General features: G+C 39.0%; 2 protein-coding genes across 8 annotated transcripts; one reads left to right on the plus strand and one right to left on the minus strand.

Moving 5' to 3' along the window:
* Window positions 1-769: 769 nt before the first annotated feature.
* PLGRKT (plasminogen receptor with a C-terminal lysine) lies at window positions 770-83,719 on the minus strand. 4 transcript variants are annotated; one of them, XM_046023799.1, is made up of 6 exons: window positions 83,592-83,719; window positions 82,429-82,556; window positions 80,305-80,391; window positions 29,955-30,085; window positions 29,297-29,406; window positions 770-1,141 (listed from the first exon to the last, which is right to left on the minus strand). In XM_046023799.1, the coding sequence occupies exons 3-6, from the start codon at window positions 80,383-80,385 to the stop codon at window positions 807-809; spliced, it is 657 nt and encodes a 218-aa protein (XP_045879755.1). In that variant the 5' UTR covers window positions 80,386-80,391; window positions 82,429-82,556; window positions 83,592-83,719; the 3' UTR covers window positions 770-806. The 4 variants fall into 4 exon arrangements, with proteins under 4 accessions (XP_045879755.1, XP_045879758.1, XP_045879756.1 ...); XM_046023801.1 differs by lacking the exon at window positions 770-1,141 and adding an exon at window positions 25,186-25,576; XM_046023802.1 differs by lacking the exons at window positions 29,297-29,406; window positions 29,955-30,085; window positions 82,429-82,556; window positions 83,592-83,719 and having other exon boundaries at window positions 80,305-80,360.
* Window positions 83,720-97,100: 13,381 nt separating this feature from the next.
* Window positions 97,101-117,252, plus strand: CD274 (CD274 molecule). 4 transcript variants are annotated; one of them, XM_046023214.1, is made up of 7 exons: window positions 97,101-97,282; window positions 103,442-103,507; window positions 103,743-104,160; window positions 110,639-110,929; window positions 112,811-112,918; window positions 114,797-114,856; window positions 115,695-117,252. In XM_046023214.1, the coding sequence occupies exons 3-7, from the start codon at window positions 103,878-103,880 to the stop codon at window positions 115,784-115,786; spliced, it is 834 nt and encodes a 277-aa protein (XP_045879170.1). In that variant the 5' UTR covers window positions 97,101-97,282; window positions 103,442-103,507; window positions 103,743-103,877; the 3' UTR covers window positions 115,787-117,252. The 4 variants fall into 4 exon arrangements, with proteins under 4 accessions (XP_045879170.1, XP_045879167.1, XP_045879168.1 ...); XM_046023211.1 differs by having other exon boundaries at window positions 97,102-97,282; window positions 103,819-104,160; XM_046023212.1 differs by having other exon boundaries at window positions 97,104-97,282; window positions 103,819-104,160; window positions 115,847-117,252.
* The last annotated feature ends 10,725 nt before the right edge of the window (window positions 117,253-127,977 follow it).

Consider the following 127,977-nt stretch of genomic DNA (forward strand, 5'->3'; position numbering starts at 1 on the left):
TACATCAGTTCTTCTGTAATATATGACACTCAATTGTTTATTCTCTTCTAAATATGTATTTCTCCTTAAAAAAAAATTTGCGTGTCTTAGTTGGTAGAATTAGAAGAGCCTAGTTTGAAAAATACTTGAGTTTATATGGCCCCAACTCAATTAAATGGATTTAGTGTCCAATCTGGTTATTTGCAATTAATACTCCAATAAGGCACAAAATCTTTTAAAATCTATTAGAAAAGTCCAAGTTTTGTGACTTTTGATATATCCAATATGAATTAATTTTAATAAAAAAATTTTGATCCATTTCGTGTACCTGGTGTTAGGCATTATGTAAGTTATTTTTATCTCTTGCTATTAATGTGTTTAATATTAAGTAGTGAAATAACATTTGTGTATTCGGTCTGGATAAAAAAAGTGGGTGACAGGTTATAATTTATCAAATACAAATTTTAAAGATAGGTTTATCCTTTCTCAGTAGTGCAAAGTAAAATGTTTTACTAAGCTATTGTGTAAAAAAAATTTTTGAGTTATTGTGTGTGGTCACAATGATAAAGATTGCATCACTTTAACAACATTAAAAAAGCAGTAGCAATTATACCATTAATAAGAAGGCAAAACTATTTTTTGGAATAAAAAGTATTATTAGCAGAAACTGTAGTAAGGTGAGGAATATTTTGTTACACACCAAATGAAAAGCCCGAACATTAAGTGATGATTTCTCATATTTTAATAATCAGTGGGGTGACAGAGCCATCACTGAATGTGTCATCAAGAATCATGTGAGTACTAGATGAATACACAATACTTTCATCTCAGCATAGTGCAGCAAGCTCTTTTCTGGTACAACCTATATTACAACACTTATCACTTAAGTGTACATAAGACTGTCTCTTTTTTCGGGAATGTTTATCTAAGCCTGAGTTTTCTATTTCTGAAAGACTTTTGTCTTCAGCTTCATTTTGTCCACTAAGAACAGCTTTCTTCAATTCTTCCAAATTAAGATTTGAATTTTCCATTTCAAGTCGTAGATATCTTAATGATGGCTGCCTGTCAGACAATGCTGCCTTCAGCTCCTGTGACAAGTTAGGAGTGTGTTCCACCATTGTATTTAAGGTTTTCGTATGGATGATGGAGGATGGCAGGACTTCTAAAAGGGGAACAGGAAGAGAGAAAAATACTCAAATCAAGGAACATCGGTGGGGGGGATTTTTGCATAGACATAAAAAAAAGCATTGTCTTAATAGAATTAAACATCAAGACAGAACCAACAAATATCCTGATTAAACAGCTTAGAGTATTATAGCTGGGTGGCTGAAATTACTATAGCCATCACCAAGATTCTGCTTTATTCCACAGACCTTCTGTCATCTTTCTTCATGTCCCCTTAATACTTTCTATGGCAGTTTTGACTCTTCCTGATTTCTGAAGGCATCTTGGTCATTGAAAACACTCAGTTTGACCACAGATGAATTTTTCTTACTGGTAATTCTCTTCTGTGACTAATTTCTGAGTTCTTATAGTAATCCTATCTAATATTCCATGGTAGCGAATTACTGCTTCAGGATGAAGTTTAAAAGGCAGAATCTTCAACTGCTCTGAACTAAATGTCAGGAGATAACCAGTCTTTGACATCCCTCACTCATCTATTTAACAGTTCATTTTTCCCCGGCGTATTTACTTCCAATAAAAAATAAGCTAATACTTTATCTTTCCTCCTAATGCTCTTTCTCATTCAAGTTCTAAACTGACAGATGAGAATTTATACCATTTTTAGTTGTCAGAAGTTTTTGCTCATTTTCTTTCAGTAAGATATCCTAAGTTTAATTCAGCCTCTTCATAAAATTCCCTCTGCTCTAATTTAAATCTCCTATAGTTGGGGCCTTACTGAATGCACAGAAAAGCTAATAGTAACTTTCCATGTACTTAAAGCCAGTTAATTAGGCAAAAACAGTTGTAGCTTCTGTTGTGTTTATTCAGAGGCTGTGTTTCTTGGCATTCTTTTTCATCTGTAGATCGACATATAAGGTGTTTTGACATCTTGGCTATTGTGAATAGTGTTGCAATGAATGTGGGAGTGACCATATCTCTTCAAGACCATGATTTCATTTATTTTAGATGCAGAAGTGGGATTGCTTGATCATGTGGTAATTCTGTTTTTTTTGTTGTTCTTTTTTTTTGAGCAATCTCCATAGTGTTTCCTATAGTGCTGCACCATTTTGCTATGCCTTCCCGCCAACAGTATACAAGGGTTCTAATTTTTCCACATCCTGAACAACACTTGTCTTTAAGGGGGGGAGAAGCAGAGAAAGAGGAGAGAGAGAATCTCAAGCAGACTCCATGCCTAGCATGGAGGCTGATCTCACAACCCTGAGATCATGACCTGAGCCAAAGTCAAAAGTGGGTTACTTAACTGACTTGAGCCACCCGGGCACCTGTCTCTTTTTTTTTATAGTAACTATCCTGACAGCTATGAAGTGATACCATTGTGATCCCCCCCCCTCCAAAGACTTTATTTATTTATTCGACAGAGAGAGAGAGATCACAAGTAGGCATAGAGGCAGGCAGAGAGAAAGGGGGGTGGGGAGCAGGCTTCCCGCTGAATAGAGATCCGGATACAGGGCTCGATCCTAGGACCCTGAGATCATGACCCCAGCCAAAGACAGACACCTAACCACTGAGCCACCCAGGCGCCCCTACCATTGTGGTTTTGATTTCCATTTCCCTGATGACTGACATAGAGCTTCTTTTCTTATACCTGTTGGCCATTGCATGTCTTCTATGCAAAAATGTCTATTCAAGTCTTCAGCCCATGTTTTAACTGGGTTATTACCTTTTTTGCTATTGAGTTGTAGGAGTTCCTTATGTATGTTGGAAATTAAGCCCTTACCAGGTATATGATATGCAAATGTTTTCTCCTATTCCATAACCTGCCTTTTCACTCTGGTTATTTCCTTTGCTCTGCAGAAGTTTTTAGTTTAATATAGTTCCACTTTTCTACTTTTGCTTTTGTTGCCTGTGTTGCACTTTTATTAAAAGTGTTTTTTTAACTTATCTTGAAACATTTTGCAATCAACAGCAACTTTACCTTCTCAAGTCTAAATAAAAGATAATATCGGAATCGACTTGAAATCACACAAACATCTCTTAACCACTGTATTTTGGACTAAAATTTCACTACCAGAGACCTCTTTTAGTTAAAAATATCTGTCTCTCATTTTTTTAAAAGGGGTTCAATGAGTGTTATTTATGCACACATTGCAGGAAAAAATGGCTAGTTAACAATTTAATAATATGAAAACAAAACTAACAATAAAGGTTTTAAACTTATGAATCACAAATTATTGACATATACTTCCAAAAAATTCTTAACTAGTAAGTTAAACATTTTTCTTAATCTTCACTTGCAGGCAGTATCATGTTAGGTTATTTCCAATTAAATTATGTAGTGGGTAGCAATTAAGAGAGTTCTCTGAAAATACTATGAAATCACAATATTCCTACAGAAATAGAAATCTGGCTAAATAGCTATATATAAATGTGCTCAGAAAATCCATTTTTAAGCAACAATTTGGAAACAACCTAAATGTCCACTAAGAATGGTTAAATATATATATACATATGATAGATTTATGATATAGAATACTTTAAGGAAGTTTTAAATTCTATTTTTGGAGACAACGTGAGAAACTGCTCACAATATGTTAAGTGAAAATCAGGAGATATACATACATATCTCCAAAAAAAAATTTTTTTAAGGTTTTAAGTAATCTCGGCAACCAAGTGGGGCTCAAACATACAACCCTGAGATCAAGAGTCACATGCTCTACCCATTGAGCAATCCAGGTGCCCCTACATATCTCATTAACATTGCTTTCCAATTCCTCATTAAAACAGATTTTTTTAAATTTTCTCATTAAATTCACGAATTTTTTCAAAGTCTATAATATCTGTGTTTCTCATTTTTCTTATTTATATATGTTTTAGTCTTTAATATGAGCATATTTTATTTATTCAGAAAAAGTGAATTAACAAAGGCAACACAATGCAATCTGGTTATCCCAAATTTGAATCAGTAAATCCCTGAACTTTGTAGTACTCTTCTAATATTATTTAAGAATTCTGTAAGAACTTGCATTAAATAAATCAGTCTCTGACCAACAGTATAGAAAAGTAAAGTGAATAACTTTATAATCATGTTTTAAATCCCATAAAAGAGAAGCAAATTATGGTTAGTGTGCACCGTAATTTTATCTGAGAGTCTTATATACAGGATAGACAGGCTATAAAATATAGTTGTGATTTATTAGACTGAATATATGTTGTGAAATATAGAATACTAAGTTATTCATAACTGAGCTTGCATTTTCTGAATTTAGTATGACCCATTACACTGCTTAGAGTAGTTTGTGAAAGTTTGCATTGCTACTTAAACTTAACTTCCAGTTTATCTTTATAAATAGTTTATTACTAATAAAGTTGTTTTTGTTTTGTTTTGTTTTTTAAACCATTTCGGATTTGAGCTGTCCTCAATTCTGGGGCTTGCTTTTAAAGAAAATCTACTGCAGCTTCCAAATGCTTGAAGAAGCATCAATCAGGTTTTCAGCTGAAAACTTCCCTTGGGCAAACTTTCCTTGACTCTAGGCCCTCTTCAGTTTCTCCTGTAGATTAGGCCTTTTTCTTTCTTCATTCCCTTACTGCACCAATGAACTTAAAGGTCCAGGACAAAGAGGGTGGGAGGCTAGGCTCTCCCCTTTGGTGACCTTTACAAATAAAAGTAAAATTAAAAGGAAATTTTTGATGGTGTGGGCCACAGCACAGCCTTTTTGCAACGGAGTAGAGTCATTCATTAGTGAGCCCCTTCATGTTTACCACTGCAGGATCCTCAGTGGTCTCTGAGCTCTGCCCCATGTCCTCTGGCACTCAAACCAGTGCACACTTGACCACCTCCAGCCCTCTCAAGTTGAGATGTTCTGTCCAGTTGCTCCAGCCCCCCCAGCATGCTCTCTCCCAGGCCCATGGACTTGACTCTGGTCCAACCTGAATGGGTCCCACCTCGATCGGGTCTTTGGGCAACCAGTATATCCTTTGTGGTCCCCCCTTTCCCCATCCAGATCATCAGATTGCCAGGAGGTGAAGGGCTCCAAGTGCCCCTCAGGAGAGACCTTTGTTGTTCCCGCTTTTTCTCCCTCTGGTGAGCTCCCCAGTGAGAACTTACTAGAAAAGCAATTACAAAGGAAAACTCCACAAACTTTTAGGCATCACAGCCTCAGAGTCAAGGCTAACCGCGCGAAGCCCAAGCGCTCTGGAGCCAGGGAGTGCCGGTGCCTTTCTAAATGGTTGGTGGTGCCCTCAACCAGTAATTGGAAGTACATAGGCGGTGGGGGTGGGGGGTGGGGGGGCAGCAGGGGCACTCACCTGCAAGTGGTTCTGATGCCTGCCGAGGTTCCCGCACTTGCTGGTGAGCCCTTTCCCCCCAGGAGACGGAGCCGCAGATCCGGATACGTAGGCGGACTAACTCACGGCTGCAAGCCTTAATTATCTCGTCATCGTTCTGGGCTGGGATCTCTCTGGGAAGCTGGCTCAGTAGTAAGAGCCAAACATTTAGCAGGTAGGACAAGTGCAGGTGCTGCATGTTGGACCAAATCGTTTCTGTTCTGGGCGTTTTTTCCTGTAGGACTGAAGCCCCTGTCTCCCACCAGCTCCGCCTGTGTTCGAATCCTGGACTTCAGCCTGCTGTCCTAACCAGGTTTCACCAAGCTTTTATAGCCCTTGGGCGACCACTTAGACCTGAGTCAATTGTCCAAGCTCCACCCCTTTCTCCACCCACCTCCTTGGGATTCTTCCCCCCACTCCTGCCCCCTATTATCTCCCGCCTTTCACCCTTAACAACTTTCCTCCCTTTACCCATCTTTCTGTTCTTGGACCCTTTACAGTTATATATATATATTTTTTCTTTTTTTCCCTTAAACTATTTTGTATACTTAGGTAAAGTTAGTAAATATTTGAAGTTTTCCTTTATTATAAAGTTAGGCATTGCCCTTACAATAAATTATATCAAGAAAAATAAAATTGAAATCACCCATATTATCTCAAATTCAGTTTTCCATCATGAACATTTGTTGCATAATCTAATCTAAATAAGTTATTAGTATAGTGTCTGGTATATCAACCCATAAAGATATAATGAATGAAAAGATAAATTAACAGAGAGAACTGATGACTTTTATCTAATCCTGGTAAAAATGTTAAAATTCTCAATGCATCACCTTAAGCTTGTACAATATCTTAAGTTACAGTGCACTTTCTCTACTGATTTTCTCTACTATCTCCCAAACTATCTGGGAGATAGTTTGATTGTAACCAGTTTTTTGAATATCTTAATTTTAGGTTGTATTGTTTCTATATCCCTCGAGACTGGAGAGAACACACACACACACACACATACACAGAAACAACACCCCCCCCCCCCAAAAATCCCACAATTCTAGAAAGGATATTTTGGTAATACAGGCTACAGCACAGACATCATGTTTATTTATTCATTTATATTTTACTGTATTCTGTGTTTATTGTATTTAGTGAGGTAATTTTTAACAGCTCCTGATTTAACAGTTTGAGATAATATGCTCATTGAACAATCTTTCTAGATGGACATTAACTTTTAAGTGTAAATAAGTCCATTTTTTCCAATAATTTTTTGCTTGTATTCATAATATATGCAGATTACCTCAGTTCTACCAGGTAAATTAGAGACATGGAGGAAGTTAGGGTAGCTTTGGTTAAAGTAATAACTGAACAATCACAAGTACAACATGGGCTAGAATAATTCTGATTTCTAGAATGCTGCTAATTGCAACAGGACCCAAATACTAAGCATTGCGTAATTAAAACAACAATAATAACAAAAGAAAAGGAAAACAAAAACAAAAAAAAACAACCCTGACCAAAACTATGAGAGGGTCAGAGGTAGTGCTTTTACACAGGTTTTTGCTAAGATAAGCAGTTTGGGAGAGGCTTCTTAAAACTGAGGTTTGAAGGGTTTTTTTTTTTGTGGGTTCGTAGTCATTGCAAAAAATAATCCATTTGCAAGGCTGCCCTCCAAAGTAATCGCTTGTGTAAAATATAAGTTTCTGGGGGCAGTCGGTGGTTGCACTAAAACTACAGTAGGAGACTGATAATCAGCCTCCTTTGACCATCTCAAAGGACCTCCAGGAGAAATCATACAGGAAAAACCAGAAAACCAGTTAAGCAGGGACATGCAAGCAAAATTTTTAAACAATCAGATATGATAGGAACATGTATTAAGATGACCTAAGGGTCTTTCACATGTCTGTGTAGAAATCAGAAAACCTTAATTGTTACAACCATAGCAAATTATACCTTGTGACTTGTCTTTGTGCTTGTGACTTGGAGAACGGCTTCCGAGCACGCATACCCCTTTCTTTTGCAAACATAATCCCCTGTATCTAATAAGCTTCAGGGCAATTCTGCAGAGCAGTCGGAAAGACTGTATCCTTGGCTATAGTCCTCAGTAGAACAACAGACAAAAGCATTTAGCAGCCTGCTTTAATGTTGGTTTTCTTTCAGTCAACAGGGGGATTTTTACTCTACCTCTATAGTCTTTTTTTTTTTTAAGATTTATTTATTTGACAGAGAGATCACAAGTAGGCAGAGAAGCAGGCAGAGAGAGGGGGAAGCAGGCTCCCTGCAGAGCAGAGAGCCCTATGTAGTGCTCGATCCCAGGACCCTGAGATCACCACCTGAGCCACCCAGGCCCTCTACATATGTAGTCTTATAGACTCCTCCTAGCCGTCCTGTGAAATGGCCATTTTCCCATTTTATAGAGAGAAAAAACAAGTTGCGAGTACTCAAATACTTGTTCAACTGTTTAGCACTGTTGCCAGATGTGGGCTTACCCTACTGTTAAGAGTAACATACAAGGGGCGCCTGGGTGGCTCAGTGGGTTAAAGCCTCTGCCTTCGGCTCAGGTCATGATCCCAGGGTCCTGGGATTGAGCCCCTCATCAGGCTCTCTGCTCTGTGGGGAGCCTGCTTCTCCTTCTCCTTCTCTCTCTGCCTGCCTCTCTGCCTAGTTGTGATTTCTCTCTGTCAAATAAATAAAATATTTAAAAAAAAAAGTAATAGACAAGTGCAGGCTTCATAGGCTTTGTAGGCACAACTAAAAGGCATTTCATGTTGTTAAACAACAACAGAACCCAAAGAAACCTTTTAAAAGATTTTATTTATTTGACAGAGATCACAAGTAGGCAGAGAGGCAGGCAGAGAGGCGGGGGGAAGCAGGCTCCCCACTAAACAGAGATCCTGATGTGGGGCTCGATCCCAGGATCCTGAGATCCTGACCTGAGCTGAAGGCAGAGGCTTATTAACCCACTGACTCAGGCACCCCACAAAGTAACCTTTTAAAAGAGAAAAACCAAATATATGCCATATACATGTCTGGTAAATGCTGGAGCAACAATTCCTACCCATGTCTACTGGGTTCCAAAGCTCCCTTTCTTTGCTTCTACTGTATCCAGCCCCAACTGGAATTAATCTGCATGGTGAAGATTAATAGATAAACATTAATGCCTTTAAGACAGTCATTTTAGGTACAAAGGGGTAAGTGAATCTATAGATTAATTCTCTAGGCCGTGCATTGTAGAAATGATTTCCCAAGTTTCTTGCTGGTAGCAGAATCCATGTATCACAGTTCTGGCCAGGATAACATAAGCACACATGTGGAAGTTTCTGGCAAAGCCTCTGCTTTTCTGATCCAGGCACTAAACCTTCTTCTTTTCCTGCCTAAAGTACACATTGAGATTCAGAGGTGCAGAAGCCATCTTGGGACCAAGAGGTGAAAAGCTTAAGGAGGAAGACCTGTATATCAAGCAGGACTAGAGAAGTATGAGTGCTGGTTTCATTCAGATGCTAAGCAGTATTGATGGCTTACTCCCTAGGCTGGTTTAAAGCTCCCATTACAGGGTTTTGTTTTGTTCTGTTTTGCTATTTACAGAGAACACAATCCTAATTGATAAATATATGTATAAGTGGATTAGTTTTTTATATGAGAAACAAGCTTAACATTCATTTATTTCTCATGAGGGCTTTAGTCATAATTCAGTAGCACTTGACTTAGTTATTTTAGATTGAAGTAATCATTTGATTGCTTTTACAGGATGGTTTACCACAAATTATCTTTGTACCTCTTAAAAACTAGTTATGTAAGGAGCGGTGAATGTACTTTCTGGGACCAGGAGACCTACTTCCAGGGATTTTGTGGAAGATGTGGTCAAGGAAGATGTGGCAAGGGCAGGTTCTGTGGAATTGCTTTTTGTGTCTGGTGCTTTATCTTTGTCCTATCTAGGCTGTAAATTTCCTGGGAACTGCCCTTGTTCTTCTGGGTTAGATCTCCATTTCACAGAACTTTGTCCCAAGTAGCTGACAACCTCTGAGGTTCTACAGTGCCTTACTGAATTCCCTTGCTCCTGGTCTCCTACCCACCACCTTCCGGCTTCTACTCCATCCAGTTGGGGTCAGCCTGTGGTTCTAAAAGAAACTCACTTTTTTAAAGACATGAGACTCTGCTCTTTTTATTTCACCACTAATGTCTCTCTAGCAGCTTTACATTTTGTAGCAAATTCTCACTGTTTTCACTGATGTGTCAATAGCAACAGTCCCACTCAGTTCCCAGGATAATTAGTGTTGCTTCAGGTCTATTTTTCTTTGTCTATTTCTTCCATCATTTCATTGGGATCTGGAGGAGGAGAGGTAAACCCTTGTATCTTTTTTTTAAACATAGTGATCAGAAATGGGTGCTGACTGTATATCTCTTCAACATCCTTGGGACCACTCTAGATGTTTGTGCTTTCACTTCAGGTTATCATGCTGTTTTATGAAGAAGACTGAAACAAAAAATGAAGGAAAATTAGGATCTTAAGAAAGTTCTCTTACTAGCAAACCTTTGGGAACTCTCTTGGCTAAGAGGTTAGAAAAGATAAATACCTTCAATATTTTCTTATTTCTCCTCAAATAACAATAGATGTGCTAAGGGGATGTTCAGAAAGAATTATGCCACTGGATGGATACTTCTTGTGAGCAGGGATCTTAGTTTTTTCACTAAGGATACATGCTTGTCATGTAGTAGGCAGTCAATAATAGGTCCCCAAATACGTTATTGCTCACCATGAATGTTGATATATTGGGTCAAAAATTAAGGCTCAACATTATATGCTGCATTGACATCTGGTGTAACAGGGAGAGACTTAAACAGCCCAACCATAAGTTCCCCACCCTACTTGCTTGCCCAGTGGAGTCCAGCTCTCCTAGCCAAACAACTCTACTCAAGAGGACCAGGCACAGTTCTTGTTTATCCCTCATTTTCCTGCCCCTCATGGAATCATTCAAAGAAGCCAGTCACATTCTCTCACAGGAACGACCTTCTCTCACAATAACCTCACCCTCTTGCTTCTGCAAGGCCTTCCTTATAGAGCCCCTGGTTGTTCACTCTGTTCTGAGTGCAGCTCCCATTTAGCCATGCAGTGTCCTACCCTGAGCTGCGAGTGTATGTGATTAATAAACTGCTGCCAGTCTCATATGTCCAGTGTTGGTGTCCAGTGTTGTATGTGGCCATCCCTATAATCTTAGGCAGAATTTCCTCCCTCACCAATGGGGTGAATAGAGGGCAGTTTAAAATATTTGGGTCATAGACAAGGTGGCCTATTCATGACCAAGGACACCTGGTCAGCTTTAATTAACTCCTCTTGGCTAACTAACTGGTTTGATGACATGGCAAAGGCCTCCTGAGACGGAGCTACCAACTGCTGCAGGCTCATATTTTGGGTACACTTTTTGTCTTTGTCAATATTGCCTTCTCTTCCCACCCTAAAATGTTCTCATCCTCAAGACAAGAATTGTTGTTAATTGATTACACCAAGTTTGACATATTGTTGGGTTTGGCCTGTGTTTGGCAGATGGTCTCTGAGTCTCCTACTTGTAAAGGCAGACACAACTAACTTTAACTGTTTGGCTCTTGAGTCCCACTAGGGTCCAGCTAGAACAATGTGGTCACTGCATCTAGCCTGGTGACCATCCCTCGCAGCTTGGGGGTAGCCATGTGGATATTGTTTGTGATTGTGCACCCCTGAGATAGGCTCAGAGTTGGCCCTCTCTGAGTTTTGTGGAAAAGGAGACTACTATCCTGGGAAGAATTAAGAATAACACCTCAGTTGCAGGTCTATGGCCAGGTACTAATGAGAAAAGAAAAAGGGAAGGAGCATTTGGTACAAGCTCCTGCCAATGTACTTGGATTTTGCTTAGTGTTGCTGATTACCAGCATACCAAAGGGCTAATCTGGCGATGATGGAGCTTGATGACTCCCACATGGACCATAGACAAAATGTATCATATGTGGACCCGGAGCCTAGGGAGATTGACTGGTATTCCCTGGAGGAAAAGGTGGTTGCCTGTAAGGCTAGCTGCTATGCTTCTGAACTTTTCCCATAACCACCTGTACAATGGGTAATTGGATCAAAAGAGAAACTAAAAGCCATGACTTTCTGTAGTTAGAAATGTGAAATATTTTGAGAGAAATTATATACAGAGAGCGAGAGAGAGACAGGAAAGAAAGGCAAGAGCTGGGGTGCTGTGATTCCTATACTTAACAGCAGACAGCACAGCAGGACCTGTAAGTACTCTTCTGCTGCTGCTGCCTATGCTTCCTTCACAACAAAGATCCCGATCCTCGGGGCTACAGGGAAAAACACCTGTGGCATCCCTGTGGCACAGCAAAGGAGTTAGTTCAAGCTTCCTTAAACCCTGTAAGCAACCATTGCCATGGGGGTGGCCCCTAAACCTCATGATACTGATTTGAAACTCTGAAGGAAGAAATAAATAAGCATAGGGTAGAGAGGACCCCCCCACACACCCTCAAATTATATTTAGTGGCCAACCAAAAAAGGGAGAGAGAGAAAGAAAGAAAATGAAGGAAAGAACAAACAAACAAACAAACCTGGCCATGGGGAAAGGAAAAAAACAAAACAAAACAAAAAACCCTGAAACAAAGACCCACAGTTAGACCCAACTGAAAGTCCAAAATTTACTAAAATAATGTAAATAGCAAGAGATAAAGACCTATTTATTGGCTCTTGAATCTCTACAGCATAGATTCTGAATTAATTTTAACATCTGCTGAAATCTACCAATTGCTACCAATTGGACATAATACTAGACTCAAATTGTAGGTATACCTGGGGGTCCTACTACATATTAACATGGTACCTGCTATAATCCTTGGAGGTTACTACATATGAAATCAGAGAACAAATAGGTATGTCTTACTTTAACCACTAAGACTGTTGTTTTGGCTAAATTACCCATTGCACCCATTGCTCTAAAATAGATTTTAGTAAGCATAGATACTCTGACCCAATAAGTGAGAAATTAAAATAAAGAGAAAGTCTTTGGTACTTAGCATTTGGCTTGATAGAATGTGACCCCATTAACTCATCTGCACGTTTTTTACAAACTCTTGGGCTATTGTTTAACACTTGCCCCAGGGTACTACTTACTCACGTTATCTAGGATGATGTTCTCATTAAGATAAATGGTCCTTCAGATTCACCGAAGGCCTAAGGCCTGTGGCTCCCACTCCCAACCTGGGCCTTTATTCTAGCCCAAAGTTTCCCTAACGTTGCAGCACAGAAGAATTGCCTGGGAGATTTAAGAAATCCTAATGTGTTGCATGCAAAACAATCAAATCAGTATATCCTGGTGTGAGAACCAGGCATCAGTATTTTTAAATATCTCTAGTTGTGTCTACAGTGTGCCAAACAGTTGACAAACCACTATGTAGCCACTGGTGAAAAGGCTCTGGTGAAAGATTTTAGGAATTACACCATTTCATTTGTTACTTACACAACCCTGAAGATATCAATAAAGTTAGAATTCCTAAATATATCAGTCCTTAGTATAAATGGGTTATGCAGTACTTTAAATGTCTTGTAAAGAGCTAATGTCAGTATCATAAGTGTTGGGTCCCCCAATAATTGGTCCATGGTCAAAGGAGCGAGACTGATACAAAGCGAAGGTCAAGCAAAGCTTTATTTCGTGCCAAGCATCAAGAACCAGACCGACTGTCAAACAGACTGGTCGGCCCGCCCCTTACAGAGAGGACGACCCCTCCCTGCTTTCCTGACTATTGAGCCAAGGCCCTGTGGTTGGGCCTGGCCACACACAGGTGGCTAATTGAATTACAATTCACCCCACAGTAGCTATGGAAACTAGCCTATCACCTTGGTAGCTAGGAGACAGTCTGCGGCCCCACTGATCGAATGTCTCCACCTGACCTAACCCACCCTTGTATTTTGGCTGTTACCTGGGACTGGTTTCCCAGACTTGCTTTTAAATAAGTTCCTCTGGGGCGGGCAGGGTCAATTTAAGTTTTACTGCATAAACAACAAAATGACTATTCAACCGAGGTGGGGCCACTCTGGCTAAATAGGCCCTTACAATAAGGATATGCTAATACGGTGGAAAACAGATGTGTAAGTACAGAAAGGGGAATGTATTCTGGAACTTGTCTAAGGTTCTAGCCAGTGTTTTATAGAAACATGTTAATTACTTCAATTTATATTCTTGGAACACATGTGAAAAATTAATACAAAGATGTTCAGTCATGACTATTGAACCCAAATAATCATACTTTATTCCTTCCTACTTGATTTTCAACATTAATCTTTTATTCTGCAGGGACATCAAATGTCACTTATAATTTGCATATTTGAAGTGATTAGTAAGTTATGTTTTATATTTACTTGTCTCTGGCTCAATAAACCAATCTTGAAACAACTCAGTAATCCTTATAGACTCTTCTCAAACAATTTTAAAGCATGGGTATGTCAGAGAGGACATATAGCTTTAGAACATAGCTTTTTAAAGCTTTAGAAGTACATATGATCCTATTGATATTTAAGAAGTATTGTTTTCCTAGAAGCAAGTTTGAACAGAATTTTTATTTATTTGAGAGAGAGAGAGAAAGTGGAGGGGCAGGACAGAGGGAGTAGAAGAATCCCAAGCAGACTCCCTGCTGAGCAAGGAGTCCAATCCAGGACTTGAACTGAGGACCCTGGGATCATGACCTGAGCTGAAGGCAGATGCTTAATCAACTGAACTACCCATGCCTCCAAGTTAGAACAGTGTCGCAGCCAAAGCGACAAATCGACCAGGAAACTCGACCAGGAAACGTGAGGGCAAGAGGATGGTGAAAAGAAGCTAAAGAGACAAAGAGATGGGGGCGGGAGGAGCACTGAGGAGGATGTCCAGCAGTGCCGAATTTATTCAGGGCAGCGAGGCATTATATAGCTAACAGGAATAATTACAGAGAAGTATCCATCATTAGCTAATTATGAAAGAATTTGTTACATATGCATAAAACCCTCCAGGCTTCCCCATTAACTACTTCAAGGTCTAAATGCAGATCTTCCAAGGCCAGTGGTCTTTGTCTTCAGATAATAATTACAAAGAAGTAACAACAAACCTGAGAGTGTTTTTCTGAGCTGTGCTGGAACAGCAAGGACCAGGTAAGAATTTATGACCCCACCCAAATTGCTCTCATCTAACTAGTAGACGTGTGGGAAGTCACATAGGCGAGCGCACAGCACAGAGCACAGACCCTTTCTCAGTGCAACTCAACTTTTCCGTCCTAAGCCTTTTGTTAGGCTATTCGGACTTTAAAGGAGACACACAAGTCAGGGCCTGGTTTGGGCCTCCTCTCAAGCCTTATCATAGCCTCCCACAGAACAGAATTGTAAATTGACTTTTTTATGAAGTGAGGATTGTTTAATTCTACTTTTTTGGTTAACATTAACTGATAGATGCAAGTGGCTATATTCTTTTTTGGGGAAAAGTGATACCCAAAAGCATTTGATGAAAGGAATCATCCTGAATAAGCTGGCTACAGTGGAGAAAAAATTAGATTAAAAGTGTAGGGCAAGTTGTATGCTTTATAGGATTATGAACTCTCTTAATCTATGATTCAGTGGTTTCTAACAAGTGACTTACTGATTTTTGATGAGGGTGCTTTTCCTGCTGTTAGGTGTTTGTAGAGTATTTGCTCATTTCATTACAGTGAATGAAGAGACCTTCTTACTTGCCTCCAGAGTGATTATCGAACCCAATAACCAGCTGCTTTGAATGCCTAGGACCACTTCCCTAAAAGGCAAAATTTTTGAAAACCCTATTTTCTTTTAGGTTTTCTTGTCCACAGGTCTAGATAACTCAGATAATTTTGGGTTTTCCAGGATAGCCCTGATTTCAGTTTTATTTGTTTTGTAAATATCAATTGTTTAAAGCACCACTAAATGTTATTTGAATTTTTATACCTTTTCTTTCCTGAAGTATCATCTAAATGCATTAAGCAAATATGGCCCCTGATCACATCACTTTCCCTAGTTTTATTTCTCAATGTGTTCATTGTGTCCATAGAAAATGAATAGTTATTTTCTGACAAATAGGGTATACAATCAACTGATAAACAGAGAAAGGTTTGCAGTCAGCTGTTTCTCCTTTGTAAAATAGAACTCATGAAGTTGTATAGTAGAATGAAAATAGCAATAAACAATGGGATACACTTGGGAGAATGTCGATAAACACAGAACAATAATATTAGGAATTTACTGAGTGCTTGTTATCTGCTAAACACTTTGCCTGAATTATTTCATTTTACCCCCCTCAGCAACCCTCAGAGCTAGCTAATATTAGTACCACCAAACTGCCAGAGAGGTGATAGAGGAACAGAGATTCAGCCACATGCTCAGGTTTGGTGAGCCATTGGAATGAAGGTTCATACTGAGACTCAATCTGCAGAGCTTGGGCTCTTAACCCCTGGATACTGACCACAGTTCCCTGAGAAATTTTGTAAACATGATTTTATTTTTCCCACCCAACAATCATGTTACATGTAATAGTGAAAATGTAATATAGGCTAAGTACCTTTTAAATTTAAATAGTGAGGCTGGGGGCACCTGGTGGGTCAGTGGGTTAGGCCTCTGCCTTTGGCTTGGGTCATGATCCCGGGGTCCCGGGATTGAACCCCGCATCGGGCTCTCTGCTCAGCGGGGAGCCTGCTTCCTCTTCTCTCTGCCTGCCTCTCTACCTGCTTGTGATCTCTCTCTCTGTCAAATAAATAAATAAAATCTTAAAAAAAAAACTAAATAAATAGTGAGGCTGCTAGCCTCACTAGCAATCTTTCAAAAATTGTCTGTTAATTTTGTATACCTGGAAAGCTAAAAAGTAATGGTTATTCATCACTCTTGAGGAAAAAAATATACATTCCAAACAAAGTCAGAAGAGAGTCTAAATTATTGGACTGTAAATTCAAAGTGGTGATTCTCAACTAGGGGTGATTTGGAGACATATTTGATTGTCCAATCAAGATGGGGTGGGGGTTGCTATAAGCATCTAGTGGATAGAGCCCAGGAATGCTAGTAAACATCATGCAATGACAATGCATGCAACAGCCCCCTACCGCAAAGAATCATCTGGCTCCAAGTTTGCTGAGGTTAAGAAATCCTGAATTAAGGCAACAAAATAGTTTCATTTACACTATTAAAATTATATACTAGTAAACACTACTAGAATTATCCAAGTAATTACAAATGCAGAGATGTGATGCATTTAATAAATTCATGAAGCTAATGGTCTGGCATATTGAGTCTAATAGTATATTTTGGTGAGTTCTAAAATATATTGGTTTTATGCTGGTGTTTAGACTCAAGTTCTTGATTAACTGGCAGAGTACTAGATATTTAAATATTTCAGGAGCCAGCATACATCTTGAGAGTGTCTGCATCTCGTAAAGAAACACATTGATAGGGACATGTAGGTGGCTCAGTCAGTTGAGCTTGTTTCTTGGATTCCAGTCGGGTCATGATCTCAGGGTTGTGGGATTGAGCACCACATCAGGCTCTGCACTCAGTGGGGAGTCTGCTTGGATTCTTTCTCTTCCTCTCCTTCCTCTGGTCCCCTCATGTGCTCTCTCTATCAAATAGATAAATAAATCTTAAACAACAACAACAAAGAAACTGGTTGATGGCTCAGGACTCAGTCTTATTCTGTTGAGAAGGAGGTTCCTTAGTTACTAGAGGTTTTGTTCCTTGATTGCTTTGTCCTTAAAAACCTGATCTCAGGCACCTGGTGGCTCAGTGGGTTAAGCCTCTGCCTTCAGCTCAGGTCATGATCCCAGGGTCCTGGGATGGAGCCCCACATCCGGCTCTCTGCTCAGCAGGGAGCCTGCTTCCTCCTCTCTCTCTGCCTGCCTCTCTGCCTACTTGTGATTTCTGTCTGTCAAATAAATAAATAAATGAATCTTTAAAAAAAGAAAAAGTAAAATAAAAACCTGATCTCTGCTCACTGGCACTGTGGTGAACATCCCAGTGAGACTGGGATACTTCTCTCCCAACAACTTGAATAATCTTTAGTGAAAACCTTTATGTCTGAATTCTAAATAAAAGGATCTGGTCTATAAAATTAACACTATTAGCATAAAATCTAAAAGTAATTTTGTTTCAAAAATTCTGAGTATATACAGTAGATGACAAATGTTAAAATTCAGTTCTTTCTTTCATCTGCTTCTCTCCTCTTTTTGAATAATTCCATGCTAAAGCCATTATGAAGGGCAGAACAAAAGAGGTGTCTGGTGTTGGCTCAGAGGGATGTGTTGAAAGCCAGGAAAAATAAGGGCATCCACACTGGGGGTGGCAAGGAAGGGAAGGTAGCCTAGTGAGAGATGTGTGGGCCTAACTGGTTAAAGTTGGCTTCTGCACAGTGAGGCAGGCTAGTGGAATGAGTAGGTTGAGGAACACATCTCAGCATGTGTAGTCAGAGCTCAAGCAGTGTTAAGAGGGGATCTGTGTAGAAGGGCTTTCCAGCACAGGGTATTGATACTCAAATAGACTGAGAAATGCAAAAAGAAAATGAGAGGGGCACCTGGGTGGCTCAGTGGGTTAAGCCTCTGCCTTCAGCTCAGGTCATGATCACAGGGTCTTGGGATCAAGTCCTGCATCAGGCTCTCTGCTCAGCAGGGAGCCTGCTTCCTCCTCTCTCTCTCTGCCTGCCTCTCTGCCTACTTTTGATCTCTCTGCCAAATAAATTAAAAAAAAAAAAAGAAAAAAGAAAATGAGATAATGCTTTAAAAATCTTGATGAAAAATTATTAACAACTGGGAATTCTGTACCCAGCCAATCTATCAATCAAGCATCAGAAGAGAATTAAGTTATTTTTAGATAGGTAAGGTTTCAACAGGCTTCCTCCATTTACTCTTTTTCAGAGAGCTATAAGAGGATGAGTTCCAGCAAATGAGATAGTGCAGCATAGGGAATAGGAAACAAAAGACGCAACACAGAAATAGGGAGAAGGGAACCCCTGCCATACATGAAGGGAGAACTCAGGATAGGAGCTGAGTAGAGGGAAAACAGTCCAGGTGGGAGCAGGTCAGACGTCTCCAAATTTCTTCATGAAGGAGATACTGATAGACTAATTAATGTAAATGGATGTCTTGGGAGGAGATTTAGAAACTGACAAAGAGTTCATGGTCAAGGAAATGATAAATATATAGAACATTAAAGATATGAAACAACAAAACTTACTAATTCCAGAAAAGCAGGAATCCAAGCAAGAAAGGAAAAATAATCATATTTTACTACATGGCACAGTTGTGAAAAGTGTTCATAATCATTATAACGCAAACACTGAATACTGATCTAATCGAAATGATCACCTAACAAGATTGGAAGAATGGGGCAATGGGGAAGGATGCAAGCATGTGTAGTTGTGGTGGAGATGGTGGGGTGGGAGAGTTGAAAGCAAATTCCTCATGATTTGCATATTACATCAGGAAATAATATTTTTAAAAATTGGAAATATTAAGAATTGGCTACACTGGAATGTTATTTAGAGATGTAGTTAAAGTAACACTGTCTGTACTAAAATAGGAGTTGCTTTCAACTACTTTCCCTTGGCCATCTCATTTCAGTTTGAACTGAGTTCAGTTTGCTTGTAGCACCTGCATCTCTTGCCTACAAGTTTTGTCTGACCTCCAGAACCCACCTTGCCTAAACACCCTATGTGCTAGAGAAATAATGGTCCAGGAACTGCCTTCCACCAGTGAACTACAAAGTAGGTTATAAATACCCCAGCTTTTTAATTCCTTGGGTCAGATACCTCTGGGGTGAAGGGGATTCTAAATCATTTCTCAGAGTTCTCCAGCAGGATTAAGTTTCTCACAGAGGTAATTTCCTGGGTAAGATTTCATTTTCTTGTTTTCTTCCCTGTCCTATCTTACTTCACCAATTCCCCACCAGCATTTCTGGGATTACCTGCCACGTAAATGACTTGCTCAAGTCACTATTGCAAAATTTGCTTCAGGGAGATCTTATACTGAGACAGCTAAAAAAGATAAAAGGGAATATCTCTGAGGAAAAAGAAATGGGAGGGAGAATGGACTATTTAAGCCATGACCCATGAATCTATTTGAAATTTTTTTCCCTCAAACACTCCTAGTAGGAAATTGACATTTCTGCTTGAATTGCTAAAGAGAACTTATCAAAGTTGAACAGAACTTCCTTTGCCTGCCTACTTAGACTTTCAGGCTGTTTCAGAGATGTCAGGCTTGTCCTAAACTTCCAGTTCAGAAAAAAAAAATTGTCTGGAAGGTCAGTGCTATACTCTGTCCATAGTCCATGGTTATTGAATTTAAAAAAGTAGCCATCCATAGGCACAAACTGTATTCAAACCCCAGGTGTCTTTTTATTGTTTCTGGTTCTTGAAAGAGCATTAGTTGGAATCCTTTCAAAATGTTTAATTCCTTGAAGATGAAAAGAAAGCATTCCTGAGGCCAACTTTTCTCTGGAGTAATTTAAGAAGATGTAAAATGATCAAGTAGTTCAATCCATCTTGGGTTCCTAGCATTCTCCTTCTCTGTTTCTTTTTCTCAAATCACCTGGGTGGATAGAAATGGTGCTACCTTCTACTCCAGTCAGATCTCCATCAGCAGTAAATTAATGGTGAGGAGATGGTAGGAAGAGAAGGAAAAATAGTCACCTGTATTCCTCAAAGACCAGTCATGTTACCCTGATATCCTGACAGCTTTTCACAGACTTCCTGTATTATATTTCAGTGTCTACTGGTATCTCTGATCCATTGACTTGCACATGTATTCAGCAGCTGTTTCTTTATAGCTTTTTGAAACCTTCACCAAGCCAGAATCCCAGATTGCCAGGTCTCCCTAGGACATGACTTCATGTGGACACATCCTGAACTCTATTCCTCTAACACCAAATGAAATGCCAAAACCAACTCAGGGTCAGTGTCTGCCTGTCCCTCATGTCCAGGCAGAGCAGAAACATCCACAGAGTGCTGCTGGCCACAGATGAAGTCCTCTAAGAAAAAATAAATAAACTGAGGTTAGCAATCCATCATTCAACCCCATGGCACTTGTGGACTGAGAAATTGTGAACCAGAAATGTCTTCTAAACCAGAGACTTAGCAATGTCATTGAGTCTTTATAACTGGGATATAGATTTCCAGTTACTTTTATTGGTAGTTATGATGAATTTGTTCTACCCAGACACACTTCTTACCATCATCCAAGTAACCAAAAGAATAAGCATAGCAAAATAACTGGCCTGCAAGAGAATCCCACAGGTGACTTTGGTCCCTGGCGGGCTCAGCTCCCCAAACCAACGGCTCCCTTGGCAGCTATTTTTGGGCTATTTACTGTAAGAGACATTCCAGTCATCTCCATCCCTTCATGAAGACTACTCTTTTTTGGTCCTCTTCTTATTTTCCTTATCTTCTAGGCCTTTCTCTCTCTGCCTCCCCTGCCCCTAGCCAGTCTAGACTTCCTGGTACACCTGCAACCCAAGCACTGCTCCAGTCTTCATAAACTCCAAGAGTGACCCATAGTTACTAGTAGAAAAATCAGAAGAGATGGTATGTAGTCATCCCTGAGTACTAGAAACTACTTTCTGCAAACTGGATAGCTGGTAGAATGCAGTTTTCCTGAAATCTCCTGTAGGCATCCACAAGGCCAAACCTAAGGAGCATTTCCAGTATTCTTACAGAACAGACACACTCCAAGGGCAAGAGATAGTGCAACCCCTGAGTAACAGACTTTGTTTAATAATATTTCCTAGGAAGAATTTGTTCCTTTCTCAGAATAGTGGAGCAGAAAACCTATCTAGGTTCTGGCTAGTGTCTCTAGAATATCACATTTGAACCTGTATATATTAATATTGTTGAAGTCTATAAAATACATTATGAATTTCAGATTGCTCATTTCAGATTACACTGGTTGTAGATAACTTTTTGGAATTTGAGTCTACTCTCTCCCCATCCTTTTCTAACCCCTGTCCTTCTAACTCCCTCTTCTAAGACTCTGAGGCTGAGTATATGATAGTTTAAACATATATTTTTTTAATTTAACTTTCATTGTCACTGTTGTTTCAGAGTCATGCAGCATGCTGCATTGGAAAGATTACTGCCAGGGATTCAGAACACCAATGTTTTAGTACAAACTACCATCACCAGATGTGGGACTTTAGGTAAATCACTAAAGATCTCCATTTTCTTAAGAAAATGTAAAATGGGTGCTTATACTAGACCATTTTAAGGGTTTTCTCATTTTAACATCTTGACAATAATTCCAGTATTTGTCATTAAAACTGTTACGAGTAGATTTGGGGCACTTCTCTAATCTTTACCAAGTGTAGCTAGACCATAAAGAACCCTTCAGTGTTACCCCCAAACACAAACTGAACTGTGTGGAATACCATAAAATTATTTGTAATTTTAGTGCCTGTAATTTTAGTCCTCAGTTCTCTCATTTAAATATGAATTTAAAACTTTCAAAATGGTTAATACTATGATCTTATAAACTGTATTTTTACTATTATATTTTATTATTATAAAGTGATTTCCAAGAAGGGTCATTCTGCTGCAGAGAACTTCTGAGCCCATATTTATTTCTTTTATACCACGAATTAAACTCCATGTGAAGCAGAGGGAGTCCCTGATTTACTTTGGTTGGGTCAGCAGTGTCTTGGGGGAAGATGGACAGTCCACATGGAATAGGGGTGAGATCAAACTCACTTCAACTTTATTCCTAATCACTGAAAAAACATCAGGTGAGGCTGCCATTATTCTAATCTCTAAGTTTTTGCATATAATCAGACCTTAGTTTCTTATTTTTCTCCTAACTTACTTATAATAATTTCCTCATTCTTCTTGTAGTATCACAAAAATCTGTAATTATAACCTAGTTGAACAAAGTGTGGAGGCCGAAAAAATTGAGGCCATCCCACCTCAAGTTTAGCTGATGTGGGAAACAGAGGCAGAAGAAAATCATTAAAATTCCTTACCTAATGACAAGCCCTTGAAACAGACAAAGTAGCTCTCCCCTGGGGACTCAACTGCCCTCACCCTGAGGTTTTGCTAAGGACAATCCTAGCCTGACCGACCCCCTACCCCGACAGGTCCAGCCAGGATCCTGTAAGTCTGTTTTAACAATTCCTTTAGTGTCGAGAATCATTCCCAAGCATATGGCCCACTGATATACATCTAAAGGGTCTCACGAGAAGATTTTTATTATTGGTAATAAATAACCTTTCTCTAAACAATAGCTAGCCCCTCAAGGTCCTGGAGACCTTGCTTCCAAAATTTCTTAGAGACTTATATCATCCCCTTTGTCCTCACCCACCTCTGAGTCCACCCCTACTCTACCTTTAAAAACTCTGACTGTAATCCGGTTCGGGGTCCAAGTCCCTACTCCACTGTGCCGGGTATACTTGGGCCCAAGTTTAAGCATGTCAAATAAACCCTCATGTGATTGCATCGGTGTTGGCTCCTTAGTGGTCTCTCCGACGCAAAAACTTGGGCATAACACAAAGACTACATTATGTTCAGTGTTTAGAAATGTCAGATGCCTGGTTGGTGATTAGAACTTAATAATAGTAATAATAGTAATTAATGGAAGTATTAACATAAATGGCTAAGAAATAGCTCAACAGTGTCAGAACAAAAATGTCCTTTCAATTATAAATATTATATTTAGTAATATAATCATATGTAATTATATATGATAATAATAATATATTTAATAATAAATAAGGGGAAAGCTTTGGATAATAATAATGCCAAGGACAATTGGGATATATTTTAATATAGTTGAATTGCAAAGCCATTATTTAACAGCATTGCTTTGGTTTTTGCCTCACAATTGGGAGCAAACAAAAATATGAATGTGTGTATTTAGCAGAGGCTCTATTGAGTAACAATTATTAATGGCCTCAGGGTCAATGTCAGAGTGAGAAGCCAATGCAAATGAATGGCCTGGTGGTCCAGAGGGAGCTCAGAGCCTGCTATGTTGTGTACCAACACAAATCTTGTGTAAGGTCTTTAGCCAGTTGACCCTTGCAGGGCACTCAAACCCATTCTTGGTGATCTCTGGCTAGACCAAATTAGGAATGTTGGGGTAGCATGACTAAATTTAAAAGGAAAGAAATACAATTCAGCTTCTGGCATGGTTTACAAACCCGTGCTGGATCTTAAGCATCCCTTAGACCACCAGTGTGCCACCCAATCCCTTCTTTCTCATACCCTCCAGAAAATCCATGCTAATGATTCAATGAAGGGAAATCACCTTCTTTCCCCTCCAGAACCTTTTTGAGGTTTGACTTTCCTAGTTTTGTTATTCTTTCAGGCTCCGGGATCTCTTCGTCCTGTAATAGACTAATTCCAGGAAAAACCCCACTGCAGAGTCTTTCACACACACCACTCCCCTACCTCAGGATAGAGTGCAAATTCCTTAAACCCTGAGCTAGTCAGGAGATAAGCTGTGCCTCCGGGCTCATTTCTGAACTTCCTTACCCAAGGAACCCTTTGCCCCAGGCAAATCAAGCCAGCCGCAAATCCCTGGAGTTGACCGCTGGTATTGCTCTTGATCTCTAATCAAGCTGTTTCTGTGCAGCCTGCCTCCTTATCTCCTTGGAGTATTCAGTGCATCCTTCAAGACCTCTACAACTATGATGGTATCATAGTTGTATCAGAACCATCTGTTGATATGTCCGTCAGCTGCTTGAGGGTAATGGCTATTATAATCGTGCTTGTTTTTGCCCTTCAGGTTTTGTCTCTTATTATTCCTCTTGGCCTTTCTATTGTTTTGCTATGCCAAGTCTGAGGCTCTGGCTCTTCCTGTTGTGGAGAGATCCCTTTTCTGTCCCCGTACCTGCTCTTCATAGCACTGGCTAATTCATCATTGAGCTCTCAGCTTAAATGTTACCTCTTCAGAAAGGCAGTCCCTATCATCCCAGATCTATGCCCACCCCCACATACTCCCAATCATTCTCTTATCATCCTGTTTCATTTCTACTGAAGCATTCATAACCATCAGAAATGGTCTTGTTTATCTCCATGTTTGTTTGTTCCCGTCTTCAGTTCTCCCACCCCATTACTAGAACTTATGCCTGGGATGCAGTAACCTTGTCTTCTCATTCACTCATGTAGCCTAGTGTCTATAATGGTGCTTGACACTGAGTAGGTATCAGGAAATATCTTTGGAATTACTGTGTTATATGTAGGGTTTGCAACTGGAAGAAGGGGTATAAATACAGTTATGAGCAAAGGTTTTCTGATGAGTGAAAATAAAAAGGTAGGCATCCTAATCAACCTCCCCCCATTCCCACCTCTTCAGCAGCTCTGTCCTGAGTCATCATTTCAATGTTTTACCTTTTGTTTTTCACAGCTGTCTTTGCGTGTCTAGAATGTGATAAACACCTAACCTTTTCAAGGCCTTTTAGAGCATAATCACTGGAGCCAAACCATTTAGGTTCATGTCTCAGTTCTGTCCCTGTATGACCTTGGGCAAGTAATTTAAGCTCTGTGTGCCTTAGTTTTCACATCCATGAAATGATGCCTGCCTCATGGGACTGTTAGGATGATTACAATAATATATGCAAGACACTCAGAACAGTGGGCATAATAAGTACAAATACATGTTAGTCATTAATATTAGTTATTTTCTATCATGTGGAGGGAGGACTCAGTTGAAATATCCAAATAAAAGAAGTATCTGTGGGAGATAAATGTGATGGGAAAAGTGTGTGTGAGAGAGAAATGAGAGCAGCAGGACATTTGCTTCCAGAAATTCAAAACAATATAATTTATTAATTATACATTTAGATATTTGTAATACACACATACATAGGAAATATGAAAGTTATTTAGAGTACCTCCATGATTTTGTGTTGATGTTATAAATTTTATTTTTAAATAGTTTAACAAAACCCATCTTGCATTTTTATATTTTAAAATAAAATAATCATATCAAAATCTCAAGCATCTAAAAAGTTGTAAAAACCATGATTCAAGTCAACAATTATGTGTTTTGAGATTTGGTGGGTAAACATGATTTCATTTTTCTGTGAAGAATTTACTCTGTTCCTTTCTGGCTTTTTCAAGGTTTTCAAAAGTGATCATGCCTCTTGGCAGCTGCAACTTACTCTTTTCTGTTTCCAATATGTTCTCAGCTTCACCTTAAATAAAGTACAGAAATATGTAAGGTGACAAAAAGGTCATTAGTATTTTGTGAAAAAGCCAAATTGCCATATTCCGGTGACAAGTGGTAACACTATGTGGAGGCATGCCTCTAAATCTCACACTTAAATATTTCACCTGTTGGCCTCAGAGGAAGCCACCTCCGAGGGGAAGGTCATTTTTCCTTTGGAAGGAAATAGGAATTCTGAAGACAGAGAGATCAGTCAGAGGCACCTGGATGGCTCAGTCGGTTAAGCCTCTGCCTTTGGCTCAGGTCATCCTGGGATCAAGCCCCACAAAGGGCTCCCTATTAAGCAGGAGGTCTGCTTCTCTCTCTTCCTCTGCCCCTCCTCCCTGCTTGTGTTCTTTTTCCTCTCTCTTAAGTAAATAAATAAATAAGTCTTTGAGAGATCAATCAGATGCCATAGGTTTTACTTGACAGAGGACAGCATTTTAAAATATAGAAAAGAATACCAAGTAATTTTTTTTTCCTTGAAGGAAAGTCAGGATGATAAGCATTAGTTGTGTTTGGAGGGGTGTAGGATGGAGAAAACAAATACAGTGTTTGCTATATTGCCCCTTAATGTGTAAGTGACATGAGAGAAAATAAAGCTTAATAAAGCTTTTTGTTCTTTTTCAGGAATACTAATCTTTTACTTGAAACCACTTGTAAATACCCAAAATAATATTAAATGTTCTTTAGTCTGTATACCTATATATACACAGCATAAGAATTTTTATAAACAATTCCTCTTTAAAGTGACAGCTAGTAATTTCTTAGGCCCAGTTGAATACTAATTAGCAAAATTTTAAAAATTATTGTATACATTGTTGACATTCTATAAACTTTCCTTGGGAATGAAGGCACAATGTTTCTTTTTAAGTACTTCTCTTTAAGCACACCATTAATATATACTCCAGACTGAATATGGCAGGCTGCAATTTTCAAATTATAACATTTCAACCATCTGCAATCATCTTTTTTTTTTTTTTGCCTCAGTTTTGAATAGTAAGTAAAAATAATTATAAATTATATGTAATCAGACACGGGGCACCTGGGTGTCTCAGTTGGTTAAGCATCTGCTTTTGGATCAGGTCATGATCCCAGGGGGGTCCTGGGATCAAGCCCCACATTGGGCTTGCTGCTTAGTGGAGCCTGCTTCTCCTTCTCCCTCTGCCCGTTCATACTGTCTCCTGCTCACTTTCTCTCTCAAATAAATAAATAAGATCCTTAAAAAATATGTAATTAGACAGGCCTTTAGTGACAGAACTAAATAAATGTTCCCATATGATAGTGCCTCACATATGACAGATTTTCATGTGTTTGCAGAAAGGCTGACAATAAAGTCCATCAAACGAGGACTGTGTATCTTGGGTTTGTCACTAGTTAACAGGGCTAAATGTTATAACCTAAACTTTAAATACTCCCAAGTTTCCTGGTAGACTATAAGGTTGTATTTTTTTTTTTAAATAGGAAATTCCTACCTGTCTTTAAAGTTTAAAATTGTATGTTTTGTGGACTCTGGTGGACCTGTAATAAAATTACTTCTCAAATACACAGTCATGATATCCCTAGAAAATAAACTTGTTCTCTATTAGTATGTTCAAGTGAATGCTGTGTAATAGACTTGAGGTTTAATACTGCATATTAATTTTTATGAGGCACTGAGAATTCTAATGTCCATATAAGCAATGAGCAGAGTTGAAATCAGACTAATGAATTCTTGAGCAGATGAGTAATATGAAACTGAACAGGTTATTGAAATGGGTTTTAACATTGGTAAATCAGTTGTATAGTAAGTTTCCAGCTTAAAATGGGACTGTACTCCAAAATTTAATCTGGAGATAAGTGTTTTAGAACTCGGAGTACATTTTACCATAGTGATAATGCAATAAGTCACTTACTAGGCCACCAACAAAAAATGTTTAGTCCACAATATAAATGAACTGTGATAACAGTAGTGCTTGACCCCGAGGGACCTTTAGCAGAGTTTCTGTGTGGAAAATGTATTTCCAACTTCAGTGGGAATTTTTAAGGACATATAATCCTTATATCTCCCTAGGCCTGGGAAAAAGATGTTCTACTCCCTACTCCAGTACCTGCAAAGGAGTCTGCACTTCCTCCTTTCCTGTACCAAATCAGTCCCCACAGAGCTTTAGCGACAGTGGTATACACAGATAGCCCAGGAGAGGAAAGGATACCAAAAATGAGGGCTTGGGAAAGCACAGTTTCCAATATGCTTTGGGTTGAAGGCTCAAGAAGAAGAGACACAGGGGCCCTCATGAGAGCGTCTTCTGGTACAGGTCTGGCTTCTGGGGCAGAGGTGCTATTTTTTAGGGCAATAAAAGGGGGAGTTCTGTGAGAGCAGCAAGGTGCAGTGATCATTTAACAACCAGCTCTCCAGAGAAAAAAATGTAATTGCTTCTCGGCCTTTGGCTAAGATCAAATGTAGAAGAAAAATGTATATAAGTTTATTGTGAACATAATTTTATTATATGTTTTACTTCTATAAAACAAGTGTAGCACATAATTTATAAAAAATAATAAATGTTCAATATATTTTATTATAAATTTCACATAGCAAATGGATGGATTCTCATAGAATGTTTTTATTGACTTTTGTTGAACTCTTATATTTATAACTAATCTATAGTTGCAAATGAGAAGAGAGTATAATTCCAACATGAATGATGGTTGTTATTTTCATTTACCCTAACAAACAGGAGAGAAATGAAAACAATGACATATGTTGGAACTTTTTTTGTTTGGGAATGATGTAAACAACTTGGCTGAATCAGATAATAGTTTTTAAATGTTAGGAGAATATTTGCTCAGTCGTTTATGCTATTCACAATGTCATGGCTACTGACACAACAAACATTTAAGCATAATCTGCATTACTAACATTTGCTTCATCACTTCCTTAAATCTAGACTATTCGTTGGCAACCCTTCTTAAAATGGGCCAGACAGTAAATATTTTAGGTCTGTGGGGCCTTATGTCTCTGTTGCAGTCACTCAGCTCTGTCATGGTAATGGAAACACATCCACAGAGAATTCACAAATGAATGGGTATGTCTGTGTTTTAATAAAACTTTACTTTCAAAAACATGTGGCCACCCTGCGGGCCATAGTTTGCCAAACCCTGGCTTAGACAGTCAACAAAATGCCAGGCCTTGATTTGGTGTTTGCAGATTCCACGGTGTAAATACTCCCACCATGACCAACTTCAGGCTACCAATGGGATGCCACTGAAGTTGGAGTTATATGTGTTATCTTACTGCGTGTGTATATTGTATCTTTATTTCTACCATAGAGATACAATAGATATACATAAGATAGGTATACATAACCAGAGTTCAGATAATAGTAAAATAATGAAAAACTGATTAAGTTCTGAGTATTTATTGTCATTGTTTAAAACATAATTTAGTATTATTTTTGTAATTTATTTAATTATAAGTTTATCTAATATAATGTTTAATAATGACTATATTTAATAACCAGCTTACAAATTCCTGAAAATTTGATAAGTCAGTTCTTGTGAGCTGGTATGAGCTGCCTCTAGCATATTGCATGAGAGGGAACAGAAATGTTGGTCACTGGTAGCTCTGGGAATGGGGTCTTGTCAGGATATTCATAAATCAAGGGGTCATAAGAAGATGATCCTTGAACCAGAAAATAAATCAGGAATATACTCTACTTTATCAAAAACTGACCTTTCATTCTTTGTAGAAGGGTTCCATATCCTAAGTCATACTGGTAGGTGAAGACGAAGCTTAATGGAATAATAGGGAAGAGGAAGGCTGGCTTCTTCCTTCTTATTGCTCTGGTTCAAAAACAAAAAAGAAAAAATATCAAGAATGACCTGTAAATACATATCTGTATACACAATGAAAAAAAAAAATTACCTGCTTTTTGGAATAATGTCCACCATTTTAGAAGTTACTTTAGTTCATTTGAATCTTCTATGGAAATAGGATTTTCTTACTCATAATGCCTCACCAGATTCTGCAGTTCTCAAGGGCAGAATCTATGATTTTCCCACCTTTATTTGATGTTGATACTCAGATTACTCTTTTAAAAAATGGTTAAGTATTGATATCTGCCCTTTAGGGATTGTGGAGATAAATTTGCAGAGGCCTTCTTCTGTCTTGGTGTCAACTTATATAATGGAGACAAAAATGGGAGAAATCTGAGAAACTAGAGGTAGAATGAACTATTTCTACCCGGTTCTACCATTACTTCCAAGTACTAAGCCATAAGGGGTAACTGTGATTACATATACACCATCTTGGCCAACTTTATAGTAATATGCTAATGTCAAAAACAAAAAGAAGCAAATTAAGAAAAATTTAAAGTAAATAGCAAACATACCCAGCTGTTAAAGAGATGGCTGCAATGCCAAAAAACGTTCCAAAATATTTGAGGAATTCCCGAGACCAAGCAATCTGCAAGGCCATTTGTCTTTCTCTCATTTCATTCTGCATCATTAGCTGCCTTTCCAGCTGAGGATGAAACAAATGACAAAGTCTGGTTACTCATCTTTTCATTCTGAGCACAGAGTTAATGATCTGCTGTTGCGGGGGATTTTCCTTCTTCAATTGCTTTATCTTTTTTTTTTTTTTTAAATCTCCGTAGACTTTAACTAAAGTTCCTCTGGATAGTTATCTCCATCATCTTGGCAGTGAAATCTTCCTGGAATGTATGTAGAATGGATGTGATATTCTTTTTCTGTGTCCTGAGGTCTCGAATGCATGTGGCCTGGAGCTTTTATTCAACTCTAAAATATATGTTCAGCCTATTCTGTCTCATGTGAGAAAAGATCTATGTGCCTTTAAATGAAGGTACATCTTCCTGATCTTAATTACAACTTGTACTGAAATCATTTTATCCAACTGCAAATTGACATTCATTTGGAGCAGCAGGTCCTTATCATATTATGATATGATGGGAGAGGGTATTATTCTGAGACATCAGTGGAGATTTTTCTTTGCCACTATTCTCTTGATGCCTCAAGTCCTTTTTTACTTTAGTGAGTGTCTTTCCCTGCATTGGAGCAGAAAGCAGGTATAACCCAGAACACAGGAGACTGGATTTCTGGATGGATTTTTAGGAAACACACAAGAGAAGCAACAGTCTAAAAGCCCATTATTTTGAGAAAGATTCTTTTTTTTTTTTTTAAGATTTTATTTATTTATTTGACAGACAGAGATCACAAGTAGGCAGAGAGGCAGGCAGAGAGAGAGGAGGAAGCAGGCTTCCCGCAGAGCAGAGAGCCCGATGCGGGGCTCGATCCCAGGACCCTGAGATCACGACCCAAGCCGAAGGCAGCGGCCCAATCCACTGAGCCACCCAGGCGCCCCTTGAGAAAGAAAATTGTTTTTTAAATTCTAAAATCTTGGCACTGTGTATCATTAGCAGAACCTAGAGAAGAGCAAGCATAGAATTCGTGATGTAAACCATAGGGTGGGGAGGAATGAGTAATAATATGACTCAGTTTTCTCTTTTTCCCATCTTTCTACTGTGAGAAGAAACTGGAAGAGGAAAAAAAAGACTTTAGAAAGATGGGGCTTGGTTTCTTGGCTTCTCTTAGGAGTTGAAATTCTGGAGAGTTGTGGTGAATTTGGGATTTGGGGATCCCTGGACAGAGAACACTTGTGGACCTATCTTCTATCAAGAATTTGGGGAAGGGGCAGACTATGGACTCTGAAAAACAACCTGAGGGTCTAGAAGGGGCGGGAGGTGGAGGTTGGGGGAACAAGGTGTTAGGTATTAGTGAGGGCATGTGTTGCATGGAGCACTGGGTGTGGTGCAAAAACAATGAACACTGTTATGCTGAAAAGAAATTAAAAAAAAAAAAAGAATTTGGGGAAGGGGCAACTAAAGTAGAGCTGAAATGGTTGCAAGGTAGATCTAAGCTTAGATTAGACCTGAGAGACGCCACCCAGGCTCCCTCAGCTGCCAAAGGGTGTGGAGAATATCTGCAAGGTTCCCATATCAGCCTGGAGAGGGGCACAGAAGGTGGCTGAGAATTGAAAGCAGGTGGCTTATCAGATAGTCACCAAAACCTAGAGCCTGGAGACCTCATAACAGACACTTCGTAGAGGCCATAGACCAAGTGCTGGGCAGGAAAAGTGGCTGGATGTCAGAGGATTAGCAGCACCATAGAGTGCTGAGATGATGGCCAAACCAACCTGAAACATGGTGGAACACCCAGAACAGACCACCTGGCACTACACAGGTTGATCAAACAGAAAATAACTACAGAAGCCTCCTCCAACCAGAAGGGCTTTCCCTATGACCATGCCACTTGAGATCACTTGGACTCAAACCTAGGTTGGTCCAGGAAAAAATGGACAGAGAAGGGGAGGGGGCCAAGCTGAATTCACAAAGAAGTGTTTTGAGATGAAGTAATTGAGTCACTTTAACTTGTCAAAATTAAATTTGCTCTCAATAGTAGAAATTGAAGTTTATTTGGGGTTCAGTTAGTCAGTAAATAATGTTTTTGCATACATGATTATTTAGAATGTGACATTCATCCTTGCTATATTACTTAAAAAAAACTTGCATGGGGGCGCCTGGGTGGCTCAGTGGGTTAAATCCTCTGCCTTCAGCTCAGGTCATGATCTCAGGGTCCTGGGATCGAGCCCCGCATCAGGCTCTCTGCTTAGCAGGGAGCCTGCTTCCCCTTCTCTCTCTGCCTGCCTCTCTGCCTACTTGTGATCTCTGTCTGGCAAATAGATAAATAAAATCTTAAAAAAAAATTACATGATAGTTCATAGTATCCCTCCAAAGTGATGTAGAATGCATGAATTAATTAATCATTTGTGCTGTTATCAAAAGAGAGCTGAATCCAGTCATGACACAGATCAATGCAAGATCAGTGGTTCTGAATCTTACCTGCACATTTGTAAGCATCTAGGGAGCTTTTCAAAATCTCAGTACCCAGGCCCACATGTCAGCCCAATGAAACCAGAAGGGACCAATGAAACCAGGATCTGGAGTTAGGACCAGTCATTAGTATTTTTTAAAGATTGCCAGGTAATTCCAGTGTACAGCTAAGATTGAGAGCCACTGCCTGAAAAAACTCAAAACCTAGGTTTTTCCCATCAAAAATCACACTGAAATATCAGTCTGAAAAACTGATCCTCTTGGAACTCTCAAAAGATTGGGGACAGAAGGCTTTTTAAGGTGGTGGAACTCATCTGTATAGTACTGTCGTGGTGGATTCGTGATACCTTGCATTTGTCAGAGCCCTTTAAACTTGACCCCACAGGGCGCCTGGGTGGCTGAGTGGGTTAGGCCTCTGCCTTCAGCTCAAGTCATGGTCTCAGGGTCCTGGGATCGAGCCCCATGTCGGGCTCTCTGCTTGGCGGGGAGCCTGCTTCCTCCTCTCTCTCTGCCTGCCTCTCTGCCTACTTGTGATCTCTGTCTATCAAATAAATAAAATCTTTAAAAAAAAAAAAAAAAAACAACTTGACAGCACAGTGAACCTCATTGTTAACCTTAATGGGGCATCCAGGATGGGACTTTGGGACAGAAAAGGACATCAAGGAAAAAACTCATGAAATTTGAATACAAAGTTTATTTAAGAGTGGTATATCAATGTTAATTTCTTAGTTGTGACAACTGTGCCATAGTAATGTAAGATATTATCTGTAGAGTATACAAAAGGTAGAGTATTCAAGAACTTTGTCCTCTTTTTCTATAAATCTAAAACTATTCTAAAATTCAGTTTCAAAAATGGTTATGAACAAATGTTATAGTCTGGGTCTCTTCTACTGATAAGAATAGAGCCACGTATCTCCATATATCATAGAGAAATTGTGAAAATCAGCAAATTATGTGTCTGTAACAAACTCTGCTTACCCTTTCCATTGGCAAAATCTTCCTGACGAAAGGTACCACTGAGGTATAATTTTAATTATCAATTAGAGCTTTATTAACTATCTCATACTTCATAACATTATGCTTAAAATCATAAGTCTAGATCTAAATATACTTAAAATTCAGATTAGTTAACAGGGTGTGACTGGGTGGCTCAGTCAGTTAAGTGTCTGCCTTCAGCTCAGGTTATGATTCCAGGGTTCTGGGATGGAGCTTCAAGTTGCATCCTGCTCTCTGCTCAGCAGGGAGTCTGCTTCCCCCTCTCCCTCTGCCTATCCTGCTTCTTTTGCTCTCTCTCTCTCAAATAAATAAATAAAATATTATAAAAACCAAATTAGTTAATAATTTATTACCAAACTTTTTCAGTAGTCTTAAAGGGATAATTATATTGATGCAGTTATTAGTTGATCAATAATAGGTATAGCATAATTAAGTGTACATTCATGTTCACCCTTCTCTCAATATTGACACTAATGAGAAATAAGAGCAAAAGAGAACATGTACAGTAAGTTTTTTTAGCATTCTTTAACCAAATCATAAATATAAAATTCTTTATCTATTTTATTTTATTTTAATTAATTATTTTAAAAGTAATTTTTAAAGACTTGTTTACAAGAATGTTTAATTATAACTCTGTAGTCATATGCCCAGTAATAATAACTAAGTATATTAATTTCTTTTCCTCCTTTTGTTCATTTATTTATTTCTTTATTGAAAATCAATTAACATATAGTGTATTATTAGTTTCAGGGGTAGAATTTAGTGATTTTTCAGTTGCATACAACACCTAATTCTCATTACATCAAGTGTTCGTCTTTTTTTTTTAATTTTTTAATTTATTTCATATTTTTTTATAAACATATAATGTATTTTTATCCCCAGGGGTACAGGTCTGTGAATCACCAGGTTTACACACTTCACAGCACTCTCCCCAATGTTCATAACCCCCCTCCCCCTCTCCCAACCCCCCCTCCCCCCAGCGACCCTCAGTTTGTTTTGTGAGATTAAGAGTCACTTATGGTTTGTCTCCCTCCCAATCCCATCATGTTTCATTTATTCTTCTCCTACCCCCCTAATCCCCCATGTTGCATCTCCACTTCCTCATATCAGGGAGATCATATGATAGTTGTCTTTCTCTGACTGACTTATTTCACTAAGCATAATACCCTCTAGTTCCATCCACATCATCGCAAATGGCAAGATTTCATTTCTTTAGATGGCTGCATAGTATTCCATTGTGTATATATACCACATCTTCTTTATCCATTCATCTGTTGATGGACATCTAGGTTCTTTCCATAGTTTGGCTATTGTAGACATTGTTGCTATAAACATTCGGGTGCACGTGCCCCTTCGGATCACTACATTTGTATCTTTAGAGTAAATACCCAGTAGTGCAATTGCTGGGTCATAGGGTAGTTCTATTTTCAACATTTTGAGGAACCTCCATGCTGTTTTCCAGAGTGGCTGCACCAGCTTGCATTCCCACCAACAGTGTAGGAGGGTTCCCCTTTCTCCGCATCCTTGCCAGCATCTCTCATTTCTTGACTGGTTAATTTTAGCCATTCTGACTGGTGTGAGGTGATATCTCATTGTGGTTTTGATTTGTATTTCCCTGATGCTGAGTGATGTGGAGCACTTTTTCATGTGTCTGTTGGCCATGTGGATGTCTTCTTTGCAGAAATGTCTGTTCATGTCCTCTGCCCATTTCTTGATTGGATTGTTTGTTCTTTGGGTGTTGAGTTTGCTAAGTTCCTTATAGATTTTGGTCCTTTATCTGATAAGTTGTTTGCAAATATCTTATCCCATTCTGTCAGTTGTCTTTTGGTTTTGTTGACTGTTTCCTTTGCTGTGCAAAAGCTTTTGATCTTGATGAAATCCCAATAGTTCATTTTTACCTTTGCTTCCTTTGCTTTTGGAGATGTTCCTAGGAAGATGTTGCTGCGGCTGAGGTCGAAGAGGTTGCTGCCTGTGTTCTCCTCAAGGATTTTGATGGATTCCTTTCTTACATTGAGGTCCTTCATCCATTTTGAGTCTATTTTCGTGTGTGGTGTAAGAAAGTGGTCCAATTTCATTTTTCTGCATGTGGCTGTCCAATTTTCCCAGCACCATTTATTGAAGAGGCTGTCTTTTTTCCATTGGACATTCTTTCCTGCTTTGTCGAAGATTAGTTGACCATAGAGTTGAGGGTCTACTTCTGGGCTCTCTATTCTGTTCCATTGATCTATGTGTCTGTTTTTGTGCCAGTACCATGCTGTCTTGATGATGACAGCTTTGTAATAGAGCTTGAAGTCCGGAATTGTGATACCACCAACTTTGGCTTTCTTTTTCAATATTCCTTTGGCTATTAGAGGTCTTTTCTGGTTCCATCTAAATTTTAGGATTATTTGTCCCATTTCTTTGAAAAAAATGGATGGTATTTTGATAGGAATTGCATTAAATGTGTATATTGCTTTAGGCAGCATAGACATTTTCACAATATTTATTCTTCCAATCCATGAGCATGGAACATTTTTCCATTTCTTTGGTCTTCCTCAATTTCTTTCATGAGTACTTTATAGTTTTCTGCATATAGATTCTTAGTCTCTTTGGTTAGGTTTATTCCTAGATATCTCAAGTGCTCTTCTTAATGCCCATCACCCAGTGACCCTATCCCTCTACCCACCTCCCCTCCAGGAACCCTTAGTTTGTCTCTTAGTTAAGAGTCTCTTATGGTCTGCCTCCTCTGAGTTCATCTTATTTTATTTTTCCTTCCTTTCCCTTAATGTTCATATGTTATGTTTCCTAAATTCCACATATGAATGAAATCATATGGTATTTGTCTTTCTGAGTGACTTATTTCACTTAGCATAACACCTTCTAGTTCTATCCATGTGGTTATAAATGGCAAAATTTCATTCTTTTTGATAGCTGAGTAATATTCCATAGTATGTATATATGACATCTTCATTATCCATTCATTTGTTGATGGACATTTGAGCTCCTTCCATATTTGTGCTATTGTAGACATAGCTAATATAAACATGAGGGTGCACATGCCCCTTCTTTTCACTGTGTCTGTATCCTTTGGATAAATACCCAGTAGTACAATTGTTGGGCTGTAGGGTAGCTCTATTTTTAACCCATTTGAGGAATCTCCATACTTTTTTCAAGAGTAGCTACACCAGTTTGCGTTACCACCAACAGAGTAAGAGGGGAGCCCTTTCTCTTTTAACTTATGCATAATGTATTTCCAAGTATCAGAAAAGTTGTGTTTTTATTTATTTAATTGGGCAACGCCAAAAAGTATTCTACATGTCCTGCCACAAAAGAGGTTTATTTTTATCAGAAATGAAAATATTTCATATTTGTCTGTGCCTTTGTTAAATTAGCAGAGACATTATTGATACCCTCTAAACTAAAAGCAAAATCATAATCTCAGGTAAACATAAAATAAACTAAGATTGTTAAAATAAAGCAACTGTAATGAAAGCTGTGACAAGTAGATTTATCCTTAATTTGCTCTACAGATATTTTATTTTTTTTTAAAGATTTTATTTATTTATTTGACGGACAGAGATCACAAGTAAGCAGAGGGGCAGGCAGAGAGAGAGAGGAGGAAGCAGGCTTCCCGCTGAGCAGAGAGCCCGATGCGGGGCTCAATCCCAGGACCCTGGGATCACGACCTGAGCCGAAGGCAGAGGCTTTAACCCACTAAGCCACCCAGGCGTCCCTCTATGGATATTTTAAATGCTCAATATCCAGTGAGTAGTTTGGAGAGAATCCAGAAGGGGAAATGAGTAATAAGTTTGAGCTTTAAAAAAAAAAGAGCAATAATTTTTTATGAATGACTTATGAAAATAACTGAACATAAACAAAATTATAGTAGCATTTAGAAGCTTAAAAGCTTTACTTACAGAATCTTGTTACACATCTTCCTATAAAGCGTAAACACAATTAAATCCATTTTTACTCCCAGATGTTTGTAAACAGTAAGGTCACCCTAAGTCAAAAATAAAAATGCCAGTTTGGCAAAAACCCTCTATGTTAAGTCATGGATTCCAAATGTATTGACTTTCTTTTCTTTTCTTTCTTTTTTTTTTAAAGATTTTATTTATTTGACAGACAGAGATCACAAGGAGGGAGAGAGGCAGGCAGAGAGAGAGAGAGGAGGAAGCAGGCTCCCTGCCAAGCAGAGAGCCCGATGCGGGGCTCGATCCCAGAACCCTGGGATCATGACCTGAGCCAAGGGCAGAGGCTTTAACCCACTGAGCCACCCAGGTGCCCCTGTATTGACTTTCAATATCAGAAGATGCTAACAAGATGAGCAGAGGCTGGGAAAGAATGAAAGACTATTGACCTTCTCAACCATTATCTAAAATTCTTTAAAGACCATTCCTAACTACATCTGATATAAGCACTAATAACTGAAATTGAAGACAATTCCACAACTTAAATAACAACAGTAAGGGTATTTTCTTTTATCCTGGTTTTCCTCATTTTAAAAAGTACATATTTCTTAGTTTAATGTTCCACTACGTCAGTCCTAACTGTGCACAAAACTAAAATCTCTATTTTATAATACTTAGAACTAGGAATCTTAGAAACAACACGTGCTTCAAAAGATAAAATCAGAAAATCCTTAAGAATTTGCAGGATGCAGGGTGCCTGGGTGGCTCAGTCGGTTAAATGACTACCTTCAGCTCAGGTCATGATCCGGGGTCAAGTCCCGCTTGGGGCTTCCCACTCAGCAGGGAGTCTCCTTCTCCATCTGACCCTCTCCCTTCTTGTACTCTATCTCTCTCTTTCTCACTCTGTCTCTCAAACAAATAAATAAAATCTTTTAAAAGAAAAAGAAATTGCAGTATGCTTATTTCTACTTCACTGTGGCAGCTGATACACTACTAATGACAATGTGGCCCACTAGCAAGGTGTTTGGTGCTGTAGTAGTTAGTTACATCGACTTTCCCATCAAACCCTGTGAGGTCTGTCTATGAGTTGAAGAATCCATTCCAGCTAGTAGTTTAAACAAAATGACAATTATTGCAGGGTATGTAGCAGCTTAAGAATTTCTGGGGGAGCCATGAAAGTCAATTTGCCTCCTGTACTATTAGGAACCACAGGAGAAATGCTCTGCCCGAACGTGGGGCTCACCTGGGGGAAACCCGCAGCTGCCATCTCCTGTCATAGATACTGTGGACCAAATGCTGAAACTCCACCTCCACATTCCCAGAATACTAGTCACTTCTGCTGCAGGGGTTACAAGAAGATCCAATGTCTTCTCAGGAATTTACACCACCCACATCCACCTCTGCAGTGTCCTTTGGGCATGCCTACTTGGCAGCTTCAGGTCAGATGTGAAGCTCAGCTGCAAAGGAGTCTGAGAAATTCACCTTTGGCTTTTTAGCCTCTATTCTATTGGTAGGCACTCTCCAAAGGAGACGGAATGGAACAGAAGTTAAATGATCGGGTCAGCATTAACTGCCACGGAAGGTATTATCTCAGTTTACAGTTGAAACTGATAATCAAAGCCTGAGTGATTTCCCCTGTGGCCTCACTTACTAAACAGGAGATCTGGGATTCTGACCCATACCTGCCTGTCCCAAAGTCCAAATTTGCAGTCTACTCTAAGTATACGTGGAATAATCAAGTCAGTATAGAAAATGGGGGTTGAATGGACAGGGCATGTGATTACCATCTGAAAAGCTGTTAGCTTTCCATATTAATTAATGTCAGTATTTTAGAAAGACTGCACAAAGAGCTCTAAATTGACCTGGGGTGCAGAATGATCTGAATTATTCTGTTTAAATCTCTTTGAAAGAACCTTAACAACACACTGCCTCCAGTTTCTCATATTGGATTTCATGCCTCCCTTCCCTTTGTGATTTCAGTGACCACCACTCTCTGAATGTGAGCCTCCCAAGTTTCTTATAAGACCTCCTTCTTAATGCCATATCTAATTACCCAGAGGACTGGGAGGCACCACCACTTCCCAAATAATGACCCTGGTCTGCAGACTTGACTGCCTAAACACTTCTTGAGATGTGGCTTCCCCTATCCTGTGGCACAGACATGTGGCTCCAAGCCAAGAGCCCTTGGAGAGAATAAGTCCAGCCCTTGACCTTTTTTTTTTTTTTTTTAGATTTTATTTATTAGAGAAGAGGCACGCACACACTTGAGCACAAGTGGTGGTGAGGGTGGGGGCGGGAGAAGTAGATGTCCCACTGAGCAGGGGCCAGACAGGACCACACAAGGCTCCATCTCGGGACCATGAGATCATGACCTGAGCCAAAGGCAGCGGCTTAACCAGCTCAGCCACCCAGGCGCCCCCCAGCCCATGGCTTTATAAAGAAAATAGTGTCTGTGCTCTAGAAAAAGGCAGAATAAGAAGCTGAGAAAGTTCTGAAAGGCTGAGACCTGCTCCCCTTCTGTAAATAGGATACAAAGGAAAAAGGCAACTCCTTTTTGTTCCAAATGAACATTGGAGCCTTTTCCAGAAAAGGTCCTTCAAATCCTCTGTTTACCTCCCCCCAGAGTTTTCTGCTTAGCCCTCTCCTCTTGGTCTTCCAGTTCCTGGTGATATCATCACCTTGTAGTCTCCAACTACCACCCCTTGCTGATGACTTCTGAATTCTAATCTCCAGCCTAGAACTCTTTTAGTGGTAGATACTATTTCCAACTGCCTTCTGGGCGCCTCCCCTGGGACACTGATAGGGAGGTCTTACTAAAATGTATCCACGTATCTCGAGTCCAAGCTCTTTCTTCTCTGCTGTCTTTGCTCCAGCCCAGCCCATCATTATTCATCAACAAAAATATAGTATTATCATAGTCTGTATTCTCTGTTCCTAGTTTCTTCCTTAACCCATCCGTTTTTTAATATTTCTCTCTTTATCTTTGTTTACATATTCCTATCTCAAAATGATTCTTCTATCACTTTCCTGAAAACCTTTCACTGGTTCTTTAATTCCTAGACATGACATAGCTTTTAAAAATCCTATTCTGGTTTGCCTCTTGGGCTTCATGTCTTACCAGTCTTTTCCTAGACTCCAGCCACCAGCCCTTACCTGCCCCAACCATGTTTCCCTTTCCACACATTTTTGCTTATGGAAGGAGACGGACTTTGGGGTTGCATGGACTAGGTTCAAATTCTAGTTACGTCACTTACTTGCTGTGTGATTGTGTTAAGACCCCTAAGTATCTTGACTCCAATTTCTCTGTCTTTAGGAGCAATATAGCTACTTACAGATTGTTTTCCTAAATAATGTGGCATACTGCAAGGGACTGGAGTACCACAGCCATTTGTGTGTGTTAGGCCCTTTGTCTTCTTTCTACCCTTTATCTCCTGTCCCTGGTGGAGTATTCTTTCACTTTCTTCACTCTCTCTTTCTGGGAGAGTTTATCTGTTTTCCTGAGTTTGAAGTTCCTCTTCGCTGAAGACCCCACATCTCTTTCTGGAGCCCCATCTACTCACTGAGTAATGCTGTCAGCTGCAGCCATCCAACCTAGCGTTCCCGGCACTATGCTGAATTCAACCTTCCCTACACATCAGGTACACTTTTCCTCCTGACCAGCCTCTCTGCCAGGTCCTTGGATTCCTCAGAGGCTCTGGGATTCTCCCAGGCTAACGAAAATGTTAGTTTCATTTTCAGCTTACCCCTCTTCTTAATCCGGCAAGTATCTAATTCAGAAATTCCACCAACTTTTCTATTGAAATCTCTCATTTCCTCCACTCTTGTCACCTCCCCTGGCATCCAAGTCCTTATCACCTCAGACTTTGGCTACTGCAGTGGGCCTGCGATAGCCTTGTATGTCTAGCCTGTGGTATAAGTCTATTAACAAAAGCACTGTGGCCCAGAGGTTACTACTGTGCACTCTGGGGCATACTGCCTGCATGTGAAGCCTAGTTCCATCGCTTGCAAGCTCTCTAGATTTTGGTGAGTTCTTGCACCTTTCTGTGCTTCAGTTTTCTCATCTGTAATGGACCAAATGACAGTGCCTACCTTTTAAAGAGTTGTGTAAGGATTAAATGAGCAACTACATGTAGAGGTCTAGAGCACAGCTTTAATAAGGGTTCAGTAAAAGTTAGTTGCTATTATTTGCCTAGAAAACAGATATAAAATTTTGAGATTGATTTTTAAAATATCAATTCTGCTCCTGTTGCTGCCCTGCTCAAAAACTTCTAAGGCTTCTCTTTTTGTGACATCATACGTAAATGCTCTGCTCAGCTTTCTGGGTCCTCCAGACCAGATGTGCCCTTGGACAACCTCATTTTCTGCTGCAGCCCTTCCCAGCTTTGGTCAGCCTGGCCTCCTGCAGTTTTCTAGATGGGACTCCAGCCCTCTCTTCCCAGCCCTGTGACCTCAGGCAAGTCAGTATGTATCTAAGCTTCAGTTTTCTCATCTGTAAAATGGGCACAGTAATAGTACCTACCTCATGAGTTTATTTTCTTAGGAGACTAAAAAGAAATTATGTCTACAGAGCACCTTTTCTTTTCTTTTTCTTTCTTTTTTTTTTTTTAAAACATGCTTGGGGTGGTTGGAGGAAAGGAGGTTTGTATGGGAAGAACAGTAGCAGCTTTACATTGTATCAGTCAGAAATACATTTCTGTAAATCTTGAAGCCTATAGGGAAGTAAAAATGTGTTTCAGGGGAAAAAGACAAAATCTCCACAGAAATGAACATATTATTCCCAAAAGCTAATGGCTATTGAGTCATTTACTTCCTATAACAGTCTGTTGGGCAGATGCTACTAATATCCCCATTTTTCCAGAAGAGGAAACTGGTAAGAATGATGAAGTAACTTGCCAGTATGTGTAGTTCTGTATGTTCTGAGTTTTCTTTTACCTTTTAGATAAAGAAACCATAGCTCCAAAATTTAAAGGCACATACAAATGTGTAGAATGAGTGTTTGGCAAGGCTAGAGCTCCATCTCTGGACTGTTAATCCAATGTTCTCAATAAAGCCCATCTTCCCTAATATTTATTTTCACATAATAAGTTATGCTGTTCATTTAGGAATAGAAAAATGTTTTATATAACCTATTTAATTCATAAGATGTTTGTTTTATTGTAAATGTAACTTACCCAACAATAATCAATAACTGCTATATAGAACTTTAAATGTTGTAATAGCTGGTTACAAATAGTTAGAATCTTCCAGACATTAGCCTAGCACCTTAATTTTTGTCAGTTGATGAGAACAGGCCAAAAAATAAAAACAAAAATAAAGAAATGTTACATTTTCAGCAATATTAGGGAATCAGGTGTTCACATTTAAAAGCATTATCCAGAGGACTAAAAATACACTCCTTTAAGCAAGAAAATTTGCAAAAGATTTCTACCCATTTTCATAGACATTTGTATAAAAGTTATATAGTGCTTTTACTCTGGTATACAGTATAATGCTCTTGCCTTCATAATAGAATATAGCAAACCAAAGTTGTTTGGTGGCTTATTTATTTATAAATTTAGTTAGTTAGTGGTTATATACACTTTTCCAAGAAGGTTTGCATTAGGCGACTTCTTTTTGTAAAGACACAGAATCGTCATTAGGGGGGTGCCTGGGTGGCTCAGTGGATTAAGCTTTTGCCCTTGGCTCAGGTCATGATCCCAGGGTTCTGGGATTGAGCCCCACATCGGGCTCTCTGCTAAGTGGGGAGCCTGCTTCCCCCCACCGTCTCTGTCTGTCTCTCTGCTTACTTGTGATCTCTGTCAAATAAATAAATAATATCTTAATATCTTAAAAAAAAAAAAGAATCATCATTAAGTCTCCTGTGCTGCTGAATGAGAGGTGCTGCTGGAGCTCACTGAATGGCTCTAGGCCTCTGCATTTGTCTTTTGTCTCCTGTATCAAGTAGTTATTTCTCATTCACAGTAGGAAATCCTCTTCTATTTATTTATTTGTCAGAGAGAGGGAGAGAGAGCAAGCGAGTGAGCACAGGCAGACAGACTGACAGGCAGAGGCAGAGGGAAAAAGGCTCCCCGCCGAGCAAGGAGCCTGATGTGAGACTCAATCCCAGGATGCTGGGATCATGACCTGAGCCAAAGGCAGCTGCCTAACCAACTGGGCCACCCAGGTGTCCCAGGAAATCCTCTTCTAAGCACCAGTCTCTCCGGGATTCCCTTTCTGTTCTTTGTCTTCCTCTCTTTCTTTCTGTTGATCTGTTGCTTATAATTGTCTTAAGGGCAGCAAGGGAGCAAAGCTTGTTAGAACTGTGTATAAAATAAAAATATATGTATGCCTAATACATTCTAATGACTGAAAGTCAGGGGCCTCCTGTGGGTATGTTGCATGCATTTTAGAATATGGCCTTGTTATAGTTATTTGGTTCTTTTGTCTTTAAGTATTTCTTCTTGCTTCCTCATCATGTTCCAGATAAGAGGTTGTCAAATATATGACTTTGGTCTAATGAGATGCCATTATAGTTAAAATAAAATGGGGAGTAATATTGTTTGTCCCTCTTATAATAATAGCCAGAAAATTTCTGAAGTACTTATTTTCAGGAATTGAAACAAAGCAAAAGAGAAGTAAAACAAAAAGATAAAACTAAACCCCCCTGAACACAACTATGACTATGTAGAATGTCCTTTGATTAGTTTCCCTTCTATCTTCTCAATGAGCTGTTCTTCTAATCCTACATTTTTATAACTTCAGGGAATCCTGAAACTGAAGGTTTTTATCTGATAAAAAGTACTTTCGTACTTTCATGTGGTTTTATTACATTCAGAAATGTTCTATATCTAAAATAAGTCTTCCAAAATGCTTCAGAGGATGGAGGAATCCAGAGGAGAGACAAATACAGGTGATTAAAGGCTAAGTTGAGCAAAGGACTTCACACCTGCTTGGCAGAAATTTTTAAAACTTTTTTTAAACAAGCTGATTCTGAAATTTCCTTGGAGAAGGAAATACAAACCAAAATGGATGAACTTCAAAAATATTATGCTTACTGAAAGAAGCTGAACACGAAAGACAATATATTCTATGACTCCATTTATGTGAAATGTCCAGAAAAGGGAGAGCTATAGAGACAGAAAGTATATTAGCAATTTTCTGGGTCTGATGTTGGGATCAAAGACTTATTATAAATGAGCACAAAGGTATTTTTGGAGCTGATGGAAATGTTCTCAAACTGGATTATGATGATGGTTGCAGAACACTATAAAATGTACTAAAAATCATTGAATTGCAACCTTACAATGGATGGATTTTATACTATGTAAATTATACCTCAGTACAGTTGTTTAAAAAAGTAGAAATGGAACACAGTACCCTTTCAGCATCAGTTGTGATAGGTAAGTAACAGCATGTGCTTATTTTCAATCATCATTAAAAACAAGGAAGATGTGTGGCTATATAGTTGCCTGACTAATATTTATTCCTGCATCTTTAAAAAATCTTTTGTGGGTGCTGGGAAAATTGAACAGCCACATGCAGAAAAATGAAATTGGACCACTTTCTTACACCACACATGAAAATAGACTCAAAATGGATGAAGGACCTCAATGTAAGAAAGGAATCCATCAAAATCCTTGAGGAGAACACAGGCAGCAACCTCTTCGACCTCAGCCGCAGCAACATATTCCAAGGAACATCGCCACCGCAGCAACATATTCCAAGGAACATCGCCAAAGTCAAGGGAAGCAAGGGCAAAAGTGAACTATTGGGATTTCATCAAGATCAAAAGCTTTTGCACAGCAAAGGAAACAGTCAACAAAACCAAAAGACAACTGACAGAATGGGATAAGATATTTGCAAACGACTTATCAGATAAAGGACCAAAATCTATAAGGAACTTAGCAAACTCAACACCCAAAGAATAAACAATCCAATCAAGAAATGGGCAGAGGACATGAACAGACATTTCTGCAAAGAAGACATCCACATGGCCAACAGACACATGAAAAAGTGCTCCACATCACTCAGCATCAGGGAAATACAAATCAAAACCACAATGAGATATCACCTCACACCAGTCAGAATGGCTAAAATTAACCAGTCAGGAAATGAGAGATGCTGGCAAGGATGCGGAGAAAGGGGAACCCTCCTACACTGTTGGTGGGAATGCAAGCTGGTGCAGCCACTCTGGAAAACAGCATGGAGGTTCCTCAAAATGTTGAAAATAGAACTACCCTATGACCCAGCAATTGCACTACTGGGTATTTACTCTAAAGATACAAATGTAGTGATCCGAAGGGGCACGTGCACCCGAATGTTTATAGCAACAATGTCTACAATAGCCAAACTATGGAAAGAACCTAGATGTCCATCAACAGATGAATGGATAAAGAAGATGTGGTATATATACACAATGGAATACTATGCAGCCATCAAAAGAAATGAAATCTTGCCATTTGCAACAACGTGGATGGAACTAGAGGGTATCGTGCTTAGTGAAATAAGTCAATCGGAGAAAGACAACTATCATACGATCTCCCTGATATGACGAAGTGGAGATGCAACATGGGGGATTAGGGGGGTAGGAGAAGAATAAATGAAACATGATGGGATTTGGAGGGAGACAAACCATAAGTGACTCTTAATCTCACAAAACAAACTGAGGGTTGCTGGGGGGGGGGGGTTGGGAGACAGGGAGTGGGGTTATGGACATTGGGGAGGGTATGTGCTATGGTGAGTGCTGTGAAGTATGTAAACCTGGCGATTCACAGACCTGTACCCCTGGAGATAAAAATATATTATATGTTTATAAAAAAATGAAAAATAAATAAATAATTTAAAAAAAAAGTCGTTTGTGTCCACTCAGTAATTGTTCAAAAATATCTGAACCACTTGGTATGGAATAGTTCTATTTAGATGCAAAGATGTTATAATTTTATAATGAAACATTCTGTCTTTACATTTATTAAAGAGGAAAGACTGTTCAGCATTATATATGTTCCTCTTCATAAATCATTATTTTTAAGCTTCATACTCTATACATTTTCTGTTCTCATACTAAAACACACCAAATTTTCCTTGCAGTTGCAAGAGGTGGGGAGACTTTTTCCTCTATTAATGGTTCTATATTCTCTTCAAGTTTTCTCATCACTAATACTATCACCCTCCCTGGATATTAGATGCTTACTTACCCTAAAGAGGTACAATCTACACCACAGCAAATTTTTGGTCAAGTGGGTGAGTTTAAAACATTGCTGGAATATCAGCCCATCCTAATTTTTACAATGAATTTGGGGAGCTTAGTTTATATGGTTGTTACATCTGGAAATTCTTTTATTTAGAAGAAAATGTTTGTACAGTGGCTAAAATCAGAATCCAATTAATATCAGAAAGTTAATCTAGTGATATAATAATTACTAATAGGAAGAATTCATGGGGCAGGTCATCTCCAAATCTAATGAATTTTAAGGAAATCTTTAAATTAGAAGTTTCTAATTTAAACCTGATTTCAATATAAAAGACAAAAGTAGGCTCTGGAAAGAAATCATTACTTAATTTTCCATTTCTGGGAAATAATACTTCGAATATTCATGTTCACATGTGATTTAAAAATAAAATACTATCTCATTATTATAAGAAAATAACCATTAATTCCTGAAAGGGAAAAAAATTCTTATTTTTACATTCTGTACTTTACTGATGTGTAGGGGTCTAAGAGTTCTACAGGTGAGCCTGACCCAGTCATCACCAATAAATCTTCTATCTGCTGCTGTTTAATCCCTACAGTGACACTCATTCCTCCTGCTAAATAAAAACCCAAACTGAACAAGCGACAGATAGGGAGTGGTCACATTGGGAAATATAAACATAAGTGTAGAGTTTTATGCCATAAAATTTTCTTCTATAATCCTCCTTTGTTTATAAACAAAAATCTCATTTTTGTTTAATGAGAAAGAGGTACATTTTTTGTTATGGCTGTTTACTCCCACTGACTTCTTTTTTTGAAAACTAAAGCCTAATTTGATAGTACTGATAAGCTAAGATACGAAGTATTAAAATAATAGTGGCTTAGTATCAGCCCACAGTGGGTAGGGGGGAAAAGCCACAGAAAAGACAGTGTTGTGCAAAGGGAAATGCGTAAGCTTTCATGAAAGATACTGGCATCGTTAATTCTGAATCTGGAAGACAGCACTCCCTATGTCAGATCAAATAGAAAATGAATTCCAGGTGAATCAAAGCTCTAAATGTACCAAATGAAATGATAACTGTATTATAAGTAAAATTTGGAGATTGCTTGTATAACTTTAGAGAAGCAAAGACTTTTTTAAGGAAAGCAGGAAACATGAAGGAAGAGAGTAACAGATTTTATACATTAAAAATGAAAAATTCACTACTTCATACACATTAGGATGGCTATCATTTAAAAAAAACATACAGAGGGGCGCCTGGGTGGCTCAGAGGGTTAAAGCCTCTGCCTTCGGCTCAGGTCATGATCCCAGTGTCCTGGGATCGAGCCCCGCGTCGGGCTCTCTGCTTGGCTGGGAGCCTGCTTCCTCCTCTCTCTCTCTCTGCCTGCCTCTCTGCCTACTTGTAATCTCTATCTGTCAAATAAATAAATCTTTAAAAAAAAAAAAACATACAGAAAATAACAAGTGTTGGCAAGAGGCAAGGATTGAAGAAACTAGAATTGCTGTTGGGAATATAAAATGGTGCAGCTGCTATGGAAAATGGTATAAGGATTTCTCAGAAAAAAAATTTAAACATACCATTACCATATGATTACCATACCAGTGATTCTATTTCTGGTTATATTCCAAAAAGCAATGAAAGTAGGGACTGGGATAGATATTTGTACACCCTCCTCACAGCAGCATTATTTACAATAGCCAAAAGGTAGGAGCAACCCAAATGTTCATTGAAAACTGAATGAATACACAAAATGTGGCACATATATACCATGGAATATTATTCAGCTTTAAAAAGGAAGGAAATTCTAACACATGCCACAGCATAGATGAGACTTGAGGACATTATGCTACATGAAATTACCCAAGCACAAAACTGCAAATATTATAAGATTTCACTTATATGTGGTACCTAAAATAGTCAAATTCATAGCGATAGAAAGTAGAATGGTAGTTCCTGGGGGGACTGGGAGAAGAGCAGAGTGGAGTTAGATGGTAGAGTGTTTTAGTTGAGGAAGAGGTTCTGGTGAGAGGTGGTGGCAATGATTGCACAAGGGAGAGGCAGGATGGAGAGTCAAGAGCATGGACCCTGCAATCAGACTGCTTGTATGTGAGACATTCTTCCCTTGGGCAAGTCACTTAATCTCTCTGTGCACCTCAGTTTCTTCACCTGTAAAATACGGAAAATATAGTAACTACCTCATGAGGTTGTTTTGAGGACTTCATTATGAGTGAGAATAGCATATAGAAATAATTCAACCCTATGGTTGAATTTGGAAATGTCGATTAAAATTCAAAATGCATCTACCCTTTGGGGTACCTGGGTGTCTCAGTCAGTTGAGTGTCCAACTCTTGATTTTGGCTAAGATCATGATCTCAGGGTTGTGAAATTGAGCCCTGCATCAGGCTTCCCACTCAGCTGGGAGTCTGCTTATCTCCCTCTTCTGTCCCTCGCCCCACTTGTGCACTCTCTCTTTCTCTCCCCCTCTCTCTCTAAAACAAATAAATCTTTTTAAAAAATGCACCTACCCTTTGATCTAGCAATTCCACTTTTGAGAAGTAGCATTACTTAATAAAAACTAGTTATTTTTTCTGTTCTTGTCATCATCAGTATCAACATCATCATTACTTTCCCTATGAAGATACATCTTCTGGTGTGAAAAAACCTATAAGATATATTGTTAAATGGAAAGAAACAAGGCATCGAAGAATATATGATATGCTACCACTGCATGCACACACACACACACACACATACATACATACGTGTTCGTAGTCATAGACACCTGATTCTGTGGACTGCCTTTGAAAACTTTTTGAGAAACTAGTAACAGTGATTACATCTGAGGAGATAAACCAGATGGCTGGGGACAGGGGTAGTAGGAAGTTTTTACTATATACTCTCTCCTTATTTCAGAATTTTGCATCATGTGCACATGTTAACTTATTCAAACCTAATTTTGATAAAGAAAGAAAAATACAGCCCCCAAGCCCCATTTCAGACTGAACCTGCACTTGAGCTGTCTGGAAAGCTAGATACTTGTTTTCATGCCCAACAAGAGGGCAGTGGATAAGTGGGTAACAGAATATTCATATAATGAAATATTCTGCAGCCTTAACAATGACTGTCCACATTGTAAAGGCTACCCACAACACTGGAAAATGCAGGCACCGTGTCAAATTTAAAAAGCATGATACAGAATTTTATATAGAGTATGATAGCAATTAGGTTAACTTAAAATGTAGCGCAGAGGGGCACCTGGGTGGCTCAGTGGGTTGGGCCTCTGCCTTCGGCTCAGGTCATGGTCTCAGGGTCCTGGGTTGGAGCCCCACATCAGGCTCTCTGCTCGGCAGGGAGCCTGCTTCCCCCCCTCTCTCTGCCTGCCTCTCTGACTACTTGTGATCTCTCTCTCTCTCTGTCAAATAAATAGATAAGATCTTTTTTTAAAAAAGATAATCTTTTTTAAAAAAAGATCTTATCTATTTATTTGACAGACAGAGATCTCAAGTAGGCAGAGAGGCAGGCAGAGAGGCAGGCAGAGAGAGAGAAAGGAGGAAGCAGGATCCCCGCTGAGCAAAGAGCCCCAATCCCAGGGTCCGGAGCTGAAGGCAGAGGCTTTAACCCACTGAGCCACCCAGGTGCCCCTAAATGGATAAAATCTTTAAAAAAAAAATGTAGCACAGAAAAAATGGGGAAGATGCTAAGCATGATTGTGTCAGAGCCATAACACTGTGGTAATATTTTCTTCCTTTTACACATATGTATTTTATAATTTTTTGTTTATGAGCCCTTTCTTCATTTTTGTTCTTCATTCTGTTGTTCCTAATTGACATATAATACTGTATTATTTCAGGTATACAATATAGTGATTCTGTACTCTTATATATTACAAAATGATCACCTCAGTAGCTCTAATTACCATCTTTTACTACACAAAGTTGTTACAGTTTTATTGACTATATATCCTATGCTGTACACTACATCCCTATGACTTATCTGTTTAATAACTGGAAGTTTGTATCTCTAATCCCTTTTACCCTTTTCACTCACGCCCCCACCCCTTTCCCCTTCAGTAACCATGAATTTATTCTTTGTATCTATGAGTCTGTTGTTTGTTTCTATCTTTGCTTGTTTTGTTTTTTTAGATTATACATACAAGTGAAATCACATGGTATTTGTCTTCCTCTGACTTATTTCACTTAGCATAATACTCTCTAGGTCCATCCATATTGCTGCAAATGGAAAGATCTCATTCTTTTTTATAGCTGAGTAATAGTCCATCATATATATATATATATTTTCCATACACAGACACACACACACACACACGTATGTACCACCTCTTCTTTATCCATTCATCTATCAATGGACACTTAAGTTGCTTTCATATATTGGCTGTTGTAAGTAATGCCACAGTGAACATAGGGATGCATGTATTTTTTTGAATTACAGTTTCCATTTTCTTTGGATAAAAAGTAAAATTGTTGAGTCATATGGTATTTCTAATTTTCTGAGGAACTGCCATACTGTTTTCCATAGTGGCCTACCAATTTACATTCACAATAGTGTACAAGGGCTCTATTTTCTCCACATCCTTACCAACACTTATTATTTCTTGTCTTTTTGATACCAGCCATTCTAACAGATGTGAGGTGATACTTCATTGTGGATTTGATATGTATTTCCCTGATGATTAGTGATGTTGAATATCTTTACATGTGCCTGTTTGCCAACTGTATGTCTTCTTTGGAAAAATGTCCGTTAAAGTCTTCCACCCATTTTTAATTGAGTCATTTGTTATTCTGTTACTGAGTTGTATATGTTCTTTATATATTTTTTATATCAACCCTTTTTTGGATATATCATTTGCAAATATCTTCTCCCATTCAGTACACTTCATTTTCATTTAGTTGACAGTTTCCTTCACTGTGCAAAACTTTTTTGGTTTGATATAGTCCCATTTGTTTAGTTTTGCCATGGTTTCCCATTGCCTGAGGAGACATCCAAGAAAATATTGTGAAGACTGATGTCATAGACCTTACTACCTATGTTTTCTTTTAGGTTTCAGGTTTTATGTTTAACTCTTTAATCCATTTTCAGTTGTATCTTTGTGTATGATATAAGAAAGTGGTCCAGATTCATTCTTTTGCATGTATCTGTCCAGTTTTCCCAATACCATTTATCAAAGAGACTATTTTTCCCCTATTGTATGTTCTTGCCTCTTTTGTCACAGATTAACTGACCCTATAAGTGTGGATTTATTTCTGGACTCTCTATTCTGTTCCATTGATTTTTGTGCCAGTATCATACTGTTTCAATACTATAACTTTGTAGTATAGTTTGAAATCAAGGAAGATGGTACCTCCAGCTTTGTTCTCTCAAGATTATTTTGGCTATGATGAGTCTTAGGTTCCATACAAATTTTATTATTTTTTCTGGTTCTGTGAAAAATGTCATTGGTATTTTGACAGGGATTGTACTGAATCTGTAGACAGCTTTGAGTGATTTGGACATTTTTAACAATATTAATTCTTCTCATCCATTAGCATAGTATATCTTTCCATTTATTTTATGTTATCTTCTTTCCATTTATTTTATGTTATCTTCTTTCATCCAGGTCTTTAGCACATAGGTCTTACCTCCTTGGTTAAATTTATTCCTAGGTATTTTATTCTTTCTGATGTAATTATAAATGGGATTGTTTTCTTAATTTCTCTTTCTGATAGTTCATTATTAGTGTATAGAAATGCAACAAATTCTGTATATTAATTTTGTATCCTACAACTTTACTGAATTTATTTATTCTAATAGTTTAAGGGTGGAGTCTTAGGGGTATTTATTTATTTATTTTTAAAAAATATATAGTGTCATGTCATCTGCAAATAGTGACAGTTTTACTTTTTCCTTTCCAATTTGGATGTGTTTTATTGTTTTTCCTTGCCTAATTGTTGTGGCTAGGACTTCTAATACTATGTTGAATAAAAGTGGCAAGAGTGCTTGTCATCCTTGTCTTCTTCCTGATCTTAAAGGAAAAGCTCATAGCTTTTCATTGTTGAGTATGATATTAGCTGTGGGTTGGTCATATATGGCCCTTATTATGTTGAAATAAATTTCATCTGTACCCATTTTGTAGAGAGTTTTTATCATAAATGGATATTGAGTTTTATTATTTTATTAATTTATTTTGTTTATTTTATAATGAAAGAATTATATTAAAATGGAAAAATAGAAGTACGGATTACCAGGTAGTAAGATTATGGACTTTTATTTTTATGTATGGTTATCTATATAAAAATACACTAGTAACATTTAAAAAAAAATACATCCATAATCGTGTCTGGAAGACAAGCAAGGGTGCCATCGACAAACAAGAAATTTTGAGGAATTTCTGGAAGAGAAGAGTGCAGATGGGATCAGAATGATGGTAGAACCAGAATAGAAGAAACTACAACCTAAAACAGACTCAGGGGAGGACATTTCTCCTTATAAGAATGCTGGAAAAGCTTCAGGCTTGGGGAATTAATTAATAACTACCTATAAATATAACTATAAAGGTTATCCATACCCTCCAACACAGAGAGAGAAGTGGCAGTGTTTGCTCCTAGTCAAATTTTCTCCAAAGTGGAAAATTTCTTGGAAGAAGCTCCTTTTCTTGGGGATGGGATCAGAGATAGAAGAGGTGTTATTGAGGCAATTATGGACTTCAGGAACAGACAAGGAAGACTTTTTTAAAAAGTTGGTTCATTCAGTTTAGAGTATGACACCATGCTCCATCCCAAAGCAGTTGTGGGGTTCTTAAGCCTGTTCCTTGCTCAACCACCCTAAAGAGCAGCTCTTGTGTTGTTGGCATGTGTCATCCATTCCACGAAGCCCACAGACTTCAGAGGAAATTCATGCCAGCTACTTAATCAACTTACTTCTTCATCGCATATATGAACAAGCAACTAAGGGCTACCCCGGACAGGTGAGAGCAATCAAGAACATTAACAGAGAAAGACCAAGGTACAGAAAGAAAATACCTGGAATCTGAAATTGAGATAATATGAGACACAGAAAAACTGTAGTCTGTGTGATTAGAAACTTCTTTCTCTGTTCCTGGATGTGTCTACAAGGGAAACGGCCTGCATGGTTTCTCTAGCTGGCCTTTAGGTCCCACTGGAGTAAACTACAGAGAGAGTGAGAGCATTGCACGTGACATCAGTCAGTCCTACAGTTATAATGTTGAACAAAAGGAGCCAGACACAAAACAGTACAAACCATAGGATTCCAGTGACATAAAGATCAAAATCAGATACAAAACTAATCTATGCTGTAGGAAGTCAGGATCATGACTATCCTTAAAGGGAGAGGGGCAAGTGGCTGCAAGGGGTTGTAGTGAGGCTTAGGAGGTATGTTCAGGCTATGAAAATTGATTGAACTGCACACTTCAACAGTGATGAAAGCTGTATACAACTAATCAAGGAGCTGTAATAGTTCAGAACCTTTTATACATTAGACAATATAGCATTAGAATATATAAAGCAAAACTGTTGGGAAAACAAAGAAAATTTTACAAATTATAAATAATAATGGTAGGATTTAACCAACTCTTTCAGAAATTGATAGCTCTGATAGAAAAATATAGAAATATTGAGGATTTGAGCAATTAAATTAATAAGTTAATTATATGTGTATGTGTATAACCCAATAAACATAGAAAAATATTCTTTGTAAATATTCAGGGAACATTGTGTTTACCACAATAAAATATCTTAATAAATTCCCAAGGCAGAAATCTCATAGACCATTTTTTTAATTATAGTGCAGTAAAAGTAGGAACTAAAGCAAATGGGAAATGATTATCTATAAGAATTTAAGAAAATAAATTGGAAAATAACAAGAAAACCTACTAAAATCAACAAGATAATTTAAGCAGGATGGCTGAATATAAGATCATATAAGGTCAACATACAAAATTTAAAAAATTTCTACATGGCCAGAAACCATTAAAAAAACTATTCATAATATTATAAATACTATATAATACCCAGGAATAAGTGAATTTCATTTGTTGTAAAAATTACTTAGAGGGAAAATATAACACAAAAGTTAGTTTTGAAAATTGTCTTACCTGCCAGACTTCCAGAGTTACTTAGAGGTGTGCTATACATTATGGTAGCAACCAGCAATATGTTTGTATTTAACTTGAAATTAATTAAAATTAAATAAAATTAAAGGTTCAGTTTCTCAGATGCACTGGTCATACTTCAAGTACTCAGTAACAACATGTAGAGTTATGTATGTGTCTGATACACAAACACACACACACACACATATACCATATATCATGTGAATACATATAAAATATTTTCCCTCAGCCTATCACACATATATAGATGCATGGAGATAACTCTATCTCTATCTCTGTCTCCACATCTGTATCTACGTATTTGTATCTGTATCATTCATCATGTCCGAAGAACCTGCTGACCAGGTTCCTTCCCATACAACCTTTCAGTTAAGATGAGCATGCCTGGGGTGTCAGCAAGAGTGACTGGTGTGGCCAGAGTAGAGTGAGCAAGGGAAAGAGTAGTAGAAGACAGAGTCAAAGAGGTGGTGGTGAAGGGACAGATCACTAAGGGCAGTGCTTCTCAAGTCTCAATATGCATGTCAGTGAACTGAGGGATTTGTTAAGAGCAGGTTCTGATTCAGTAGCACTAGAAGGACACATAATTCTTTCTTTCTCTCTCTGTTCTTCCTTCCTTCTCCCTTTCTCTCTTTCTTTATTTGTTTAGAGAGAGAGAGAGCAAGAGCAGGGGGAAGGATCAAGGGAGAGGAGAGAGAATCTCAGCCATCTCAGCACTGAGCACAGAGCCCAGTGCAGGGCACAGTCCACAACCTGGAGACCATGACCTGAGCCAAAAATCAAGCGTCAGATGCTTCACTGACTAAACCATCCAGGCGCCCCTATAATTCTGTATTTCTAATGCACTCCGTTGTCGGTGCTTTTAAAGAGTAGATCACAATTGAGTACAAAGTGTTATAGGCCCTTGCTGGAACTGTAGCATTTACTCTGAGGAAGATGGGAAGCTGCTGGAGGATTATGAACAGGAATTTGTGTGATTTGGCATTTTAGCAGGATCAGTCTGGCTTTTAATGATATCATGTATTTAATAAGAGCTTGGCATGTATATTTACCACTCATAGCAGCAATTATCATAATAGACCCAAACTGGAACCAATCCAAATATCCATCAACAGTAGAATAGATGAATAAATCATGGTTTTATGTAATGGAAAAATGCTTGGAAAAAATGAATTATTGCTACAAGCAACAGTGTGAAAAAACAATGTGGACATAATACTGAATGAATAACAAGACACAGAAGACTACATACTGCATGATCCCATACATAGGAAGCATTAACATGGGCAAAACTAATTTATGAGGGTAAAGGTCTGGATAACTTCTGCCTTTAGCAGTGGGAGAGAGAGGCAGGAGGAAGCCTCCTGGGGCTAGAAGTGTTCTCTATATTGATCTGGGTGGTAATTATGCAGGCATAAACATATGTAGAAATTTTTTTTTATCTGTACACAAAGCTTTGTACACTTTACTATGTCTGTAATATATTTCAACATAAGAAGAAAAGAAGACGTTGTAGGGGAGCAATTAGGAGGCTGCAGCACAAATCCAGGCAAAAGATGGGGGTTTGGAGCAGAGTGATAGCAATGGAAGTGGTGAGAAGTGGTTGGATTCAGGAAATGGTTGGAATTTAGAGCTAAAAGTGATTTTCTGATGGACTGGATAACAGGGTGTGAGAGAAAGGGAAGAGTAAGAGGTAATCCTTGCTTTGTAGCTTGAGCACGTCATGGTAGTGCCACTTGCCGGGATGGGAAAGCCTCCAGGACGAGCAGATTTGATGGATAAGAATGGGACCCAGTGGGGTGAGAACAAGAAATTGTGGTTTTCACATGTTAGCTTGGGGTGTTTATGGATATATAGGTAGATGTGTCAAGTAGACAGTATGGTAAGTCTGGGGTAGAAATATAAATTTGAAGTCATCAGTTATATAGGTGGTATTTGAAATTATGAGATTGGACAAGATTCCCTATGAAATGAGTGCAGATGGAGAAGAGAAGATAATTATGATATGAGCTAGGGCTTCTCCCAGGAATGTGAAATATTCAGGGAGCAGAGAAGGCAAAGGAGACTGAGTTGGATTGATTGGGGAAGGAGGAGGAGAAACAGGAGGTGTGGTTTCCCAGAAAGCTACTGAGGAGTGTTTCAAGGAGGGAGTGATCAGTGATCAACTGTGTCAAAAGTTGTTCAGAGGGACACCTGGGTGGCCCAGTTGGTTAAGCATCTGCCTTGAGTTCAGGACATGATCCCAGAGTCCTGGGTTTGAGTCCTCACATTGGGCTCCTTGCTCAGCAGGGAGTCTGCTCCCCGCCCCCCAACCCACCTTGTGCTCTTTCTCCCCCTCACACTCTCTCGGACAAGTGAAAAAAAAGAGAGAGTTGTTGAGAAATTGAGACAAGGGCTGAGAGATTAATTCTGTTAACTAGTAAAGATCAGAAACTATGCCTATCATATAGTAATCACTCAAATATCACTGGCTATATGGAGAAATATAATGGGGAATGAACATTAAAGCCAATTTAAACTCACTGTTGTTGGCAAGAGATATTTTTGCAGTGAAGAAAATAAAAATTCTTCAGAAATGAGCTCAGTCTTCCATTCTTTTCCCCTAACCCTTGAGGTTTTGGCTTAAAATAAGCAAGTACCCAGACCTAGGGAGCTAGCCTTGCCTTCAGTCATCCTAGTCCTACAGATCATAGAGAAACAAAGTGTTTTCTTGGTCTGTTTTGCAGTTTAAAGACTGCCCAAACTTGCAAGGGAATGTTGCTCTTCTGGGAGACAGAACCGCCACTTACTCAACCTCCCTGTCCTTCAATTTCCGCATCGACAGAAGGGAAGTAATAGTAGTAGCAATGTCATAGTGTGTAACAAGGATTACAAGGGTTAATGTGTACAAAGAGTAGAACAGTACTTGGCACATAGAAAATGCTAACTAAGCATTAGATATTTGTTATCTTATCATAATAATATCAGTTGTCCTCCAGCTGAAGCCCACAGGAACATACCTAGAGTCAAAAAAGTAGTCTTCATCAACTTGTTGCACCAAAGGAGACACACACTATGGGAGCTATGGGGTGTCTCAGCAAGAGGATATTAGAGGAGGTTTATAGGATATGGACATGTGTTAGATAATTTGGGAGAAAGTTCAAAGATCATCTGGATTGGGTGCTGTCAGAAAGTGGGAATTATTCCATGATTGGATACTTTAAGTCTTATGTAGAAGGTGGGGGGAACTAATAAGCAGCTGTAAGGGGTAAATAGTAAAGAAGCAGCAGCACTCATATTAGTCAGCATGGGGGGATGCTTAGTCATTTCTGTCGCTTGGACAATGTTCACATCTTTGTGTTCTGACCTGATTATAGAGCAGTCTTGTCTGATGGTGGTGATCTGTGAAATAGTTTCTGTTCCACAGGAGCACACTGTGGCCTGACAGTGCCAGGTCTGGGCTGTCAGGGGTACCATTTTTCTTTCTCAGTCTGTACAAACTGACATGTGCTTTGAGGGGTGTGATTTAAAAGACTCTGGGAAGTTTCCTCTGACAGCATCTGAGTAATGAGTCATCAAGGAGAACCTGGAGAGGTGGCCAGAGAGGTAAATTCCAAATATTTAGAGCTAGGTGTACGCATCATCTCTGCTTTACAGATGGTCCACTCCCTGAAAGCTCTCAGAAAGGGACAGAAACTTAGGGGGTCACCCAAAGAGATAAAATCGGAAGTAACAGGAGTTTGCTTCTGGCTCGTGGAGGAGGGAGAGTTTGGCATGCACTCCAGAATAAGATGGCACTCTTCTTGGTGACCTAAAGCCATTACAAACATGAAGCGGAGGAACTAGCTTCGCAGTAGAAGAAACTGACCTTCTCTGAAGGACAGGGCCCTTGGGAACTCCAGCTAGAATGCACATCAGGAAAATTAAACTGTCAAAGAGAACTATCAAGGAGGAGTGAGGAGCAAGGGTGAGGTTTCCAGGGGGCTGAAGTGTAAAATACTCAGGAGGGTTGGTGTCACGTGGCCAGAAGCACTAGAAAGGTATCTTTCAGTATCTTTTCAGATATTCACTGAAAAAATCTAGTAGCATCAGGAGAAACCAATACAGGGTTTCTGAAGGTTCTGAAACCTTGCTGATAGCCCTCATCTGCCTCAGGCTAGGAGGTTTTTGAATTGCAATCTCAGCAGCTGCCCACACTGTACCTAGTTAAGGCCTTGTTTATATTTTGCTTGCCTTTCTCCATATAAAATTAATCTGTAAAATCATGGGACTGCTAAGGGAAGATCAGGGCATGTTGACAGAATGATCAAGGCGGCCTGATGCTGGACCAGTTTCAGAATCTGGAAAGGTCAAACAGAGTGGCTTCAGGCAGAGACTCAAAGAGGCAGGCTGTAAGCCCTGGAGACACTTCGTACTTGGGTTTTCTCCCACAGGGCCAAGGGCAGAATGTGAATACTGGCACACCATCCTCACCTTTCTTCTACAGGGTATATTCTTGGTGGCATTCCATAATTCACCATGTGAAGTTGGGGTTTGTGAGTTTGGACCCAGGGAGATCCAGACTCTGAACTCACGCTCCCTTGGGTATTAGCTCTCTGACATAGACCTGGGACTCTACACTGCAGTTTCCCCAATCCATAAAATGCAGCCATTCCACTTACCTTGCAAGCCTCTTGTGAGATAAAACTTGTAAAAAGGCAAGCCCAGGTGTTGGAAACAAAGGACAATGATGGCCAGTCAAACCTACATCTATGCTGCCTTTCATATATCATGTCAAGTGGGAACATTCTAGGAGAGTACTGTTTAAATAACTTTGAAATTAAAGAAAGACTAAGTATTTTTTTAAAAATGTACTGACTATCATAATGCTTAACTGTCAGAAAATTGTTACAAAGGAGATATTTGTTCTTTTGCCCTATTAGGTCTCCTCATCCTAAACATCAAAGTAGCACAATTTTCTAAAAACAGCAATTGAAGGATATACAACACATACCAATAGCCAGAAACATACTTTGCTGAATTTATGTTGCCACGAAAAGACTTTGAAATTTGGCTTCCAATGATTAAATGTTTGTGTGTGCTTAAAGTTTATCTACAGTCATTGATTTAGGGCAACCTTTTATTATGTAATACAGTATTGATTTGTGCAAAATCAAAATAAGATTACTTATCCTTGAAGAAATTGCAATTTAGGACATTTGGTTACTCAGGGTAAAACAGAAAACAGCCAAGATGTCCAGAAACACTGCTGGGGGAAAAAGGGCTAAGATAATAGAAGGAGGTCGTAACCAACTACAGTACTAATTTTATCTAGATTATCACCGTATTTTTCATGAGGGTAGCACACTTTGGGTTCATGTCAGAAAATTCCACAAAAGTAGTTTGTCACGTGTAATGAGCCATGCTGTTGGGTACAAAGATGATGTCACACAGGGGAGGGTGCAGAGCAAGAAAATAGGGGAGACAAAATACATTTATCAGTTTTTAACATAGTCATTGAGGGAAGAACCCAAAACAAATGGCTCAGATGTAAAGAAATGAAGAAAGAAGGAGAAATAATTGGAATAGAACTGAATTAAACTTCCAATATGAGGACTCTTAGGAGGAGCTTCTTTGAAGTAACCTTTCCTTTAGAAAAAGGAACTGCATACTGGATGCTGCAGACAAAATTCACTCTGAGCTCCCTCTAGCATTGACTTAAACCTGTTTTTGATCAACTGTCTTTGTGCCTGAGATAGAGGCTGGGGTTGAACTCTTTCCAAACAGCAGCTGGAAGTTGGCTGGCTGCAGCAGGCACACTGTGAAGATGCCTGTAGCTCAGAGATCAGGGTCAGAGGACAGACTTTTATTCTGGGCTAAATTACTCATGTAAAGCTACAAAGCCAGGTAAGTGAAAGATGACTCTTAACTGACCATGTGATCATTACTCTGAGGCTTGATATTAGTTTGTTTACAGTAATTGGCATGAGAACTCTGTCATCAGTCACTTGATCCAGAAGTCATTGAGAGCTTGGTCAGTAGTTCTAACCACGTGTCCGGACATGTGGAGCAATTTCATCAGAAAATAAGAGCAGCGATCATTAGGGAGTAAGAAAGTAGGGACTCAGGGCACAGAAAATAATGTAGGTGAAAGAAGAAAACATTACATTTAAGAATGTCTTTGCAACAGTGCCCATTTCTTTGTGTAATAATCTCTATTCACTACTTCACACTGCATTTTCCTTTGTTCTTCTGTGTGAAAGCATTATAATTTGGAACCCCGTTCCTTGGAATAGGTAGTAAGGACCAAATGGAGATGTAGTGTCTTATTCCTAATTTGCATGCTTCTCATTTTCTCCAAAAATCCTCATGTACACATCGACCCTCCCCAAAAGTGGCTTTTTTTACTTGGTGAGATGCTACTAAGAAATGCATTAGAATTGTGTTGTTTAACATAACACCTCAAATCATAATTTAGGATTCTAAATGAATCTCTTTGGTGGTTTGTGAATACTAACAGGAATTTTCAAAAATCTGTATTGAAATAAAGTATTTTCACATATGAAAGGCTATTTTTATTTTTACACTAAAAGCTCTTTATATCCAGAGGGCATTTAAAAATGTTAAATGAAGAACTTTTTAGGAACGACAGAAACCTAGCAGAAAAACGCTTTTGTGGTCTGGGTAATCTGTGCTGGAAGGCTGTATAGAAATAAGTATTATTTTGTTGCATTTATATCATTATTGGCCTTAAAATAATTGAAGCCAGTTTAGATAAATGTAAAGCTACAACAAATATTGAAACAACTTACTTCACCCAAATTAGGCATTGTGTTTTATAGCAAGTTGAGGGATCACAGAATGATTCTCATTCTTAAAGTGTGAACTTTTGAAGCAATTCACACTTCATTGTAAGGATAAAGGCAAAAATAAAAATACTTTTCTATTAAATCAGAATTTTAAAATTCATAGTTTTAACCAAAAGTTTAAAATTTAATTCCATTCCTGTTTTCTCTGCTAAGTAACATTTCTACCCTGGGAGTAAATATTTTAGTGCTAAGTATGTGTAGGAGGGCTACAAAATGAAATTGTGGGCTTCCTATGAGTGGTGACAGATGAACCAACCTATCAGGAATTGAGTTCATATCCTTCCAGGAAAGACGATTGAAGAGACCACTCTTGCCATTTTCTCCATCTTGTTCATGGTTTTTTCCTCATTTCACTCAGGTCTCTGCCTAAAATGTCCTCTTCAGAGACAGCTCTTCCCTGACCCCATATCGAACCTTAGTGTTCATCATATTGCCTATCTCAGTCTAACTTATATTTCCTTGCGTGTTGTCTGTCCTCTCCATTAAAATGTAGACTTTTTATGAGCAGTAATTTGGTTCAGTTTCACATCCCCATTGAGGTAGGTGTTTAATAAATATTTGTTGAATGACTAATAAATGAACAAATAAAGGAAAGCGTGAAGTAATGATCAGCAATGTAGGGGGCTCTCAGGAAAATGCCTGTGGCTTGGGCAGGAGGAAATGGAGCAGCTGCAGACGGTTGTCCAAGGGGCTGCCCTGAGGTTTACTGATGAATGGGGTAGAAAGAGGAATATCGGCTGGCATTCATGTTGGTTGTACTCAGCACACCCCCTCAGGTTTGTGAACTTCTATCCCTAGTTCTGAGGCAGTGCTAGGGGGCCTTGGTTACTGTTTTTCTCCATCTGATTTCCCATAGAATTTGAAAGGTGGCCTAGTTGACATCTGTGGAAATAAGAACTTTAAGCAGAGGTGCCAAAATTTGAGCAGTGGGCTAAAGCTGAGCCTGAAACACACTTCCAAAGGCATGCAGCCAGGGAGATACGGGTACCCAGTGGATGCATGGCAGAATGGGAGCAGACAAGAATAAGGTCCCATCCAAATGTGACGTTCTCTTTGTAACTATGTGAGCTGATAGGGCACTAGTTGTATTTGCATTCCCTCCCCCAAAGGAGGAGCATCAGGGGAAGGCTCATCCTCCAGAAATGATTTGCTGCTCCAACTTAGGGACAGTGAGAAACCTATGTCCTACTCATGGAACTTTAGCTTGCCAGGGACACTCCCCCTCCCAACCCCCCCCCCCCCCGGAAGTTATAGGCTCTTAATCACGAGTGATGTAGGCACTGAACTCTCTATAAGTACCATATCAAGTGATTCAATTGGGAAAAGTTAATTCTACTAAGTCAAGAAAGTGGCACTAGGTTTCCACTAAAGGAAGGAAAACTGAGAGAAGTGAGTAGTGATCTTCCCTCTTTATAGCAATATGGTTTGATAAAATCCCTTTGGTGAACTTCCCTTTGAAGTGATTACTACTTAGATGCTCTAACTTTTCAATTTGATAAAGCTATGAACATGCCTTATAATACACATTATATAAAATAATATACATTATTTTCCATTGTACCCACCCCATGGTAGAATCTGAGTGTCATAAAGCAAATAGATGGGCCTTTGGGATCTTTTTACTAGAGAAGTCCACATCTGAAATGCATTTGTTTACATTATAAATTTTGGGCAAAATTATATCATATTTAGATATATACGTGTATTTATTTAAAGATATATATTTGTTTAAATATATATCTAAATGCATTCCCCCATATATGTGTATATGTATATATATAGAGAGAGAGACACATACAGAGACAGAGATACAGAGACAGAGCTACACATGTAAGCACACTAAATCATTTTAAGATGTTCAATGGCAGTAGTTTTTTGTCTAACAGAAGACATAAAGTGGACAAAACCAGTGCCATCCTCATTTTAACCTTACATTTCTTGTGTGAACATTGGTCATGAAAACTGCTTGTACAGCTTAATGAACATTGGTCATCCTTTCCTTTTGTCTATCATAGCAGGCAGATCCCCCCCCTTTTCCTCATAGCTGTGCAGTTTGAATTTCCAGTTCTTGAAAATGACAGTTCTTGCAAATAAAAGTTCTAATTGATATATTTATTAAAGGGGCATGCTAGCAAAGTGATACTTAGAAATGAATTAGTTTTAACAGTTTTTAAAAAAAATCCAACTTAATAGAATTTCCTTTGCCTTCAAGTTCATAAAGCCTTTAAACATACAAATATTTAAATGTTAAAATACGAAGAAAATATTTAATTAAAATATATATTCCCAATCAGCTCTTATGATGGAATTGACTTTTTATGTGTCTAAAAGTACCCTTACAAGCCCATGTGTAGATCAGCAGTTGCTAATGTTGAGGCCTATAGTGACAGTTGTCAGTGTGCTTTTTGTTTTTTTGTGTACATTATAGATATATACATATATATTTGCAGAAAGATTTGTCACGAGAGGAAAATCACCTATGATCACCCACTCTGGTATAATTTAAGCTTTGAAGTCTTCATGATAAAATTTTCTTTAAAATAAATATGGTTTCAAATTAGTATTTTTCTTTTTTGGCACATAACTGAAAATATATATTTTATACTATATAATTTGTCACCCAAACCATGTATAATGATTTAAAAATCAGGTGAACATGTTTATACACAACAAAAATTCAAATCCTGGGTGCTTGGGTGGCTCAGTCAGTTGAGCATCTGTCTTTGGCTTAGGTTATGATCTTGGGGTCCTGGGATTGAGCCCCATCTTGACTCCCTGCTCAGCGAAGAGTCTGCCTCTCCCTCTCTCTCTGTCTCTCCCACTGCTTGTGCTCTGTCTCTCTCTCAAATAAATAAATACAATCTTTGAAAAATTCAAATTCTAAGTTTTAAAATACTATTTATGTAATAAATCCATAATTTAATGGCCCACATATTTCTAATTTATCATCAGGAAATACTTGAACTGAACCTAACCATAAATCAGAAATTAACATCATTAATTTGCCAAAGAGATTCAAAAAGAACACAAAATTTTTCATTACTGAAAATGATCCAACCATTTCTTTTTTCAAGAAAAGCACTATGTGAAATAATGAACCATTTCAGAACATATAAATATTATAAAATTACTCAATTTTGTCTCTGCATCTGTATGTCTTCATTGACCAACACAGTGCCTGGCATACTGTCACTGCTCAGTAAACCCTAAAAAAATGAATAAGTATCAGAGTATTCTCTTTGGGCTTCAGTACTTTGTATCAACATTAGTGAGAAGCAAGTAGAAATGTCAACATGTCGATTATAGTGCCACACAGCAGTATAATATAATTATAACATTTTTTTCCAAAAACATTTTGAAGCATTGCTTTGCAAATTTATACCTAAGTTTGAGGACAAGTATGGGAGAAGTGAGGTCTGGGAGATTTCACTTTCAAAAACTGTAGAAATCAAGTAATATAGGTCATAAAATAATTAGGTTAGAATTTTAAAAATAATGTTTTGACTTTAAAACTTTATTTTTGGAAGGAAAGAAAATTTGCTGTTGCTGGCTTTGGTTATGTAAGGACCTATTTAGAAACTGTTCCTGCTCCCCTTCCCCCAGGGGAGTTACTTGGAAACAAGTCCAGGAAACCAGCTCCAGGTAACAAAGCCCAGAAACATGGGTGGGTCAGGCGAGGTGGAGACATCTGATCTGTGGGGGGTTGCATACTGTCTCCCTGGTTACCAAGGAGTAGGGACCCCTGCCTTTTGGGAGCCTCTTTGGCACCAATCCTAATCAAGGTGTAGTAGGCTGGTTCTAATGTCTACTAGGGTAAATTATAACTCAGTTGGTCATCTAGCATCACTGTGGAGTTTCCTGTGTGTGTTACAATCTCATTGGCCACCTGTGCGTGGCCATGCCCGACCGCATGGCCTTTGCCCTTAAAAGCTAGTCTGTGAAACAGGGAAGCGTTGCCCTCTCTTGTAAGAGGTGCAGTCCCAAACATTCGGTTAGATTCTTGATGCTTGGCGCGAAATAAAGCTTTGCTTGACCTTCGCTTTATATCAGTCTCGCTCCTTTAATCACGGACCCATTATTGGGGCATAACAGTTATACTTCTGTTTTTTGTATTTGTGGTTGATACAAGTATCTATCATTTTCAAATACAAAAATTTAGTGTTCTGATATCCAACCTATGCAATAGACATCACTATAGGCTCAAACATGGAAATAAACAGGAGCTCAACAAAAACCTAAAGTAATAATAATTTAACCAATAAGAGTGTTCATGGGTGGCTCAGTAGGTTTAGTGTCTGCTGTCAGCTCAGGTCATGATACCCAGGTCCTGGAATTGAGTCCCCACATCTGGCTCCTTGCTCAGTGAGAAACCTGCTTCTCCGTCTGCCTGCAGCTCCCTCTGTTTGTGCTCTTTCTTTTTCTCTTTCTCTCTCCCTCTGATAAATAAATAGAATCTTTCAAAGGAAGGGAGGGAAGGAGTGTTTTTTAATAATCACTTAAATTTCAGTGCTTTAGGCAGGACATGAATCTCCAGTTCCCCATGGTCTTCATTTCTCCCTACTATCTTACATAACCAGCCTTTTTATATACATTAATGACAGTGAAGTCATTCAAGTTTTCTTGTATCTCAGATAGTTTGGAGGGCAACACTCAATCTATAATTGTCAGAAGCACTGTTAGAGTTTAATGCATATTAATTTAAAGTGTATAATTTTAGTGTTCATAATAAATGCAGGTATCTTTTAAATGTTGGATAGTTTTTCATAGAAAAACATGAACATACCCATTTGTTTGTGTGGTGTCGACAGGCAGTAGAGAGTATGCTCCTTCAAAAGAGCTTAAGTGACAAGAATTTAATGAAGGGACTGTCCTGACTGCAGGCAGAGTTTAAGGTAACCACAGGGGACAGTGAGGCACCCAGGGGCGACAAACAGCAGGCCCCCATTAACACTGAGGCTGGAAGGGGAAAGGGAAGAACACAGTGTTAACCAGAGCCAGGGAGGCCTGGAGCTATCGAAGAGACAAAGCCTGAAATGATCTGTGACTCTAGGAAACCACTGCTACCTCCAGACCCATATACCTAAATTCACTGTCTGCCCACCCTCCAGGCTCCTGCTGGTGCCTCCCATTGGCTGAGATCAACCAGAAGCCAGAAGTCACAGGAGCCTGGGAGACACAGGGCTGAAGTTCAGACCCTCAGGACATGTGTAGGGAAAGGCAGGGCATGGATCTAGGTAGGATCTAGGTAGGGGCAGGAAGAGGGGGTCAGACACAATAACAAAGCGGTGACCTGATTTATATGAAATAATGATTTGATTGTGGAGGAGAGAATGTTTTCAGAGTTCTGGTTTAGATTAGATCCAAAGTCTTAGCAAGTACTAAAAAATGGGCAGCAAATTTCAAGTTGCTTTTTAAAAAATTTTTTTAAAGAAATTATGGTTATGTACAAATCAGTATTAGTTGTAAAGTAAATGCTAAGTATTAAAATAGATGTCCAAATCTCTTGTCAAGAAAAATTGGAAACAGGAAATATTTTCATTCAGTAATTATAATAAAAGTATACTTTATTTTTAATTTTATTGCATTTTTAATTTTAATTCCAGTTTAGTTAACATATAGTGTTATATTAGTTTCAAGTGTACAATATAGTGATTCAACAGTTCTATAATAAAAGCATACTTTGGGGCACCTGGGTGGCTCAGTGGGTTTAAGCCTCTGCCTTCGGCTCAGGTCATGATTCCAGGGTCCTGGGATCGAGCCCCACATCGGGCTCTGTGCTCAGCGGGGATCCTGCTTCCCCCTCTCTCTCTGCCTGCCTCTCTCCCTACTTGTGATCTCTGTCTGTCAAATTTAAAAAAAAAAAGTAAAAGCATACTTTAAACTGTTCTTAGAATCAATCAGATTTAAATACTCAAGAGAGGAACTATTGATGGCTGAGTAGTATTCCATTGTGTATATATACCGCATCTTGTTTATTCATTCATCTTACTACTCAGCCATCAAAAGAAAAGAAAAGAAATCTTGCCATTTGCAATGACGTGGATGGAACTAGAGAATACTATGAGAAGCAAAATAAGTCAGAGAAAGACAATTATTATATGATCTCACTGATATGTGGAATTTAAGAAACAAGGCAAGAGGATCATAGGAGAAGAGAGGGAAAAATAAAAAGATGAAATCAGAGGGAGACAAACCATAAGGAGACTCTTAATCTTAGGAAACAAGCAGGGTTGCTGGAGGAGAGGGGGTAACTGGATGATGGGCATTAAGGAGGGCACCTGATGTAATGAGTACTGTATAGTATATAAGACTGATGAATCACTGATCTCTACCTGTGAAACTAATAACACATTATTTTTTTAATTAATTCAATTTAAATATTAAAAAAGAAAAAGAGGAACTATTTTCCTCTCAATTACTCTGTTTCTTCAGGACAGTACTTACTCAATACCTTCTTAAATTTATGCTGACTCCTGAGCCGTGTTCCACATACAAGTAAATTAGTATTTAGTGAACTAATATTAAACTGGGATTTTTTTTCTTTGTTCAGAAATTTCCGGGGGGAGGGTAAGCAAGAACCCTAAAATATCATATGAGCAAAAGGAACGAAAAAGAAGCCATTTGTTTTTGTACTAAGATGGGCACAGGAATACATTTGATATTCTCTGGATTAGGTTGCAGGAACTTTTCAGGAATGACTTACCTTCTGCCATGGCTCTAGAAGAGACACCTGTAAATATCTGTGTCTTACGGCTGAGCTTGCTCAGTGGGATGAGGAGTGCCTGTGAAGGCTGTGGGGCTGACAGGCTAAATGGTTCCCTATCAGGATTGATTATTTAAAGTGCTGAACACCTGGCAAGACAGAGGGGAAAGGGAACTAGAAAAGCATATGCCTGACTGCAGAACTGAAGTTAGAGAGAAGGGGAAAGATAAAAAATGATGAATGAAAAATGGAGAATGAAATTAGAGATGGAATAAAGAATGAAGTAGTGACTGTGAGCACATAAGAAGGAGATAAATGATAAATGAGGGAAAAAAAGATAAAATGAGAAAGAAGGGAGCATTTCTGACCATCTCTTCTAGCATACAGGATAGTAGTTGGGTATCTTTCTCCCCATCATAGTGATGAAGCTGAGGTTCAGAGAACCTACACTCTTTATCCAAGGTCATAAAACCAGTAATGATGGAGCCACGGTTGGCCCTCCATGTGTCTTCCCCTACTGCCTTTGATTTTTCTAAGGCATACAAGGAGAGTAAATATACAGTCCTTAGCAGACATATCCTGGCCAGTAGGCAGCAGTCTGGGCTTAGTTTTCCTTTCTAGATTTCCAATTGTGCCACCGGAAGTTCTGCCATTCTCTGTCTTCCTACTCTTCAGTTGTGCACATTTCAGAGTAAGAATGTCCTGCCAGCATATGCACTGCTAACATAGTCCCTTGCCAGACAGGCAAGGAATTCAACTGAAAGATTATTTTTATAATCATTTACAGGAAATTTTGGAATTTAACTTTAATGTCTCTCTTTTTTTTTTTAAACAAAAACCCACTTTACTTTAGACTGTAATTCATTTATAAACTCCTGGAAGACATAAAAATAGACTCTAATAAGGGGAAAAACATACTCTGTTCTTGGGTAGAATGACCCAACAGTTCTTCCTAAGTAAATTTATAAATGCATGCAATCCTAATTTTAAAAAATCAACAAACTATAGAGTTGGACAAGTTGATACCAACGTTTTTATTAAAATGCAAATATGTAATAAACATTGAAAAATATATTTTTATATTTTATAATATATTAGCTTAAGCAGGCATTAAAACATACTATAAAGAATCTAAAGTTACAATAGTAAGATACTGATGCTTGAATAGACAAATTGGCCACTGGAATTGCATGTCCAGAGACAGCATTGAGTATATGCAAAAGCTCAGTGAACTCAAATCACTGGAAGGGGGGCGGGTAAAGATGGACTTTCCTTTTCTTTCAAATTTTAGGATTGCTTATTCTAGCTCTGTGAAAAATGTTTTTGGTATTTTGATAGGGATTGCATTAAATGCGTGAATTGCTTTGGGGAATACAGACATTTTAACAATATTGGTTCTTCCAATCCATGAGCATGGAATGTCTTTCCATTTCTTTGTATCATCTTTAATTTCATTGATCAGTGTTTTATAGTTTTCAGAGTATAGGTCTTTCTTTGGTTTGGTTTATACCTGGGTATCTTATTATTTTGGGTGCAATTGTAAATGGGATCAATTCCTTGATTTCTCTTTCTGCTGCTTCATTATTGGTATATAGAAATGCAACAGATTTCTCTATGTTCATTTTGTATCTTCCAACTTTACTGAATTTGTTCATCTGTTCTAGCAGTTTTTTTGGTGGAGTCTTTGGGTTTTCTATGTAGAGTACCATGTCCCCTGCAAGTATTGAAAATTTTATTTCTTCCTTGCAGATTTGGATGCCTTTTATTTCTTTATGTTGTCTAACTGCTATCTCGATCTTTCCTGTACTATGTTAAATAAAAGTGGTGAGAATAAGCATCTCTGTCTTATTGAGGGACGAAAAGAAAAACAAAAGCTTTCTGATGTAATGGCATTCATTGGTCTCATTGAAGTTTGCAAACAAACCTAAAACCAGTGTGTCCCCTTTCAAGAATTGATTGTAGGAAGGGTCCTAGAAGGACTAGGCAGCAACTTGGTGACTTGACCTTTCTTTGTCATTTGTTTACCTTTGTAGAAGTAAGTGCCTGAGGGACCAAAGACCTTATTATTTCACTTCCATTTCCTACCACTCCTGCCATTCCTGAATATGGACAGTATGTAGGAAATCATAACTATTTTCATTAACTCCTCTAAGTGATTCTAGATGTATTAATATTTTACCCCACATTTAAAAAGTCTTGCTGGACATTTTTAGCAGCCTCTTTAAAAGTCAGTTAACATATTGTATTCTTTGTATTTACCCAGTCCTTCATAATGTTGTTAAATTATTTCTATCCATTTCAACTTTAATAGAAAAAGCCACTAACAGTTCCCTACCATCTTGAACCTCAGGTACTTGAAGACCACTAAAAGGTCAAGATGCTCTTTTCAGAGGACCTGAACCCTGAGTCAGTTCCATATTTAGCATGTGACCCATAATCTTTACTGTGCAGTGTCTAACTTCTTTATGTTCATAAAGAATGAGCTTGGGCTGAGCTAACTGGATCTCCACATGCAAAAGAGTAAAGTTGAAACTTTACTTCATACCGTATATAAAAATGAACTCAAAATGGATCAAAAACCTAAATATAAAAGCTAAAACTGTAAAACTCCTAGAAGAAAACATAGGGGGAAATCTTTATGATCTTGGATTTGACCGTGGTTTCTCAATATGACTCCTAAAGTATAGCCAACAAAAGAAAAAATGAATTGGACTTCATAAATATTAAAAACTTGTATGTGTGAAAGAACACTGGGAGAGTGTAGGAAGACAACCCACATAATGGGAGAAAATATTGGCAAATCTTATGTTTGATAAAGATCTAGTATCTATCATACCTGAGCAACTCCTGCAACTCAAAAACAAAAATAAAAACAACCCAATTTAAAAAATGAGCAGGACTAGAATAGACATTTCTCCAGAGACGATAACATGAGTGGCCAACAAATACATGAAAAAATATTATTAGTTAGGGAAATTAAGGTCAAAACCACAGTGAGGGATGCCTGGGTGGCTCAGTCTGTTAAGCATCTGCCTTTGGCTCAGGTCATGATCCCTGGGTCCTGGGATCAAGTCCTGTGTAAGGCTTCTTGCTCAGTGGGGAGCCTGCTTCTTCCTCTGCCTGCTGCTCCCCCTGCTTATGTGATCTCTCGCTCTCTTTCTCTCTATGACAATTAAATAAATAAAATCTTAAACACACACACACACACAATGAGAAGCAACTTCAAATCCATTACAATGGGTAGAATTTTTTTAAAAAGGAAGATAATGTATATTGGCAAAGATGTGGAAAAATAGTAACACCCATACATTGTGGTAAGAATGTAAGATGGTACAGCCACCATGGGAGACATTTTTGTGGTTCCTCAATAAGTTAAACATAAAATTAAGTGATCTAGCAATTCTACTCCTAGGTATATACTCAAAAGAACTGAAAATCAAGTGTTTAAACAAAAACTTACAAGAATCATCATAGCAGCACTATTCACAATTGCCAAAAAGTGGAAATCTTAATGTTCACTAACTGATGAATGGACAGACAAAATGTGACATATCTATACAATGGAATGTTGTTTAGTCATAAATAAGAATGAATACTGATTCATGCCAGACATAAAAATACACTGTATGATTCCATTTATATGAAATGTTCAGAACAGGCAAATCCATACAGACAGAAAGCAGATTAATGGTTTCCAGGGATTGGAGGTGATGGGGAGTAACTGCTTAATGGCCATGGGGTTTCCTTTTGATGAAAATGTTATGGAATTAAATAGTGTTGATGGTTGCACAACATTGTAAATGTCACTGAATTGTACACTTCAAGATGATGAATTTTCTAGTGTGTGTTTTTTAACACAATAAAAATAAATCAGAATGATTATGAGTAAGGGACAGGGAGTCTAAGAGCAGTAGCAGGGATAGGGACTGGACAGAAGTGATTTTCAGAGGGTTAAGGTGAAGACTTGTAAATCCAAGTTCCCCCACTGTTGGTGAGCTTGTGTTGACATGCTGCCTCTTTTATTCAAGGCACTTTCTGGTCACTTCTGGTTCTGGGGACAACTCCCACTTGCTCATCCTTGTACATACAGATAGGAGTAGCTGCTTTCCTCCTCTCTTCACTACCTGCTTTTTATTTTGCATTCCTTGTTGCCGTAAGACTCACTACAGGGCACACACTGTACTATCTTGCTTGCCTCAGAACGTTTAAGCCCTTCCTATTTCAAAATGTTGGTACAGCTTTCACCTCAAAGAAACAGATGAGAGGACATAGGAATGACAGACTGTTGGGAGTTATAGAGGTTTAAACAATTTCAAAAAGTTCTCACAATAATTATTTGCTGTTTTAATTTTTATATATTTGAAAAAGCATGTATTGAGTACCCATTATTTTTTGTTATAGAAATAAGCCTATCATAGCCCATGCTGGTTTATAGACAAATTACTACAAATTCAGTGGCTTAAAACAACACAGATTAGTACTGGACATCAGAAGTCTGACACAGTCTAAAAACTAGGTGTCTGGCAAGGCAGCATTCCTTTCTGAGAGTCTGGGGGAGAATCTTTTTCCTAGCATTTTCTAGTTTCTAGAGGTCATCTGCATTCCTTGGCTGTTCTCTTCCTCCATCTTAAAAGCCAGCAACACATCTCTCTCTCTCTCTTTTTTTTTTTAAGATTTTACTTATTTTATTTTTTTTACTTTTTTAAGATTTTACTTATTTTACTTATTTATTTGACAGAGATCACAAGTAGGTAGAGAAGCAGGCAGAGAGAGAGGACGTGGGGCTGGATCCCAGGACCCTGGGATCATGACCTGAGCCGAAGGCAGAGGCTTAACCCACTGAGCCACGCAGGTGCCCCCACATCTCTCTTTTTAAAAAAGATTTATTTTATTTATTTTTGAGAAAGAGAGAAGGAAGTGGAGGGAGGAGCAGAAGGAGAGGTAGAGTGAAGAGAAAATGCTCAAGCAGACTCCCTACTGAGCATGGAGCCTGATACAGGGCTTGCTCCCAGAACCCTGAGATCATGACCTGAGCAGAAACCAAGAGTCAGCCCCTTAACCAACTGAGACACTCAGTTTAAAAAAAAAAAAAAAAATTAACTCCAGGGGCACCTGTGTGGTTCAGCCAAGTGGCCAACTCTTTATCTCATCTCAGGTCTCCATCTCAGTATCCTGAGTTCAAACCCTGCGTTGGGCTTCATACTAGGCATCCAGCCTACTTAAAAAAATTTCTTAATCTCTAGTATATTTAACATGCAGTGTTATGTTAGTCTTAGGTGTACAATATAGTGATTCAAAAATGTTAGTTTTATGTGTAAAACAATGTTAGTTTTATTTTAGTTTTAGGTGTACAATATAGTGATTCAACAATTCTATACATTATTCAGTGCTCATCATAAGTGTATCTTAATCCCTTTCACCTAATTCACCCACCCCCACCACCTCCCCTCTGGTAACCCTCAGTTTGTTCTCTATAGTTAAGAGCCTTTTTTGTTGTGGTTTCTCTTTTTTTGTCTTTGCTTATTTGTTTTTGTTTCTTAAATTACACATATGAGTGAAGTCATATGGTATTTATATCTCTTTTTTGTCTTTACTTAACACTTTCAAGAATTTGTGTGTTTAATTTGGGTTCGCATGGATAATCAAGGATAATTTTCCCATCTTCAGGTCTGCTCCCTTAATCACATCTGCAAGGTCCATTTTGCCACATTAGGTTACATATTCACAAGTTCCAGGATTAGGCTGTGGACACCTTTATGGGGCCAGTGTTCTGCCTACCATATATATCCATATCCATACAAACATTTGGTTATTGCAGCATAATGCAACCTCTTCCCACTGAACTAAATGAGAAGTTCCGTGAATACAGAGCCTGTACCTTATACATTTCTGAGTCCTGCTTAGCATATAGCACATTATTTTGTGTGTATTAAATAACTATATTTTTCTGGTTTGTAACTGTCATTTCCTTAACACCAAACTCTAACAACAGACATACAGGTCAAAGGATGGCTTTCATGTATTTTTAAATCTTTAGTTTGTTGCCTATACACAGTAAACAGTGAAAAAGGTACCTGACTCATCTTTACATGGACCATATCTGCTTTGCCTACACAGCAGCAGAGCACAGCATGGACCTATGGAATCTTCATTCTTTCTGCTTTCCACTGCCAGTTGCCATCCTATTGTTTAACATCAAAATAGTTTACTGGCCACTTAGGTGATATAAAATTAGTTTAGGTATGCCATCTAATGGCATTTTAAGGAAGTATTCATTTTTATCTGAGTGATACTTAGTTTACTGAGTATAGCCATCTGTCTACAATCCTCAGTAACAGAGGTAAAACAAAGCAATGGGAAACTGAAGTTTGCTAATGATTTGAAAATATCATTATAACTAGTAGTGTGAATCCCTTCCAGCTCAACTTGAACCGAAGTTGTTCATAAAAAAACTTTGATTTGAAGCTTTTTATGAATTTTTATTAATGACTCCAGTGACTGATTTAATTTCATGACGAACTTACTTAAATTGGAAATTTATTTGGTTCCATCTTCAATATGCACTATGTTAAATCCCTGCCAATTATTAATTATAATTATGTAGCATCATAGGAAAAGAAAAGGCAGAGGTCTCAAGCGAGGTTGTGCATCACTGTCCCCTGGAGAGCTTAGAAGAATAACAACGTGTCTGGCCATGAAGAGATCTAACTGATCTGAATGGGCCTAAAATCCCAAGGCCGCCAGGTGAATAAAATGTACAGCCAGCTAGGAACCTGGACACTGGTATGAGATGTAGCTGAATATCTAATTCTGGTCCTTTTCCCTGAATGAAAAAGAGAACCCAATAATATGGGATTATTGAGTTATGATTTCTTTTTTTACTAAAAAAAAATAAAAATAAAAAGCAGAACTAAGAAAAAGCCATTGGGGAAAGGATTCTAGTCAGTAGGCTTTTCTTTATGATAAGTTTTGCTTTATTTCTTCTATTTACCCCTTTTATTGAGATGCCCTATTTTGGAAAGGAGCCAAAAGACATACTATCATGAGCTAAAGGCATTAGTATATATGGTGTTTCAACTGGAATTTTAAAAAATCTTTTAAAGAAGTCGCAAAGGCATGTAATCTTCTATTGCAGTGGCTCATTCCTTACATTTGCTGAGTCCTTCTCAGTCCTAGGGGCTCTGGGATATGAGATCAATTCCAGGTCTGCTTTAGCTGTCTGGGTTCACTCAGCATGTAGGATGGAACATACCTATCAGTAGCTTCAGGGGTATTGTGATCATTGGTGCTCATTTTATTATGCCTCAAAACTTATAAATATATTCTCCAGTATGTGTCAAATGTTTTGTGATACTTTTTTTTTTTCAATAAAAGAATAGCTCTAAGCTCTAGGAATGATGTTAGAAATTTAATTCTTTTAAATGGGGAATATTTGGGGACCACCTGATTTTCTAAAATTTCCACAGATTATGTTTCTCTCTAGGCTGTTCTAGTTAGGATCAGAACTTAAGTAGATTTAGGGTTGGAAAGCTGCTTCAGCCATGTTGATCTATATCCTCTTTGTCATCTTTTGTTAAAATTAGAAGATAAGTAATAAGGTTTATCCAGATCAACAACAACAAGGAAAAACTAATCTTCTTAGCCAAACACATGTTGGGAGAATCAATCTCCGTGGGCCGGGAGCAACCCGTACTTTTTACTGGGTGAGCCAGGGATACAGGCTCTGACTGCTGTTTACATGGGCCATTTCACCTAAGAGCAACCTAGATGACCACTCATGGCTAAAGCAGTAGATAATGAATATACACTCAGGCTGCTTGCAGCGTTGTATCAAGTCTTCCGCCAGTATCTGTGAAGCAGCAACGGACTAAATTGTTAACCTGCCAGTTGGGTAAAATCACAGAGCCTGCCAGTTTGAGTGACAAGGAAGAGATACTGACAGAGACATGGCATTCTGAAAGCGAAAGGGCATTCTGAAAGCGAAAGGACATTCTGAAAGGGCCCTCATTGGTTGGGTTATTAGATACGAAAAGATCTCTGAGATCTGGTAGGAAATAGTCTCACCCAGGTGGTGGTAAGAATGGGAAGGTACAGGAAGGGTCTCTCACTGTCCAGTGGGTTAAATGGCGCTGAACAACAAAAGGTAGAATTCAAATAAGCTACCCCTGGGGTGCTGTGATTGTGGCCTGTTGTCCTGCGGAGTGGGAGAGGGAAAGAATGTTACCAAGAAGATGGGGCAGCAAGTCCCACAGCCCTGCCAAAAGGCGGGCAATGTGGCTGTAGCTGAAGAGAGGCCCTTTGAAATGGAGAAGAAATGCAAAGCCTTGCTTACTGGCACTCAGCTTCTCTCTCCTCCCAACTTCAGTTGCTTTAGGGAGGAAGGTTGGGTGTGCTGAAGAACTTCAGAGAGGAGAGAGGAGGAATTCAAATGTTTATGGCTCTGTTGGATATAGGTGCCCAAGTACACTTGGTCCCATGTGAGGAGGGTGAACTCAGCACCAGGATGGCTTAAAGAGCTGAGGGTGCAAGGCGGAGCAATGACACCAGTAGAGGCTAAAAGAACGAGGGCCGTGAACAGCAGGGCCCTCCAGCAATCAGGGGTGTGCAGGGGAGGAAGCAGCATCAATTCTGGAATGAGGAGCCAAAGGGCAAAAGGCTGTCCTTGTCCCTTTGCACTCCCCAGTGGTCCCCAACTGTGAGTCAGTTAATAGTCTCCTTAACTATGGAGATAACCCCAGCTATGAGAATTGTTTAACCCCTGTGTTAAATTCTTTGGTTTGTGTTCCCACAGAGGAAAAAAAAAGCATTGGAATTCAACTGATAAGAGTTTAAGCAACATTTACAGTAAGACAGGGAAATGAAAGTGACCCTTGAGCCGATTCAGGATACTGCAGTTTTGTCCCCTGCATATAAATGTATAATGAAATTAATCTGTTATTTGCTTATATTGTAAATATTCATAGTAATAAGGAGACATTCTCTCATTCAGGGATTCCCGGATCCCTTCCAGGTGGTCTATTAGAAACAATATAGAGTCCCAAGGAGAAAAAGAGAAAATCACAGCCAATCACCACCTGCAAACACAGGCACCAAATACCTCCTAGTTTCTGGGGCTGCTATATAACAAAGTACACCACAAATTAGGTGGCTTAACAACAGAAATTTATTGTCTCCATTCCAGAGGCTAGAAGTCCAAAATTAAGGTGTCAGCAGGCTTGGTTCCTTTCCAGGGCTGTGTCAGGATCTGTTCCACACCTCTCTCCTTGCCTCATAAATAGCTGCCTCATAGCCCCACAGCATTCTCTCTGTAGGCATGCCTCTGTGTCCAAATTTCCCCATTTTATGAGGACAGCAGTCATATATTGGATTAGGGCCCATCCTAATGATTTCATTTTAACTTAATTGACTCTGTAAAGACTCTCTCTCCAAATATATCATTCTGAGATAGCAGGGGTTAGGACTTTAACTTAATTAAGAATAGCGGGAAGGACACACAGTTCAAGCCACAGCATACTCCTTTCAAAAAGGGGAGGCAGCTATTGGCTACAACTGAACTCTTGTTAAAAATGAATATCTGGGGGCGCCTGGGGGGCTCAGTTAAATGGGTGCTGTGCACTCAGTGGGTGTATGGCACATTTGAGGATTAAATTAAAGCCTCTGCCTTCAGCTCAGGTCATGATCCCGGGGCATGGAATTGAGCCCCCATCCAGCTCTCTGCTCAGTGGGGAGCCTGCTTCCTCCTCTCTCTCTGCCTGCCTCTCTGCCTACTTGTGATCTCTGTCTGTCAAATAAATAAATAAAATCTTTAAAAAAAAAAAAAAAGAATATCTGACCCATGGAGGCTTGTGGCTCTCCAGCCTCAACCCCATCTCGGGGTGGGTCAACTAGGACATGACGATTATAAGGAAAGGGCCTGTTTGCTGGTCAAGTAAAGACATATTTGAGGGTATGACTGGCCTGGCCCGACTGTCACCTCAGTTTTGCATAAAGGAGTAGTAGCTGCCCCTTTGGGAAAATCTTCATCTCCTACTCTGCCACATGAAGTAGAGCTACTGGCTTAATAGGGCCCCTGGATCCACAGAGATTCTCCCAAATGCATGGGCCTGGTTTACCTTTGGTTCAGCTGAGCTGAAAACTGACGGTGCCGATAGTGCTCCTGCTGGTTTGGACTCAGCACTAGCTGTAGTGGTCACTGCAATTGGTGGGCTGAAATCAAGGCTGTTATCAAAGCTCTGGTCAGCTGGGCTGAGGGGTAACTGTACATGGGCTCTGAATGTCCCCACACATTCTTGCTGAGTAGGCCAAGAATGCAAGGCCCAGACTGTTCTTTACAGGCCATTTGTCTGAGTTGTGTTTACAGTAATGACCTTCAGGGTTAAGGTCAAGTCCTCCCCCAACTCTTCAGCTCACTAACCACTATAAAAGCAGTAGATTCCCCAAGCCCTGTGTTCCTCAAATGTGCCATACACCCACTGAGTGCACAGCACCCATTTAAGTCCATCTTTATCACCTCTGTGAGACTTGAGGGACATAGGGTTACTCATACCAACCTCATGATCATGTTGCTGACTGTGCTATGAGTAATGAAGTCCTTTGTCTCTGACGGAAGTATCTCCTGTATTCTGCCAGTGTCCATGAAATAGTAACAGGCTAATTAATGAGCTTGCAGGTGGGATAAATTCCCAGACATTCAGATATTCTGACTTCACTGATGTAAAAGTCTGCAGTTTCCAAAGGTCTTGGATAAGGGTTCTCTGGGTATATGACATTCTTGGCTGGTGTGTATGCCTAATGTTTGGTCCTCCCCTATATCATTCTGCTCTGTTACAAAAATTAAGTTCCCGATCTTTAAATTGTTCCATTCTCCCAAAAGAAATCGTTACCTGCAGAAGACACTCTTCATAGCAATAACAACAGTAGCAACAACTAATACTTTTAAAGTGAGAGACGCTGTCCTAAAGATTTTTTTCATTTTAAAGACATTGTTCTGTACTCTGTACATTGTATACATTGTTCTGTATACTCTCCTTACGCTACCGTTATTACTCTTCAGAACAACCCTCTGAAGGGGACACTGTCATCTCCAGTTGACAGACTAATAGACTGAGGCCCACATCATACCGTCAGTGAGGGGTAGAGATGGGATTCAAACCTAGTTAGTCTGGCTTTAGTCCTTACTTTTAATCATTCACCATATTGCCTCACAGTAGGATCTTTTACTCCCAGGGCCATAATGAACCCCAAAGGTCAAGAGATCTTCATTTGAAATCTTAGGAAAATGATTTTAGTAAACTTTTAACTCTTGACTATGACATCCAACAATTTAAAATCCTTTTTATAGCTGATATTAGGCAACCAGACAATCTTCTACTTTGCTTTGATCTTTTCTATCTAGCCTATGTATAACTCCCGTGTCGAGTTTTTACCCTGTATATTAATTTCCTATTGTCGCTATAACAAATCATCAACGTTAGTGGCTTAAAACAACATAAATTTATTATTTTATAGTTCTGCAGTCAGAAATCCAAAGTGGGTGGCTGGTGAGACTGTATTCCCTCTCTCAGCTCTAGGAGAGAATCCATATCCTTTTCCTTCCCAGATCCTGAATTCCTTTGCCCTTCATTAGATCTTCAAAGCCAACAGTGTATACATCTTCAAACCTTTCTTTCACTCTGACTTTGACCCTCCTGCCTCCCTGTATCCTTTAAAAGGACCTTTGTGATTACCTTGAGCCCATCCAGTTAATCTAGGATAACCCAGGATCTTCCCTATCACAAACTCCTTAACTTAATCACATTGCAAAATCCCTTTTGTGTAATGCAAGGTATTCACAGAGGATTAGGATGCAGATATGTGGTGAGGGGAGCCGCCTCATTCTACCTACCCTACACTCTAAGCAGATATATCTTACTTCAGAATGGAAATTTTTAAAAAGCATCTGGATTGGAGATCTAAACACACGCATTCACCAGATAATTAATAATGCATTTTATCTTGATCCTGAGGATAGAGCCCCAAGAATATTTTACCTTTTGGGGTCAAAGAGAACAGTACTTCTGGAGTACATGTTACAGAAACTTTAACCACTGTAACAACATAAAAGCTTAATTATTTGAAAATGTACCTGGAGTCGAGCATTCATAAGCATAAACTCCTGTTGGTTTTTCATGTTTTCGCTCATGGATTTTGAAAATATAAATCCCATCTTGACCTAAAATGTAAAAAAGCAAAGAGGCTTAAAACAATATAGTGTATGTATATCCTCATATGCTCTGCTTTGGGCTACCATAAGCTTATAACAACGTAAAAAGAAAAAAAAGACAAATTTCCTGGGAACACGATGTAGATTATAGTTCTTGCTTCTAACTAGCTGTCTGATTTTGAGCAAAAATAACCAGCCTGCCCAACATTTGCTCACCTAAGACCAGGGTACTAAACTTAGACAACTTCCAAAATTTTCTCCTGCCGTATAGCCATAGAGCTCCATGTTTCTGATTTTTCTTCCCACTGTAAATCTAGAAGAACTGAATGCTTACAAATGAACAAAGAGACCACTCTTTTCTGTGAGTGACAGGGTGGACACCATCCATTCTCTGACATCCGGTAGAGCTGGATGACAGAAACTTCGCTTCTGAGAAGGGATGATTCAGAAGATGCATTGTACTCCTTGAGAACAGATTTCTCTGTGCTCCTTGCATTTGTGTTTTGGAAGTTTTAGGTGTCTCAGGGTCACTATGTCAATACTCTTGCTGTAATCCCCGCCTCTCTCCTACAGTACCCCTTATTCTGCCACGCACTGCTAATATCCCTTAGTCTTCCTCTTCTGGCTTCACCTTTGTTCTCTTCAGGCTACTACCAGAGTTCTCAAGAGGGGAAGAACAAAATGATACTTAAATGTCCTGAGAAAAGCAGTTTTTAAACGAATACATGGCATTGCCTGTCTTACTTATCTTATTTAAGAAGTTCTTGGGGCGCCTGGGTGGCTCAGTGGGTTAAACCTCTGCCTTCGGCTCAGGTCATGATCTCAGGGTCCTGGGATCGAGCCCCGCATCGGGCTCTCTGCTCAGCGGCAAGCCTGCTCCTCTTCTCTCTCTGCCTGCCTCTCTGCCTACTTGTGATCTCTGTCTGTTAAATAAATAAATAAAATCTTTAAAAAGAAAGCTCTTAAGTGGGCCATCACTTCTAGGGGGCCCAAATTTCAATTTTTTTGTTCTTAATCCAATTGGATAGTTACAGAAGGCCTTCAGTTAGTTGCTAATTTTACTTTCAGAAGACTGCAAAACTCAGAGATGTTACAACTGCTCTATTTTCAGTAATATTGCTGGTTTTCTTTGGTTGGCTACTCAGAAGTGTTGTGAACCTTAGGTCAGAGTGGTCAGTCTCAATGCTTTCTACCCCAAATTCATACTCTTCCGTGAGAAACCCAGCAGAGCTTCTATTTTCCCTGTCCTCATCAGGAAGTAGTAGGTTCTGGTTAACTGAGGAGAAGATCCTGGGGGAGGGAGGGCATTTCATGCCAGGTAGGTAGAATGTGTTATCCTTACTAATTTGGCTCCAGGTGAGTGGGAACTGCAAGCCATCCTGCAGTGTCTTCCCTGTATTCTGGCCAAAAATACACCCTTGAATGATAGGAACCTCTGAGCCAGAGTCAGCCTCAATGATGGACATAGGAAACTGAACTGCACAGAACAGGCAAGTCATGAGGTTTCCCTGTCCCTCTGCCACTGCCCCACTCCATCCTCTGTCCAGAGTTAGAGGCCACCTCATGAGGATAGGGAGACCTTACAGAAGTTCTTTCCTTTCTGCAGACTTTGACCACCACCACAGCCACCCCCCTCCCACACACACAAGTCACCTGTTTCCAACAGCAGACCAGAACTTGCTTGAAGGAAGGAGCAATGTTTTCCATCTGGGCAGTCCCCATAACATCTTTTTCTCATAAATGTTTGCATAGAGCATGACTGGTACAAGAGAAACCTAGCTCAGGTCACTTTCCATTCCTTTTTTTTTTTTTTTCCCTGTACATAGGAGTAGGTGATTGAATTTTTCCATATGTTGTAAACATTATAAAGGAAACCACTGTCCCCTAATCCTACGCCTACACATACACACCATATATCACAGAACTATGTCTCTTATACGGCTCCTGTTTATAAGGGGGTGGGACCTCTCCTGAAGTGGAGAGAGAGTCCTCATGTCAGCCCTCTAGGGAAGAGAAACTCTCTGGAAGATTAGGGTGTAGACTTACCTGGTTTTGGACCTTGGTTTCTTGGGTCTGGATGGTATTTTGGATGTGTTAGAGAACACTCCCAAGGGTTAAAGGTAGAATCCAAGCGGGGTGAAGAACTTCCCTGTTTTCCTCAACAGAAACCACACCTGAAAGTGAGCGTAGAACACTTTGTGAACCATGCTCTGGGGTTCAGTATTGTCAACTTCCCTCTCCTTCCCCATCCTAACAAAGCCATTTTCCAAAGTCTAGGAGGTTCCTTAGGACGCCCAGAAGACTCTCAGCTTTCAATCTCTGAAATCAAGCAAGAGTGATCTTGCAATAGGGATAATTTTGAATTCACTCAATTGAATAAGGTTAAGTCCTTCAAAAATTCCAGCACTTTATCGCTGGTGACAAATGTTTCACTACTTACAACTAAGATACCAGTGTGTCTCAGAGGGCTTAGAGTGCTGATTTGGCCTCTTTTGCCTTCATTTTTCCTTTGATTACTCCTGAGACCTTAGAAAGGGCTCTTTAATGCTCCAGCCCCTTTGAGCTGTGCCATAGTTTACAATGGGGAGGGGTATTTCTGAGGGGTGCAGGGGCAGCAAGCTCCAGGCAGCCTTCCTCCAGTCACCCCGGGAACTAGGATTTGATTTTACTTATTGAAAAAGAGAGAGACAGAGAGAGAGAGATAAGTTCATGGCCCATGACCTCTTGTCATCCACATGTCTGTGCTGATTCATTTCCTGATCAAATAACACATTACACACATTTATGACTGGGGGCATAATTTCATTCGGTTTCTGGTCTTTTTTATGTTCCATTCAAACTGGACCACTTCCCCTAAGTATTCCCGCTCAGAACCAACCCACAGCTTCCGGGAGGTTTTCCCTAGTGTTGACCCATGGTTGTAACTCGGGTATTTCCTGCAGTCCTGAGATTATTTCCGTTAATAATGCCCTGCCTACTTTCCCCCAACTGGGTTACATCGATAAGGGGAGGGGAGTCCTTGCGAGGAGAACCGGCTCTTCCCAAGCGAGGCTGGAGATACAGGTCAGCCCTGGGGGCGGGAGGGGAGCCAACTGGAGGTGCTGCACTGCCCGGCATGTGCGGGGCCCAGGAGCCCTCTCGGGCAGCGGCGGCCCGGCCCCCCAACCCCAGCTCTCGGAACGCGGGCTGTCCGACTGGCGCTCACTCACTGGGCAGCGGGCAGCGGAGGTGCGGAGAGACCGTACTCGCTGCAAAGACCAGCAGGCCCCGGGGGTCCCGTTGATCGCGACAGGACTGGGACTCGCTGGGCGGAGCATCGGGCGGGATTGGACGACCTTGACAGTGACGCCAAAGCTCGGCCAATCAGGGCAGCGCTTGCTTCCTTAAAGGGGCCGCTCGCCTGACTGAGGCCTGGTGTGTGCTTTCTGGCCAGCCGCGGGGGCTGCAGAGGCAAATTTAAACCAACAGCGGCTCAGCAGTCAGATTTCGAGGGGACCAAGAGGAAGCAGAACGAAAATCTCACATAACCGCCTCAGTAAGGTCCCTGAGTTACCCGAGTATGTGAGAAATCCATGCTCCCACGCCGAGCTGAGCCATCTCACTGTTATTCTCTAGAAATGGTGTCAGCCACCACTGTTGTGTCTGTTTCCCAGAAGAGAATGTGTCTCATGAGAGGTTGTCCCTTAAACATAAAATCCACAGTTGCACACATTTTTTTAAAAATTGAAGTAGAGTTGACACACAATGTTACTTTAGTGTTGAGTGTACAACATAGTGATTTGACAAGTCTATATCTTATTCTGTGTTCACCACCATACAACCTGACCACAGTACCAATGACCATGTTCCCTGGCTGTACCTTTCATACCCGTGACTTACTCACTCCAGCACTGTAAGCCTGTACCTCTCACTCCCCTTCACGCATTTTGCCCATCTCCCTTACCCCCTCCGGTCTGGCAACCATCGGTTTTTTCTCTGTATTCATAGGTCCAATTTTGCTTTTGTTTTTTTATTCATTTGTTTTTTAGATTCCACATATAAGTGAAGTCATATGATATTTGTCTTTCTCTGTCTGACTTATTTCACTTAGCATAATAACATCTATGTTTATCCATGGTTACAAATGGGAAGATCTCAATTCTTTTTTTATGGATGAGTAGTACTCCAGTGTGTGTGTGTGTGTGTGTGTGTGTGTGTACACCACCTCTTCTTTATCCATTCATCTACTGATGGATGTTTGGGTTGCTTTCGTATGTTGGTTAGTATAAATAGTGCTGCTGTAAACAGGGATAGGTATATCTATTTGAATTAGTGTTCTTATTTTCTTTGGGTAAACACCCAGTAATCCAGTGTAATTACTGGATCATATGGTAATTCTAATTTTAATTTTTTGAGGAAACTCCATATTTTTTCCCACAGTGGCTGCACCAGTTTGCGTTCCCACCAACAGTGTACGAGATTTCCTTTTCCTCCACATTCTTGCAGATACTTGTTATTTCTTGTCTTTTTGATTCTGGCCATTCTTACATGTGTAACGTGATATCTCATTGTGGTTTTGATTTGCATTCCCTTGAGGATTAGTGATGTTGAGTGTCTTTTCACATGTCTCTTGACCATCTGTATGTCTGCTTTGGAAAACTGTCTATTCAGGTCATTTGCCCATTTTTAATTGGATTGTTTTTTTTTTTTGGTGTTAATTGTATAAGTTCTTTATATATTTTGGATATTAAGCCCTTATTAGATGTATCATTTGCAAATATCTTCTCCCATTTGGTAGGTTGCCTTTTTATTTTGATGATGGTTTCCTTTACTGTGCAAAAGCTTTTTATTTTGGTGTAGTCCCAATAGTTTATGTTTGCTTTTGTTTCCCTTACCTAAGGAGATGTATGTAGGAAAATGTTATTAAGGCCAGTGTCAAAGAAATCACTCCCTATGCTTTGTTCTAGGAGTTCTATGGTTTCATGTCTCACATTTAGATCTATAATCCATTTTGAGTTTATTTTTGTGTGTGGTGTAAGAAAGTGGTTCAGCTTCATTGTTTTGCATGTGCTGTCCAGTTTCACAGTACCATTTATTGAACAGACTTTCATTTCCGCACTCTATATTCTTGCCTCCTTTGTTGTAGTTTAATTGCTCATAAAAATAAGGGTTTATTTATGGACTCTATATTCTGTTCCATTGATCTGTGTGTCTATTCTTGTGCAGTTTCGTACTGTTACTACTTATACTACAGTTTTGAAGTGTATCTTAAAATCTGGGATTTTAATACGTCCGGCTTTGTTCTTCTTTCACAAGATTGCTTTGGCTTTTCAGGGTCTTTTCTTTGTAGTTCCATACAAATCTTAGTATTAATTTGTTCTAGTTCTGTGTAAAACACTGTAGACATAGATGTTATTATGCTAAGTGAAATAAGTCAGTGGGTATTTTGATAGAGATTGTATTGAAATTATAGACTGCTTTGGGTAGTATGGACATTTTAACAATATTAATTCTTCCAATTCATGAGCATGGAACATCTTTCCATTTGTTTGTGTTATCTTAAGTTTCTTTCATGAGTGATTTATAGTTTTCAGAGTGCAGGTCTTTTACCTCCTTGGTTAAGTTTATTACTAGTTGTCTTATTCTTTTTGGTACAATTAGAAGTGGAATTGTTTTCTTTTTCTTTTTTTTTTTTTTTAAATTTCATTCATTTATTTGACAGACAGAGATCACAAGCAGGCAGAGAGAGAAGGGGAGGCAGGCAGAGAGAGACGGGGAAGCAGGCCTCCCATCGAGCAGAGAGCCCGATGCGGGGCTCGATCCCATGACCCCGGGATCATGACCTGAGCCAAAGGCAGAAGCTCAACCCACTGAGCCACTCAGGTGCCCCCGGAATTGTTTTCTTAATTTCTCTTTCTGCTACTTATTGATGTTAAAAAATGCACTGATTACTGTATGTTAACTTTGTATCCTGCAACTTTACTGAATTTATTAGTTCTCATGGTTTTTTCTTTGTGGAGACTTTAGGGTTTTCTATGTACAGTACCATGTTATCTGCAAATAGTGACAGTTTATCTTCTTTCTTACCAATTTGGAAGCTTTTTCTTTCTTTTTCTTGTCTGATTGCTGTGGCTAGAACTTCAAGTATTGTGTGAATAAAAGTGGCAAGAGTGTGTGTCCTAGTCTTATTCCTCGTCTTAGAGGAAAATTCTATTTTTCATTACTGAGTATAATGTTAGCTATGAGGTTTTAATATATGGCCTTTATTATGTTAACATATTTCCCTCTAAATCCACTTTGTTGAGAGTTTTCACAGTTATCAACATTTTAAATGGCTTTTCTGTTTGCAGAATAGGTTTAATGTTGAAGTTGGAATTTTTTTGTTTGTTTGAATCTAAACACAGTTTAAAGATTTATTTATTTTTATCTTTGGAATTAAAATTCTTGTGGAGAAATACTAAAATAATGCAATAGCCTGTTTCTTATAGTTTAATCCACTAATTTACTGTCCATTGTTGATTCTTTAAAACATTTTTTTATTATTAACATAGAATGTAGTATTTGTTTCAAGGGTACAGGTCTATGATTCATCAGTGTTACACAACACACAGTGCTCACCACAATACACACCTTCCCCAGTGTCCATCACTCAGCCACACCATCCCTCCCACTCCCATCCACTCCAGCAACCCTCAGTTTGTTCCCTGAGATTATGAGTCGCTTATGGTTTGTCTCCCTCTCTAGTTTCATCTTGTTTCATTTGTTCCTCTCTTCCCCTATGATCCTCTGCCTTGTTTCTTAAATTCCACATATCAGTGAGATCATATAATAATTGTCTTTCTCTGATTGACTTATGTTGCTTAGCATAATACCCTCTGGTTTCATCCACATTGTTGCAAATGACAAGATTTCTTTTTTTTTTAATGGCTGCAGGATCAAATAGAAATTAAAAGTCAAACTCTCAAATTCTTCAAATAGAAATTAAAAGTCAAAATCTCACTCTCTGCAGATGATATGATGCTTTATGTGGAAAACCCATAAGACTCTACCCCCAAACTGCTAGAACTCATACAGGAATTCAGTAAAGTGTCAGGATATAAAATCAACGCACAGGAATCATTTGCATTTTTAAACACCAACAGCAAGACAGAGAAAGAGAAATTAAGGATTCAGTCCCATTTATGATTGCACCCAAAACCATAAGATGCATAGGAATAAACCTAACCAGTGGCTAACCAGGATCTGTACTCAGAAAACTATAGAAAATTCATGAAAGAAATTGAGGAAGACACAAAGAAATGAAACAACGTTCCATGTTCATAGATTGGAAGAACAAATATTGTAAAAAATGTCTGCTACCTAGAGCAGTCCACATATTCAACACAATCCCTGTCAAAATACCATCAACTTTTTTCATGTAGCTGGAACAAATAATCCGAAAATGTGTATGGGACCAGAAAAGACCCTGAATAGCCAAAGGAATGTTGAAAAAGAAAACCAAAGCTGGTGGTATCACAATCCTGGACTTCAAGCTCTATTACAAACCTGTCATCATCAAAACGGTATGGTACTGGCACAAAAACAGACACATAGATCAATGGAACAGAATAGAGAACTCAAAAATGGACCCTCAGCTCTATGGTCAACTAATATTCGACAAAGCAAGACAGAATATCCAATGGAAAAAGTTCTCTTTAGCAAACGGTGTTGGGAAAATTGGACAGCCACATGGAGAAGAATGAAACTGGACCATTTCCTTACACCACACACAAAAATAGACTCAAATGGATGAAAGCCCTAAATGTGAGATAGGAATCCATCAAAACCCTTGAGAGAATACAGGCAGCAACCTCTTCGACCTCGGCCACAGCAACTTCTTCCTAGATATATCGCCAAAGGTAAGGGAAACAAAGGCAAAAATGAACTGCTGAGGGGAAGAGAGTCTTAAGCAGAATATGCTGAGCACAGAGCCCGACCAGGGGCTCCATCTCCGGACCGTGAGATCACAACCTGAGCCAAAACCAAGAGTCGTATGTATAAATGACTGTGCCACCCAGGCACCCTAAACACAGGCACGGTTTATTCAATCTGTTGGAGCCTCAGTCTGCTACTCTTTAAGTGCCAAAAAAAGGTTAAGGCAGGAAATGAAAAAGAGCAGATTTGACCAGAGTTACAATTTTATTTTTGGACAAAGCTATCTTTCTCCTCCACTGCTCTGAGAAATACCTATTTCTTCTTACTCTCACCAGCAGTTTCCATCTTGAGTATGTCAAGCTGCTCTCCTAGCTAGCCTCGTGGAAAAAAAATACTTGAACTGTTGGTACTCTGTTCTTTGCTACTAAATGACTTGGGAGAATAGCATGTACTTGAATAGGCTCTAGCTTTGAGGAAGGGCCATCCCTGCCCTTAGCCCTGGTTGACCACCACATCAGTGGAGAAGGTGTCTAATCACCCCCAGGCTGAGCGCATGAACAAACACCAAACCAGCCTTCTAGGCTCCTCTTGATGCTCTCAGCACTGACTTTTAAACTGTATACCTACATTAAATTCTTGTATATATGATATTATTCACAATTTTAAAATATAAGTCAAAAGGCGACCATGAGAATATATACCTTGGGAAATGAGAGAAATCTAGGTATAAATTTTGAACATACTTAATAGAATGTGGGCAAAGAGGATTAAAGGAAATTTATTTCAGTATCAAATGACGTATAACTTTCATGGGTATGTGCATTATTTCTAACTGAATGAGTTTGTGAATGTATTGTCTATGTTTTTACATACACAAATACGTGCTTTTAATCATTTTGCACTATAGCATAATGATTTTCATGTTGTTACATAGCATTCATATGTCCCATTTTTAAAAGGTATGATTTTCTGCAAGTACGTATATAATTCTCCTTGTTGGATTTTTTTTGCTATGGCAATAACACTGTGATGATCAGCTCCATATATATAATTTTTAATATGTTGATTATAAATATTGGGTTAAGTAGTATAAATGTTAGAGAGAATTTATGTAAAATCATGAACTCAGTGAAAGTCCTCTCCCTCAGGACCATAAAAATATTTAGCATTTCCTAATACACCATAAAGTAGCTTTTAAAAAATGAAGTTTTAATACGCATAGTAGTATTTCCTTTTAACAGAGATGATTTCACAATGAGTGTGAATTTCTCCATTAATCTGGCAACTAGGTTTAGCCAAGAACCTCAGTCTGAAGGAGGGCAAGTAGTTGCGTGATGTGGGCTCAGGCTAGAAGCACTTCAGTATTAAGCTATTCTGGAATGGTTTTCCATTCCAGAACACAGTCTAAATTTACCCTAACACTTTAATCATGGTTTGTGCTTGTAGCTCGGGCACAGTTTGAACCGGCAGAACATCAGTGAGCTTTGTACATTCTCCCACTTCCCCCAGCCACTGGCAATTCCTGATCTGCTTTCTTTCTCAACAGATTTGCCTATTCTAGACATTCATGTAAATGGAGTTGTATGGTATGCTGGTCTTTTGCATCTGGCTTCTTCCACATAGCATAAGGTTTTCAGGGTACATAAAGTTGTTGTATATATTAGTACTTCATTCATTTCTGTGGCTGAATAATGTTCAAACGTATGGATAAAAAATACAAATAAAGGTGTGCCTGGGTGGCTCAGTGGGTTAAAGCCTCTGCCTTCAGCTCAGGTCATGATCCCAGGATCCTGGGATCCAGCCCCACATCAGGCTCTCTGCTCAGCAGGGAACCTGCTTCCCTTCCTCTCTCTCTGCCTGCCTCTGCCTACTTGTGATCTCTGTCTGTCAAATAAATAAATAAAATATAAAAAAATACAAATAAAAAATAATAAACACCACATTTTGTTTATCCATTCAAAACTGGTGGGCATTTATATTATTCCCACTTTCTGTTATTATGAGTAATGCTGTTGTGAACATCTGTGCATATGTTTTTGTACATATGCTTTCAGTTCTTAGGTATAACTGACTCTATGTTTCTATTTTTGAGGTTGAACAAATACACCGTGCCATCAGCAGTGCATAAGGATACTGATTTCACTGCACACTGTGTAGTCGTTAAGAGCATATACACTGGAGCCAGGGTGCCTGGGTTCGAATCTTGGCTGTGCCACTTCCTAACTGTGAAAGCTTAAACAAGTTACTTAAGCATTATGCCTCAGTATCCACAGCTCTAAAATAGGGGCAATAATAGTATCCTCCTCCAAATGGATAAGGAAGATATGGTCCATATACACAATGGAGTATTATGCCTCCATCAGAAAGGATGAATACCCAACTTTTGTATCAATTTGGACGGGACTCGAAGAGATTATGCTGAGTGAAGTAAGTCAAGCAGATAGAGTCAATTATCATATGGTTTCACTTACTTGTGGAGCATAAGGAATAACAGGGAGGAAGGGAAGATGGAGAGGAGAAGGGAGTTGGGGAAATTGGAGGAGGGAGACGAACCATGAGAGACTATGGACTCTAAAACAAACAATCTGAGTGTTTTGGAGGGGTGGGGGGTGGGAGGTTGGGTGAGCCTGGTTGGGTGAGCCTGGAGGTATTAAGGAGGGCACGTATTGCATGGAGCACTGGGTATGGTGCATAAACAATGAATTCTGGAACACTGAAAAGAAATTTAAAAAATAAATAAAAATTTTTTAAAAATAGTATCCTCCTCACAGGACAAAATTTAAATGTGCTAATACATGTCAATTACCAAGACAGTGTCTAACATGTGAAAAATGCTATATGTTTTACTATTGCTCATTAATCTTTATTGTAATTATTGCGTTTTGTTTTGTTAATTTGAGAGTTGAAAGTGATGATAGAGTTTGCTGAGGTTTGCCACTGAAATGGAGTAGTCAAAGATGATAGTAATTTTTTTTTAACATCTTAATTTAACTTTATTTTTCTCGTGTTCCAAGATTCATTGTTTATGCACCACACCCAGTGCTCCATGGAATAGTCCCCTCCTTAGTACCCACCACAGGCTCACCTGACTCCCCACCCCACGCCCCTCCATAACCTTTGTCTCTCAGAATCCACAGCCCCCAGATGACAGTAATTTAAGGGGGCAGCAAAGTCAAGGGAAGTTTCTTGAGCCAGCGGCAATTGTATTTCAGAGTGCAACATGAATAAATCTGAGGCTTCACATGGTTCAGGCCAAGCATGTAATAGCTTTCTAAGGAAACATAAACTGACAGCTGAAATATTGAAAAATAATACTTAAGCTTTCTTAAGGAGTCCCTGCAGTGCTCTGCATAGCATATTTAAGACTCCAAAATCTTCTCTAGATCTTTCTGTCTTACTGAATTTTTTCCACTACAGTAGCTATTTATGTTTCTCCTCATTCTCAACTATGAGGTCTCCATACCACTAGACTACAGCCCTCTTAACTTCCTCCTCATGCAGCTCACGTGATCCTGTCCTCTGCCTGTGACTCTCAGCTGCTTGCACCCCTGAGAAATTCAGCACAAATTCCTTTTTTTAAAAAACTGAGAACAGTCTCTGAACTCTGATGAATAAAATGATCCACTTTGGCACAACATATGTTTGTGCTACCAAGGACAGAAAAAAACCATACCCAGACCTCAGTGTTAATTCTTTTTCTCGTCTTCCTATGGCAAGCAGCCCTGGGAAGTGCTGCACCACTGGTACAGGCCTGTTGATTTCTTCTAAGTAAGCCTGGGAAAAAGCATTTCAACATTAGAATTTATTCTTCTCCATGCCAACTCCCCATCTTCCCCTTGTCCTCCATTAACAGCTGAAAAATGATGTGCTAAATTGTTTGTGGTTACAGCAGGCATTATCTCCTTCACCAAAATCAATCCAGTGAGGGTTATCTCCAGAATTACTGGCATCTGTGAAATACAGAGTGACAGATACCAACCAACCCTACTATACCAGAAGCAAAACTAGGACTACCTTTTCCAAACCAAACCTACGCCAACCCTCACTGGGTTTTGGCGAAACTACTTATCTTCCTGACCCATTCTCTCTTGAAACAGAAAGGTGTAAATGTCCTTTCAGTAAGGTGGGGAAAGCAAATCTACTTCTCATTTTTTTATGATGAGTCTGCAGTCATGAGTGGTAGATTAAGTAGGTTCTCAATCCAGTAATTCAGATGTGACTAATAAACTTTAAATAACTTAGTCTTTGATTGATCACTTACTCAGACCAGAAAACAAAAATCAGTTATTCCTTCAAAGGAAAAGCTTCAAAGACTTTTAGACATTTACGACTCATACTATTCTCTGTTTAAGTGTGAATATAAAATAATACTTCTGGAAGCAATTACACAAGAGACATTTGAACTAAATCATGCCCTTAAATCAGGTGAAATGACTCGAAGGGAGCTATTTCATGTGTACAGCATTCACTTAGGGTAGTTAGTTCTAGGATATTAAGTCAATAAAATATTTCCTAGTATCCTCTAAAATGGTATCTCTCAGTTGTAAACTTTATTTTCAGTAGCCTTCAGTTCATTTGTTGAGATGCCTTAGAATTAAATTATTCACCATAGAGTCCCAAAGCTCTACAGCAGTTTTTCAAGTCACAATTATTTATGTCTGGGTTTATGAATTCCTGAGGACAGGGGACTTGTTGGAGGTCTCAACTTTGTTTTAAAGTACCCATGACGAATGTAAGCTGGTGCAACCACTCTGGAAAACAGCATGGAGGTTCCTCAGAAAGTTGAATAGAGCTACCCTATGACCCAACAATTGCACTACTGGATATTTACCCTAAAGATACAGATGTAGTGATCCAAAGGGGCACGTGCACCTGAATGTTTATAGCAACAATGTCCACAATAGCCAAACTATGGAAAGAACCTAGATGTCCATAAACAGATGAATGGATAAAGAAGATGTGGTATATATATATAATGGAATATCATGCAGGCATCAAAAGAAATGAAATCTTGCCATTTGCGACGATGTGGATGGAACTAGAGGGTGTTATGCTTAGTGAAATAAGTCAGTCAGAGAAAGACAACTATCATATGATCTCCCTGATATGAGGAAGTGGAGATGCAATGTGGGGGGGGTTGGGGGGGTAGAAAAAGAATAAATGAAACAAGATGGGATCGGGAGGGAGACAAACCATCAGAGACTCTTAATCTCGCAGAACAAACTGAGGGTTACTGGAGGGAGAGGGGTCGGGAGAGGGTGGTGGGGTTATGGACATTGGGGGGGTGGTGTGCTATGGTGAGTGTTGTGAAGTGTGTAAACCTGGCAATTCATAGACCTGTACCCCTGGGGCTAAAAATACTTTATATGTTTATAAAAAAATATAAATTTTTTTAAATAATAAAGTACCCATGACATGGGAGCTGCCCTTTGAAGGCTAGAGCTCTTGACTTAGCCAGCTGTTTCCCAGATCTGAGGACAGGAAGGAAGGAGACATGTACAGTGAAAATGAGGGAAACATCTGAGTGTGGGCACCAAGTGGTGACAGCTGCTACTCTCTGCCCATTCATGCATGTAAATTACTCCTATATTTAAACAGTTGTATAACATGGGCAAAGTATGCTCCATGATATCTGTTTGGCACAAATCTACAGACTGGGAATAGATGGCGAAGGCAGAACCAACAGAAGACAGGAGTTGGTGGATGGGGACACAGAGAGAGAAATGGGCATAACGTAGGGCAGCGGTTTATAGTCCTACACAATCAAAAATAGAACATGGAGACAAATCTGGATATTGTCTTTATATATAGTAATAAAAAGCATTTTTAAACATTCAATGCAAAGAAAGCATGTTGTTGATATTTTTAAAGTATCTTCACTTTTACCCTGTTTTTGATGATCGAGAAAGTTAACTGGAAATTGCTCCTTTGCCAGGAAATTGCTAACATCGTTTCAAGCCCAGTTATAAGAACCTGGAATCTATCCTCCTTTTAAGATCAGACAAGGAGAGATCATCTCTCTTATTTTAGGAGCAAAAGTGGAAGTGGGATAAGCAGAGGTAGAGTAAAGGGTGGTATTGATACCAATTAACAAAATTAGATAGAGGAAGGGGAGTTAAGACTATATAGCAAACAACTCTTGCTCATTTTCCCCTTAAACATTATACCATCAGTTTTAAAGCTTTAGTGTGCACATGAGCCACCCAGGGATGGCCCCAAGAAAACTGGATTCAACAGGTTTTGGGCAGAAACCTGGATTCTGTATTTAAACACCTACCCCAAGTCAACCATGATTCAACGGAACCCAAAAATAGCATCTCTGAGAAAGAGCACATCAGCAATGATGAGTGTTTTTCTCTAAAAACAAACAGAGTAAGAGGGGCATGAATAGGAAATAACAATGGTGAAAATGATCTGGGTATCTCATTCTCTACCTCTTGCTTCCCACTGGTCCTTCCCCATCTTAGCACTTCTCCATCTACTTTACCCAAATTGCAAAATCAGTATTGTTTTGATTTTCGTATTTTTTTAAAGTGTTGAATTTTCATTTCAGTGTAGTTACATACAGATTTTCATACATTTTTTGAAGTGATAAAATTTATTTTTTTCTAAACACACCCCATTTTTCTATCTCCAGAGGCTATCAAGAAATTCAATAAGAAGCTTGATATGGTGGGTGCCTGGGTGGCTCAGTGGGTTAAGCCGCTGCCTTCGGCTCAGGTCATGATCTCAGGGTCCTGGGATCGAGTCCCCACACTGGGCTCCCTGTAAGCTCAGAGGAGAGCCTCCTTCTCCCTCTCCTTCTACTGCTCCCCCTGCTGTGCTCTCTCGCTCTCTCTGTCAAATAAATAAAATCTTAAAAAAAAAAAAACACTTGATAAACTGTGTGGGAAAATGAATGGCTGCAGGATGCAAACAGGTGGGCAAGATGAACAAAATCAGCAGTCATCAGATTACTAATATGTAAATCAAATATGTAAAACAGCAAGCTAAGTAAGTACCTTCCATATTACCATCATCAGCTTCAGAGAAAGGCAAATTCCATTCACTCTCTGCCTTCTCTGTTGATCATTATGTAGACCCTGAACATTGCTTTGGTAAAACAAACAAACAAAAAACCTAAGCACCACTCGGTTTTAAAAATTATTCATAGATCATAGAGACCGTCTAAGAGGACGTTGCTTAGTCCTGGTACTCAGTAAATCGGTTGCTCAGGATAACTCAGCTGGTCAGTGGCAGGTTCTAGAGCCAGTTTTTTCTGACTATCTTGATAGTCATGACCACACCCACAGGTCATGACATCTATGTCCTGGGTCTTAACTTTATCATTTTTAGAAAAATGAAAGATTAAAGAGAAAATAGGAGAGGTAACACTGTTATGTTCTACTATGTGGCCTTAAAAAGAGATTTGAGGGGACCCTGGGTGGCTCAGTCAAATAAGCATCTGTCTTTGGTTCAGGTCACAATCCCAGAGGTCCTGGATCAAGCCCCACCCACAGGCTCCCTCTCCTTTCTCCCCCTGGCTCATGCTCTCTGTCTCTCTCTCAAATAAGTAATAAAATCTTAGAGATTTGAAAGAGGGAGCATCTCAGCTGAATCCAAGTCTATTAAACTTTATTGAGGCTAAAGAGAATTTCATACTCTCTACCAGATTTTTAAGGCAGTATCATCCTCAGTATTTTTCCAAGTTTTTTTTTTTTTTTTAATTAAAATATGTGATCTTCTGAGAATGTGAAAATTCTTACTTGGGAAGAAAATGTCATAACCAAGTCAATGGACATCTCAATATTCATTGGAGTTATGCAGTATTTTGGATTGCAGCTGAAATGAGTAAGTAGGAAAGTCAAACAAGAGTTCAGTGTATCAATTTAAAATTAGAAAGAAAGAGAGAAGGAGGAGGAGAAGAAAGGAGAAAGAGAGGGAAGCACCTAGAAGTCCAACAGTGGGGAATGCTTAAGTAAATTATGCCATCACCTTCTGGGTGAGTCATATGATTTCTGCGTGGCTCATCCGCTGATCTGGAGTCATCAGTGGAAGAGTTTTCTTAGTCTTCACCTGGAATTTGCTAACTTAATCTAGTTCCCAAAGGATCGCAGGGATCCAGAGCATTCTTAAAAGGTGTAACTGGTGATAGGAAGTTATTCTAATGACAAAGCAATTGAAGTTTCATTATGTCGAGGAACTTTGAGGAAGTGCTCAAAATCCACATATTAAAAATGTATTTCCTATCATAGACACACCTACTTTCTAGAATAAAAATCAAAGCTTTGTGAGCTGTCATTATATTTTGTATATATCGTAGAATCATATCGAGTTATGTCAAGAGGTTCCCTCATCATGTAAAAAGCTTTTTATCAGCGGGAGAAAGCTGATGGCAGAATTTAAGGTGTCTGTATCCTGAAGATAAAACTGTTTGAAATCCTTATGGTAATTTACTTTACAACGTCTGAAGTTGGGTTGTTTTAAACCGTTGTTTTTAAAAATATGAGATGTTGGGAACTCCTGGGTGGCTCAGTCAGTTAAGCATCTGCCTTTGACTCAGTTCATGATCTCAGGGTCCTGGGATCAGGCTCCACACAGGGCTCTCTGCTTAGCGGGGAGCCTGCTTCTCCCCCTGTCTGCTACTCCCGCTGCTTGTGCTGTCTCTGTGCCAAATAAATATATAAATCTTAAAAATAGGGGATGATGTTTGCTTTAATCTTTGAAGCTTTTCTTTTTAAAAGCTGATTTACAAGAAACCGAACGGTAAGTTTCAGTTTCGGTTTCACCTTTATTTCCAAGAGTGCAGAATCCGCTAATTCCCCCACTGGAAAGCGGGGCAGCCCAAAGGGAAGTAACTAACCCTAACGCGGATTGACGGGCTGGGCGGTGGGGGGGCGGGGTGGGGAGGCGGAGACCTCAGCCCCTCCCCTCGCCTGCTCTTTAGTGTGCCTCCCTGGCTGCAGCCCCACCGCCCGGACAGAGCGTGCTGAGCCCACGAGCCCGTCGCCAGTCCCTCCGCCAGCAGGTAGGGAGCATCCTTCCCTCCAGAGGTGCCTCTGGCCATCTCGGGTAGCACTTTACTTATTTGATAGACAGAGATCGCAGTGGGCAGAGAGGCAGGCAGAGACGAGGAGGAAGCAGGCTCGCCGCTGAGCAGAGAGCCCGATGCGGGGCTTAATCCCAGGACTCTGGGATCATGACCTGAGCCGAAGGCAGAGGCTTTAACCCACTGAGCCACCCAGGCGCCCCTCGGGTGGCACTTTAAAAAGCAGCTGGTCTGAAGTCCTTTTCTTTGGGTGGAAGAGAAGAGAAGGACCAGGCAAAGCGCGAGGGTTTGACGAGGCGGGAGAGCTGATACCTGTATAGACTAATAGGAACAGCTAAAAGGTTTGACCTTTCGTAGGGCAGGGGGAGGTAGGGATTCAGTTTCGCTTAATATCAGTTTTGTAAGTATATGTTTCTGCGTGTTCAAGAATATGGCCCTGGGGTAGGTAGCTGGTTCTAGAGGGAAATTCCTAGGCTGGAGGTCCGACACCTGGGTCCTCGTCCACCCTCAGCTGCTCCAGCAGTATGCTCTGAGTAAGTCATCACACCGGCAGCATCTCCTAAGGCTCCCTCTTACTGTAAGTAAGAGCCAGGATACCCCAACCCGAGCTCTTTGCTCTGCTCTGAGGACCTTCAGGAGTCCTGATGGAGAAAGATCACGGTCTTTTTGTCTTATAATATAGGGAGTGTTTCAAGTATCGTTGTTTCACCTTGTTTGCACCTAAAAAAAATGCCTTGTGTGATTTTTCTATGGATTTTTTTTTTTAAGATTTTATTTTAGAGAAAGGGAGACCACAGAAAAAGAGTGAGAGGGAGAAGCAGACTCCCCACTGAGCAGAGAGCCCAGTGAGGGACTTGATCCCAGGTCCCTGAGATCATGACCTGAGCTCAAAGCAGACACTTAACCAACTAACTGAGCCACCCAGTACCTCTCTATGGATTAAATAGTCTTCTAAAATGTGATAAATATTTTTAAATGGCTGCATTCCATGGTGCAAAATTAATACCCCATGCTGGGCATAAAGATTATTTATAGTGGTTAAGTGTCTTAGCCATTCAGTGAACATCATTGCTTGTAAGTCTCTGGGACATTACTGATTATTTCCTTCAGATAAACTCTTTTAACTTTAACTACTTAGGCAGAGTCTGAATATTTTAAAGGTCTTCGATTCATATTGGAAATCACCTTTAAGAAAGAGCCCGGTTTACATTGCCCACTATGTACTATGATAGTCTAAAGAAAAAAGCTATGATAGAACTATAATAAACTGTAATTTAAAAACTATGATAGAACTATGATAGTCTAAAGAAAAAAAAATCAGCCTTTTTCAGTGGAATAGAGTAGGCAGAGGTTACAGGACAGTAGTTAGAGTGTAGTCTTAAAAGAAGCCACTGAGGTAAGTATGGAGATTTGAAGCCACCTGGGAAACATACAAGAATGTCTCAGGGTGACTGAGGGGAAGGAGTTTGGGCACAGGGTTTAGTTGGGTTTAATAGATCACTCTCTTGAACTATTAATGTGGTAGGTTTTCATCGTGGAGATACATTGTTGAACTCTAGGAATTTTTTTTTTGAAAATCAAATTAAAGTTTTTATACATCAGATGAAAGTAAAAGGAAACCCTAAACCAGCAGCTATCAAGACACTTCTTGCTCCTACTTTTGAGAATGGAAGCTTGAATTCTTTTCCCCTCTTTTCCTCCTACCTTGCTACCCTTGGGAGATACAGAAGTACTACAGGTTCCGTAGTGTTATACTGAGTTCCCCAGGGGCAAACCTGCTTCTCCATTCTTCATTTCTTCCCTAGTTCACATTTCCTTGCTTTTCAAATGCTCTTGCATGGGAATCCAGAGATACCATCATATAGTTTCTTACTTGAAGATGTCTGTTCTCTTAGACCAACTGCCCTGATGTGGGGATGATGTAAGGAGCACGGTTACTCACATGGTCTCTGTCCTTCCTTTTTTCTTCCCACTAATGACAGCGGGACTCCAAGGGAAGGAAACCTTGGAAAAAGGTAGTATCATGAGGAATTAGGTAAATACCAACTCTAACCCATCAGAGTCCAGTAAACTTTTCAAACAAATTCATTTTAAGGATAGGAAGTCTACCAGAGTATGCCATAAACATTGGGAAAATGAATTTTAACCCATGAGTAGGTTTCATTTCCCTTTGTGTTCAGCAGTTCTTTGCTTGGGTATCTTAAAGGTTATCTTAAGTTTTCTTTTGCTCAACAAGTGTATTTCTGTTTATAATATTACAGTTTGGGTTTTTTTTTTTTTGTTTGGTTTGGTTTTTTTTTTTTGGTTGTGGTGAAACCAACTCTTGCCCAAGCAAAGGTCATGGAGATAGCTTCCGCAGACTCATTTCAACAATCTTCATGTTCTTACAGGCCTGCATGAGAACAGAAAGGAGAGAAATAGGAATTATGCACCTAACGCTAACAAGAGAATGATGATTATTTTACTTTATTGTTTTTTATTTTTACCTGCGTATGTGTATATGAACATGAATGGTTCATACAGATTGATAAGAAACTAGTAAGATAAACAGGGTGAAAAATGATGCAATAATTCACAAAAGAACCAAAATAATCAACAAACCCATGAAAAATTCAAATTATAACTTTTCAATAATCAAATTAGAAAAAATATTTTTAAAACCATACACAGTCAAGATACAGTGTAACTCGTACCAGTTATCTACATGTGTCAAGAACCAGGAAGATGTTCTTTCTCCTTGATTAAAATTCTACTTGGGGAATCAGTTCTTAGGGCCTGGCCTGCAACGTGGCACACCATAGGCACTTACATATTTGCTGAATACACAAATATCTATGATATTTTTAAAATTGGGAACAATTTTAAACCTAACAGTAGGGGAACTAAACATTATAGGAACTCCAAAATATTTATGAATATCATTTGGTAAAATGGAAAACATATTGATATAGTCAATGAGAAAAATGAGTATTAAATGTATGATAAGGTTATGATTGTTTTTACAAAGATTCATAGGGAGAAAAATGTGTACTGGCATGCTCACAGTGGTTGCAAGGTTGCTCAACCTTGGCACTGTTGACAATGAGGCCTAGATAAGTCTCTGCTGTGGTGGCTGTCCTGTGCATTGTAGATGGTTAACAGCAGCATTCCTGGCCTTTACCACTAGGAAGTAGCAGTCCTCGCCGCCACCCCACTGCATTTTGATAACCAAAAATACTTCTAGACATTAGGAAATGTTTCCTGGGCTAAAGTAATGGAATAGTCAGTGATTTTCCCCTTCTTTTTTCATTTTCTATATTGTGTTTATATTAAATAATGAAGAAAAACATAAAAATAAACAAATACTATTACTCTGCCTCATCTCTGATGTGTGAGTTTCTAGGGTTCTTTCCATTCTATATTCTGTCTCCCAAACGTTCCACAGCTTAGCAAGGTGAAATGGTTCACTAAATTTGTTTTTTTATTTTTTTCTTAGAAGAGGAAAACATAACCATTTATTTGAAAATATGGACATGGAAAAACACCAAAGAAATCATTAACAATCTCATCTTTTTTTTTTTTCTTTTTCTCCCATCCTTTCTTCATTTGAAAATTTATTTTAAAAAATGGGGTGCTTGGGTGGCTCAGTCAGTTGGGTGCCAGACTCTCGGTTTAGGCTCAGGTCATGAACAAGGGTCATGGGATCGAGCTTCTTGTGGGGATCCTTGCTCAGCATGGAAGCTCCTTGGGATTCTCTCTCTCCATCTCCCTCTGCCTTTCTCTAGCTATCTCTTTCATAAATAAATAAATCTTTAAAAAGGTATAAAAAAGTGAAAGCCTGCTTATTGTCCCTCTGATTTCACTCCTAGAGATAATCACTATCAGCACGTTGGTATGGATTTTTCTGGACATTCCCTGTGTCTAAACACACAGATTTTTCTTTCTTTTTTTTTTTAAACTAAAGTAGATTTCTGCTACATGTACAGCTCTACAACTTTCTACATCTTTGCAAAATTAATACAATTCTGTCCTTAGTGGTATTACATTGTAGGACTGTCACAACATTTAACTAGTTAGGCTATCTGGAATATTCCCAGTTTGTGGCTAAGATTAGCAATGTCATCATATCACATGCATTGTTTACGTATATGTTTTTGTTTTTGTAGGATACATTTCTAGGAGAGGAAGTGAAAGCTTGTATGTCATATGCATTTAAAATTTTAATAGAGATTACCAAATTGCTTTCCAAAAAATGTTATATATAACTTCACATTCCTACCATCATGGAGTGAGAAAACCCATTTGTTCATATCCTTACGAACACTAAATATTAGGAATCTTTATAATTTTGGTGAAGCTAATAAATGAAAAATAGTACCTAATGTTTTTAAATTTACACTTTTTAGGGGCACCTGGGTGGCTCAGTGGATTAAGCCGCTGCTTTCAGCTCAGATCATGATCTCAGGGTCCTGGGAGCGAGCCCCGCATCGGGCTCTCTGCTCCGCAGGGAGCCTGCTTCTCCTCTCTCTCTGCCTGCCTCTCTGCCTACTTGTGATCTCTCTCTCTGTCAAATAAATAAATAAAATCTTAAAAAAAAAATTACACTTTTAAAAATTGTTGATATTGAGCATCCTTTCTTTTTTTTTATTTTTTAAATTTTATTTTTTCAGTGTTCCAAAATTCATTGTTTATGCACCACACCCAGTGCTCCATGCAATACGTGCCCTCCACAATACCCACTGCTGGACTCACCTTTCCCCACCCCCAAAACCCTCAGTTTGTCTCTCAGAGTCCACAATCTCTCATGGTTTGTCTCCCCCTCTGATTTCCACCAACTCACTTCTCTCCATCTCCCAGTGTCCTCCATATTATTCCTTATGCTCCACAAGTGAGTGAAACCATATGATAATTGACTCTCTCTCTTCGACTCATTTCACTCAGCATAATCTCTTCCAGTCCCGTCTATGAGCATCCTTTCTGATGTGTAGATGTCATTTATATTTCTTTTTCTCTGAACTGTGTGCTAGAACATTTTGCTCATTTTCTGTTGAGTTGCGTGTGGTTTTCTTACTGATTTTTGGAGCTATTTATATATTAGGAGCATAAATCTTCTGTCTTATATATGTATAGCATAGATTAATTGATCATTGGTGAGTTTTTGTATGTATACAAGAGGTCAAAGAGACCTTAAGAGGGAAAACTGACTTCTCAAAGTGTGTAAACATAATGTATAACACAAGAGGGAAAGTGTATAAGAAATGTTTGCTGAAATGCAGTACAGATCTTCTTTATTTACTCCCCTACTTGAATATAAGGTCCAAAATGAGAGTAATTTTTCTTTCTTGTTCACTGCTGTATTCCTAGTACCTAAAACAATGCCTGCGACAGAATACTTGCTCAATCAATGTTTGCCGAATTAAATAATTGGTAGAATTTCACACAGAACGACAAAATGAAGCATAGAATCTAGGCAGATTCTAGCCCTAAAAGAGTGGCTGTAAGTCATTCACATCTTAGTATGAATTGGTCAAATTCAACTGTTTCTCCCTCTCATTCCTGCTACTAGTAGAATCAGTTTATTGAGAGAATAGGATTTATAACTTGGAATAAGCCAAAGACAGAAGAGATTTTGAAGGATGGCACCTGCAAGAAAAGTGGCATAGTTGGGATGGTGATACGGAAGGCTTGAGTAGTTAAGCACAGGATGAAAGTGTTCAGGGTCTAGGGTGAAAGAAAAAGCTTTGAAAGGTAAGAGATGTGGAGGTCAGGTTGTCCTTGTGTTGAAATTTTGCACAGGGCAGGTTTGGATATCTAGATATGTTCTACTGCAGAAAAAAACATGAAATAGTTGAGAGGATTTTAGTATAATATTTTCTTCTTAGCCTCTTTCGAGTGTTCATTGTAAGTTTTTTTCAGGCCTTGTAATTACATTTAAAGATTCTCATCACTGTAACTTTTTTCCATTTGGCTTTATAGGACTGTGGGATATTATAAGTAAAGGTATTAAACTTCTAAATTCCATGCTGCATTTTCACACTTACAAATCAGTCATTTTTTTGGTTATCCGAAGGCTATTTATTTAGAACTGCCAGGACCCATAATGTCTGGGTGCTCAATTATTGAATAAAGCATTTTTATTTTTGTATTTTCCATAATTAGGTCACTCCAGAAAAATGAGGATATTTAGTGTCTTGGCATTCATGGCCTACTGCCATTTGCTGAAAGGTAAGACACCAAATCCTTTCATTAGGTTCTATATTTTAAATATTTTAACCATAAGTTAAAAACCATAATAATTATTTAAGATGAATGTAATTTTTTTTTTGTAGAAAGAACGTTCTGTTTTTCTTTCTATATCTCATAAACGCCTTGTATTGGACAAAGATATAGGCAGTATGGTCAGACTGAAAGAAGGAAAATTAACCCATTATCTATCTATTATCTGTTATCCATTTCCCAGGGATAATTACTGAAAGTATCTGTAAATTTTTTGAGGAGTTTCCCATCTTCTGAAAATTGGTCGTCTTTCTCTACAGCATTTACGATCACAGTTTCCCAGGAACTGTACGTAGTGGAGCACGGCGGCAATGTGACCATGGAGTGCAAATTCCCAATAGAAAAACAGTTAAACCTGCTTGCACTAATCGTCTACTGGGAAATGGAGGATAAGAAAATTATTCAGTTTGTGAACGGGAAAGAAGACCTGCAAGTTCAGCACAGCAGCTACAGCCAGAGGGCCCAGCTGCTGAAGGACCAGCTCTTCATGGGGAAGGCGGCGCTTCAGATCACAAACGTGAAGTTGCAGGATGCGGGGGTTTACTGCTGTTTGATTGGCTATGGCGGTGCTGACTACAAGCGGATTACTTTGAAAGTTCATGGTAAGGATGCATACAGGTGAAGAGGCCCAATCTCTATGAGTACTTTTCCCTCTTGGAAGTCCACCTTGCTCTCCACAGTGGCAATCTGCTCATTCATTCATTCACACGCTCCTCCAATGAGCATTTCTCAAACACTTCCTCTTTGGCAGCCCCTGGAGTTCCAGAGCCAGACATGGTAGGGGCATGTCCCACAGTATGTTCATTTCTCCTAAAGATAAATTCCTGGTCTTTACATTTTTATTATTACGATACATGTACTTGCAAACCATTCAGACAGTGTGGAAGGGAATAGTATGAATTACAAAAGTGTCCTTCTCCCTTCACTGCCATCTTCCATGGCATGTCAAGATAGTAGCCACTGTTTCTGTGTCCTGCCAGGAAATTTTTTTACTCAGCTATAATTTTTTTAAATTTATTAAGTCTGCCATCATTTTCCTTCCTTTATACCTCTCTATGTTAACTCCAAATTAATAAAAACAGACCTCACTGTGAGCTTCACATTCAAAAAGACTTGAAGTCAATCTGTAAAGGCAAAAAAATAATATCAAACATAAAGGAAACTATTCTTTAGAGATAGTATAAACTATGGTCACTGGGCATATATTCATCTTGAAAGTCTACACTGCTGTTATCTCGGAGTGTTGTAGAGGAACTGTGAGTGTCAAATTCCCGGGTACTGACCCACAAATATGTCATCAGGTCACCTGCATTCAAAATTTTGTGTTGCCAATAGTTAAGAAAAGGAAAACACCTTAGCTGATCCCCTCTACTTTCACTGTTAAGATTCATAGAATTGAGAGATAAAAGTATCCCAAGTAAGAGCAGCTAATCCAAACTCCTGAAGAACAGAAATCCCCCTAAGGGACCTTCTGCTCACATACTTTCCACAATGAGACCTGGTCACTTAGACCTCCCTTCCATAGCCTTTGAAATTATTTTCTGATACTGAGCTAGTATCTGCCCTCTCTAGTCACAGTTCTGAGATTATCCGCCAGCTTCTTTAGTTTACATGATGACCTTTTAGTGTGCGACAAGAATCCAGTCATTACTCCTTGTTCTTTCCATTCCTGGTCTAACTACCTTCAATCTGAAGGTCAGGATTACAAGTAGAAGAAGTTTACATTCATCATAAAGGGTTAAATGATCATTGTAAACTCAGTCCAAATAATATAGCAACTGGGAGAAATGCATCTATTTTTATCGCACATAACTGAATTTCTGATTCTGGATCAATTAATGCTGCTGTGGTCAAGATGTCCCTTGTCTTGGGAAGTAGATTTAATTTTCATTTTATTTTGCCATATACTTCTCCAGAACAGTGATATTTATGAAAGCAAGCTGGTGGGATCCCAGGTTGGTATTTTCAACTTTTCTTCAGCTCATCAGCATGTATTACACACTGACTGTATTTCGTAACATTGAAGAAATTATTGATGCTTAGTCCCATGAACAGCCAGCATTGCTGGATCTGGGCTGGGGAGGAAGACCATAAGCTTGGGCAGTCAGGTGAAAGGAAGTATAGAGTGTAAGTTTCCACTTGCAGAAGAGAGGGTCTCTCATCAACCTTTGGGGAGTATGCAGAGTGGTACAGCTGTCCTGTAATAAGGAAGAGTGTTCTTTCAAGTACTCTGGTTTCTCTAATATCCTTTGTTGATCTGTGATGTCCTTTGTTACGGCTCAACACAGTAGGAAACCTTTGGCACTGAAGGATTTTCCAAGAGGGGGTTCTGATAGAGCAAAGCAGATGACCAGCCAGATTTGACGATCTGATTTGTTTTGTCCATTCCCTTTTATATTATAAATTACTTAACTGTCATCCTAGTCGCAGTCCATCCTGTGGTCATTTGCAAACAGGGGTCTTGGGTGTTGAGTTGAGCTACACTGAGAGTAAGCCAGCCACCAAGCTTCACTTGCATTGGGGCAGTGTCACCACTGGAAACAGCCTTTTTGCATGAACTTCACAACTCAAGGAAGTACAATTCCTGAGTCACCTCTATATGCAAATGATTTCACAGTAACATTTCTCTTCCCATCACTGCAAATATGTGGTAACACAGCTTCCCCACAGGGAGTTTACTCACCATGGGATTTTATAGGTGAAGCATTTCAAAACTGAAATATGTTAAGACTTTAGTTTTGGATTAGCTCAATTATTGTTACCACTCTGGGTATTATTGTCCCTTTCATGCTTATCAGTTTAAATATCATACTTTCAAGCATTTGACTTTCATTTAAGAATGCTGTTTTTCCTTAAACATTGAACCTAATAATGAAGAAAATGAAACACCCACTCATACTTTAAGGAACGTAAATGGGATCAGACAACTGAAAGAACAAAATTTTGCATAGTTATCCTGATGAGGCTAGTTTGTTCATATGAACGAAGGATTAACTGCTATCATTCCCCACCAACCCCATCACTCCCCAGTTCACCAGCCAGCCTTTAGATTTTTTTCTACAGTATTTTTCCCCATCTAATGTATCACGTAACCTGTTCATCCTCATCTAACACATACAAATGCACCTGTGTTATTATTGCTCTCCTCTCTCTTAAATATGTACGCCACAAAGGCAGAGATTTGGGTCTGTTTTATTCACTGCTCAATCCCTAGGCATTGGCATGCAAGAGGAGTTTGACAAGAGCACACAAAAAATACTTGTTGAATGAATGAATGAATGAATGAAATATTTCCTCAAATAGGATAGGGCTAAAAATTTTGAAACATGAAGAGGTTTGAAGATGTGAAAACTTATTTCCAAGTCTGTTCATGAGGCACTGCCAGTTCTTTCTGAAAACTGTTACATGAGTACATTTCAATGGTAGTAGTAAGAAGGGGAGGGAAGCAGCTCTAGTACTTACCATAGTGGAGATTAACACTCACGTAGTACTTGTTAAGTGCCAGGCCTGTCCTAACCATTTATACTAACTCATTTAATCCTCAAACGACTCTATGGGGTAGGGGCTCCATTATGTCTAAGATGTATGTTTTCACATTTTACTATCTCCATATCTAAGTGTGTCTTTCTATAGATGGCATCTTAGATTCAATGATGTGTGTGGTGTTATTCTCATTTTATGAAGGAGTAAATTGAAGCCCAAAGAAGTTAAGTAATGTACCCAACTTCACTCAGCCAGTAAGTGGTAAAGGCAGGTTTTGAACTCACGTTATCTCGTTCTGAAGTATGTGCTCCTAACAACCAGATTTTACTCCCTGTCTTCATACCTCCAGATTGTGTATGAAGTGGTATATTGACTTCAAAACTACAGTGAGCTTTTCTTGGTCTTGATGTGACCACTGGATTAGCACATGTGTACTCTATATCCAGTAAACCAGGAGTCTGCATATGTTTTTGATAACGTACTCCATCAGTAAAGCATGTTAGCTAATATGTGTGTTTGTGTGTGTATACAGTTAGAAAGGATGTACTTATGCTAATGTAAAGGATATAGCATAAGAAATTGACATTTTTAAAAGGTAAAAGTTGAACATCACTAACTTCATATGGTTCAACCTAATGTATTGTACATTCTCTAAATGTATAAAGATGGAAATTTTTTTTAAAAGATGGAAATTTTTAAAGAATGAAATAAAAATGTAATCCTATTTTAACGCCTTGCTAATTATGATGATTCACTGTTATTAGCTAATAGTTTAAGGTGAAATTCATTGTTAAGAAAGGTGGATGGGCTTGAAAATCTTGAGTATTGGTTTTTGGTTTTAGTTTCAGGTGTACAGTTTAGGGATTCAGCACTTCATAAAACAACCAGTGCTCATCACAAGTGCCCTTCTTAATCCACATCACCTATTTAACCCATCCCTCCACCCACCTCCCCTCTGGTAACCATCAGTTTGTTCTCTACAGTTAAGAGTCTGTTTCTTGGTTTGCCTTCTCTCTCTCTTTTTTCCCCTATGTGTATTTGTTTTGTTTCTTAAATTCTAGTATGTATGAAATCATATGATATTTCTTTTTTTTATTACTATTTCACTTAGTATTTTACTCTGTAGCTCCATCCACATCATTGCAAATAAAAAAAGAGCTCATTCTTTTTTATGGCTGAGTAATATTCTTGTGTGCATATGTGTGTGTGTGTCTGTTTATATACACATACATACCATGTTTTCTTTATCCATTCATCAGTCAATGGACAGATGGGTTGTTTCCATAATTTGGATATTGTAGAAAAACAGTATGAAGGTTCCTCAAAAAGGTGAAAATAGAACTACCCTATGATCCAGCAATTACACTGCTAGGCATTTACCCAAAGGATACAGATATACTAACCCAAAGGGATACATGCACCCCAGGGTTCATAACAGTATTGTCCACAAAACTTCCCTCTTCCTGTAAGACCCTCATGTGGCATACAAAGTGAGGCCCAGTGTCAATTAGTAAATTTGATTGAGTTTAGATTATTTCATAATTATTATGATAAAAATTCATATGTTAGTGGAAGTTCTAATATTTTCTTCCTGTATCGCAACACATGTGTCCTACTTTAGAGACTAGAATAGTGGATACCTAATGAACTAGTAGAACAACTCCACTCATTTATTGGATCCTGAGAAGCATACCACATTTATACATATGCTTAGGCATAAAACAACATTCTCCTTTATTATTCTGTTAAAAATGATAAGAGTGGGGGCACCTGGGTGGCTCTGAGGGTTAAAGCCCCTGCCTTTGGTTCAGGTCATGATCCCAGGGTCCTGGGATCGAGCCCCGCACTGGGCTGTCTCCTTGGTGGGGAGCCTGCTTCCGCCTCTCTCTCTCTCTCTCTCTGCCTGCCTCTCTGCCTACTTGTGATCTCTCTCTGTCGAATAAATAGATAAAATCTTTAAAAAAAAAAAAAAAGATGAGTGAAAAAGCTAACATTTTACCTTTAGTACTTCACCATTATCTGTGATTTTAGTCTTGTAAACTAAATTGCCCAGAAATAAAGCCCTGTACTATGTGAACTAGACCCTGTTATGGTAATACTGTTTCAGGAAGTATGATCAATGGATTTATGTTTTTGAAGGATTGTTGAACATAACAGATACAACGTTGAGGACTCAAGTACTCATGAGAACCATTATTTATGTGTTTTGAAATTACAATTATGTTGCTTTACAATTATGTTTCTATTGGTGATTTCCTTGAATTAAGACCACAAAACATCACATCATTATTTCAGTCTTCTTTGATTCTGGCTGCTTTGTATTAAATCCCTGTGAATAGATGTCATCACAAAGCCGTTGTTACACCTTTGGTAAAGAAATGGAGAGTCAAGGCTGTGCGTGGACCACTGGTGGTTACATTGAAGTATTAGGAGTAAAATAAAGATTATACCAGCAGAATAATGATACATTACCATGCTTGTAATGAATAAACACAAATGAAGATCTTAGGTGATGTAAATGCATTAAATAATCTACTAAAATAGTACACTTGATATCTTAATCCTAAAAGGGTCCCAAAGCAATGAGCTAAATTTTAATCAATGACCTAAAATTTAAACTTACTTTCTTGAGTATAATAATTATTTAAATGTTTATTCAAATAGCCAGCATAAAAACATTCAAAAAATAGGTATCATAAATGTGGTATTCTGGATGAGATCCTAGAATAGAAAAAGGACATTATGGGAAAACTAGTGAAATGGAACAAAGTGTGAAGTTCAGCTAATAGTAATGTACTAACATTGGTTCCTTAGTTATGACAAATTCACCATGGTAATATAAGGTGTTAACAGTAGGGGGGAATTGGGTGGTAGGTAGGTGGGGGCTCTGTGCTATCTTTGCCACTTTTCTGTAAATCTAAAACTATTTTGAAGTAGAAAATAAGTTTAAACTTTAAAAAGTGTTATCCAGGAACACGTAGTAGTTTCTGTAATGATATCATACTCTTTTCATGCGTAATTTCTGATCCTTGACCTGTAGTTGGAAAAGTAAATGGCACATGAAAATCAGATTTTCTGTTTATTAAATAAGGTCTAAGAAAATCATGCTGATCAGCTGGAGAGGTTCATGTTACGAAGACAGAATTACAGCAACAAAAAGAAAATATCCAGGAAGTAAAGTTAAGAAGAAAAGGGCTGGCCCTATGTAAAAACTGTAAAGCTTTATGAAAAAGATACCTTTAGTACTTTTAGAGGGGAAAAAGACTTGAGTAAATGGAAAGACACATTTTATATTTGGATAAAAAGGCTATTGGTTTAAAGATGACAATTCTCTTTAATCTGTGCATTTGCTTGGAGCTAATAAAAATAGCAGCAATATGATTTTCGTAGCAAGGTAGTTGTTCCTTTGACCTAAAACATAGCCCAGCTGTGAGTGGGCGAGCTGAAGCAGGACTAATAGGGGTTTCTCACTGCTGAAACATCTGAACATCAAGCTTATTTCTGTGAGAACCCACCTGAATTGATACTTTTCCTAATGTAGATGACACCAAGTCACATATCTAGTTTTGCCCTGACTCCTTTTTGCTCATGACCTAGCCCCATACCGCAGAATCAACCAAAGAATTTCTGTGGATCCTGTCACCTCTGAACACGAACTAATGTGTCAGGCTGAGGGTTACCCTGAGGCTGAAGTCATCTGGACAAGCAGCGACCATCAAGTCCTGAGTGGCAAAACCACCATCACTAATTCCAACGGGGAAGAGAAGCTTTTCAATGTGACCAGCACACTGAGAATCAACACAACAGCTAATGAGATTTTCTATTGCACTTTTCGAAGATCAGGTCCTGAGGAAGACAGAAACAATACTGCTATGTTGGTCATCCCAGGTAATATTCTGAATGTCTCAATTCATATGTGCCTCCTGCTGTCCTTTGGCCTCTAGCATGATGCCTTTTCATTGTAGGCATCCATCATTCATTAAATAAGTGAATGCATGTATAACACTATACGTACAAAAAGTTGATCCTCATCTCCATTCATCCAAGTCATATTGCTGTTTCATAAACATTCAGCAAGTATTTACTGAATATGCCCTATGTGCCAGGCATCAGGGGCTCATAGAAGAGTAAGACACTGTTCATACTTTCCAGGAAACGATAAGAAACAGGTAAAGCAATCCCATGCCATGTAGAAAATGCTCTTATGGCTAATGGATCTGGGGGCAGCTCAGGCAGTGTTGCAAGAATCCAGATCCCAGCACATCAGAGCTGTTCCTTTCTTTCCAGGGTTTCTGTGGTAGCCAGCAAATGGAACATAGCCCGTCCATCCACCCCACCCCCAAGATAGTCTATGGCATTTCAACACAAAGCATTCTGTCTGCTTCGTGCATGAAACATAAGGTTGTGGTCCCTTCCTAAGTTCCTCGACTTCTGCGTGTTTCACTTTCCCTAATTATAACAGTTATAAAAGTTATAAACTATTGGGCAAGGTGACTGTAGGGGTGAGTGAGCTATAGTGTATGAATATGATTTGAGGCTCTTCCCAGCACAGACTCAATTCTTACTACCCTACAGGCGTGGGTACGGTGGGATGTGGAGTCTGATGAGAGTCTGAGACCTTTGGAGAAAGTGGAGCAGGAGAGCATGATAAATGAACCCAGGGCTGTTCTGAGAAGCACTTCTCAATGCCCCCCACTTCTAGTAGATGTTGCCAGTTTAGCTTCAGCTACTTCAGGAAAAACATCAGAGAACTCAGGTGGAAAATTCAACCAGCAGGAAAGGGCAATACAAGATTGTCCCATGAATGAAAAGAGGGGAAAAAAAAGTTGAGAAACTTAAAGAGATGCTCTTACTGGGTTATGAGTCACTTTGGTAGGGGCTGCATTTGTGGGTTCCTGCCATTTAAAAGTTGACAACTTATCTGAGGGAAGACTTAGGGTAATTCACCGAAATGCTTGGGGTCTGTTTCCTCATCTATCACCAAGGATTTTTTTTTTTTAGTATTGCATGACTAACTGAACTTATTTTGAGATTGAAATAGATATAAACAGGCTTTGTAAACTGTAAGCTACTAGAGAAAGGTTGACCACTGTTGTGGCTTTAAAGCTTGAAAGAGGTTGTCAGGGATCATGACTAATGGAGGGACAGTTAACAGTCTCTGAATGTCATGTGCCAGGGGACCCTTTTCATCCTTCATGGACCCACAGACAGACTGGTGGGAAGTACCCAGGATCAGATGTCCCAAGATGTTCAGACTGAGAAAGAAAAGACAGTGAGCGATGGCCTCAACCACACACACAAGGAGGCCACACACACGAAGAGGTAGAAGCTCTTGGGCAGTGCCGGCTGGCCTTCCTGTCCCATCTTCACGGTATACAACAGGCGCTAGCTTCTAGGTAAAAGAATGCAAGGGAGGTCACTGAGTCTCACATTTAGTACTGAGCTCTTCACAAACATTGGCCTCACAATGAATTTATTATCATTTCCATTTTGTAGGCAGGTGAAAGAATTTGCCTGAGATCTCAAAGCTAGTGAGTGGCTGCAGAATGTAACCCCAGGCCCATCTGTCCAAAGCCTGGGCTGCTTCCACTTCTCTGTGCGGCTCTCATTTTCCTCTCAGCGGTATCTCACCATTCCAGCCACTCACTGGTCAGGACCTGTTTGTAACCCAAAGCTAACCGAAATTCAACTTCAAGGATGATTCTTCTCTTAACCTTTTCCCATCAAAATTTCATCTTCACTTTCTTTTTGGATTCTTTTGTTTTTCAGAACCACTTCCAGTTCCACCAAATGAGAGGACTCACTTCATGGTTCTGGGAGCTGTCCTGGTGTTTCTTGGTGTAACCCTGGCAGTCATTTTCTGTCTAAAGAGAAATGGTATCTCCTTTATTGCAATGGTCTCCACTGTGCATATGGGGAAATGTATGGGGCAGCTGCTTTTGTCAAGGTGGCACTTATAGGCCGAGCCAGAGATGCTCACCCTTCGGTAACATGCAGCTCAGTCCCATGTAACTGGGAACTCTCCTACCCAGAATGCTAGTGATGGCCCAATCAGGAAACATGGATTTTAAAATGCTGCCTTCTTACTAGCATTCTCTTCTAGGAGCTGCTTTCAATTATGCAAAGTGGGTTTCAGCTATGCTACCATGTGAAACTGTGTCATCTCTTGCTACAGTCCTGTCCATTTCACTGTCCTGCAGCATTGGTTACATTGGAAGGTGGCAGTGAACTCTTGTAGTAGCATTTCCAAGGGGGTAACAGTTGGGCCATAGCTAGGGGAAACCTGATTTGCCTTCTCAAGGTGGCACAAACACATTCCATTGTTCAATAGCAATGACAGTAAAGCTGCGCAGGATTGCTGGGCGAAGATCACGTGTGTGGGGGTGAGAGGTGGGAGAATGGTATGTACAGAGCATCATAGTTTCTTTCCATCATGCAAATAACCCCAGACTTAGAGTAAGGGAGGAAAAGCTAAAATGCTTGTCAGCTTGGGTTGAATTTGAGTCTTGCATTAGTTGCACTATTTTTTTTTTAAGATTTTATTTATTTATTTGACAGAGAGATCACAAGTAGGCAGAGAGGCAGGCAGAGAGAGAGAGAGGAGGAAGCAGGCTCCCTGCTGAACAGAGAGCCCGATGCAGGACGCGATCCCAGGACCCTGATCATGACCTGAGCCGAAGGCAGAGGCTTAACCCACTGAGCCACCCAGGCGCCCCATTAGTTGCACTATTATATTGAGCTCATTTCTGGGCACACTAAGAAATAAAAATGGGTGTGGTTTTTTTTTTTTTTTCCTATAGAACGGTGATGCTTTTACCATAGAGTATTTTACAAGATTTCTGGCTGAGGGTATTAGACAGTTTTCAAAATAATTTGCATGTGTTTATTTCTCAATTTGCCCATGGGAACAATTAAAACACAGGAAAATCAGTCTATTCAAATAATTTCCTCCCATTTTAAGATGATTTAAAGTAGACATTTCCCCAGTACTTTGAGAAGTATACCAGGGGATCCAATGATGATCTGTGTATAGAGTTACTTGAGGTCAAATAGGGAAGTGGAAGATAGAAGGGAATTCCAATGGTGGTTGAAAAGTTCCCACAGCCGCTTAAGAGGATGGGTGGATCTGGGAAAGTGGTGTAATTTAGTGGAGGTCAGCTATTTCTAAAGAATAGGTATTTAACAGAACTGAGACAATTATCCAGAATAAAAGGCTCAAGGTCCAATGACATGATGATCTTGAGATGGAGTAGATTAGTCCAAGGAAGTGACCTTGCCAACTTGCATTTTGAATATGTCCCCATGGAAAATAAATAGTCATCCTTAGGAATGGCGAGAAAACTAATGTAACTAATGTATAATAAAGCGTCTCCGTGTGTTGTCTATCTTTGAGGGAAGGATGGAGAATTAAAGTATATCCTCCTAAAGAAAATCTAGGAGCAGGCACCTGCCTGGCTGAGTCAGAAGGCCATGCAACTCCTGGTCTTGGGGTTGTGACTTTGAGCCCTATGTCAGCTGTAGAGATTACTTAAAAAATAAATAAACTTTAAAAATAAATGTAGGACCAAAATTATATGCCCTAAACTGTTGAATTGACCTCAGGGGTTGAAACCCATGGAATAAATTCAGAAGTCTACCAGATTTCCTAGGGGATTAAAAGTGTTTCATAGGAACTTGGAATTGAAACTTGAGTCACTATGTGGGATGTAGGGTTGTGTTACAAGGGAATAGAAATGACTTTTTTTTTTCCTCAAGGGAAAATGATGGATGTGGAAAAATGTGTCACCCGAGACAGGAACTCAAAGAAACAAAATGGTAAGAATATTAGCAGGGGTTAGAAAGTTGAAAGAAAAAGAAACAAAAAGTTAAAGTAATAACAAGGAGAAAGCTATCAGCCATGATCTCTCCTCACTTTAAAGAATGCTGGCTGTTGGAACTGCTGGCTCCTCTTTACCTCACAGCTTACCCAAGAACTCTTCCCATAGTCCGAGGAGATTTAGGGATAGCCCTGGAGTGTAGACAGGTGAGCAGCTTTGGAGGCAGCTTCTCTCTGCTAGATTTATAGCTCTGCATCCTAACACCTCCCTGCAAAAGGGGACCAAGTTGACTTAAGTGGGTGAGTAAGATAGATAGATAGATGATAGATAGATAGTTAGATAGATGGATGAAACTTGAGCAGCAGGCACTGTGCTAACTGCTTCATATACATTGCCTTATTTAATCTCCCCCCACAAAATCAAAGAGAGAAATACTAGGATATTTCCTATTTTACAGTAGAGAAAACAGAGGGTCAAGAAAAATATCAAATTGTCCAAGAACATACCTGGAGCCCACTAGCCTGACCATAGAACTTTACTCTTAACCCATCCATTTAAATTCATTTTACCATAAATATTTCCATTTATAAAACATCAGAAAGACCTCACCCTGCTAACTGAACTAAGAAGAAAGTTATATTAAGATTTCTAATCCTTTTTAATGCAATTAGAGACCAAACTTCACAAGCCCTAATTTAAAGTAATCTAAGTAATTCGGACGAGCCCAGGCAGGTTTCATTATGTGGCCAATTCCATTCAACTCTTTTATAAAACTAAATAGTGAATGTTATTTGGTGAATCCTAGGGTGAGCAGCCATCTCTCTTGCTTTGCCCAGAATTAAGGAGTTTTTCAGGACATGGGACTCTCGGTTTTAAAACCAGAACAAATCTGGGCAAACCAGACAGTTGGTCACCCTTTATCATATAAAGATAATTGGACATAAATATCTGCCTCTCTCTCTCGTTGCGAATCTGTTCTGTCATCTAGCAAGTATGAGTTATGCCTGTCCTCATCAGTCTCCAGAGATACAATTTGAAGAGACATAATCCAGCACTGACAGCAGGGATTCTCAGGCCGTGGTTTGAGTTTGGCAGAGCGACGCATGACCGGAGCAGCGCCATGGGCCAGGCCAGCTGCAGATGATGCAGGACTTCCAGGCCCAAGCACTCAGCTGTGGAAGCTGGGAGAGAAGAGGAAGAGAACAAAGCAAGAAGGAGCAGAGGGCGTAGGCTGCAAGGTCCTTCAAAACTACTGGGAGACCCACGGGCGCCTAAGGGAGAGAGAAGGGACGCTTCTGAAAGATGAGCCCCCACGCAAATCACCCATCGCTCATCCGAGGAAGACAAGTTGCGATTCCCTGATTTAATGGTCAGTTCCTGCAGAAGTGCCCTTAGCCTTCACTCAGTGTCTCTGCTTGTCATCTGTGAGACTGAGAGTCCCAGTGTTGCAACAGTATTTAAGCGTGGGATTTTTATTTATTTTGAGTCTTTGGAGTCTTGTCATGTGAGTGTGTCGTGAATGATTTCTTTTGAAGGTATACTGTAGCAGAAGTTAGAATTCTGTCATGAAACTAAATTTACTGCTTAGTGAGTTGTGCATGCCCACACAATGTGTAGTATTGATGAGGTACTTGGTATCCTCCACAGCTACCAGGACATAGGAAGCGTAGAGAGCAGACCGTGCTTTATATAGGATATTACCTTGTTTAACCCACCAGTACTTTGGTTGACTCGAATAATCTTATTCTCAGACCCTAAGGTAAGATATGTTACTGCAGTATCTGTTCCATTTTAAATGTCAGCGTTAACAACTATGTGGCATCCTACACACAGAATCTCATTGAATGCCTAGGATAGCTATGTTGTGGTAAGCACTGTTATACCCGTTTCACAGCTGAGGGAGCCGAGAGCTAAAGTAACTCGCCTGAGTCAGTAAATAGCAGATCTCAAGATTTCTACAACGGTCACTCACTGTCCTTTTAGGATATAGTCTAGAGCTGTGTTTTGCTCTAAGAAATTCATTAAGCAAACATTTAGGAAGCAGCCATGGCACTAGGCCAGGAAGTGATTGATTGAGCAAGACAGACAACCTCTCTTTTAGGAGCTCACGGTATCATGGGGGAGACTGAAAAGGAAATTCGTTATTACAGCTCAGTGCAGTGACATGACATGAGGTGTTGGAGGAGAAAGATGGCGTGAAGTGGAGAGACTAGAAAGGCTCCCTAAGGAAGAGCATGCCCTGGGCAGCCCGTCAGGGTGTTCCTTGGAAGTTGAAAATACATTTTTAAAAATATTTATTTATTTATTTATTTGAGAGAGGGAGACAGAGAAAGAGCATGAGCAGAGGAGAGAGGCAGAGGCAGAGAGGAAAGTAGACTTTCCTCTTCCTTTTCTCTCTTCCCAATAGCATTTTCCTGCTATTGAGCAGGGATCCCGACATGGGGCTCAATCCCAGGACTGTTCGATCACGACCCCAGCTGAAGACAGACACTTAACCATCTGAGCCACCCAGGCGCCCCCAAAACACATTTGAATCAAAGTGATTTTAGTTTATGAGGACAGGTATTTTTTTAAATTGTGAAAAATAACTCTTGAGCTCCTTTTCTATCATTATATTTATGTTTGATTTATTTGCCTTTGCCATGCAATCTGATGTTTATGTATATAGTGTTGTTATTGTTCTGCAGTTCTCTCTTTTTTAATTTAAGTGCTGCTAAAATTTGAATTCATACCTTTCTATGATTCAAAATGCAGAAGGTCCAAGAGGAGACATTAAAAAGTCCTCATTCCGTCTTCCTAGCCATCGGTTTTCCTTTCCAGAAGCAGCTACTCTTGCCTTTTGTTCTTGTAATCTTCTAAAGATATTCGATAATATATGTAGAAACATATATAAAAGGTATATTTTTATTCACATAAATGGTAACACACTATTGGCCCGCTGTGCACTTTGCTATTTTTATTTACTGTATTATTTCTCATGGGGCTATTGGAACAAATGTGAAGTTCCCAGAGGCCAGACACTATCTCTTATTTATTTCTGTATCAGCTTTTCCATAGCCTGTTAGTATCTTTTATAAGACTTAGTACATGCTTAAATACGTACTTCATCGACGTTTGGACGACAAGCAATTGTTGACTGACTGCTCTATGACTGAGTTTGGATTTGGTTTATTTTGTGTTCCTTATAGTGAGACCGTTGGGTTCTCCAGGGTACCCTGGGTCAACCTGGTCCTAAAAAGGCTGACTTTATTACTACTTCTGTATGACAGAATCATGTCTGGAACTTGTGTTTTTTTCCTATCTGTTTTCTCTTGGGTAAAAACTAGACTTTGATATTGTAGTCGCAAAATGACAGGAGTGGGTGTTGTGTTGTGTTTTGTTTTGTTTTGTTCTTTTTTAATTTCAGTAATGTACCTTGACTCCTACCTGTGCTAGAAAAGGCCATGAGCTGTGCCTGAACCCCTGAGTCCTACCAGTTCTCGTCACTACATAGATCTAAGATGTTGCATTTCAAAGGCTTTGAGGTTCCCATGCCTCTCAGGAGGTCCCAGCATATTCCTGCTCTCTTGGCCACTTACCTGGATTATTGACAAAGAGAACCTTTGTTTTGCCGCCTGTCAAGGCTGAGGAAACAGAATCTCCGACAGAACTCCTTCTGTTGTCTTTTTGTTCATGTTCATCTGTACAGCATCCCTTGTTTGCATGACGATATCCTTTGTGTGAAGTATAAGGGAGGATTCTGGGTGAACCAGAGTACACTCTATTCACTCCATTCCTAAATGTTAATGTCTCTTACGTGTTGGATTTGAAAGGCACTTTATCCCCTTGTCTTGTGTTTCACTCTAAATGGCTTGGCGGAGAGGCTATTTAGTTCTGCGTTGTAATTGTCATTGTTTACACCTGCATTAATTTAATAAAATATTCTTATTTATTTTGTTCCTTGGTGCACCAGCCTGTCCACTGTCTTGTTTTCTAGGCTTTATAAAACCACACCCAGCGTAATGTCCCAGTGGAAAAAGTTACTGGGAATATCTGCAGCTACCTTCCTAGTTCTTACCTTCATGGCTGCTGTTTATGTGGCATACTCTTAGTTCTGTGCCATGAAAAATGCTGAAAAAAATTTTTTTCTTCAAAAGAGTGTATTGGAAACTTTCCTTCTTTCTTACTCTATAGCTTCTTTTAGGACAATACCAAGAAGAGTCAAAATTGCATTGTACAAATTGAAGATCTGAGGGAGGGAGAATGAGAGAGAAGGAGTGGTCCCCAAGACAGCTCTGAGGAAACAAAGGGACTTTCCTCTCAGAGAGGACTCTTCTCAGATCAGTAAACATGGATACGCAAGCCAATGCCTATAAAGCTGGATGTATTCCAGTCTTCATATTCTGAGAGGGAAGTGAGATGTCTAGCATGAAGTCAAGGAAAGGATTAAGGCCTGGTCTAGGGCGGGGCCATAAAAAAATTTATAGTAGAAGACAAACTTGAAAACATTTGTATTTCAAAGAAGTATAGGACTCTTAATTGTTGAGTCAGCAAACTCACTTTAAAGAGACTTGTGATCATTTCTCTGAATCAGACACTCAGAAGATGATAATAACTATTCCTAAGAATACAGTTGGTTGGATTCTAGATGTTTTTAAAGAAAGACTCTCAGTATCTCTGTAGAAAAGATGATGACATCATATTTATGCCAGCTGCTGGAATCAAAGCAATAAAACTAAGTGCTGGGCAGCAGAATATTTCACCTTTCTGGCAAGTCTTCCGGCTAACTCTGGTGGCCATGGCCCTGGCTGAAATTCTGTGACATTGGAGGGGTGGGGGCCCATATTACAGGAAAAGAAGTCTGAAAATGAACTAGGCCTCCATTAAAGTTTTACTCCAGTCCTTTTTACAAGCATGCAACCTCTTGCAAGTGGGCCAAATATATTTTTATCTAAATATTTTAGAAAACACATAAATTATTACTATTTTAAAAGTTAGAATTCAAAATTAACTTTTGCACTGTTGCTATGTTGGCCAAATTTGTGAAGACAGATACATTCTATTTTTATAATTTTTCCCTGCTCCGGGTCCCCAGAGTTTCAAGGAAATTAATATAATAAGCCAAATTATCCTTATTATAATTCAAATATTTCTAGAATTATTTATATTTTAAAAGAAAAGTTTGAAGAAATTTTGAACAGTTGTTAGTGGTGGGGTTTTGTCATTGATAGTTGTGACAATCCCTATTTATTGAGCATGTACTCCATGCTAGACATTGGGATTACATATATTCTGTCATTTAATGCAATGGCCTTGTGATGAGATACACCAAGCAATACTTTTTATTGTAATTCTTGCTGATTATTATATCTTTCCCTCAACAGAAAAACACAAAATGGCCATTTAAAAGTAATGTTTATAAGACTTTGGCATAATTTCGAATGGAGAGTAAGTAGCCAAATTGGTTAAAATGTACACTTCTTTGTTATTAATTATCATAAGCTATCATATTTTGGCTCCATTTTCCACTGACTTATGAACATATTGCACATTCTGTAGTATAGAAAAGTGGAATTGGATTGTCTGGAAGTTCAGAATATCCATCTCCAGTCCAAGAAACCAATACACACAGATTCCTGACCACACCAGTGTGGCCTCCTTGGATCTCTTGCAGAAAAGGAGAGTCAAAGCTGGGGAGATGGGCAGCAGTCTGTTGTGTGGAGTGAAATCACATCCAGGCCTCAGGATTCAGTCCCTCATCAGAGCCTTTCAGGCTAGATGGCAAACCAGGGCATGATCGGGACGGGGGAGGGGAGGTTAGAAATGGTAACACTCTCTTCACTGCAAAAGGGACACCTAATATAAGGCTAGGTCTAAGACAAGAGGCAGCAGCGTCTGAGTTGAAGGGGAGGTAAAAACAAGTAAATGTCTAATCTTGCATAATCTCCGTCCTGGAAACCAGCCAAAGAATCACACACTCTCAAATTCAGTGCTTTGCGATCACTGGGATGACTACAATGGCGGTGAAATTGAGTTAGGACAGTGTTCCAAGTGCCTACATTTTGGGAGAGGGAAATTCTCAAGATAAAGAAGTAAATGGGTTTACCAGAGGCTTTGACAAGTTTCAACGTATTAATCTGATTTTTGTGCATGTATTCCCCTCTACCTCTGCTTTCCTTTGCAACCTAAGAGTTGATATCCCCTCCCCAGCCTGGCAAAGCTGAGACACTGAAAGTATCTGAGATTCCACTCCTATTTTCCACAGTTCCATTACAAACATCTCAGTGGGTCTCAGTTCCTCCTTGGACAACTTCTACAGGCCAGGCATTCACAAGGCATTGCGGAGACAAAGATATTAAATGTGGCTGATGTCATTATGGAGCTTACTGCCTGACTGAAAACATGATACATATATTCAGGAAAAATTAAGTAATAATTCAAGTGCTAGAGAATATGAGAGTTTAAGGAATTATCTCAGGACAGTGAGAGGAGAGGACAGCAAATGTTATAATGTAGGGGAAGGAGGAAATCCCAGGTGTTAGGAGAGTCACCAATGAGGCCAGAGTCAGCTTGGACCTTGGAGAATGGAGAAGATGCTTACCTCTGATGGTGTGTGTTTTTAGTCCATGCAGGCTTGTATAACGAAACACCACAGAGCATGTGACTTACAAATGACAAATTTATTTCTGACCTTTCTAGGGACTGGGAAGTCCAAGCTCAAGGTGCCAGCATGGTTGTACTGTGGTCAGGATCCTCCTTCTAGTTTGTGTCTTGTAACTGGCACCTTCTCGCTGTGCCCTCACATGGCAAAGGGGATAAGGGATCTCTGTGGGGTCTCTTTTGAATGAACACTAATGACATACATGAGAGCTTTGCCCTCAGAGCCCAAGAACCTTCCAAAGGCCCCATCATCTTAATAGCATCATCTTTGGGGGCTAGGATTTCAGCATGTGGATTTGAGGGGAGGGACACAAACATTCAGACCATACCATGTGGAGAGCAGTTTTTAAAAATAGTTTTATTTGCTTACTTATTTACTTATTTATATACATGATTAATGTAATGATAGAAGAAAATCTGTGATCCCTTACATTTTAGTGGGAATGTAAATTGGTGCAACCTCTGAAAAGGATAATTTGGCAATATCTGTCAAAATTATATATGACCCAAGAATTCAACTTACAGAAATTTACCCTACAGTTATATTTTCATACGTTAAAAATGACGTATGTGTAAGGATTTTCATTGCAGCTTTGTTTATAGTAGCAAAACACTGGAAATAACCCAAATGTCCATCAATAGGGAACTGGTTGAATGAATGGGGCTGCAGAATCCAAACAAGAGAATACTATATTTGACAGTCACATAAACAGATAAGGAACTTCTTTCAATACTGATACGAAACAGATCACTGAGATACATTTATTGCTAAAAAAAAAGAAGGGCAAGAAGAGTACAATATGCTCACTTTGCATGTTATATTAATAATGTATACAATGTTTATACTATGGATACTTAGCTTGCTATGTACTTCATATATATACTATGTACACTTAATTTGTATATTATGTACACTATGTATCCTTCCAGATAAAAATTTAGCATTTTTTGAAAGGAAAAAAATGTAGATACACATTTGCTTATTATATATGCAAAAATGTATATCTGAGAGGTGCATAAGAAGCTTTTTTTTCATAAGAAGCTTTTTTGAAAAGAAATTATTTATTTATTTGCGAGAGAGCACAACTGGGAGTGGCATATTGGGTTCCGGTTCCTAGGGGGAGACTTACTGGTAGGACCTTTTGACTTGAATCCTCTGAACATATTACCTATTCCAGATAAATTATAATTTTTAAGGTCTTGAGCTCAATTATTTGCCTTCCAGGAACTTTCAAGTACTTGTAAGGAAATGATAACTCATTAATGTGTAAGACCAAATATAACAGAGGTGAGGGACTTTAAACAACTAAATTCAACCACTTCTGGATTTTTTAATTTAATTTTATTTTATTTATTTATTTGACAGAGAGAGGTCACAGTAGGCAGAGAGGCAGGCAGAGAGAGAGGGAGAAAGAGTCTCCCCACTGAGCAGAGAGCCCGATGGTGGGGCTCGATCCCAGGACCCTGAGATCATGACCTGAGCCGAAGGCAGAGGCTTAAACCGCTGAGCCACCCAGGCGCCCCCCACTTCTGGATTTTTAATCTAGACTTGAACTCAGCTGGACTGAATTATTTTCCTTCATTTACTTCTTCCCTATTTTCCACTGGTTTCATTCCCAGTATAGCCCTGAGTATGGAGAAGCATGATCAGTTTATTTATGGACTCTGATTTATGTGGTGTGGATCTGGATCCACATGGTGATAAACGATACTATTATTAAAAATGAATAAACCAAATCAACACCTTGTTTATGGTGCCATAGACATGAAATATGCTCCCATAGATATGAAATAACGAAAACATTTAGATCTTAGGGAAAAGAAACTTGCCAGAATGATCCTAACATATGTATCCAGTCTGAGAACTGAGTTCTAACTCAAGTGAAGTTTTTGTATAACTGCAAGGTGAACGTTTTGTCCAGCATTTGGGGTTATTGGTGACTATCAAAATCCCCCAAAGTTGGGCTTCCCCTTTCAACATCTTAGCTTCTCCATGGGAAGATTTGGCTATCTGCCCGAAGATCAAGCAGCCGGTCTTTGACAAGACACAAAAGCTCTTTTTACCTCAATGCTCTGCAGTTGTGAAAAATGAAAACAAAAACAAAAACAAAAAACAAGATCACAGAGAAGTTACTCAATAGACAACAAAATTTACATAAGTGAAACTGATTAGAAGAACTTTTTTTGCTGTGAGAGTTAAAATGCCAGGTCAAGCCTGAATAATGAAAAAACTGATAGCAACAACAACACATGACTGAGAGTAGCCTCTCTCTATCAACCAGTTTTCTTAGCAAGGTTGGAATATGTTATAAATGCTAACATGTAAGAGAGCAAACAAAATGGTCTCTTTTTAGGACACTGAAGAAGCTGGGCGACTTCAAAACGACTAAAATGATTCAGGCTTCTAGGAGAAAACTGAAAAACAGGGACAAAAACAACAAACTCTTGTTTTACCCACCACTGCTCTAAAAGTTGCCTCATTCCTAGTGACTGTGGAAGTTCAAAAAAAAAAAAAAACCACAAAAACTAGCAGTACTGAGAAATGTAGGCATATTTGGTAAGAGTGAGAGGTTGCTTTAGAGACCTGGAGTCAGAGTCGTTACAGGCTTATTAACTCTATAACTTTGGGTATGTAATTTAACTTCAGTGAGCCCGTTTCCTGGGGTAAAATGGAGTGAGATCTAAATGAGACTATCTCTAATGTGCTTAGTAGAAGGCATGGTGAAATCAGTTTGTGTATTGATAGTATCAATACTAAGAAATGATTTATTGAATTATTTTAAGGTCCAAGAGCTATAAATCTAACCAGACTGGTTTTGTTACAGATGACTTTAAAAGCATTTTTTTAATGATACAACGGTTAAGCTTTATTTAAACTATTTAATAAGTAATTCTAAAATTTAAAACTTAATATATATTTTTATTATAAATTCTTTTTATTTTTTTATAAACATATAATGTATTTTTAGCCCCAGGGGTACAGGTCTGTGAATCGCCAGGTTTACACACTTCACAGCACTCACCACAGCACACACACACACACCCCCCACCGCCGCCAATGTCCGTAACCCCACCACCCTCTCCCGACCCCCCTCCCCCCAGCAACCCTCAGTTTGTTCTGCGAGATTAAGAGTCTCTTATGTAAAACCATTTCTTTTTAGTTAAATTAATTTTCCAGGGTGCCTGGTGGCTCAGTCGATTACGTGCCTGCCTTCAGCTCAGGTGGTGATCTCAGGGTCATGGGATTGAACCCCACGTAGGGCTCCCTGCCCAGCAGGGAGTATGCTTCTCCGTCTCCCTCTGCCCTTACCCCACTCGTGCATTCTCTCTCTCTCTCAACTAACTAAATAAAATATTTAAAAATTAATAAATCCAAATTAATTTTGTATTTATTATTAAAATTTTATTTTTTAATTAAAAAATCTTAAGCTGAAATGTTTAATTTTTCCTTCCACAAAGTAAAATAACTGAATTAAAGTTGTGCTGGGCTGAAGGTCTAAGTTGATCATCTTAATAATTTTGGAATTTTTCATTATGTTAAAATTAAGTAGAATTTCTTTTCTTTTTCAATTTGCACATTTAAAATTCTGGCATTGATCCCTTTTTGATTCATCTGGGCCTCTCAAATCAGTAAATGCTGAGCTACCACAAAACAGAAATTACTTACATAAGATAGTGTAACTTATTAGGGACAATTTAGAAAATGTTTATTTGGATAGCTATGCTTTGTTTTTAAGGAAAGGTGCTTCACATCTTGGTAATTTCAGAACAGACTGTTCTCTAGTGGAGAGCATTCCTCTTTTTATACCTCAAGTCAAAAATTACTTCTATTCTTAAGTCAGATTGAAAACAAAAGATAGCATAACAATGACCCTGCTTGGTTTCTCACTAAACAGAACTGATCCCATAAGTGAGAACTTGTCTTCTTTGTTTAAACAAACATTCATTCAGTGCATACTGTATCTCCTAGACTTTTTGTAGAATACAGAGATGAACCCAGGGTCTAAGGTATCCTTGAAAACACAAGGACTGAAACATACTTTCATAAATTATGGGCACAGCTTCTCCTCCCAAAACAAAAGACAAAAATAAGTGTTTAAAAAGCCACCGCAGCACCAGAAAATAATTAAAGCAGTCCGAACTCAACCATTATACTCTCTACCACTGAAGTCATACATATTTTATCAAAGCTTTGCAAAAAAAAAAAAAAAAGGCTTTGCTAAGTTCTTTAATGTATTTTGGTGCCTTGTTGGTCCTAACCCAAATGTAGTATTTTTGTGGTTTCATCCATTCTAGTGCCATATCAGAGCACTAGAACATATGAAAGAGGTTTAATAAATAGTATTAAGATTTTTAAAAATATTTACTGCGTCTTGGGCAATATTCTCCATGCTTTGTGTGTTGATCCAGTCAGTCTTCCTAAAAATCTCCGTGAGGTATGTACTGATACCACATCTTCCCGGGTTTATGACTCTTCTGTTACACTGATCAACTCATTTGTTTTGTCCTTGGGGTTTTTTTGTCCAGAAAATTTTCTTAAATTAGTATTAAAGCGTTTGAAATCTTACTCTTGGCATCAGGATAACACTTGAAGTTGTGATTTTTTCATCTGCAGCCCTAGCCATGCTGTGGCAGGCACCAAGGCTCCCATCCTGGGGGAATTTACACAATGAAAAGATACTGAATCTCTTTCTCCTACTGTTTTCCCTTCCCATGTTCACCCCAAATCTTTATTCAGTCTCTTCCTCTCTAAATGTGTTTGTCTCTTTATAAGTATGAAAGCATACTCACCACTTACTTTTTTATTGGATATCTTCTTCTCGTGCATTATTTTAAAAGCAGATGAATATAGAATTTAATATATTTTTTAAAAACAAGGAAATTAAGTTATACTTATCTATGTATGCTTAAATGAATTTTTTCTACTATAAATTCAGTGTGCTCTAATTTTAGAAAAATATTTTGGTCTCTCACCCTGAAAAAATAGGTATTTGAATTCTACAAGGAAGTGATTTTATTCCAATTTAGCAACCACTCTAAAATGATATATCCTTTCTATTATAACTTAAACATCTATAATAAAAAATAAATATTGCATGTAACTGCATTCCTAGAATGTTTGCTCACAGCTACAATATTGTAAGAGCAAATAAACTTTATCTCATATTCTCATGTGTGGAGTAGAGTAGAGTCATGTAACAATATGCAAGGCAAATTCCCTGTTGGGATGTCTGCTGGCCTCATGGGACAATACTTGACTAAAACAAAGACAGTGGGTATTGTCTATCATTTCCTCATTTCTTTTTTTTTTTTTTTTAAGATTTTATTTATTTATTTGGCAGACAGAGATCACAAGTAGGCAGAGAGACAGGCAGAGAGAGAGGAGGAAGCAGGCTCCCTGCTGAGCAGACAGCCCGATGTGGGGCTCGATCCCAGGACCCCGAGATCATGACCTGAGCCGAAGGCAGCGGCTTTAACCCACTGAGCCACCCAGGCGCCCCCATTTCCTCATTTCTGTTCATGTTTTTTGGGTTCCCTGTCACCAGAAGTAAAATATCAGGACCACATTTACTCTGCTCTTTTCCCCATAACTGAGCTTCAGTATTGATCTAATCCCCTTTCACAGATCTCTTGTTCCAACTACTTCTTTTGTGAACTCTCTGATACGTTCGGGCCTTTACATCGGAATATTCGTATTTGTTCAAGCAATAGGAAGACCATTATCCTAAATAGCAAGAAATATACAGGTAGAATGGCTCTGTCTCTGTTTCTCTGTAATTCTCTTGGCCCCACTCTACTGGGTGGTTGACTCTATGCCCAAGCTTTTATGACAGCTGGGGTAGTTCCACACCCTAGTCACATGTCCATCCCAAATCCAGTTGTTGGCAAGGATTTACTCAGGAGTCAGAGATGAGATCATCTTACCCTGTGTAACATGGGGATAGATACCTTCACTAAGTCAGGGTCTTGCCACCATGGAAGATGGGGGTTTGAATGTTGACAGATAACCAACAGTGTCTCCTCCAGACCCTAACTACTTCAGTTTGAATAATAGCAGCTTCCTTTATGGCATAGTTTTGGTAGATTTTATTTCTAGGAATTTATCTATTTCATGGATGTTATCCAGTTTGTTGGCATATAGTTGTTCACAGTACTCCTTAATAATCCCTCTGTTTTTGTTCAATTAGGAGTAATGTCTCCACTTTGATTTCTGATTTTGATAATTCAAATCTCTTTTTTTCTTAGTTCATCTAGCCAGAGGTTTGTCAATTTTGTTGCTCTTTTCAAAGAAACAAATTTTGGTTCCATTTTTTTTTGTTGTTGTTGTTGGTTTTCTACTCTCTATTTTGTTTATCTCTGCTCTAATCTTTATTATTTCCTTCCTTCTGCTAGCTTTGGGTTTAATTTGCTCTCTTTTTCTAGTTCCTTAAGTTATATACAGTTGAGTTGTTGATTGAAGATCTTTCTGGTTTTTTAATG

This window comes from Meles meles, chromosome 11, assembly GCF_922984935.1.
Source record: "Meles meles chromosome 11, mMelMel3.1 paternal haplotype, whole genome shotgun sequence".
In the NCBI taxonomy this organism is placed as follows: domain Eukaryota; kingdom Metazoa; phylum Chordata; class Mammalia; order Carnivora; family Mustelidae; genus Meles; species Meles meles.

Excerpts from the sequence above, each read along its gene's own strand:
- PLGRKT (XM_046023799.1), bottom strand. The coding sequence starts at position 80,385 with ATGGGATTTATATTTTCAAAATCCATGAGCGAAAACATGAAAAACCAA. Across the intron at positions 30,086-80,304 it reads TTATGAATGCTCGACTCCAG|CTGGAAAGGCAGCTAATGAT; the intron begins GTACATTTTCAA and ends TTTCATCCTCAG. Across the intron at positions 29,407-29,954 it reads GCCATCTCTTTAACAGCTGG|AGCAATAAGAAGGAAGAAGC; the intron begins GTATGTTTGCTA and ends TTTTTGAACCAG.
- CD274 (XM_046023211.1), top strand. The coding sequence starts at position 103,456 with ATGAGGATATTTAGTGTCTTGGCATTCATGGCCTACTGCCATTTGCTG. Across the intron at positions 112,919-114,796 it reads TTTCTGTCTAAAGAGAAATG|GGAAAATGATGGATGTGGAA; the intron begins GTATCTCCTTTA and ends TTTTTCCTCAAG. Across the intron at positions 114,857-115,694 it reads GAACTCAAAGAAACAAAATG|AATTAAGGAGTTTTTCAGGA; the intron begins GTAAGAATATTA and ends TGCTTTGCCCAG.